Consider the following 114,587-nt stretch of genomic DNA (forward strand, 5'->3'; position numbering starts at 1 on the left):
CATAAAGCAGAGGCCAGCAGTATAATTTGGTCCAATGGCAGATGGACAACAGATGTACATGAACAAAGGTGGGCAAAGGCAGGCAGTGTACCGGCCAGACGGGTCTAGTCAAATCAAACAAAAGGAGAGGGAAATAACATGCAAGAACAATGCAACTACTGTTTCAGTGACCCACTCTATCGTCTGGCAGAGGCCAGTGTGAAAGGAAAAGATAAGGTCACTGGCCTGCTGTCCCAGAGGAAAAGAGAATGAGAATGAAATGTATGTGGAATTTGTTCTTGCTTTTTGTGGTAGCATGGTTGGATTGGTTTTTTTTTTTAAGTAAATTGGATTGGTTGTCTAAAATGGTTAGGCCCCATGCAACATGATGCAAACGCCAAAAATGCATATATAGTGATACCAGAAAAGTAGAAACTTTCATGACTAATACATCCGCTTGTGATGAAGGTGGCATCCACGCATTAACATCCTTTTAAAGGGTAACAGAATATCTTGTCACTAGTAACTAGAAGTAAAAGGGTGGAGCTTTCTTCTATTTCTTTCGGAGCAAAGAGCCAAAACCTGCTGTTCAATTTTTAAGAAGAGTATTGAATATCTCTAGGACAACTGAAAATGGTACGAGAGAAGGCTTGAGTCCAATTTTGGATTTTGGTAGCTCGCATTGTTCGATTGGTTGTCTAAAAATGGCTGGATACTTGGATGTTTGCCAAGACCACTATATCAGCTAATGAATCGCGATGAGGGTGGCCTCCATGGACTAACATCCCTTTAAAGCGCAAGAAAATATGCCTTTATTACATGGTACAATAGGCTTCTCATTTGTACACTTTATAGCAAGGCCAAAACATACTCTTCTTCTAAAAGTAGAGAAGAGAGTATCAGATACTTCCGTTCCCATGCCGCCCCTGCAACTTCTAGCAACAGCACAACAGCTAAACTTAGAAAGGGAAAAAAAATACTAGGTAGCCATGCCTACAAAGAAAGCAGGGAAACAAACGTATCTATTGCAGAAAAGGCCCGGAGAACATCTCCTAAAAGCAATAAAGAAACACGCAAGCACATCTCGGGGCAGGCAGGGTACCCGAGGCCAAGGTAGTTTCAGTTCTTGCATGATGCGGTGCAGGGCCAGGCAGGCGCATGTGCACGGTGCGTACCAGCCAAACCTGCTGCAATCCACTGTAGCCTCTCAGCCAAACCTGCAGAGAGTGCGGAGGAAGGAAAGAGGAAAGCTGCCGTACCGGCAAAGTAAAAAGTAAAGGAGGTGTCGCACTCCTACCACAGGGACATGCGCACCCAGTTTCAACCACGCCACTGTTACCGTGGAGATAGGGTTCCGCCGTGAACAGCTTGTGTTGTCTTTGATCTCCAGAACGTGAAGTCACTGGCCCGGGACTGTTCAATCCTACTCCCACGTTTGTCCTCAATGAAATGCGACAAAGATTTTAATCAGTTATTTTTTTTTGCCGAGATTAGATTTTAATCAATCAGGATGTATGTTACTTTTCAAAAAATCGCGGTTGACATGGGCAGGGGAGACAAATAGATAATAATGAATATCTTTTTATTTTAATTCAAAAAAAATGATGAATATTTTTGTCGTGTTCTCGTGCAACTTATTATTGCGGAAGGAAGGAAGGAATCATCGCTGCGAACCATAAAACCCATGTCGAAAACATGTCGACTGGGGTCTTAGAGAAGATACCTTGGCCCACCTAACGAAGCTAGTACAACAAAAATCGAAAATTGGTAATCGGTTCCGAAAATGGGCAAGTGCGTGCAAAATGGACATATGATCCCCGCAAAAGGAAAAAAAAATGCACATTGTCATGCATACAGACCAAAGAAACAGCACTGCCCAAATCGCCGTATACTTGCCAGCAACCACCACCATTCATCAGTGCTAGGTGCGTGTAGTGTGGCTACTAGCTCCATCTATGCCCCAGAATTATGTGTAGGTGAGGTCTACCAACAGGGCATGTATGCAGCAATCGTTTGCCCCGTTTGGCATTTACGGGGTGCACGGCCAGGTCCCTGTCCGAGCTTAGTCTGGTGGGATGTTAGCGCACACCGGCAACCAACCCCCGGCCCTTTCATGCCCAGATGGCGACCTTTGCCTAAAGCAGGGCGGCGTTGAACAGCTCCGTCCAGAGCTTTCCCTCCCTCAATTATTTCGCAGGCAGACATGCACTGTGTGATCCGGAGGCTGATAGGTGGCTAGGTAAAGGGCATGTTTGTATGCAATTGCAGAAGTAGTATGGATCGGTGAGCTTCACTGTTAGAAGAATCTTGATGCAAAGATTGTGGCAAGCCTTTTGGACGTTTACACATTTGAGATAAAAATATCCTAGCACTAAGATTGGAAGCAAAGGCAGACGATACCACGCATACACGGGAGCTGCTCGGTGCACTAATTTTTTTGTCAAAAAGTTTAAGCTGTTATGCAGCTACTTGAATGACACGCACGTACTGATGATTTTTTAAAAGGCATTCACTGACGCTGACATGCTTATGAGAGGGGAAGAGCAAGCAAACAAACTGCCGGAACAAGTGGATTGGCTCAACGTTGCACGTCAAGCCGGAGCCGCTGGCTTTCCCTTTCGCCGGCTGCTTTTCGCGAAGCGACGTGTGGTCTGCCGTCGCGGTCACACACACCGGGCCGGCCGGGGGATTAACCCCGAAATGGCCCTGGGTCGATCGGGACCTGTCACGGATCCCTCCCCCAATCGCTGCCGTCCTTTCCTGACAGCGACCAGCGGCTCGCATGTGATGCCAAAAGGGGCGCGCCCTGTGCTCCGAAGGCAACGTCGATCTGGTCCACGTCAAGGTAGCCATCCGGCACCAAGAATTCCTACAGAAAAACCCCTAAGCTACTTTCTAGGTGCGTGTCGGCATCGGCATGGCCTGCGAGATGTAACTTTTAGTGACGCAGCTAGCTTGATCAACGTATTGGTACTACGCTGCATTGCCGCGTCAACACATGTTTGTATGTATGTATGTATGTAGTGAGACTGACATGCTTGGAATTTTTCTTACATCAGTAGGTGAGGTTAATTAAAACGTTTGACTCACTCCAAAGTGACGATGCAACATCTTCAAAAAAAAAAAAAGATAACTCCACTAACCACAAATATAAGAGGCCATTTGGAAAGGTTTATCCCAAAATAGCGTCACCAGTGAAGTCAAAACTAGTGAAGAAAAAATTGGTTTCGCTCGGCTTCTAGTTTACTTTTATCATAACTTTTTCATTTAAGATAATAATTTCATAGGTAGTGCTAGTAAAAGTTAAGAAAAGTTTGACTCCGTAAGATAGACTCATATAATGTAATAGGAGGAATTACACACTACTTACAATGCATAAAGATAACTATTCTAGCACTTTCTTATACCTAAGATAGTAGTAAGAGCCTGATTGGTCTGGTTCCAAAATTTACCTTGCCAAAGTTTTGAAAACCAAAAATTTTAGCACTCATTTGGTTGGAATCTAAAAAAAATAGCCCACCTCACAAAATACTTGCTAAGATTTTGACAAAAAATTATTGCGAATATTTTGCCCTGCCCTAATTTTGACAAGGCAAATTTTGGAATCAGACCAATCAGCTCTAAGAACTAAGCCCATCATTATATATACTGATACCACAAGCAACGGACTGGTACAGAATCAAAGAGATCATGCACAATCCGTAGTCCTCTTGCCTGCTTACGTATGTACGTTACGTAGGGCTTGAAAACTGAAGCCTGCATTAGACCAGTAATGATAAGCTCATAAGAGACAAATTACGGATTGGACCATACGTGCCGGTATCAGCCAAAACAAACTAATAGTCAGGCATGGCTATTTGTTTCAAAACAAAACTGCAACATCGGATGACGTACCAGAGGGAGGAACTTGCACTGCCCGTTCTTGAATTGGGTTGGATTCTCAAAATGATTCTTCTTAAAAAAAAAAGTAAAAGAAGTACCTTTCAGCTATATTTTCAGCAGACTATCTGGAAAAGGACGTCCCGGTACGGTGCATGAACCATGCATAGAAGTGGATGTTACTCTGACAGCGATGCTAATGATTTCTTGCATTAACGTTAATTAATTCTGATTATCTTTTTTCTCGACTTTAAAGTCTGATCCACAGGTTAAGAAAAGACGGATCGCACTTAAAGGAGCAGCACTCTCCGGCAAAGAAATTTCAAAGAAGCTAAGATGGTTTAGGAGGTTGCGCTGTCGTGGAAGCAACAGACTATATGTGATTGTATCATGATAGTCTCCTTTCATTTGTTCTCGTCCACAAATTATTGGAGAGGCCAGGCCTTGCTAAACCTAACCAAGACACAGATTTACAGATATGTCCTTCTGACAATAGCTAGCAAGCTATGAATAATGGAGCCATTGTCAAGTCAAAAAAAAAGGTATATTCTTGATGCAGGTCATCGCTATCACTTTATTAGAAAATATATTATTCATAAATGTCAAGAATTTAAAGACATGGGAAAAAATCCAACTGCTAGCTTCTCACCAATTTTTTTTCCCACCCACACAATTTATCTTATTTCATTTATTGGCACTCCCATTACTACCAAATGCTCAAATATTGTGACCAGCTGTCTCATAGGGTCTACATACCAATTACCAACTTTATGCCGTACTGTACCGTACTGGATTATCAGAGTTTTAAGGTTATGTCTCCGAACATATAGCAGGGTCTAGTTCAAACTCAATTCATGCGACAGAAAATGTTTTGCTGCAATTCGTTTTCGTTTTTTTTTCTGATGGTCCTGATGAGAGCGCCATGCATGCAGTGTGTCGGCTAGCTCCGTTCTTCGACGGCGACACCTCTCCAATCAGAAGCACTAAGGCGCTCTCTACTTGCTTGATCATGATGGTAAGCGAAATGTTGGGCCCCAGCACATATCTAATCGAAAGAGCAATAATGCTGCCGTGCGTTTTTTTTTTTTTTTGCCCATCTTTTGAAGGAAAGGCAAAGCATTTGAGATTCTCTTGATGTAAAGCACCAAAGAGTCATGTGTTAGCGTTAGAGCTATCCAGCTCGCTCTAACACAATAAAGCTAAGCATAGCCGGTGTTAGTATGCTCCCTTCAGTATGAGGAGTCTAGAACATTGACACGGTCTATACAAGATGCTACTTTGACTATCTTTTCTATAAAAATATATTATTTCAAATAGAAAAAAAATATATTCATGATTATTTACCAACATCAAGATTCCGTTACAAAACTTTTCAATTTTTTAGCAAGTTATGGTCAGAGTTAAGAAGGGCTTAGCTTATTATTAGAACAAGCATAAAAGCTTCTTATATTTATCTTGAGCAATTTTGACTATCTTATATTTATGCCAACCCGATTTCACATGCGTATCATGAACACGGTCCACCCAAATCTCCCCTGAATCAGGAGAACAAGAAAAAAGGGGGGAAATTATAGTATAAAAAATAAAAAAAGATGTGTGCGTGTGTGGGGGGGAAGGTGGGAAGTGGGATGGGAGTCCTGGAGCTCACGTTAGCCCTGACACCTCCTGCCAGGCTGGTGACCTGGGAACAATTAATGCATCGGCGTCGGTTTCCGAGAGACAAGCAAGCACGAGGCAATATCGGCCAAGCCGCCTCCCGCGATCTCGCGATTTCTCCTGCGCGGGATATCTCGCCGCTCGTGTCGTCGGGAGGAAAGCGAAAGCTCTGGGTAGAGAAAATGAAAGCGGTTGTCATCAGGACCGGTCCGCATTATTTATATTTTATTATTTTTCTAAGCTCCCGTCACAGCCTCTCCCTCGTTATCTGTGTGGGGCCTGGGGCGGAGTACGGACGGGATTGTCCTCTTGCGAGAATCCTATGCGTCCACCCGTCGGTGTGCACGCCCTGTGGCCGGCGTCGCTTGACCGGAAAGGATCTAGGGTTGGCGACGGTAGGTTTGGGCTGCTATCAAGCGACAGAAGCCATGCAGGTGTGTTTGACCCCATCCCAATTAGAACTCAAAGATGGTGGATCCAACCGGAAAGGAATTTGGTGCAGCCGAGCTCTCGATGCACCACACGTGGACAGCTAGAGAATCTAACCTCCGGTTGGTCTAACCCTCTTCGGCTCTGGGCTGGATATTCATACCCACCTGTGGCTCGGCTCGTGATTGCCTAGCTCCCAGATAGGAAGGAGAGAGTGTTGCCATCGCTTCTTTTATTGGACGCCGGCATCACTACGCGGTATGACACAGGTGGCAAAACCACCATCTGACATGCTGAGGCGGGGTCTTTCTTGCTGATTGCTTTGATGACTATTTTGGGATGGATCTTCCATCAGGGGAGCTATGTCCAAAACACGATGCAACCACCTTTGCACATCTAGAATGAGCATGCTGGCAACTTCTCATACTTAGCAAAGCCCGGTCCCATGGATTTAGGGGCCCGGGATGAAAGTAAAACATTGGGCCCCTTTAATAGTACTAATAATATATTTGCTTGAAAAAATAGTAGTAATAATATCAATAAATATTCTATGTGCATATAAAATAATAAATACATTCATATTAAATTATTTTTGCATTTTCTTTAAAGTTTATTTTATCATTTCTAGATGCGTAGTCGTTGATGATCATGACTATGCTGAAAGTTTAATAAAATAGTCAGTAATTTAAAGCTAGCTAGCCAGGAGCTATAAATATGTTGTCAATTTACAGAAATATTATATATTACTAGGAAGGACTCTCCAAAACCAAATATCATCTATCCATTACTAATGTCCAATCAATCGATTATAATCTATCTATTCGAATGAACACGTGATATCCATCTGTTTGTCATTCATTAATCAAAGATGAAATATCAATTCATCTAACTGTCTAGATCGGGTGAGGGTCAGGGGCTTAGGGCAAAATTGAAAATTACTACCTTCTCTTATGCGGTTGCTGCCTTGATTGTTGGCTTGCTTCGCTAGCTGCATGCTTGCCTACTGCCCTGGATGGTACCGGCCTGTTCTCTACTTGAATTGGCGACGGGGAGACTGAAACACCAAATGGACCGGCGGAGGGTCTCATCCTCGCAGGCACTGATGCGTTGTGCCAGCATGCAGCGGTGTTTTCTTTTCGTTCACGGAGTATGTGCAGCGTCGTGTATACTGCTGTGTACTGCTACTACAGACATATTTGAGGGGCCCATGGCTTCAGGGGCCCGGGGCGGCCGCCCTCTCGCCCCCCCCCCTCCCCTCGAGCAAGGCCTGATACTTAGTTATGTACGACAACATCCTCTACTCGGTATATGGGGCAAGTCGTGCGTGTACAAGGTCTGGCACATCGCCGGCCTTGAGTCCTCAAGTCCATACTCGCCCACAGCAATTGCCGTCAATACTATCACAGTCGAAGCTAATGCCATCTATTTGGCCTTCGCGGTCGGTAGGGACATAGCAGCAGATGAGATAGGCGAAGACGATGCTTGTTCTTCTATCTAGGAACCAAGGCACAAGCATTCGTGGACCGACACCTAGAGCTGAGTGTCGAGCGTGCGGGGGATGCAGACCAAACGTTTGGCCATCCATGTGTCGTGCATGAGGAGCGGTTGCACCGGTTTGACCCCCGATCTTTGAGTATTAATTAATTGGATTAAGTAGCAACTCTTGTTGACCTAATATAGTGCCTCACCTAATGTGTGTCTGTGGTGCTTGTATTTTGCTATTTATCTTCTATAAATGATTTGTAAGGTTTTTTGTCCATAAGAAACTCCAACGGACAGTGGCGGTGATAGAGCCTTTTTTTAAGGAAGATATCTTTTTGATACTTGTAGATAACAACATGCCACATAAAGCCAATAATATCCTTGAGTAACTAGATTTTGTAGTAGAGTAAAACATACCTTTACATATTCACCTCGTAGGATTTGTAAGTTTCTCTCATCTTAAAGCTAGGCACGAACCTACAAGAAGCATACATACCATCCATGATAAATTGCTAAAGCTAGAACGAGGTGTCTTTGGCCGTATTTATAAACATTAGATCTTCCAGCCCAAGTGTCAATTATTGCACGACGATTTATCATAGTCGAAAGGTACATTCGTCATAGGAAAATAAACAATGAACACCAAAAAGCCAATAATGCTGCGAGCTCCTCCGATCTTTTTTCCCTGTACGGAGCATGGTGCAACGTTGGTGCCCAGTTTTGCAAGCTGCTTGCCTTGAAAAAGCCTACGACAAAACCGGTATCCAAAACTTGAGGTGACATTTCCCTGGTATACCAGGGGCTGGAAGGAAGAAGCGTGTCCAGTGTCCACGATCCGGCGCCTCCTCCCTCCGGGCCTCCGGCCACGGCCAGGCGAGGCACCCGCAACGGCTACAAAAAGGAAGCGTCCAGATGATGCGAACGCGGAGCCAGAAATTTTTGACCCGTTGGCTGGCACTCTCTCTCTCTCCCCGGCTGGTTGGTTGGTTTCTCTCCCTTACCTCTTTCTCCGCAGACATGAAAGATGCGTACAACCCCAGCCTTTAAAAAGACTCCCCCTTTCACCACGGCCCACGTACGCGCTCGCTGCCCTCCTCCCTCTCGTCCCGTCTCGTCTCGGGAGAAACCGCGCGAGCCGCAGCACCGGCCGGGACATCTCGCGAGATACCGGCGGCGGGGAGGAGCGAGAAGGTCCGGTCCGGGGAGGTTGGTCCCCCCACGCAAAGGACGTCGGCCCACGTGACGGACGATTCTGCCCCCGCGCGGGGGCTATTTTATCGCCCCCGGGGGCAGAACCGTCATTCCCCCACCCGCGCCGGTACCGCCCGGGCCGGCCTCCCCCTCCCCAGCCGCGCGAGGAGAGAGAAAGAGAGGCGAAAGCGACCGGTGGAGAGAGAAAGGGAAAGGAGGAGAGGGAGAGAGGTAGGGGATGTGCTGTGTCACAAGCGATTCGATTCACTGCTCATGCAGCGGGCCCCGCGCGCGCCGTACGTCCGCGAGGCGGTGTCCAGCTAGGGGTACCCGCGTGGCGGTGCCGTCTCGTACACCCGTATGGCAACCCGAAAGCCGCGCGGAAATTGAATCGCAGATCGGATCTGCTGTGCCGATTTCTTTCACCCTAGCTAGGCTAGATACTCCATTCAAAAGTTACTGTGAGAAAAGGACTATACTAGAGGTATGCAAATGTATAAAGGAGAGCGTCTAATTACTTACGGAACAAGACTTGTACCGTGTCAACAAAACGCATGCCCCATTTTTTAAAATTAAAAGAGAAATTTTATTCGAGGAGTAATAATAACGTGCACAGACGAAACGAAAGGTTAGCGGCTTTGTCGCTGGTATCAAACATACACATGCACACATCATTCTCAAATACGGTATAATTTTTAATTGGATGATATGTGACTAGTGCCTCGATCTAATTGACTTGTATTTCCAAGTGACATTGTTCTTTCCAGTGATTCTGGTCACGCCTATTGTACCCATTTTGGACAAACGCCGCTGAGCCCAGATTTATATTTATGTATCACTACTATATATTTATATTTATGTATCACTATTATGGCTACCGTTTCTTTCTGTAGTTTCTAATTCCGGTATAGAAATTAAATGTCCAAGACCCTTTGCAATGTATCCAAGACCCTTTCCAATGTGGCCTGCGCAAAACGAGCAGCCCACCTATACTTCTATAAAAAGACAACAATAGCTCGAAATAGAAGGGATCTCATTTGATGGTGCAGGTCCGGTGTGCGCTTCCCATTTGCATATAAATACGGTTAGGTGAGGAACCTGCCATCATAGTTCCTCCAACAAGAAGCCACGTCGCTTTCTCTGACACCGACCCTCTTTCCTCTCTCTCGATCAATGGCAGTAAAATTTTAAGAAAAAAACGCCGGAAGGAAGCAACCACCACGGCAGACGGCACAGTAAAAAAGAAAAAAAAAACTGGAGCCAGACAAAAGAAGCAAGGGGCCATCCACATGCGTCGACGCCACTCGTGTCACCTCCATCCTCTCGCTGTCCGGCCGGTGCTCTTCTTGGGAACAGCAAAACGGAGGAGAGAGGAAAGACCGGCCGGGTAGTAGACCACAGACGACGAGTACAGGTAGGCGTCACACCGACGGACCTGGCGGCCATGTGATGTGCTTTGGGCTTGTTTGAGCGAGGGCATAAGGTGCTTTTCGAATCTAAGGGTGAAAGGTAAAACTTTTGCTCCGGTCACAGTCAGATGTTTGGAATAAAATATAGTTTAATTAAAAAACTAATTACATAGATGAGAATAAAAAACTAATAAATATTTTAGAATAAAAACTAATCCCACGCAACAAGACAAAGTAATTCTTATTCCGCGATTTTTGTGCATGAGAATAAAAATATTTTAGATTCTTTTTTGCGGGTAAAAAATATTTTAGATATTGCAAGGTTGTTTTTTAGGAGAAAACGTGGGATTTATTTTGCGCATGGCATGATGGGCCCTGTCTTGTCAATAATTGAGAGACATCCATTTCGCCACTCTATCACTTCCGATAATTGGTGAACAATTGATGGGCTTATTCAGCTACTAAATGATTAGTAGTGGAATAGCCTGAGAACTATCTGGTGTTGGATCTATTGTTTAGCTCACTAAATACCTTTTCGTTAAGCAAGTGATTAGCTCTTTGATTAGTAATATTTTTTTTTCCCAAAAAGCTTCGCTAATTGGCTCCTTGCTCACCCCAAGCAAGATACACCTCCAAAGAGATGCTAAACAAATAGGCATGTCTCCACGCAGGAAAAAGAAAAAGCACGTCTCACAAAGTGAAAAATAGTGTAGTTCATTTGAACAGCAAAATTAGCCTTTTCACCTCGCAATAACACGCCAAGAATTCAATATTTTTCACGTGTTACGACAGAAAGAAGACACCAAATGGTGTCGCTATTGTTGAAAGCAAGCAACGAAAATATATTTAATATAAAAAAATTAGCTAACCTGCGCCACTAATTTTTGCAGGAGTTAACATCAGCTATCCCTTTCCAATTCCATGGAGGCTTGCTGGGGTGTCGCTATCTGCTCCAACCTGACCGTGCCCGTCCCTGCTGGGAGCAACCAAGTGTGGTGGTGGACACGTGGACGCCTGCGGGCCCTTTGAAACAGGTGAGAAATTGCTTCGAGCTCGACCATTCTTTATGGTTTCCTTGTTCGGTTGCTGTGTGCTTTTCCTGTGAAGGGGTAACGTGTCCGCTATTTTATGCATGCTTAGCTATCCGAAGCAGAGAAATAAAGAGATGGAGACGCCGGGACGGGGAGAGAAAGGTCTTTAGGGCCTTGGCTATTTCTATGCACTGGTACTCCACTAGCTCGTGTACGGTGTGCATTATGGGAAGGTAGGGCCTTCTCTGCGGCTCCATCCTACGTGCAGTAGGAGTATATGGCTATAGTTACAGGGTTTCATGCCATCATATGCTTCTGTGTGCAGTTCGTTGTTGTATTATTAGCTAGAGCTGTCGATATCACTACACCAAAACAGCTCAATTTGGTCGGCCACAATTATTTTCATCGGCCTACAGCAAACCGATGAAAACCACTAAATAAGTTCATCGGCCTACCCAAGCCGACAAAACTAAACTTATTTTCGTCGGCCTGATCACAGCCGACGAAACAAAGATAATATTTTCGTCGGCTTAATCTAGACCGACGAAAATAAGCGTAATTTTGTCGGCCTTATTTGAGCCGACGAAAATACAGTTGCCCTAAGTAGCGAATTGGCTCCACGCACGTTTTCTTTGTACGCCCCCGCCGCCGCAGCGCGCCGCCTCCGTGCGCCGCCGCTGTCGCCCCGCACCTATTCCGACCGCCGTTTTCTTTGTACGTGCCGCCTACCCCGCGTGCAGCCTCCAGCGCCACCACCCACACGCCCGAGCCACCGCCGACGCGCTCCTCTCGGCCCTCCCCTACTCAAGCTCAGGTATTAACCTATTGATTGTAGTTTTCTTTTGGTTAATCCTATTAGAAATGTGGTTGGTCTTATTGTACATATATTTGTGATTCTGTTCGTAGAAAAGTTCTGATTTTTATAAGATTTCTGATTCATTTCTTAGAAAAAATATACTATTAATGATATCTAAAAAGATTTGTGTTACGTATGCTTGATAATTTTTGTTTGCTTACTATCCTTAATGAAGTAACATTTCTCACTTTCATTAACAAAGTAGCTAGTTTGAGAAAATGGGAGATGATCGAAGTTGGATGTATGATGGTTGGAGAAGTAACGAAATGCCTACGCGAGAGTGGATGGTCAACACACAAGGTTTTGTTGATCATGTATTTTTCTTGTCTCCTGGCGGTGGTTTGGCAAAGTGTCCATGTAACAAGTGTCAGAATTGTTCTCGTTAAGTCAAGATTGATATGGAGCGTCACCTCTGCAAGTCTCGTTTCATGCCGAATTATGAGAGGTGGTACGAGCATGGGGAGTTACAGGAGCAGGAGCCATATAACCTAGTTGATAGCTTCGAGAAAAATGAAGATAGGATGGATGCAATGATGGATGATTTTGTCGAACATGTTGAGAATGCTGCTGAGGTCCCGAAATATTTTGGTCTGCTTGCGTCATCAAAAGAACCATTACATGGGGCCACTATTTTATCACAGCTTGCTACTGTGACACGGTTAATGGCTATTAAGTCGAAGTACAACTTTTCAGTAAGTTGTTACAATGATCTTGTTGACTTAATATTGGACATGCTTCTGAAATCTCACAAATTCCCAAAAGACTTTTACTACTCAAAGAAGTTGTTGGCTGGTTTAGAAATACCGTATCAGAAAATCCATGTGTGTGAGAACAATTGCACGTTATTTTGGAAGAAAAATGAAAATCTCAACTACGGTTCATTTCGTAAGAAATGCAGATACAATAAGGTGGTGAACAAAGATGGAAGTGTGCAGATAACACCTTCGTTTGGCTCGTCGAATGGTAGGTGTTTATTATTTCAATTTGATTATTATGTACTTGCTTGCAATATCACAATTTCTTCTTTGTCAGGAGGCACAAAGTGGGGTGGCCCCAAGCTATATTGAGACGTACATTCGAGACCACCACGGCGCAGATCCTACACAGACAGAGTTGCTTTGTAGTGAGAATGCCACACAGACTCTGGTTAGTAAAATAATTTGATTTCAATTAAGCGATGATTTGAATATTATCTTAATATTGCTTGCTTGAATGGTAGATGAGATATGGTGATGAAATGGTGGCACGTCATGGGGAGGAGTACGATTGGAGGAGGAGTGATGTGGATGTCGGTGCCTTATACTCAAGCGGGGGAGGGAAGAAGTATGGCAGGTTCAGCATGTTGAATGGCGTTATTGATACAAGTGGTGTTTTGGGTGAGGCAAGGTCTTCTTAGTCCTCTCGGAGTTCTCGGGGCTACGAAAGGAAAAGTCGACTGCAGGAGGAGATAAGGCAGCATCGAAAGGCGATGCAGAGGCAAGAGGAGTGGGCAAGGCAACAACACGAGTACATGCAATGTTTTTTCGCTCAGCAACAACAGCTTCAGGTACTATGCAAGTTTGATATTTTTTAAATCGTTGTACACTTTTTACTGCTATAAGATACTTGATCTATTATCAGTTTTTTAGGAAATGTTAGCGACTACCCTTGGATCACAATTTAATTTGCCACCTCTTCCTTTGCCTCCTCCACCACTGCCGACTTTTGTACCATACATGCATCTACCATCTCCACAAGTGGTAATTCTTTCATATAACTAGCAATGTTCAAATTTACTATATGTATTTAACTTTGTCTATAATTAGGGTTCGACGAGTAGTTATCCTCGAGGAGTTTATGACAGGCCGTCCACGCCACCATCGACAGCGCATAACATTTCTGGAGGTGACGGTGACAGCGGACATAATATTACCCCTCATTGATTTGTGCTTTTGGGTTTGGTTGACATATATATATCATTTACACTATGGATTTCATGATTGTACTTATGGGATGTATTTCATGATTGCGTGATGATGTACGAATGTTGTGGTATGCTGTGCTTATGGATGAATATTTTTATGTTAATTAACTGCTATTTATAATTCTGGAAAACTAGTATGCAGCAGCTGTTTTTTTAGCAGGCGCTCAGTATTTTTATCGGCTAGGGGGCCGACAAAAAAACTGAAGCGTATACAGTATTTTCGTCAGTTAGGAAAGCCGACGAAACAAACTATATCTTTTTCATGAGCTGTGCTGGCCGACGAAAATATAGTGTATATTTTCGTCGGCTGTTTTTTTAGCAGGCGCTCAGTATGCAGCAGCTGTTTTTTTAGCAGGCGCTCAGTATTTTTGTCGGCTAGGGGGCCGACAAAAAAACTGAAGCGTATACAGTATTTTCGTCAGTTAGGAAAGCCGACGAAACAAATTATATCTTTTTCATTAGCTGTGCTGGCCGACGAAAATATAGTGTATATTTTCGTCGGCTGTCTTGGCCGACGAAAAGAAATGTATTTTCGTCGGTTGCCGATGAAAATGCGTTCATTTTCGTCGATTTTATTTCTTTGGTCTATTTTTGTCGGCCGACCGACAAATATATATATTTTTGACGGTTTTCTAGCTATTCTCGACGGTTTCTGGCCGATGAAATTAAGCTATTTTCTTGTAGTGTATGTAGTTAAGCCAAAATTTTAATTTAAAATATCTATATAGCTTATCCAACGGGTTACCTTACCCTTTTCCTCTGTTGCACTAAATGATGAATTAGAATCCTTCCAATACCACCAAAGCAAAGAGCGTGTTTGGATGGCGTCCAAAGGTCACCACGCCACGGGTTCGTGAGAGGAAGTTAGGTTTGCATGCACGAAATACAAAAATTAAATGCTGCTATGTAGTACACTACATGAAGGTGGGGATGTCTCCATTTTCGTGTGGGCGTAGCAATTGCTGTCCTCCGGTGGCCCCTTGCGCGGCGCACACAAACGAGTACTAGCACGCACATGATGGCAGTGCCCCCACCAGCTGTGCCTATCCAGACGTACCACCAATTATGTTGTACCCAACAGTTACCACCCATCACATTCACCACCACCTCCCTACTACTCCTTCCCTAGACTAGCTCATGTCCTCCTCTCTCTCTCTCTCTCTCTCTCTCTCTCTACGTGCACTTTCTCCGACTCCTCCGGTGTGAGTGTGACCACTCATGCTCTCTCTCCTCTCTCCTCTCCGCTCTCCCTACCTCATCCCCAATTTTCTCGGTGTCATCTTTCAGTTTTGCTCCTTTTGCGTAGCACGGTGAGTGTGTCCCATGCATAACACTAGCTACAAGAAGCAAGCTGGACTCATTTTTCTACAAAAAAAGGTGTTTCTTTATCTTTTCCGGCCTTTATCTCAAAATGCTCGTGCAACATTAAGGATGGTTCTGCACCGTTTGCTTTCCAAAATGAACTGCTCGTCATGTCGAAATATCAATGAACATCTATTCGATGGCGTTCGTTGAGGCATGCAAACCGATGGCGTCGTTAGGTTACTTTTTATGTTACGATTCTGTTTAGCCGATTGACTTCTATAATTCAATGCTGTACGATGCGGTCCTGTAACGTAACTAAACAGATACACTCCCTTTGTCCTGCAATGTGTATCAATACATGGCACATCGCGTGCAGCGATCAAATCACGCATGCTGGTTCCAAATAAAAGCAAATGTGAAATAACCATCCATCCATACAACAACTTCACTTCTTAACTTAGTCATGTCACATCGAATGTTTGACACCAATTATAAGTACTAAATATAGTCTAATTACAAAATCAATAGTATAAATGGATGCTAATTCACGAGACGAATCCATCAAGCCTAATTAGTCCATAATTTGATCATGCTGTGCTACAGTAAACATGTGCTAACGATGAATTAATTAGGTTTAATAGATCCGTCTCATGAATTAGCACCGGCATATATAATTAGTTTTATAATTAATTTATATTTAATCCATCTCTATTTAATATCAAACAGATAGGACCCAGACTATAGATTAGTGCTTGCAACCGAACACGCCTCCCATCCCACGCTGCTGTACGGAGCGACACAGACCAAAGCAACGAGTCGCGCACGCGTCCAGCCTCTTCCCGCGGTGCACCCGCAGGCCGCAGAAGATCCCAGCGGCCCCGCCGCATGTGATCGCCACTGCCGCCGCGATTCGGACGGCCGCGATCGCGCGGAACCCAAGAGAGGCCGGACGTGGGTCGCGGCTCCCAACGCTGCCCCTCCACCCTCTCGGTCCCGCACACGCGCGCCGGTGGCAGGCGCCGTAATTATCCGCTAACCACGGGACGCGACTCCGAGCTGCGGCCTGCCCCCATCCCCCGTCCGCCGCGCAGTCGCGTCGAAGCACGGGCGGCACGAGACCTGGCCACCAGGGACGGTCAACAGACCCGCCACGTGTCGGACAGCGAGTGGCACGTGCGACGTGGAGGGAGGATCTCGGCGTTTTTCCGGGGTTTTTTTTTGCAGCCCGAAAAGAGCGTGAAATGAATCCGGACCCAGTTGCGTAGCCAGTTGGCCGATAGGGGCATCAGCTTATATAGGTGGTCTGATAAGCAAAAGTACTTATCATATTAATGGCTCGACAGCTACTCGCGCACTAGGCGCAGCGGGAAAGTGACAGGTCTGGAAATCGAGAATTATTGGGACCGAATCTCACAACGCTACGCGTACCCGGGACATCCGCATGTCTTTTTCGCGCTCCCTTTCAGCTTTTTGAGAACCGCACATATCCTTCCTTTTCTTTTGTCGCCACCTTTAGTTTTGTTTTATGACTTGTCAAATTATTACTTCACTATCTAAGTACTCTATCAGTTCAATTTTGATCTATGTTATTCTATTTTAACCCCTCTGATCATAGAGAGCTTAACTCCCATATTCCATTTACAGCTCATACTGATCCTCGTGTGGTTCCCTACACCATCATGCAAATAGATTAGCATGCAAATCAAATGGTGGGGTGAATCTGTATTTTTATTCCGGCAACCTCGTGTCAATCATTTGCTCCACCTCCAAAACCGAAGAAGCCAGCTCATCCAACTCGAGGTAAAATGGGCCTCCGCAGGCTTAAGCGACTTTCCATTTTAGTTTTCTATTTTTCCTTTTTTTTCTTGGCGATTATGGAGGGAGCAGTAGTATATGTGTGTGTGTTTACATGTTTAAAATGTATGTGTTCTGCTATTTAATTTCCAAGTGTGAAAGGACACCTTTAAAATGACACATTTTTGTTGCAATATGTGATAAGCTTGTGATGAAGCTTGACCGTTGCATAACATAAAAAGGCACAATTATACTTTGCACAATTTTATATACCATTTTGAATACTTATGCTTATGTGCAAATAAAAGTTTGTGTATCTAAATTGTGTTAAGGTGGTAGAACCAAAATCTAATGGTATGGTTGGATTCACCCAGTATTAGCCCACCAAACTATTAGCATAATAGAAAATTGATAGACCAACTGGGTAACCATTCTGCACGTAGGAGCACACATGCATAAAACCAACTTGATGCGAGGGGTAAAAGCATATCGACAATCCAACATTTGGCATGCACTGAAATGCTCTATCCGTACGTGGGCACTGAACAACAACTTGTCGTGGTTTTGTTCACACGTTGGTGCCGACAAGCTGCCTGCCACGGTGTTGTCCACACGCCGATCCGGACAGGTTGGCAGCCACGGGTTGTCTATAAGTCAACGTAGACCAACTACCAACTGGATGCCCTAATCTTGTCCCAGGATCAGCGCGAGCACGCTAGCTATCGCGATCCCATCCCTACGTTTTCATAGACAAGCTAGCCGGTGCAGTCTCATCACCATGTTTGGGCTAACATGCTAGTCATCGCGGTTTTGTCCCTACGTTGGCGCAGACAAACTACCACCGCGGTCTTGTCCCCACGTCAAGGCAGATAAGCTAGCCGCTGCTGTTTTGTCTACATGCTGGAGCAAACCAATTAGTTTTGTCCGCAAGTCGACGCAGACAAGCTAGTTGTCCACTGTGGTTTTGTTTGCACGTTAGTACAGGTGAGTTGGTTGTTCGTTGTCGTTTTGTCCGCACGTTGACGCATATCGGCTAGCCACCGCAGTTTTGTTCGCATGTCAGTGCAGACCAGGTGGCTGGCCGCCGCAGTTTTATTGTTGGTGTAGACTAGTTAGCCTGGTCGCTACAATTTCGTCTACTCGTCAGCGCATACCGCTGGTTGTCATGTTTTTTTCGCACGTGGTGTAGTTTTGCACACATGGTGGCACATAAATAAACTAGGTGCGAGGTATAGGTGTGCAAGAAAGCCAACAATCAGATTGCATCAAAGCACTTTCCCTATGCATGGTCAGCGATTGATATTTTGCAAGGTTTGTTGTGGGTGTCAATCCAGATGATACATAAATATTTTTGGCAATGCATCATATTAAAGAAGTAACAAAGATGTGTTCTTGTTAAAGAAGTAACAAAGATGTGCTCTTGTTATACATGCATGCTAAGTATAAGAAATATCATAAACGTGTTCTTATTGTATGCATCTTACATGACTTTGGTCTCACAATTATAGCCGTTTTAGCTCATTCCATATATGCATGCAAGCATTTGTGGCAATGGCACAAATTGTCTTTCCCTTCTTTTTGCCATGCTTTTGTGAGAAATCAATTGAGATCGGGAAATGTTGATTTAAAGATCAAGACATCACTTTATTCTTATTGAAAATATCTATTAGTGATAAAAGAACACACGTATGTTGTGTACACATATACAAAGCATAGAGAATTTTTGTTCAGCAAAAACGGATATTTCCAGAAAGAGGACTTGAGTCAAAACCAGAGACTCTTAACCCAAAATACATATAGTGGGTTGATACACAAGATATGAATTCATATCATTAAAATTTTATAATTTCAATAAACTATGTATATCCACAAAAGCACACTCCTCTATAGTTCTATTCTATCTCCTGTCATTATCAAACTGAGTACACGCCTGAAAAGTTGGGTTGGTGTACTGGGTGCGCCTACCACGAACGTGTACCGTTCAAAATTCGAAACCGGCGATGCGCCGGAAAGCGATAGATAGAGAGAGAAAAAACTGGAAGAAAAAGGAGTTAATGGTACGAGGAAGGATGACGTGGCAGCAGGGAAAACTTACAGTAGCTGGCTCCCAAATGACCATCCCACCCCTCTTCGACCCCATGATCCTTTGTGGGCCCCGCAACCACCCCCAGATGCTCCCATAAGCCCCCGCGCAGAATGACCTAAACGCCCCTCCATGGCCTGCAAGCGACCGCGCGACCGCCCCACTTCCGCTTCTGCCCTCACCAAGAAATTTACGAGACTACCCCCGGTACCCCTGCCTCCACTGTGGCAGTTGCGTGAATACAGTGGCTCACGTTTGGGTGTTACCGTCATTTCTCGGATTGTCTGGGTTGCTATAAATGAGGAGACTGGTCGAAGTGGTTATAAAACGCGGTCCAAAAAAACCAAAAGGAGACAGGAAAAAATAGAGTGAGAGAAGTTTTCGGAGAGAGAAAGCAAGAGAGAGAGAGAGAGATAAGAAGGGAAACGCGGCGGCTGGAGCTGAGGGGCGGAGACGGAGGCGGCGGCGGCGGCGCGGCCAAACCCTAGGCGGTGGCTGTGCTGTTGAGCAGGGAGCTCCTGGAGGCGCCGCCTGGCGGCCGGATTCGAGCCGCCGGCGTCGGCAGCTGCAGATCGGCGGTCGCGCCGACGGAATCGGCCGGGGATCCCGGCGGCATGGGCGCGGCGAGGCCCGTGCTTTGGTTGTGAGCTTGCTTTCCCCGCGGGTTCTGGCTCTGGGCTCGCAAGCTAGGTTCTGAGCTCGCGGTGTGTGTTTGCTGTGGTTTTTGGCGGTGGTTTGGAGCGGGTTTTGTGGGGGGATTTGGGAGGGGATCTGCCGGGAAGGCCGGAGGTTTAGGCGGGTTTTTGAGAGCTGGAGGCTCCGGGTGGGATCGGGGGAGCCATGTCGTCTCTGAGCAGGGAGCTGGTGTTCCTCATCCTGCAGTTCCTCGATGAGGAGAAGTTCAAGGAGACGGTGCACAAGTGAGTATCCGCCATGATCGTGAATGGGGCTTTTGGAGCCTTGGCGTGTTGTGTGGGCTGAGATTCCTGACGCCTTTTGGGTTCCTCGTGCAGGTTGGAGCAGGAGTCTGGCTTCTACTTCAACATGAAGCACTTCGAGGACCTTGTGCAGGGCGGCGAGTGGGACGAGGTGGAGAAGTACCTCAGCGGCTTCACCAAGGTGGAGGACAACCGCTACTCCATGAAGATCTTCTTTGAGATCCGCAAGCAGAAGTACCTTGAGGCCCTTGATAGGTGACTGACTCATCATTAAGCTACTCTAGGTACTTGGTCATTGTCAAGGTTGATCCGTGCTGAGCTGAATTTGCTGTCGGTTTCACAGGCATGATAGGGCCAAGGCTGTGGAGATTCTCGTGAAGGATCTCAAGGTATTCGCCTCCTTCAATGAGGAGCTGTTCAAGGAGATAACACAGCTGCTGACGTTGGAGAATTTTAGGTATGGCAATATTCCTTTTGGAAGCAAATGTCTAGTGCATTTGGTCGATGTGGATGTGATTGTTTATTGATGATGAAAACAGGCAAAATGAGCAGCTATCCAAGTATGGGGACACAAAGTCAGCTCGGAATATCATGCTCTTGGAGCTCAAGAAGCTCATTGAGGCGAACCCACTGTTCCGGGACAAGCTGAATTTCCCACCATTCAAAGCTTCGAGACTTCGCACGTTGATCAATCAAAGGTGCTTGGTTGATTAAATTTTGTTGTGCTTAGTCACACGTATTGCACTTCTTTAATATACCAGGATGCAATTTGTGAATAAAAGTTTCATTGTAGTCTTTGGTATCAATTTAAGTAGATTGTATGGTAGCATTTAATTTTCACGTGTGCAAAAAGGTAAATCAAACAGCTCTGTCACGTAACTGCTACATGTGGGAGTTTACTATTTTTGTTCTTTATCTTCTTTCTGGTTATTCTGATGCTAAATAATGTGTTTATGTGACTTCTCTTAGTTATCATGGCTGAATAGGATATTAGGGATCAGAATGTTAAGTCCTAGAACTGAACCATTATAGGATTTTTGACGGAGCAGACTGGTTGATTTTCATTGCGCATGCCCCGGCCAACACATGGGAATAAATAGTTATGGTCGTCTTACAGGCTACATAATAAATAAGCACTGCCTGGCACTTTGAAATTGAGTTTTACTAATGGAGGGAGTGGTTAAATGTAATCAATGCTTCCTTGGCTCATTGATTTGTTGTAATTTTACTTCTGGTTGTTCCAGACTACAGAATCCTTTTGATATACAGTTCTTTCTTTTGAGATTGTTTCGTGTGGTTTGGACATCTCCACCTGTTTATCCCAATAACTTCTATCAAATATGCCAATATTGAAACACATTTTTTTTGTCTTTTTATAGGGGTTCTAGCTTTAGATGCATATAGCAGACACCATCCTTTTCTTATCCTAATGTTGTCTTCATATATGCCATAATTGGAATATATCTGTCTGTTATGACGTACAAGTCCAAAAGTGCTTCCAGAAACACATTTCATGCTTCTAAAAGGCGATGCTAACCGGGTTTTTTTAAAAAAAATTTCAGTCTGAACTGGCAACATCAGCTCTGCAAGAATCCCAGACCAAACCCAGACATCAAGACACTTTTTACTGATCACTCTTGTGCTGCTCCTACCAACGGAGCAAGAGCTCCTCCGCCTGCCAATGGGCCCCTTGTTGGATCCATCCCTAAGTCAGCTGGATTTCCACCAATGGGTGCTCATGCTGTAAGTATTGTCACAAGTAGGCCATTTTATTTATCCTAACCATCATTTACTTATGATGCTTCAATCTTGCAGCCATTTCAACCTGTGGTGTCGCCATCTCCGAACGCTATTGCAGGTTGGATGACGAATGCCAATCCCTCTTTGCCTCATGCTGCTGTTGCACAAGGACCACCTGGCCTTGTTCAGGCTCCAAACACAGGTAAGTTGAAAGTGATTGAGCTAAATGATAGGTTGTCACCAGTGGCAGTGTTTGACCCTTTCTGAACTTTCTATCTGTTTGTTTGCAGCGGCATTTCTAAAGCATCCAAGAACCCCTACAAGTGCACCCGGCATTGATTACCAGTCTGCAGATTCAGAACATCTCATGAAAAGGATGCGTGTAGGGCAACCAGATGAGGTACTGGATGAACTCAAAAGACATTTGTGTTTAGCGTCACTCTGCATTTTTCATAAACGGATAAGTTATGATTCCTGAAAACTACGATAGGTATCTTTCTCTGGTGCAAGCCATCCTGCCAATATGTACACTCAAGAAGACCTTCCCAAACAAGTGGTTCGTACCCTTAATCAGGGTTCTAACGTTATGAGCCTGGATTTCCATCCTGTTCAACAAACCATCCTTTTAGGTATTTGCTGGAAACATGCTCCTTGACCGTTGAATTGTTACTTTTGTAACTGTCCGTTATATTTAGCTTCCTGATCTATGCAGTTGGAACAAATGTGGGCGACATTGCGGTATGGGAAGTTGGTTCACGCGAAAGGATAGCTCACAAGACTTTCAAAGTTTGGGATATTGGTTCCTGCACATTGCCTTTGCAGGTGACTACTTAAGTTACTGTTATTACCATGTTTTATGCTGCTGGAAGTAGCAGCTTGGTGTCTTCAAGTGGTGGTTCTCATGCACAATTTGTGTTCTGTGTGCAGGCTGCACTGATGAAAGATGCTGCAATATCTGTCAATAGATGTCTGTGGAGCCCTGATGGAACTATTCTAGGTATGGAGTGGTTAATTTCAGTGCTACTAAACACATTTGGGCATGCATTTGTTTTAATAAGACACATGTCATTATGGCATACTTAGGCGTGTTCTATTTTTGCTTGGATCCTACTAATGGATATATTGAGTTTCTCCCATCTCATATAAGTGTGATTTGATTTCCAGGTGTTGCTTTCTCGAAGCATATTGTTCAGACATACACATTCGTACCTAATGGGGATTTACGGCAGCAAGCAGAGGTGTGTGCATATTCTAATACTGATTGGGGAATAAATAATAACCGCCTTTAAGGTCTCTTAACTCTTTTGCAAATGTAACAGATTGATGCACACATTGGTGGGGTTAATGACATAGCCTTCTCCCACCCCAACAAGACTCTATCTATCATTACGTGTGGGGATGACAAACTCATTAAGGTGATCATATTGTATGATCTATTCTTTTTCTCAAAACAAACTAGATCTTAAGTAGCACATTGGATTTGGCAGGTGTGGGATGCTCAAACAGGACAAAAGCAATACACGTTTGAAGGCCATGAAGCTCCAGTTTATTCTGTATGCCCGCACTACAAGGAGTCCATTCAGGTACCTTTGGAATGACTTCAATGCTGATATTTTAATATTACACCGCCGTTGCAGATTGTATTTATTAATATTCTGGCCATTGTGCTAACTCTTCCATTTTTTTTTTATAATAGACACTTGCATTTCTGTTTAGCACCAACTACTTCATTTCCATTAGCTATAATGTTTGATGCGCAAAGGTTCTGCTATACCATTACTAGTTGCAATCTGTTGAATGGATTTCTCATTTTGCTTTCTGACTTGCTCTGTAGTTTATCTTCTCTACCGCCATCGATGGAAAAATCAAGGCATGGTTATATGATTGCTTGGGCTCAAGAGTTGACTATGATGCTCCTGGACATTGGTGTACTACTATGGCTTACAGTGCTGATGGGACAAGGTGAGACATAGCAATTGCTATATAGAGTTTAATAGCTGTTGAAGAGTAACAAAATATCTGAGCATCTTGATTCATCTTCAGTTTTCACACATTTCAGCTGTTCACTTATGAATTTTTCTCGCAGGCTTTTCTCTTGTGGTACTAGTAAAGAAGGTGATTCTCACTTGGTTGAGTGGAATGAAACTGAAGGGGCTATTAAGAAGACATACAATGGCTTCAGGAAACGTTCGCTCGGTGTTGTTCAGTTCGACACAACCAGAAACCGCTTCTTGGCTGCTGGAGATGAATTTCTTGTTAAATTCTGGGATATGGATAACACCAACATATTAACAACAACAGATTGTGATGGCGGACTTCCTGTTAGTATCATTTCCCCACTCTATTATCTGACTTGCCCATACTGAAGATCTGCTTAACAATCTTTTACTGATAATTTTCAGGCAAGCCCTCGTTTGAGATTCAATAGAGAAGGCTCATTACTCGCTGTTACAACAAGTGATAATGGAATAAAAATACTTGCCAACACTGATGGGCAGCGCTTGCTTAGGATGCTCGAGAGCAGAGCATTTGAGGGCTCTAGAGGACCTCCTCAACAAATAAATACCAAGGTAGTGATACTTTAACCTCCCATTGAATATTACATAATTTGGTTATATTTATTTTTGTTCTTCTATGTCATGCTGAAAATATTTTGTTAGACCCTATGAGACCTACTTGCTTCAGTGCTGCATTTGCCAACATGCGCCTGTCGGATGCTAGTATCTTGCTTTCTGTTTCTAGAGTTGTGAGCTACCGTCGCGCATAGTAACTTAGCAATTGTTGCCACATTTGTGGCAGACAAAAGCTAATTATTTCTTTCTTACTTCTGGTTCATTGAGGAGATACACTAGAAGGGGTTTTGAGTGAAGCAGTCAACTGATTCGTTTGCCTAGAAGCTTCACCACTTAGCTGTCTTCCTTTTCTTTTAACTTTTGCTGGGATTTTAGTGAATGTTGAGAAGGTTTGTTATTATCTTATTCTTGTTTGGTTTTAATGCAGCCTCCAATTGTTGCCCTCGGTCCTGTTTCAAATGTCTCCAGTCCTATAGCAGTGAATGCCGAGCGGCCTGATAGGATATTGCCTGCAGTGTCAACGAGTGGCTTGGTAAGTTCATTCTACCTTGCTGTTCTCTCTTGCTGTTCATTATGTAGGTTTGCTAAATTTAAAGAAACCACAGGCACCTATGGACGCAAGCAGAACTCCAGATGTTAAACCGAGAATAACAGATGAATCTGAAAAGGTCAAAACCTGGAAGTTGGCTGACATTGTGGATAATGGACATCTTCGAGCCCTGCATTTGTCAGATACAGACACGAACCCAAGCAAGGTATGTTAATCTGTCTTCTTGTATCATTGTATTGTGATTGGTTTATATAGTTTGATCAGACATAATCAATCTGACACATCAGATGTTCTACTATTAAAAATAGTAATAAGTACTGTTGCATAAAGTTGTTTTCGGTGTGCTTTGATGTTATGCGTTATGATATGTAGTGTAATCAAGTATGTTGATGTTTTGAGTTATGGAAATTTCTGATAATGGATGTGCTTATTTCAGGTCGTACGTTTGTTATATACAAATAATGGGATTGCACTGTTGGCTCTTGGCTCCAATGCTGTTCATAAGTTGTGGAAATGGCAAAGGAGTGACAGAAATCCTAATGGCAAGGTTTGATTGGAGAACTTCACTTCAATTTTAACTGAAATCTTGTTTGTTTGCTTTCTGAATTTGTTGTTTTATGTCCTTTTAGTCTACTGCATCTGTTGCACCTCAAATGTGGCAACCAGCAAATGGGATTCTGATGACAAATGACACTAATGATGGCAACCCGGAAGAAGCAACTGCTTGCATTGCATTGTCCAAAAATGACTCCTATGTTATGTCTGCTTCTGGTGGCAAAGTGTCCTTGTTCAATATGATGACATTCAAGGTAGATGTCCTTTTCAGTGCCTTTCACAAAAATTATGTTAGTTCCATAGATGTCCATGAGTTATAATGTGTCATTTTTTTGCCGATAACTTCAGAAAAAAATGTTTTTCCTTGATCGTTCATTACTAATTTTGTTAGTTCTATAAATGTCCATGAGTATGAGTTATAACACGTCATATTTTTGCTGATAACTTAAGGTGAAAAGTGTAATTCCTTGATCGCGCCATTACTGATTTCTGCCTTGATCACGCCATTACTGATTTCTGACTCTTCGGCTTGAATCTGGGATCTCTCACAGGTCATGACTACTTTCATGGCGCCTCCACCTGCTGCAACTTTCCTTGCATTCCACCCACAAGACAATAATATCATCGCTATTGGAATGGAGGACTCCACCATTCAAATCTACAATGTCCGCATTGATGATGTATGCTATTTTCTCCTTTTGCTCATTGTTACTCCATTTGGAAATTTATAGGATTTTAGTTCAGCGACAGGACATATTTGACTGCTAAGACTTGGAAAGCTTGCTTGATAATTGGATTTGTGAAAATGGCACTATAAAATTTGCTATGAATTATGTGCCTTTACATTTTGTTGCTAACATATTACCGTGGAGATTTCTAGTCAGACCTATTTATCGGAGACTGTTTAGTGAGTCAACTAAAAAGGAGTAATAAGAATTGTTCCTTAATGGAGCTTGCTAGACCTTGTAAATGCTATTTTTCATACTTATATTTCAATCAAATATGTGCTGCCAGCGGTATTCATCTAGCTAAAACCTTCAAGAGTTAATAGGTTTGGGAAATTGTTCTCATTAACTGTTGATTATAGGTTTGGAAATTTGTGCTCATTAACTGCTGATTCCTGTTACGTTGAATCTTACACTTTTTAATGTATTCATTATCCTCTAGTGCATGTTTATTGTTAGTCTTAGTATTAATGTGTCTTAATCAAATCACATCAGGTCAAAAGTAAGCTCAAGGGCCATCAGAAAAAGATTACTGGACTTGCCTTTTCTCAATCTATGAATGTGCTAGTATCGTCGGGCGCTGATGCTCAGGTATGATAATATGGATTTTGCTCTATCAATTTCTAACAAATATATATTAAATGCTAGAAGCTGCCTGCTTATTTGTTCCTCTCATATACTTTGCAAAATATCTTGTTTGCAGTCATTCCGACAAGAACAAATCACTTATCTGTTTCTGATTAGTAGTTGATTTAAAATTTTGCAGTTATGTGTATGGAGCATTGATGGTTGGGAGAAAAAAAAATCAAGATACATCCAACCCCCAGCGAACCGGTCTGGCACTTTGGTTGGCGATACAAGGGTGCAGTTCCACAATGACCAGACACATCTTTTGGTAGTTCATGAGAGCCAATTGGCGATCTATGATGGAAATCTTGAATGTTTGCGCTCGGTTAGTTTCTTTCAACTTCTGTTAATCTAGTAGTGTTCTGACTTTTCTGTTCTTCCTAGGGTGAATGACATATTCATTGATTTTCCTCATTTCCAATCCAGCCATTTCATTTTTTGTACTGTGGATATTCACATTTTCCATGAATCTTTACTGACATTAACTCCTTAAGAATGATTTCAAAACTGAGCTTTATCACCTAAAGCATGATCCCGGTGCATGTGTTCCATAATCATACATTAAAGTAATACATTGTAGGCCGCACTGTTTGTGCCTTGGTAATGCTATGCTACTACTCGTCTTAACTCTAATTTTTGTCAAAAGATGGTTAATTATTTTTATTGTTACATGAATTGGAACATTGGGTCTTGTCATACTGCCATTGAATTTCTATTGATATTTGAATATATGCAGTGGTCCCCAAGAGATGCACTCCCAGCTCCAATCTCGAGTGCAATATACTCGTGCGATGGTCTCTTAGTCTATGCTGCATTCTGCGATGGTGCTATTGGAGTCTTTGAAGCGGAATCTCTTCGATTGCGTTGCAGGATTGCACCTTCTGCATACATTCCGCCTTCAATACTACCTGGGTACGTATATCACTCGCACTACTTTATCCAGTCTGTGTAGTCTACCAGAGTTTTGCAAGTGACCAATATTCTGCTTGCTGTTTCTCACACGATCCACCTTATCCAACAGTCCTGGACGCGTTTACCCCTTGGTGGTTGCTGCTCATCCCGTGGAGCCTAACCAGATTGCACTCGGTATGAGCGATGGTAAAGTCCATGTGGTTGAGCCATTAGACGCGGACCCAAAGTGGGGGACAGCACCGCCTCAGGACAACGGAGCGCACCCAGCGATATCAGCCGCGCCGTCAGCTGCTAGCAACCAGGCATCTGATCAGCCGACAAGGTGACTCGCCCGCAGCACTGAGATTCGATAGCGCAAAGAATGGTAGGACCTGTAGGAGATAGGGAGAAAAGACAAACAGTTAGATTATGAGAGGAGGTCATATTCATCAAGTCCACAGCATCTCCTCGCTCGTGGCTGCAGCGCAGGTAGTGATTGATGATGACATTGCTAAGTTAGGTCTTTTTGGTTCTTTTCCACCCCTGAAAATCCTGACTGCACCTGGCGCTGCCGTGCATCCGTGGAGATGGTCTGCCGGCATCCTCTTCCTCTTTTGTAAAGCTTTTCCTGCTCTGAGCTTAGTGGTACCTTAGATTGTTGATTTTCTGCCCTGTTGTTGCGGCAGCTATTTGTAGTGTACAAATATGGTGGTATGTTGGATGGTGATATTTTGCGTGTCCTGTGATGATGGATTCCAGCAAGTTGAGGGTTTATTTGGTGGGTGTTTGTTGATCATGGCTCTAGATTGTTTGATTTTTCTTGTGTCTATGACGTGATCATCTTGACCTTAGCTGGTGTTTCGTCGACCCACACACCAGTTTCAGGATCTGCTGCGTTTGAGAAACGGTCGGCGTCCGGTGCGTTGTTGTACATGATGCGATGCAACTGGTAAATTCTACGGTCACAATGTCTTTGCCATGAGGGCTGGTCACAACCCTTGTCTACATCTTCACCTGGTAGCTGAAATCGCGCGCACTGACCTGTATGTTCTCCTATACTGGACTTTGAAAATATGCTTCCTTCAATTGCAGGCGGGTGTCACTGATACTGCCTAGCAAATTATAAATTGTATTTGCCTGGATTTTTGGGCATGTACAGTAGTATTTCTTGTGACTGTGAAATCGTCTACATGATAGTCTCTCCATTTCAAAATACAGGCTGCATGTTATGCAAATTTTATTTTTCAAAAAGATTGATATTATGCTATGCTATACGGGGAGTTAAAGCATCAAATTCTAGTTTTGAAGGGCCACGCTAGGTGGGATGGAGGGAGAACCAGATTACATTGATCTTGAGGCCAAATGTAGAGAGTAACTGTTTCACTGTATGTAGAGGCTAACTGTTTCCAAAAGAAATTAGATGAGGCTAAATCGTCTACATTATTTGGGCATGTACAGTAGTATTTCAACTGTATGTAGAGGCTAACTGTTTCAAAAAAAAATATTGATGGTAAAAATATGAAATTGTTGGAAAACTGATTTTTATTTATTTTGAGAAAATATCGGTATGCAGGCATGAGGACTGGCAGCACGCATGCAACCGTCACATTTACACATAACTTCGTTTTCCACTATTGTTCGAGAAAATATTTACAAAGAAAGGGAAAAAGGCAGCGAAAAAAGAGTGACCATGGCGGACCCGGACCCGGCAGAGGCGCAAAGGCTCTGCAAGGAACTGCAGCTCCTCGTCCTTCAGCACCTGCACGAGCAAGGCTACAAGGAGGTGGCTCACCGGTGAGACGATCGAAGTGGCAGGGGGCTTTGGGGCTGGTGATTCGGGGTTCTGATGCTTTCTCCTCTTCCTCTCCGTTTCTTGGCGCAGATTGGAGCAGGAGTCCGGGCTCTACTTGGACACCAAGCACCTCGAGGACCTCGTGCAATGCGGCGCGTGGGACGACGCCGAGCGCTACCTCGGCGGCTTCACCGAGGGGTGCGAGGACCCCGGCTCCGCCAAGATCTTCGTCGCCATCCGCAAGCAGAAGTACCTCGAGGCTCTCGGCAGGTAACTGAATGTCTGAATCTCTTGGCGGTGTCTGAGTGTTCTTTGTCACGATTCTGGGTTCTTGATTCGTGATTGTGCTGAGTTCTTGGTTCGGGGTTCTCGACTGTGCGAAATTCTCGGTTCTTGGCTGGATTTTGATTCTTGACTGTGTTGTGCCGGATGTTAGGATCTCTCACAGGTGCAAGTGTTTATCACAAACACTTGATCTTCTCTCTGGTAGGGAATCACTCCCTCTCTATCTACCGTACTTCTCTGGTGGTCACACGCATGAGCACAACACAAGTTGTTTTGTGACGCAGCCACTCACAGGCTTCATCGCTTTCTCATTCATATGTAGACTAAGTACATGCAAAGGGATAACAACGGCTACAACCACCACTGGACCGTAACTCACGCCATGCTCCTAACTAAACTGAATTGTGAAAACATCATGCAAGGCAGGACCGATTGTCTAGCCCACAAACTCACTTCGTGGCTGCATGCAACAACATGGACCTCTCCCTCCCTGCAATCTGGCCGCTTCATGCAGCAACCACATGCAGTTGAACATGGCCATCAGTTGTCTATGCACATCGCTGTCGCACGACACGCTGGCACCTTGCCCATGAGCTAACTGTGCACGTATCTCACCTACACATCTCCTGCTAGCATATATTCTACACAACTCTACTTACATGCAGAACAAGGAAATAAACATGCAGATACATGAACCAAGATTAGCTTTAACACCGGATTCTTGGTTCTCGGTTGGTTTTTGATTCTTGATTGTCCTGAATTCGTCGGTTCTTTCAGGAATCAAGAACCAACGGACGGGGCAGTTCATGTGTGGGAGCCATCTACTCATGATAATGGAGCAGATCCAGCAACATCAGCAGTGTCCGGCAGTAGCACTGAGATTTGTTAGCCTATAGAATCAGTAGGAAGAAAGAAGAAACAGTCAAAAGTTGAGAAGGTAGCTTAGGTTGTTCTTCATTTCTGTAAATCTTTTCGTGCTCTTGAGATAGTGATACCTTAGATCTTTTTCCCCCTTATTTCTGTCCTGTTTGGTTGGCAGGAATTTGCACAGTAAAACTGTAGTTGCATGATGGATGCTGATATTTGCGCAGTCTGCGATGATAGATTCTTCGTATTGGGTTCATGAGATGATCATGTTTCACTTCTTTCTTGTGTGATATAGATAATTTGCAAGTTCGTTGAAGTAAAAGTGCAGTTGAAACAGGTGAAGCCGTCTGCTTCTGGAAATGGACTCGTTGCCAGTTGACACCTGTCTAGCTAGCCATCCATGCGCGCCCCTCCCGCCGCCGCCGCCGCAGCCGGCTTCAACTCGCCGTGGACGCTCGCCATCCGCGCCGCGGCGGACCAGGGCCGGCCCCGCCGCGCCGTCGCGCTCTACCTCTCGTCACTCCGCGCCTCGCACCGCCCCTGCCCCTTCGCCCTCGCCGCCGTCCTCAAGTCCGTGCCCCGCCTCCCGGCCCACGACGCGCGCCCCGCGGCGGCCTCCCTCCACGCGCACCTCCTCCGCCTCGGCCTCCTCTCCCACCCATACCCGCACGCCGCGCTCGCCCACCTCTACTCCCGCCTCCTTCCCGCGCACGCACCGGACCTGCTCGATGGCGCGCCCGCGCTGCGCCGCCACTCCCTCCTCGTCGCGTCCAACTCGCTCCTCGCCTCCCGCCTCCGCGCGGGGGACATCCCCGCCGCGCGCGCCCTGTTCGATACGATGCCCGCGCGGGACGTCGTGTCGTGGAACTCCATGGTGGCCGGCCTCGCCAAGGCCGGCCACCTCGACGAGGCCATCGAGCTGTTCGGCCAAATGCCCGAGAGGAACGCCGCGTCCTGGAACGCTCTACTGTGCGGGTTCATCGCGCAGGGCCAGCTAGCCCGAGCGAGAGAGCTGTTTGAGCGGATGCCCGTCAGGAACAATGTCTCCTGGATCACGATGATCTCAGGGTACTCCAAGGCCGGGGACGTCCAAGCTGCTGCTGACCTGTTCGAGAGGATGGAGAGTAAGGACCTTTATGCCTGGAACGCGATGATTGCGTGCTATGCGCAGAATGGCTGCGCCCAGGAGGCGCTTGGTATTTTTAACCGGATGATGAAGCCACATGTTTGGGTGCTACCCAATGAGAAGACTTTCTCATCTGTCATCTCTGCTTGCTCGCAGCTGGGGGACTTGACGTTCGGCCTCTGGGTCGAGAGTTTCATGGGCTCTGTGGGGGTTGAGCTGGATGATCACCTGCGCACCGCTCTGGTTGATTTGTACACCAAGAGCGGGCGGATGGATAGAGCTTTCGACTTGTTCAGAGGATTGCGAATGAGAGACCTGGTGTCTTACAGCGCAATGATAGTGGGCTATGGGATGCATGGAAAGTTAAGTGAAGCTGTTGGCTTGTTCAAGGAAATGTCTGATGCGAAGATTGATCCTAACGCGGTGACCTTTGTGGGGTTGTTGTCTGCATACAGTCATGCGGGACTGGTGGAAGAAGCCCGCGCTTGCTTCGCTTCTATGTCAAGCAAATATAGGATTAATCCCACAGTGGAGCACTACACCATTATGGTAGATCTTCTTGGGCGTAACGGAAAGTTGGACGAAGCGTTCCAGCTGATCATGCAGATGCCAATGCGGCCACATGCTAGTGTTTGGGGTGCCTTGCTTCTTGCTTGCAGGTTGCACAACAATGTTGAGCTTGGGGAGATTGTTGCTTCAAAATGCTTTGAACTGGAGCCTGAAGAGACTGGATATTACATTCTCTTAGGTAACATTTATGCACAAGCAAAAAAGTGGGAAAAGGTTAAGAGGTTAAGGAACTTGATGGTGGAAAGAGGTTTGAGTAAGGTTCCTGGGAGTAGCTGGGTGCAGGTTGCATAAATCCATTGTATAGTTCTCACTCATTTCACTTTCAATCAATTGGGTCAGTAAATTTGCTGACAAATCAACATACAACTCAGATTTTTTGGCCAACTAGAATTTGAGAAGATGAGGCAATGGCACCAGTTATTTAGTTTCTCATCTCCACAGAATTCCATTCTTCATGCTTCATGACTTCCCTACGTGGGTTCAGAGAAGATTGGATCCAGTTGTTCTTTTTGCTATTACGCTAAGAGCTTTAGAGCATGTGTGATGGCATGCACCAACTATCTTTAATCCTTTTTTCTGCCTATGGATTTCATCATGTGGAGAAGAGAGGAAGAGAATGGAGGGTTGGGTTCAATAATATAGGAAAAGTGTATGAGATTGTCTAGCACATGTTTTGATGAGAGGAGTGCTGAAGAATCTAAGTTGAGAAACTATGACTGCCTCTTATTTTGTCTCTAGATGATGTGGATGCTCCATTGGAGATGCCCTTGTGTGTTACCTGGCCACCTTGGAACATTGAAGCATTCCTCAGAAAATTCATAATGGGTCTGTTGCCATCAACTTTTACTCAAGTATATGTGTACATTAGTACATTCACTTTGCAATTGTGCATTAGTTATGTAATGTTTTGTGCCTTCTGTAATTAATGTTAATTGCTCTGCCCATAGAGTTATCTGTATCGATTACAATTTGCTATGCCTTTGGGCATTAGCAGAGTGATGTCTTATGCCTGCCATAATTGTGTTAATTGCTGTCCATAGGGCTGCCCATGAGAAAATGGTGGATATTGTGAGGAGTTTGCTTATTGACATGCAGAAAGGCAGCTATCGTCAAGTATTAGGTCCATCACCTTTCCAAATAGTGAAATAATGAACTATTTTCCAAATTCACACTCAGTGTGTAGCCAGTGTGTAAATAGCATGGAGGTTATCCTTCCATTTTAAATTCATGATGGATATGGTCAAGGTCAACTGCTTTCTAATGGCATTGTTTTTTTAATTTCTGGAAGAGCTTTTACTGTCATCAAACAAACAGTATTCCATAGTACTGCATAAATGTGGCAGTGAACTGTTTGTTCTCTATTTGCAAGCCGTCTGAACAACTTAGATAAAGTGATGAAATATAAAGTCCTTTGAGGTTTGCTTATAGTGTCTTGTTACGTATTCAGGAATCACAATTGAAGAAGGTATTTGCTGCAAAGCTTTTAGCTATGATATTTGCGTCTTCCATTCATCTGTACTGAAAGGTGGGCCTACCACTATCAGCAATAATACTTGACTGGTAAATTGTTGCTCTTTCTTCTGACCATATTTATTTATCTTTCTTCTGGGGGACAAGCATATTCACTGGAGAAAAATGTGCTCAACTAGTGAATATGCTTGTATCATCAGGTGTGTTACTTACCATATTTGCATTGTGCCTCGCGCCTCTCACTTTCAAAACCTGCGATGATTACTTATGGTTCTCCTTTGTGCTGTTACACTGGCTGTTGACTGTTGTGATCATCCCGTTTGATTCTTTTTTTCTCCGTTTGATCCTTAATGTTGCAGTACCCGCAGAACTCAGAAGACACGGCTTCTAGCTCCTCATTCGCCTCTTGATCTATGCTGGACTCCGCAGCGAAGCTGCTGTATCGTTTCTGCAAATCTTTTGACCTTGCTAGATGTATTTCATTCTGTCCTTTGGGGCAGCTGTTTGTATCATACGAAGCGGTGACACTTTGCTTATAACCTATGAATGATGATATAATCAATTCAAACATTCGGCAAATCATTATGCCTGACTGGACGTTTTGTTTTTGTTACGGTGACGTTTGCCATGTTGAATGATATGGTGACTGAATGCTTCACATGAATATTGTTACATTTGAATGATGGATAATGCGTTACTAAGGGATTCAAATGTTTCTGATCTGATATGGTATTTCTTTTGTCATGTTCATTCAAGATTCGACACGTTATAAGTGATGCGAGTTCAAATGTTTCCATCGATTTGTCAGCCTTTTCATCTTTTGAGAGGATCGATTCGTCAGGTTTGGCCCTGATTCACCATATACATTCGCAGAGGTAGTGATGGCCATCGTCCATGATAAAACTTCTTGGGTGCCTTCCGGAGCGTTGATTTCCGATCCGACGGCTCCGGGCGCGGGAAGTGTCCAGTGCTCCTGCTCACCGGCTCAGCTCCGCCGCGATGCTGCTGCTACGGGCGCTGCTCCGGCGCCGGCGGCCGCCGCTCCCCGCCCACGTCCCCGCCGCAGGATTCTTCACCAGCTCCGGGTGCGACGCCCTCGCCCCTCCTCCGCCTCCGCTGCCGGGGCCTCCTCCTGCGGCGGAGGGGCCCCGCGATGAGCCGGGGCAGGAGGGCTCGCTGGCGCGGCGGGTGGAGCGGGCGGCGTCGGTGTGCGCGGCCATGCGGGGGTGGATGGCAGACGGCCGCGCCGTGCACCGCGGACACGTCTTCCACGCCGTCAACCGCCTCCGACGCCACCGCCGGCACCGCACCGCCCTCCAGGTACTCTTGTCCTGCCACCGATTTCTTCTCTCTCTTTCTCGCATTCCCGGCCTTCCTGGCTTGGATTCCATCGTCTTCAACAAGATCTTCCTTGTGATCCATGCAGTTTAGCTGCTGTCAGGAAATGCCTGTTCTTATACTCATAATGATTCCTCTACGTGCTCACCTGCAGTGAGGACTAAAATTTTACTTGTGTTTGGATAGTAATTCAGTTATACCAAAATTTTACTTCTGATATAACCACTCGGCCAATTACCGTGTAATCAGCTTCTGTTTGCTTAACAATGTACGGATAGTGGTCGATCTTGGCAAGATTTTCCTTACCTTTTATTTATTCAAGAACTGACACTTCATTTCTGCAATTGTTCTCTTGCTGCAGGTCATGGAATGGATCATGAGAGAGAGGCCCTACAAGCTGAGTGAGCTTGATTACTCATATCTCCTAGAGTTCACGGCTAAAGTCCATGGCATTTCTGAAGCGGAAAGTCTTTTCCTTCGGGTGCCTCAGGAATACCAGAAAGAGCTGCTCTATAACAACCTTGTCATCGCTGCTTTGGATCTGGGTCTGATCAAGCATTCCTACGCGTACATGAGGAAAATGAGGGAATTGTCCCTGCCAATTTCGCCATATGTTTACAACCGCCTGATCATCCTCCATTCTTCACCTGGGCGCAGGAAAACTATATCCAAGATCCTTTCTCAGATGAAAGCTGATCGTGTAACCCCTCACACGTCAACCTACAACATCTTGTTGAAGATACAGACCAATGAGCACAACATTGATGGGGTAGCGAGGGTGTTCAATGATATGAAGAGAGCAAAGATTGAACCCAATGAGATCACTTATGGCATTCTAGCTATTGCACATGCTGTAGCAAGACTCTATACTGTTTGCCAGACATATGTAGAAGCCATTGAGAATTCCATGACAGGTACTAATTGGTCTACACTGGAAATTCTTTTAATCTTATATGGATACCTTGGGAAGGAAAAGGAGCTAAAGAGAACATGGGAGATCATGCAAGGTCTCCCTCATATTCGATCAAAAAGCTTCATACTAGCAATTGAAGCATTTGGAAAGGTTGGGTCCATTGAACAGGCAGAGAAGATATGGGTCAATATAAATTCAACGAAGAAGTTAAGCCTTACAGAACAGTTCAATTCCATTTTATCAGTTTACTGCAGGCATGGTATTGTGGATAAAGCATCAGCTGTGTTCAAACAAATGAGAGCAAGTGGATGCCAGCCGAATGCTATTACTTATCGCCACTTAGCTTTAGGTTGCTTGAAATCGGGTCTTGTTAAAGAAGCTTTGAACACAATGGATATGGGGAAGAAAGAAGTTGTCACTAAGAAGGTGAGAAGTTCAACACCGTGGTTGGAGACTACCCATATGTTGCTTGAGAACTTTGCAGAAATTGGTGACTTGGAAAATGCAAAGAGAGTATATGGAGAACTGAGTGAATCAAAATATTGTAGGAATTCCTTTGTGTACAACACCCTCCTTAAAGCCTATGTGAAGGCAAAAGTTTATGAGCCAGATTTGTTGAGGACAATGATTCTGAGAGGGGCAATGCCTGATGCTGAGACATATAGCCTTCTCAGACTGATCGAACAGTTCAAGATATGAAGGCATCTGTTTGCTGTTGCTTTCAAGGAGATCAAGGATTAGCACGAAAACAGGTGGTGAATATAGTCATACAAAAATCAGTAATGAACTCGTAGAAATTATTTGGAGAACATGATGACCAAATTGCCTTTTTGGTGATCGATTTATTGCACATTGATCCCAACATCTGCACAATCCCTTTGGAGAGGTACAGCTGTCTTTTGTATCCTAACCAGTTTTGCTAGAAACCTGTGCGTTCCAAGCTCTGGAAATTTCCTTTCACCTCCATGAACAAGCTATACAAAATGATCAACTGGTTCAATTGAATGTTGGAATCATAATCGTGATCCAATGTTTTCCCCCGGCGAACATTATAGGAGAGCTGCATTTCATTTCAAGTAGAAAAGAAGAGCAAGGGCAAAATTGCATTAGATGGAACACATATGCTCTCCAGCAAGAAAGGATGGATTATGTCTTTATCATGACGCACGACGTGTTACACATACTATGGGCATCATTGATTTATTGTACTATTGTAACAGTCTTTGCAGACCCTCACATTCTGCTGTATAGGAGTTATATCTGCACAGATGAGAAAACAGTAGAAGCTCTTCCCAAGCTGAAGAAACAAGTGCTGTTTTCCCATAGACCTGAGCACATCCAACTCCAGTCTAGCATTTTTTTTCTCATATACAAGTCGACCGTGCTCTTGCAGTCATGGACTCCATATGGCAGGGTACTGATGGATGCACAAAAAGCAGTTTCACCAAGTATGTGAACTTAGCACCCATTTCCGAATGGTTTGCTCTTGATCTCGTCGGTTCAGATACAGTCCACTTCTGTGTTAAGGAGCCTGACAATGTCCTTGGAGATGACTACAAGAAGAATCAATGATTGTTATGGAAAGTGGAATCCATATAATCTGTTAATTTGGATTCCGAATTAATTATATAGGTTTTCAGGTTAGAAATCTACATATTGGTCAAAGTGGTCCTGTAGGCCTGAGGAACTCTGTGGTTTTTGCAACTCTTTTAGAACTTACAGTTCTGGGTCTTGTGGATTTCGTACATTTGATTATTTCATAAGTATGTATAGGAAAGTCCCCTACTGTTGCCTCCAGAAAAGGGAAAAGAAAAGGAGCCCGACAATTCTACATTGGGCTTTCTTGATCTCCAGAAATGAGCTGCTTCTCCATCAACAAAGGTCGAAGGTGGACGGTTTGGAGGTCTCGGAAAATGTCATCAATTTTGTCAATAGAATGGGTGTTCTAACCTTTACAAATGTTCAGGTAGTCAAATGACAATGCTGAAATGTAATGGCCGACACATGAAAATGTGCACTGATTTTATCGTCTCCATTTTCCATATATAGAGCTGTTCTGTGATGTGCAGTTGCTGATTATAGGTCAATGTCAAATAAAAGATGAGTTATGCTAGAACTAAGAAAATCCTATCTCTGTTTGAGGATGTTACCAGTTGTCTTTATTATATGTGACAACCTAGCCGTGTTCTATGCAGTTAAGATGTCAACACGGAAATATCTTATAAAAAGGAGCACTCGTTTTGCACATCATATCTGTATAAATTTATACGCTAATTCCCAGTGGCATAAGAGACATTTTAACTCTCAATATGGCTTGCTATAGAAGAGATTGTAGACTTGAACGTCCCAACAAATCTGTTTGTGCTGCACTCTGATTTGGGTCACAATGCTATTTTTTGCTGCCCTGGTCACAGCGACACTGGCAATTTGGAGCAGAAACAGAGAGACCCAAGCAGACTCAATGATGTTTCTTACGCTAGAATAACTTCTTAATAGACTCAATTTGATGCTTGTAGTAAACAAAAACTGTAGTTCAAATCAGGAATGCCCACAAGGCTACAGATATGTGCAAGGGAAGTTATAACGATATACCAAAAACAGAGCCGAAATCAGAATATATATTCCAATCATACAAAAGAACAAGATTAATCGGTGATGTTGGAACTGACATTTCAACTCCTTTTCCATGATGAAGCTACATACATGGTATGTAAAAGAAAGGCAGGAACAAGCGATGGCTATACATTCCTAATGTTATTAACCTTGAGATGTTATTGAAGCAAATCATGGTAACAACCACCAATGGGGCATGGTCTGTAGGTTTTATTGAAGAGAGTGACAGCACTCTGGTACCTACTGTTGCCGCCTCCTTGTTCTTCTTGTGATTGTGGACTCTGAAGGTCTTGACCGCCTACTTGACCCAGGCCCTCCCATGATAACAGCTGTGGTGCTAGAATTCGACATTTGCTCCACAGATGATGACTGCTGAGGAGCTGCAGGAGCCGCCGGTGCAATATTGTCAGAATTAGAAGGTGGCAATGGTATTTGATTGCTGCTCTCAGAGGCAGCATTGCCCATATTCAGCATTATTGCAGTTGCAGGTACGACAGACGATGCATTGTTATCTTGCCTTTGCTGTCTCCGAGCCCTAGCCCTTTGCCGGCCTCCAGGAACCACGGTCATCTCAATCCCTGTTGGGCTCGGGAGGCCTCTCACTATGCCCTGGTTTTCTATCAACTGCCTCACTACTGTTGCTATTCCTCTTGTGTCTGTCATTTGCAGCTGCTGTCTCAGGCTCTCCCTTCTGTTTGCTCGCGGCCTGGGTGGCATGTCAAGGGTAGCGGAATCTCCTTCTTCACCGCCTCTTCCATAAATCGGAGTGACATTCACTTCAAGCACCTCGCCCTTGCAGACAGGGCACTCAGAGTGTGCTGAATGAGAATGAAGCCACTGGTACAAGCATGGCCAGCAGAAGAGATGACCGCAAGGTGTAACCACGGGCTCTTTAGCCGGGTCAAGACAGATATTGCACTCAAAGCTGGAGCTGCATTCGCAGCACCCATCCTTCTTAGCAGCACCCTTTCCACCCACCTTATTGTCGCCATCCAGCTTTTGCCGCCTTGCTGCTTCTAAAGAGTTATGGGTGCGTTGGATTGCCCAGACCAGCCTATCCGCTTCTGGACTAGCTGCCCGTTGGCTGCGGTTAGCTGATCCTGGCCTCACAATGCTGTGCTGCTGGCTAATCTGGATCACCCTCTGAAAGCGGAGCTCAGGAGTCCCTGCTTCAATCGCAGCAGCCCCTCGAACGGACCGACGCAGTATGCTTGTGCTAACCATCTCCATTCCACCACCAGCACCAGCCACCCGACCAGGGCGCACAAACCTTTCCACCCAAGGTGTAAGATCATCCCCTTCCAACCCAGAGGCAGCAACCAGCGGCCGTGTGACATTGGCACCTTCCACTGGTGCCAGCTCAGGAGCATCAGCGTCCTCTTCACCATCGGTGCTGTGGCCGTCGAGCCAGGCATAAACTATGGGATCAAGCATCGGCTGCTCCTCCGGGGTAGAGAGCGCATTCGACGGGGAGTAGGCCGCCGCCGGGGCGAGCGATTCTTCAGGCTCGCCCGCTCTTGGGGCATCCGGCGCAGGACCTGTCGAGTTGGGCATCAACAACGGGCAATCGAGCGCGGCGTCGAGCCGGCCCGGAGGCCGCGGCAATGGAGGGAGGCCGAGGTACAGGTTTAGATCCATGCGCCTCCTGCTCCGGCTGCCCTCCGCAGCCTCCTCGCCCGCCATGCCTGCGCAAACGCAGAAGCCGCTTGCTTCCGCCGATTAATCAAACAGCATACACACTCTTACACCTGCAGAACTCCCCATGGAACGAGACACCAATCTAAGAACAGCAAGAACAAGTCTTCGACCCCCGGGAACAGCGGAATCAGCCGGAACACCGTACGGATCTGTGTAGGATCAAAAGGGCCCGAACAAAATCGAATCTTTGGCACGAACCTATAGAGACTTCACGGGATTTCACGGCGCCGGACGCGATCCGCTAGGATCTTCGAGGAGGACGGGGTTTTTTCTCAGGCACCATGAGGGGCGGTGATAGCGGTGGGAAATCGCTGGAGGAGCATGCCAAACTGAATCCGGGATTTAGTCATATGGAAGGAGGAATCGGAAAGGGAGGCGATTTATGTTTGGGGATTTCTGGGAGAATTCGAAGCGGCCGGAATGGATTGGATAGCGAGGGCGCGGGCAGAGGAGACGAGGAAGAGAGGAACAGGGGAAAACCGCTGGCGCTGGGTTTTATTTCTCCATCGTTTTTGTTGTCTCAGAAAGACCTGGCTGGAGGCTGATTATATAAGCATATAAATCATTTATTTTCGACCTGAAATGATCTGGTGCATTTATAAAGAAATGATTTTGGCAGGTGTTAAATTGGAAAGTATAAAAATGTGATAGCCAACACGTTGTGCCCACCTGCATAGCCAAGTCGTGTCCAAGATGATTTTATCATCTATCAACGTCATTTTGGTATGACTACATATCTACATCTCCTTCTAAAATGGAAACATTGCTTTTTAGCTTCAATGATAAAGTGGCGTTTTGGTGGAGATCGTAAGCCTCGTAAAATATTTAGCAAAATGACTTGTTGAAATTTTAGTGGCACTTTAATGAACTATGCTATTTTCTACGTTTTTGATGCTATTTGATCCAACACAAATCAGCGCATAAATAAATTTATTTCGTATGGACAAATACCTCCACAACATAGCTCTCTTTCTTATGCGCGGGCTCCACATGTCATCTTCTTCCATCTTTTCTAGACTCATCTCGCCGGTCACTCAATGAGTCGAGCATGAAGGTCAGGGACGCTGTTGTCGCGTGAAACTTCTCGTTGAAGTTGTAGTTATAGGATGTGGCTGAAAATGACACCAACAAGCATTGTTCGTTGCCTGCATATGAAGTAGTTTGGAGACCAGCTTGTTCTCTGCGACTGTTGCATAGAGCCACGTCGCACCTAGTTAAGCATCATAAACTTACACGAGCGAACATACTTGCGCCTGGTCTGCCACCCCTCTAGGGCTCCACAATTGAACGCGAGACGCATAAGGCGCTCCACGTCGTTGGGCATCAACTCATGCTGCTTGCCCATCTTGGGACCGTTGGCGGTATTTTATGTTTGGGACATGTTGGGAGAACAATGATCCATAGCATGTGCACATGCTTTGATCGAATTAAGAGCATGGTGAGACGTGGAACCCGAGACCGCATCACTAGAAACTATCTATACAGAGAGCAACCCCTCACCTCAAAAAAGAACGCCACTTCCAATGATTGCGCTAGATGAGGGGCCAACAACCGGATATACATCCGTGCCGATATTCACCGCTGCGGTCACAGCTCCTAGCGTGGGTGGTGGCATGTCGTGTGAGGGTGGGAGCAGTGCTAGATTGGGGAATAAAGGAATACAAAAGAGAATGAAGTAGAACCCATAACTTAAGATATATAAAAGAGACACAGTGTATTTTTATCTATACGGAAATACCAAAGTATGCACACGAGCTTAATAGCATTAAAGATGTAGACAACTAATTGTAATAGCATGAATCTAGATAGGTGAATTGTAATGATATATCTACAAACTCAGATATTTACAATGGTATTCATCCAATTAATCCCAAAAAATATAGGTTGTAAAAAAAATTATTCTAGCCGAGCAAAATTTATTTATTTGGAACCAATAATATAAATTTTTTTATGGCTAATTTGCTCCGAGCAAGGAGAATCCTATTTTTGAAGTGCGAGTCTATTCCACTCTTCTTCATCCGTAAAATCACATGGATATAGAAAGATATCGTAAAAACTTCCGCTAACTTGCTTACGTGCAACTAACCACTATATTCTTCTCCATCATATAATCTTACGATGTCAAATAGTTAGCTGAAAAACTTACTACCAAAAGCTAATTTTATTTTTTTAACAAATATTAAATTGTTAGTCAAAACAATCCTAGCATTGCTGTTAACCTTACCCAGCTGAGCTGTGGCTCAAGCAACCAAAATCAAATGTACTATGTACATATGTTAGACTCGGAGGCGCGTATTCTATGCAAACTCGCTTTATCGTGCAGGCTCATCGAGGCATGTATAGGGCCTGCTTGGTTCCCAGCCGTGGATCGCCACACCGCAACTGTAGCGGTGCTTAAGATGCGGCGCTAAAATCCAGAGCCATATTTATGGCAGAAAAAATAACTAGCAGGAAGCTAAAAAACTATGGCGTACCGTATTCTATTAATGAACCAAGCACTGCCCTAACATTTGCGGCGGCCCCGCGTCCAAGGCGTGGCGTGATGTGGCGTGGAACCAAACACGCCGGTAGCCACAGCTCACGTCGCCAAGCCTCGTGCACCACGTCCAAACCCAGCCCGGCCCATTAAAATGCAGCCCGATCCGGGGCCACCGGTCAGACACTCTCTGTGTCTCTGCCTCCCTCCCCGGCACCCCTCGCCGTCGCCGACTACCGGATCAACACCAGGTCAGCCCGCCGCAAAACCTAGATCTCGCTGCCGCCGGCCGGCATGTCCTCCGGATCCGCGTCCCGCCACGGGCGCCTCCTCATCTCGCCGTCGCTCTCCACCCCGACCTTCTCCACCCGCTCCCCATCGCCGTCCCCCGCGCCGCACCACCACCACGAGCGCCGCAACTCCACTTCCTCCCCGAAGCCCCTCGTCCCATTCCCCTCCTCCTCCTCCAGGCCCCGCTCCTCCATCGGCGGCGCCGCGGCGTCGGCCTCGTCCGCCTCGGGCGCGGCGTTCGCCCACAACGCGCGCCTCGCGGCGGCGCTGGTGCCCGCCGCGGCCTTCCTCCTCGACCTCGGCGGGCTCCCGGTCTTCGCCGTCCTCGCCATCGGCCTCGCGGCCGCCTACCTCCTCGACGCGCTCCAGCTGCGGCAGGGCGCCTTCTTCACCGTTTGGGCGGCGCTGCTCGCGGCCGACGTCGCCTTCTTCTTCTCCGCCTCCCTCTCCTCCGCAGCTGCCGCATCGCTGCCTTTGACCGTCCTCGCGCTGCTCCTCTGCGCCGAGACCTCCTTCCTCATCGGGGTCTGGGCGTCGCTGCAGTTCCGATGGATCCAGCTCGAGAACCCCACCATCGTGGCCGCGCTCGAGCGCCTGCTCTTCGCGTGCGTGCCCATTGCCGCGCCTGCCCTCTTCACCTGGGCTCTCGTGTCCGCGGTCGGGATGGCCAATGCGTCCTACTACTTCGCCGCGTTCTGCATGGTGTTCTACTGGCTCTTCTCCATACCTCGGCCGTCCAGCTTCAATAACCGTAAGCTGGACGCCTCGGTGCAGGACAGTGATGGCATTCTGGGCCCCTTGGAAAGCTGTGTGCATTCGTTGTATCTGCTGTTCGTGCCAGTGTTGTTCCACGCTGCATCCCATCATGCCACGCTCTTCACCTCGTGGGGCAGTGTGTGTGAACTGCTGCTGCTGTTCTTCATACCATTCTTGTTCCAGCTCTATGCGTCCACTCGGGGTGCACTGTGGTGGATCACAAGGGATGCCCGCACAATGGATCAGATAAGGATCGCGAATGGGTTGGTTGCACTGGTCGTGGTGGTGCTGTGCCTTGAGGTGCGAGTTGTGTTCTACTCGTTTGGAAGGTACATTCATGCTCCACCACCACTGAATTACCTGCTTGTCACGGTCACAATGCTTGGTGGCGCTTTGGGCCTCGCAGCACATGCTGCTGGCAAGGTTGGGGATGCGGCTAGCTCAGCGGCTTTTACAGTGTTGGCAGTGCTAGTCAGTGGAGCAGGAGCTGTAGTCATTGGATTCCCTGTGATGGTATGTTGCAGCCTCCTCTATAGCAACTGGTATCTGCAATTGTGAAAAATTTCACCAACATTACCAGTGCCTAAATGAGTTTTCTAGTATAGACTTAAAAAAAAATTGCTCGATGTCATTGATTTTTTTGACCATGCCGTGTTTTAACTTTTTTGGTTAATTCTTTTGCAGTTCCTTCCACTGCCAATGATTTCTGGCTATTATGTTGCAAGGTTCTTTACTAAGAAAAGCTTGTCATCATACTTCACCTTTGTGGCAATTGCAAGCCTGATGGTCCTTTGGTTCGTGGTGCATAATTATTGGGATCTGAATATTTGGATTGCTGGCATGCCATTGAAGTCCTTCACTAAGTATGTTGTTGCAGCTGTTATCATGGCAATGGCTGTTCCTGGTTTGGCACTTCTCCCAACAAAACTTCGCTTTCTTCTGGAACTTGGTCTTATTGGTCATACATTGTTGCTATGCTACATCGAGAACCGATTGTTCAACTATACCTCCATGTATTACTTTGGATTTGAAGAGGATATCATCTATCCTAGTTATATGGTTTTGATTACAACCTTTTTGGGCTTGGCTCTTGTGAGGAGATTATATGTTGATCAGAGGATTGGGCCCAAAGCAGCTTGGATCTTGATTTGTCTATATTCATCAAAACTATCAATGTTGTTTATGACATCAAGATCAGTTATATGGGTTTCAGCTGTTTTGCTACTTGCTGTTACTCCCCCTTTACTTCTTTACAGGTATTCACTGCAACTCTAGTGTTCTTATTGGATCATCCATATGCTGTATCGATTAAACTGCTGCCAATTTTATAAGTTGATAAGATCTTCTTGCTTGTCTCTTTCAGAGACAACTCCAAAGGGACTGCTAGGATGAAGGTCTGGCAAGCTTATTTCCATGCATCTGTCATAGCATTTTCTGCCTGGCTCTGTCGGGAAACAATTTTTGAAGCTTTACAGTGGTGGAATGGAAGACCTCCTCCGGATGGTCTGTTACTGGGTTCGTATATTCTGTTGACAGGAGTTGCTTGCATCCCGATAGTCATTCTCCACTTCCCTCATGTTCAGGTAGTTGGTTGATACCTCTTTGTTCTAGTTAAAAAGACCGACCATCTTCTTAGACCACCTTGTGATATTTCTGTGCTCTGCTGTTATTGTTTGTATTCTTAACAAATATCTCGTGAAGGTCTGTTCATTTTCAGAGCTATAGCATGATGTTAGGAGTTCGCGCTATGGATAATTCACTCATTCTTAATGCTAGAAATAGAAGCTATTCAAAAAGAAGAAGTTATAAATGTGTTTAAAGACATGATATCATACTTGCGGCCATATTTAGTGTCAGACTGTCAGAATGTGCACTTGTTTAGGCCCACATGGCTAAATTCCTAGATGCAAGGTCAGAAAAAAATGTATCAAAGTCTCACTTGCAATCTGGAAGTTCAAATTTATCTTGCTTTCCTGGCAATTTTATGAACATAGCAAAGTTATAGAAAAAAAATTAGTTCATTTATGGGATGCGCATTCTGAACTTTGAACTGAAACACCTAATGGTTTTAAAGATTAGGTACGTATAATCTGAATAGCTGACATTATTTTGTTTCCTTAAAAGAGAATGAACATCTAAATCCCTTCATGCGATGGATTCTAGGTTAGACTATCTTTTACTGAACAGTTCAATTCCAGTGATCAGCATGTGACTTTCATGATGCTAAAAAATATCCGTCACCTGAAATGGCTGTAATGCTTGCACAAACAAATAATTATGGATTTGGCACCATAATTTCAAATTTGAACTTCTAGGGTTATCTATGGAATTTTAATTATGCGTTCTCACCTGTGGTTCTGCTTCCTTAACCAAACATTAGAAACGGTCCTCATAACTTCTGATTTTATCAAGAGGTGGTGTTATCAAGTTATTTCCCATGTATTTTTCTGACCAATCTGTGAAAAGCAATATTTTTGCCTTTTGTTTTTGTAACTGAATGTAATTCCTCCTTACACAAAGCATCTTCAAGTTAATGATTGAACCATACATCTCGTTGTTTAATACATTGTGTTTTCCCTTTCTTATGTTACTGTTGGCTCTGTACCAGTCTTCATCTTACAAATTCTTTTGGTGCTGCACCAATTGATCATATTTCAATATTTCCTTGCAGTCAGCAAAGAGATTCCTGGTCCTTGTTGTGGCTACAGGCCTTCTCTTTGTTATTATGCAGCCTCCTATTAAGCTATCATGGGTATACCATTCACAATTAATCTCAGCAGCACATTTAACTGATGATGACACTTCAATATATGGGTTTGTAGCATCAAAGCCCACGTGGCCATCATGGCTGCTCATCACAACTGTGGTACTTACATTAGCGGCAGTTACATCCATCATCCCAGTGAAGTATGTTGTTGAGTTGAGGGCTTTGTATGGAGTGGCGGTTGGGGTCACACTAGGCATCTATATATGTGTTCAGTACTTCTTCCAGGCAGTTGTTCTGTATCCTCTTCTTGTTGCAACAATTGTCTCTGCGGCAGTCTTCGTTGTATTCACCCATCTCCCTTCTGAATCCAGCACAAGGGTTTTGCCATGGGTGTTCTCTTTCTTGGTAGCTTTGTTCCCAGTCACCTATCTGCTTGAAGGACAATTAAGAGCCAAAAATTTTGCAGATGAGGATGAAGCAGAGAAGTTCACCAACATGTTGGCTGTAGAAGGGGCAAGAATGTCACTTTTGGGTCTCTATGCTGCTATTTTCATGATCATTGCATTGGAGATTAAGTTTGAACTGGCTTTGCTACTGCGTGACAAGGCTGCAGACAGAGGCGTAACACATGGCCCATCTAGTCGGAGCTCTGCCTTCCCACCCAAAGCAAGGCTGCTCCAGCAACGTAGAGCTCATGCTGCACCAACATTCACCATCAAGAGATTGGCAGCTGAGGCAGCTTGGATGCCTGCGATTGGCAATGTTTCTACTGTGCTGTGCTTCATCATCTGCCTTGTTCTCAATATAACCCTGACTGGTGGCTCGAACCGTGCTATCTTCTTCCTAGCACCCATCCTTCTGCTTTTGAACCAGGATTCAGATATCTTTGCAGGATTTGGTGACAGGCAGCGCTATTTCCCTGTAACAATTTCTATTTCTGGGTATTTGCTATTGACAGCATTGTATAGGATATGGGAGGAGACTTGGCCTGGCAATGGAGGATGGGCTCTTGATATTGGGGGCCCAGGCTGGCTATTCGCTGTGAAAAATGTCGCTCTTCTTGTTCTGACATTACCCAATCACATTCTCTTCAACCGCTTCATGTGGGATTATGTCAGACAGACAGATGCAAAGCTACTGTTGACTCTACCTCTCAACTTGCCCTCGATTATAATGACAGACATACTTACTATTCGGGTGTTAGGATTGCTAGGAGCTATGTACTCTCTTGCCCAGTACCTGATATCAAGGCGGATAAGAATTGCTGGGATGAAATACATTTAAAATAGGATATGTAACTTTTTGAGGTAAATAAATCTTTTAAGCTTTGGCACAATTGCTGTCGATAGTATCCAGTTCCTGAAGCAAACTTTCAATGCATTGCTTGCAGGCTATCATACATCAACTTTCAGATGCTCAGGAATAGAGACATGTTTGCCTGGTCGGCTCGGAGGTAGCAGAGACAAAAAAGGGTTGAATGGATGCCTTTGCTTTTGTACTGAATGATCTGTATATGGAGTGTACACCCCAAAGGTGTTGTAGCATATATAGATGATGTTGACCTGCACATATGATGCCATCACCTTGGGCCATTTACTTTGAACTTTTGATGGTGCAACATTTTGCGACGAATACTTTTTGACTGGCCTGAGCAAAAGACTTTGTACATCTTGGTAGATTGTTTCTTGCCTAAATGACTTAATCAGTTAATCCAGAATGGCAGGACATGTCAATGTTTTTCCATATAGCTGCCTGGTTTTTGTTTGCTGCAGAAAGCCAGAAACGTTTGGTTCTAGCTCAAATGTGGCTTGCGGAAGACTTGTAACATTGTGACTGTATTTGTTGTTTGGGTCCTGAACCTAAAGCGAGACTGCGAGAGCTTGAACTGACTGATCGGCTATGAGTGACAGCATGTACGCTGAATCGTACAGACAAATATGCACGTGCCTTGTGTCTGACGCGTCTGTTCTTAACATCCTTTCTTCTGATTTATGATAATGACATGTGTATCTCTACTGTGACAGATGTATACCTCTACCTGCCCTGCCAGGTGCGTCTCTGAGTCTCATTTTTTTGGGAGGGGGTGCAGAGGGCCCGGTCCATCTCTCCGCCCTGACACCAAACGGGCCGTTCAAAAGCCTTTTCGTGCCGAATGTGTTCATTTGGGCCCAATGCTACTTGGGTCCATCTCGATACAGCCCAACTACTAGCCCATTCGCCCCTTCCCCACGTCCGATTCCAAAGCAAGCAACCATTTCGCCGCTCTCCGAATTCGAAAAAGTCTCGCCGTCGCCCGTCGCCGACTCTCTTCATCCTCCCTCCGCGGCGAGCCAAGCCGCCATTGTTGCCGCGCTCCTCCGCCGCGTCATCCCCCCTGTCGGCGCCCCCCCCACAGCAGCAGCTTCCTCCCACCGTTTCTTCCTCGCCGGAGTCCGCCAACGATGGACCCCGCGGCGCCGGGGAGGTTCGACATCCTCCAAAAGTCGTTCAAGAGCGCTTCCAAGTGCCTCCTCACTGCATGCTCCCGCGAGGTAAATTAACGGTTTCGTTCGCGCGCTCCCCCGTCCCTTTCCTCGGTTCCAAGAGCTCGGATCCTGGATGGGGATTCAATTTTTTTCAGTCTCCCGTGGTGCATTAGTTGACGGAATCGTGCTACTGCGGCGTTTCAGGTTGTCAACAGGGCTTTCCCGTCGTTCACGGATGCCGAGAGGGAGCGTCTGTACCGAATGCTCACCCGCGTGAGTCTCCTCATCTACTCCAGAATAGTATTCCCTATCCACTAGTTAGGGTTTACAAATAGCTTGCGAATTAGTTGATCCTGGTAATGCCTGCTAATTTCAATCGCGTGCAAAGTTCAGTTTTCGTATCCGGCTAGTGTGTTTCCTGTAGAGTTATTCATTTTTTTTGTGTGTTTTTTTCAGGTGATGAAGGCTATGCATGCCAACATAGAGGTACCCTTTTTTGTTCTGGGCTGTTTTCTGTTACCCTGTTATAAAGGAGGAATTGAATGCTCTTTTGAAAAATATGAGTTAAAGACTGAATTGCACACTAACTTTCTAAGGAAATTTGGATATCTGCAATTGCATACGGTGGCAATCTGGGAGGATCTAGCTTTACCTTGAACAATAAATGTTTCTTTCAACTCGTATCAGCCCCCATTTTCATCACTCCCACAATTCCTGAAGGGTCCCCTTCCTGAATAATATCAGATTAACAGTGTTTCAAATACATGTAATTCTACAATTTAGATTTTTCACACAACTTTGCTGCATTAGTTTTCTTATGTGCACCTCCCTTTCATAGTTCATAGTGCAATTAGCAACTAACAACTAACAAGGACACTCCAGTGATAAAAACATAATCTGAGATAATGATTATGTAATTATGTTATGTTAACTGTTTATTATACAGTGCCTCAATGTTTCGAGCTGACTTGCTAATGTCTGCCTTATTCTATAACCTTTTTGTCTCTCTGTTGCTGACTTGCTGTCAGTCACAATGTTTTCTGCTGCCCGACTTGCACAGCTAACAATTTGTATCTTGTATATACTCATGCATTATTGAATTACAATACAGATATTGCTTCTGTTATGTTTGCCAAGCCTGTTGCTGTTAGTATATATTTGTCTTCCTTTCTTGCATGTGCGCGCACTGTAGTGAATCCAATGTCTATCATATTTTGTTTCTTCATACTGCAGGAGGAGTTTGACGAAGTCTGCCAAGAAAGACGGGTAATTTTGAAATCTCTGTGTTCCCAACCATCTTAACAGCATATTTAGCACAGTTTGTGGATTTTCAACAGAGTTTTTTTTCTAGTTTATTAAGAGTTTTGTGGGACATGTACCATTTCTGCGTTTATGCTTACAACAGCACTACAAATGTAAAAGGAGCTCTTACCTACCATTTACTGTGGGGATTCTTTTAAATTCAGTGGGGTGGGCTGGTTAGGATTTGGTTTTGCACCACAAAGTATATGGTTGTATCATTCACAAAGGGGTAAAACTGTACTATCTGTTGTTAGATCCTTAATTCAAATGCATCTTATCATCTGCCTTCAGTGGTAGAATGACAAAGATTACCATTCAGATGTTCAGCCTCAGCAACTGATTTTGTCGATCCAGCAGTCATAAACTAATGGTCCCACATCATGTATTAGGTTAGCCGGTGCCCCTGCATTCTTGTGCATTTTTGTTTCTTCCACTTCATTTCTTTGACATATTCTTGCTCCGTTTCTTTTAAGAAGGCATTATTCTTGCTCTTAATGGCATATTAGGCTAGCACATAACCCCATTGGCCCATTTCCAATTTAACAGAGAAGCAAATGCAGTAGATTGATTCCTCAGCAAGGTGAAGTGCAAAGGCTGTGCACTTGGTATCTTCTCACAAATTGGACATGAGAGTGAATGGGTTTTAGCATTTTAGTCTCTGGGACAGCAATAGAGAAAATGAGGCAGACAATTTTAAGGTGGCTATGACCATGTGCTGCTAGTTAATGGCCATTGATTCACAATGATATGCTTTCAGGAAAGCTAGGCCGTTAGGGACACCTGGGATTAGAACAAAATCCATGTATTGTTTCTAGAAAATAGGTATTTAAATTCTAACAGTCATAACCCTGGTAAATTAAGAGGTCAGTTTTAAGTAATACTCCTTAGCACCTTGGAGTGTGCACGGTAGGGGGTACTCTATTTTCTGATGTGCGACATCATCACTCTTATTCTTTTAGGTTGCTGCTGCCCTTGACAAGATAGATGACTTTGATGAAGAGCAAAATCTGGATGTATTAGCTTCAGAGAAGTAAGCAACGTATCCTTTACCTTGGAGTCCTTTTTTTTTTGGGTGGGTGGGGGGGGGGGGATTTCTGGGTTATGACACATCCAGTGCTCTCTCTTTTATGCTTGTGAGCTAGTTAATAAGGACACAAAGATATTCCTTTGGCAAACTTAATGTATCATTTCTTGATTTGCTTTCTGTTCAAAGTTACCCAATATAGTTTATTCAGATGATAATTCATTCAATTGCAGGAACAGCATTGAAGAAATCGAAGAAAAGGTATCAAGGGCAAAGAAAGATGAAATTGAACATTTGACAGGTTTACTGAAAAAGGTAGTGTTGGTTTTACAGACTATGTCTACGATAAACTTAGTTTATTATCAAAGCAAGGTTCCAGTATTGTTTTCTTGAAAAAGAAACTAAGAACATTTTTGGTTCGTTTCACCACAATTCAAGTGGCAAGATGGCTACTGTCAGACTATAGTATTGTATACGGAAGTTACCCCCAGATGTTAATTTCTGTTGCTAAAATATGTTACAAGATGCAGTCAGATTTAGTATCGTTGTGCTAGCATTCCGATTTTAGGTAAAAATGTTGAATAGATTGAGTGAGTTGTTTCCTGTTAACAACATAGGTTGAAGAAAGTAACAATGCCATGAGAGCTCAAATTGAACTTCTGAAGAAAGGAGAGGATTCAACTGCATCAAGAGATGCCTTCAATAAGGTTTGTTCTCCCTTTTTTTCTCATCTCAGTTGTATCATCTGTTTCGTTCTATTATATGGTTCTCACTTTTGGTTCGATTTCTTACACCTTTTTTTGACAGCTGACTCAACTAAATTCTGCATTGGGAGCGTGAACAATGATGGTTGAGCCTGTCTGATGATTACTCTCAATGAGCATCTTCTGTATAGGGGTGTGGTAGATGTTACGTAGATGGGATGACACATGTTTCAGGAATTAGCCAGGATGCTATCAGATGATTTATGAATCTAATTTTATGTACCGTATAACAAACGCAGTTGTGTTTTGGATATGAACCTTAGATCCTGCAGTTATTTCTTTTACATCATGCGTAGCTTCAGTTCCTGCAATCAGCATTCAGAGTTATTGATCCACCATGTGACTTGTGCTCTTTGGTAGCCTACTTGTAATGCCATCTCGTGCCAAAAAAAAAGGAAAAAGAAAAGAGGTGGAGGCATCGGGTCCCCACATGTCAGTGTCAGTCTCACTGTTTCCACACGGCCAGATGCCACGAGCACCACTCTTGCCTTAGCCACAGATAGCATGTCCTGACCTCCAACCTAATGGCAGCCATCCCCTGCCGCCATCCTCGCAGCCCCACACCATGGCTGCCACGCTCTCCTCCGTGGCTGCCCCTTCCCTCCCCAACCGCAGCTCCATTGTCAGAGCTCAGCGGCAGGCACCTCCTTCCGTCATCTCGGCATCAACTGTGAGTAGGAATGCATCAGTTCTTGCCGTTTGGTTTGTTTCCTGTGATCGCAGCCATTGCTGATGTCCTTATGGTGCAGAAGACCGGTGGCTTCCATGGGGTGTCGCTGGTGGACACGAGGTGGGCGGCCGGCCACCGGAAAGGCGGCGGGCGGAGGCGGCTGCTGCGGGTGAACGCGCGGTCGACCGCCGCCAAGAACATCGAGGTGGAGGTCGACAAGCCGCTCGGACTGGCCCTGGGCCAGAAGCCCGGCGGTGGCGTCGTCATCACTGTCAGTCCTCTCTTCTCTCGCGTTTTCCTTGATTCCATTACACGAATAGCTCATGTTCTTGTCTCCCGGGCATGATCCTCCATTGGAAATTTCAGTTTCGGCACTGAATTGATGTTTCCAAGAATATGGAAATTTCAGAGAGAAACTATGTGATCAAAATGTTTGGAAATGATTTTAAGCTAAAGATCTAGTGTAAACAACATGTTCAGTATGATTGACTGAAATTGCAAATTCAGATTGGTGTTGCAGCTACTGACTAGTGACTATTGGTTTTGGTCTTGGGTTAGTCTGTGGAGTCTGGAGGAAATGCAGCAAGAGCCGGTCTGAAAGTCGGTGACCAGGTGCTGTACACAAGCAGCTTCTTCGGAGATGAGCTGTGGCCTGCAGACAAGCTGGGGTTCACCAAGACAGCCATCCAAGCAAAGCCAGACTCTGTCTACTTTGTAGTGAGCAGGTAGGCATATGACCGTATGGCTGCGATGCGACTTCTGATATTACTAAATTTGAGTGACATGATTGTCCTGGAGTTTACTTTGGACTCTTCTTGTATGTATATGTTACCCAAAGTCTCATTTTGAGTGATCTCAGGGGAGGCGCCGATGTTGATGTGAAGCGTCTACCGAAGAGGCCGGCACCGCCCCGGTTTGGACGGAAGTTGACTGAATCACAAAAGGCAAGATCAAGATAGCCTTAGCTACTTTGTTTTCCTCCTTCAGCTTGAAGCCTCAGCATGTATGTTATAAACTGCAAATACCCCTTTTTTCTTCCAGGAGAGAGCAACTCACATCTGCCTTGATTGTGGATACATATACTTCCTACCCAAGCCTTTTGAAGAACAGGTAACAAATGCATAGCTCTCCCTAAATCAATAACATAATTAGTGTTTACTTTTCTTTCACTTTGTCTAATTAACTGTATTTTAGTTTTCTTCTGATGAATTTTAACCATGTTCTGTATGTTTGCAGCCTGATGACTACGGTTGCCCACAATGCAATGCGCCAAAGAAGCGATTTGCCAGGTACGATGCGGCCACGGGGAAGGCCATCGGTGGTGCCCTGCCGCCTATTGCAGTGATCATAAGTTTGGTAATCGGCATCGCTGGAGTAGGGGCTCTTCTTGTGTATGGCCTGCAATAGGCTGTTCATTCTTCAGAACCAAAATTTTTGCTGTGCACATGAAGCTCAGCTGACTGCTGCTGTACTCCATCTCACGAAACACCGAGTGAAACCATATATCAAAGGGAAAGGAAATATACTATGAATGGGGTTATTGGCTAGTCTAATCTTCACTCACTGTTCTTTAGACAGTTAATCAATTTAATTACCAAAAGACAGCCCACTTTGCAGAAATGCTTCCATTGTCATGCTGCTCTCCTCAGCATAGAGAATTTTTGCAAAAGGTTTCTGCTACTCAAGGTCCAATCCAAACTTCAAAGATCTATACATCGTCATGCACAGATTCTAGAACCTACAGCAGAATCATCTTTTTTTATGACCTGTAGAAAATGATGTGCTATAATTCACTGAACTTTGCGGACAATCTGAACAAGCCGTAATTTTCCCTCGTGATCGACAATGTCAGCTTCATCACTACCTTACATTACAATAAAGGTGATTGTACTGAGGCTCATAACTACTCCCACTATGGTTTGACAGTTTTTGTGGTTGAAGTGATCCATGGTCCGGCTTATGATATCAGCCATCGTTTTCAGTTACTCAATCGGCTTTTATGTCTTAATGGAGTTGATAAAAAGAACATTTTCCTCATTAAGCCCTAGTTTATTTTGGGATTGTGACTTAAGCATGAGAATGACCTGACCTGCAAGTCCTTGTCTTCTGTGTCATCTTTCTCTGAGATCAGCTCATCTACCAGATCAAAGTTGGCTCCTGCCCTAACTACAATCCAGACAGATACACATCAGCTTTACATATACAAAAAGCAGGTGGTTAAAATTAGTTGGAACAGGATGAGCATGCATCCATATATACCAGGACTGATCAGGCTTGCATTGCCATTGGCAACAAGTAAATCTGCTGTTGCATAGGTCAGCAAAAAAAAAAAATCATCTTCAGATACATCAGTAGAACAGTAGAGGTAGTGATCATGAGCTACTGGGGAAGCCCGGGCGGGTCGCCGGCGTGGGCGGCGAGCCGGGGGCCGTCGCCGGTGGTGCCGCTCCTCATCGTGGTGGCCCTGGGGTGGGTCATCTGCCAGGAGACCCTGATGGGGTGGTACGAGCAGGTGGCCGAGGTGCAGGAGACGGTGACGGACAACGCCGTGCTCCTGGTCCTCGGCGCCGGGCTGCTGCTGCTCGCCCTGGGCGTCGCCGGCAGCCGGAGCGAGGTGGTGCTGGTGCCCGTGGCGCTGGTGGTGGTCATGTTCCTGATCCAGAACATCATGCTCACCGCGCTCCTCCTGCTGGTGGCGGCCTACTTCACCGGCATATACTACTACCGGCCGGACAGAGGGTACGGCGGCGGCGGCTTCGGTGGTGAGTGGGGCGGTGGCGGCGGCGGCGGCACCGGGCTGGGTTTCTACATGCTGCTGCTGCTGTGCCTGGTGCTGTGCGCCATGTTCTCCGACGGCGGCGGCAGCTGGTGGATCCCAGCTGTGCTGCTGGTCGCGTGCGTGCTCTGCCTCAACCTCTTCTCCGGCGGGAAAGCTTGGGGATATGAATACTTCTGAACATGTCATGCTTTACAGGGCAGTGTCTTGTTTCTTGGCATTCAGTATGCCAGATGAGAAAAAAAAAAGCATGTATAGAAGAACATACCCACAGGAGTATATGATCATTACAGTGCTACGAACCTAATATATAGTTAGATTAAGCTCATTGTTTTGCTTCTAATCAGTAGTTTTGCTCTTATGATTTTAACTTCGGCAGACTTCCCTACTGTTATTTTGTCTGCTTAGATTTGTATCAGAAACAAACTTGTTTGCAAACCAGTAAACTATGCAACTCAGTATCACACAGGCAGATATCATAAAAACAGAAGATTAAAAGTCTTCACGGATAGATGGATGGATGGAAAACTTAGGCAAACAATACATAAACAGGTACATGTTTCACATCCCCAGTGGATCAAATGACCTAGTTTTCATCGTCAGATGGCATAGGAGTTCATCTGAGCTGTTTGGTGATGTGGTCACTCATTGGTGATGTAGTCACAATTAAGAGACTTAAGAGCTAGCAGCCTCCTCCTGGAGCTGCTTCACCTTGGTGATGTAGTCACTCATTGCCTCTTCCTTGGATTTTCCTGCAAACATCGCAAAGTTTTAGCAATTACTACATTCGATCTTATGCTACTACTAAATATATGTGCTCTTGTAAAACACTAGTATTGTGGTAGACAACAAAATTTAAGTTGCCCAAAATACAAGGCTCAGATAAGTATATGAACCTTCAACAGCCTTCCATGCATCCCACTTGGCCCTTTCCCTCTGGTTGAATATGCCAGGACGAGCTTCAGAAATTGATTAATAAACAAACATGTAAGCACAGTTGTGATGAAGAACTGAAGAAGTATTGCCGTAAACACAAAAGATATACAAAGAACACAATGACAATAAGAGACTAAGTGCTGCGAGACAGTGTCACCATCCTGTGAGGTGTTAATAGCAGCAGATTAAATTCAGATGTAGAACTGACTAGAACTTCATTTATTACAACACAGGTGGAGCATAATTGTGACTTAGTTACAAGTGAAACATGGCCATGAATCTGTATAAATAAGATCTAGACTATCATTGCGTCACCTATTTTGCATAGAAAGCCAAAAAAATATGCATGTAAATGAATTGAAGCATTGAATAGATGTGCACTATGAACATGAGTTTATCATTCATCAGCAGCTCAGTGCAGCAAAATTTCTTCACTGAATAGATGTGCAGAATAGGGCACATCTATTCTTGCCGGTGCAGAATAGGGCTTAGAAAACTGTGCTTCAATATTAGTTGATTGCGTTAGCATCTATTACATCCCCACCATTTGGTTCTCCCATCCAACACTATTGGATTCAAGATACCGATAACTAATAAGGAACTGCAGTTGGGTGATCCACTAGCTTGCATAACTTTTTGTTTCTATGTCCTACGTAACGCATCCCAAAACTGTTGTTGAAATTTAAATTCTAAACCTAGGAAGAAATAAAAGGAGATTATATCAAATAGATTCAATTTATTGTTTATTGTTCTGTTTGGTTGCTATAGGAGTTTTCCCTTATTTTTATACTTTTATGTTCAGTCTCAAAATTGCATTATCACCAATATTTGGATCTTTAAATTGTCAAACTTCTGCGGAATTATGATGACACAAAGTTACACACTATCCATGCTAGGAATAGTATTGAACCATGGCACTACAATAAATTGGGTTTGTGCAAACTAAGAATTTCATCCACTACAAACTTACAAAGAGAAACTGGAAAAACAAAAATAGCTGTCTGATTATGTACTTACAGGTATTCACATCTCCAACAGTGGCCTGCTTGTAGAGTCCATAAAGGATCAGCTTGTTCTCATTGCTCGTGCTGTCGGGCAAGGTTTTCGCCTTCTCAGCATACTCCTCAAATTCCTCCTGCAACAGAGATACAGCTCACTGGTCATGTTTATGCGGGACAACGCTACCATTAAATATTACGCTAAATTATTTGACAAGTTAATCTTTCATGTGAATCTTTGAACCACGTGCTTCCTCACTATTTTCCGACAGAATTATAGAAAATGCAGAGATCCCACTATATGTAAACTAACTGGGAATTTCCCATCTTACATCCAAAGGCATCACGAAAACTCAACAATAGCTGCTGCTCAGGAGTCAGGAGCCAGGACAGCCTAAATCCGTTGGACTCTTAGCTCATCAAAGGGCAAAGCATCTACAATCCCAAGTGCTGCAGAATCCACTGTCTGAATCCACCAGATCTTGGCTACGCATACAAATCTGGACTGAAATTTAGACTATGCAGTATCGGATTCCCAAGTCTAGATCGGTTCACTGGATAATCTAACGGAGCTCCTACCGACACAGTCAGTTACAGTGCAAGAATATAAACGGAACTGGGAATTCAGAACCAAATCATAAGAAGAACACATCATGAAGATGATTAGATGGATAACAAGACCGTAACAGATAATGGAGTGAGCCGTGTACCTGCAGACCCATGGCTTCGAAGTTTTAAGATAAGATTTGTTTTCCTTTGGCCTGGTCTCTTCTCGGTTGTAACGATGATTGGCGACCAGATCGGATCTGCTTTATATAGCGCAACGCTAGAATTAGTACGTAGTGACAGACCCCCTGTTTCCAATTTTAATTATGAAGAAGCCCCTGGAATTGGGCAAAGTTTTGCAGAGAGGCCCTCATAAGAATTTTCATATTTTTAACAAACAAATAAGGTCAGGGAAAAGAACGAAAATTGTTAACGAATATTTGCTCATCATGGATGAGCCATTTATTAACAAAGAGAATAGTTCTTACTTTTTGTTATTCAGAAAAGTTCTCATTTTTTTCATTAATGCGGTACTGGAGTTTATTGAATTAGAAGTTCTCAGAAGGAAGTGATAAAAACAGGAGGAAGCATTGGTAACTCAGTGTGAATCTGTTAGCAGCTAACTGCTTGGCCATGGAAGGCGTTGAAGGCATCAACTAACCCCCAACTGACACTATTAACTGAAAGGGTAGCAATCAAGACATTGCACATGGTAGGTCATGCAGCACAGGCAATGCGGCATTCATCACGAGCAGTAGCTTGCAAACATGCAACTGTTTTCCCAGCCACATACACTGAGCCTACAGGCTACAGCAGAAGACACAACAGTACAGTACAGCTTCTACTCAAAACACTTTTCTCAAATGCAACATGGATTTGTGCATGAATTACTGCCCTGTTCAAGCATATTTGCATGTTGAGTGTTTGAACTCAAAACATGTAACTGTTACAAAACTACCACACACATTGAGCTGCTTCTGTTATTATCATGGTTGAGTACGTTGCCCAAAAAGATCAGATGACGAGCATCTCGCAGCAATGATCAGGATGCGTGCCAGCAGAAGCAGATGGAACAGAACTAGTGTCAGACCCGGGGCCACCGGGCTGGGCACATAACGTAGTTTAAAGAGGTCTAAGAGATTAAGTCCGTCTTATCTCTTATTTATCTTATTTATCTCTTATTTATTTCGTTTAAATAAGATATAAGGCTAACCGATACAGGGGGAATCTACTCGAGATATGTTCTGGTACGATTCCTCAGCTGGTATTGGTTAGTATCTTTGTAACCCTGGCCTTTCGGATATATAAGGGAGGTCAGGGACCCCTCTCAAAAAACAGAAGATCATTAGGTCATTCTACATCAAAGGCAATACAAATCATACAGGACGTAGGGTGTTACGCTCCGTGCGGCCCGAACCTGTCTAAGTCTTGTGTTCCTTGCACCTTCGAGTTCTTGATCTCGGCGTCTCCTCACCCAAAACTTACCACATTGGGTATATCCCTCGGTGGGCAGCCGATTAAACACCGACAGGTAGGGGAGTGCGTCGAAGATCCGCCGGCGAACTCGATGGCATCTTTCTAGTTCACCAGGTGGTGGATTGCTACCTTCACGCATGTGCATCGACGAATCGATTCATCGAGTTCAAGATCGGATTCTTCAGCGAACGGCTACATCGATCTCGACTACTCAGCTCGACTTCACCTTGCGCTGCAGCGTCGATGCACCGTGGCCGTCGACCTCGACGACCCGGCTCAACTTCGGCTTGTGCCGCAATGTCCGCGCGCGGCAGCAACGTGTTCGACTACTTCGACTTCGCGAGGACGATCGGCAGCTCGCCGACGACTACATCAACTACTCATCTCGACTTGAAAACTAGTCGGAATCGGTTCCAACTAGTCGAGCTTCATCAACAAATCATCGCAGCTTCATCAACGAGCTCCACGGCTTCGTCGACATTCGTCCACAAATCAAGCTAAGTGATTTATACCTTTTTCCGACTTGTTCTTCACAAGATCGGCTACCTTTTTTGGTACGCCTCTCGACGGGCATGAAACCCTCGGGGGCTACACCATGATCGATTACTTGTCCGTGTACGACTCTCGATGGGCATGAAACCCTCCAGAGCTACACTTCGCCGACTATCTTTGAGCACTGCGCATCCTCTTTGTCGCATGACGACTTCTTTGTCTTCTCTTAACGGTTGCTAAAGTACTCGGGTAGCACACGTCTTAATCCGTGAAACCTCGACTCTTCTGTAAGCCTATGCTCCTACGCGTGCATGCGGCTAAGCTCCCTACGCTATGGTCTACGGCCATCAGGGATCAGGTGCTTAAACGTAACAGGCTAACTGACCGGGGAAATTACATGGCCTAGCAAGAGCAAGACGCGAAATTTTTACACCGAATAAATTTTGATGTATTTATATTATTATTGAGTACTACTCGGTATCTTCGCATTATGCTACATAATATGTGCATTTTTTTCAGGTCAAGATTTAGCAACAACCCTCCAGGCAGCGCGGCGTGCCATCGCAGTTTCGCTAGTTCCCAGGCTCGGGGGCCGGGCGATGCGCACTACTCGACATGACTCATTCGGCTCTCCTGGCTTGTAAGCTCGGGGGCTGGACGCCGTAAAACTACTCGAAGACGACTCATATGAAGACTGAGAGTGCAGAAGAAACTCTAAGCCACCGCACGGTTAAATAAACCAGCGGGAGGCTTAATTTCACTATGCAGAGGCGAAGAGTTTTTCTCAGAATTCCAGAGTAACACCAATGCCACGGTTTTTAGATCCTTATCTCCATATTTGTGGTATTTGGATTTAAGGCTCGGGGGCTGCGGGGTACGTGGCATCGACTACTTATTTTTCAAATTTCTTTGAAGAATAAGAAGGATTACAGACTAATGGGACCCTCAGCCTGATTCTCCGATTCAACCTAAGACTCGGTGGCTACTCCATATGGAGTGCGATTTTTCAAATCGCACACCATATCAAAAATAAAATTCGGGGCATAAGCACCTCATAGCTTCAATGCAGCCAAGCAATTACTCGAAGAAGGACTTCAAGACGAAGCTTCAGAAGAAGTCGAAGACTGTTTCGAAAGTACTCGATAAGCCTGCAGTACTCAGCTACGAAGAGCTCGGGGGCTTGTCAGACCCGGGGCCACCGGGCTGGGCACATAACGTAGTTTAAAGAAGTCTAAGAGATTAAGTCCGTCTTATCTCTTATTCATCTTATTTATCTCTTATTTATTCCGTTTAAATAAGAGATAAGGCTAACCGATACAGGGGGAATCTACTCGAGATATGTTCTGCTACGATTCCTCAGCTGATATTGGTTAGTATCTTTGTAACCCTGGCCTCTCGGATATATAAGGGAGGTCAGGGACCCCTCTCAAAAAACAGAAGATCATTAGGTCATTCTACATCAAAGGCAATACAAACCATACAGGACGTAGGGTGTTACGCTCCGTGCGGCCCGAACCTGTCTAAGTCTTGTGTTTCTTACACTTTCGAGTTCTTGATCTCGGCATCTCCTCACCTAAAACTTACCATTTTGAGCATAGCCCTCGGTGGGCAGCCGGTTAAACACCGACACTAGCATATGCTCAAATGGCACCAGCCAAGTGTGTGGAAAATATGCTGCTGCTAGCTACTGGAGCTGTGACAGTGGGCATAGAATCTGACCGCTGCTGGCGTGCGTCCCCATCCAACAATCGATTGATCAAACCATGCATGCATGGAGTTCAATCATCAAGCAGCTGCACCCGCAGTAGATTCCAATTGACCATACTCCATAGGCATCGGCTCACAACAAATATAGTATAGTGTAAGCCTCTTTTATATTTGAATGGAAAAGTTAATAAAGACGTACGTTTTAGGGCTCCATAATACACAAACTATTGAGTATTTTTTTCATATCCCAAACCTAGGCCAGTTATTTTGAGGTCCAACGGTCTGTTGAGGTCGTAGTTATGAATTTGGGTTTAGCCTTTGGAGAGTTTTTTCCTTTCTTTTGGCCTCAATTTAACCATCTTCCTCAACTACACTGGGGGGTGACCTCGTGGAGTGTAATATGAGTAGATGGCTTGGAGGCAAGAAGCCTTTAAGAAGGTTATCATATTACTGCAATCAATCTCAAACTAACCACATATTTGCAGATGCGTAAATGCATAATATACTCTCTTGACCGAAAGCGTAGCCGTAGTGATGTGAAAGACTTTGGCATACTACACCCAAATGGCACCGGCCGGTCAGAGGACGAAAAGAACGGCACCAAATGCATCCACCCCCTCCCTCACCTTTTGAAAGTGGCTGCCGCAAAAATCTGCTGCTGCGATGCGAGCTAGTGGTGCCGTGACAGTGGGCATAGATTCAATATCATCGATCACTTCTCTTTGTGATGACCACATCAGATGCCGGCGTCCCCATCCTACAAAGCATGCATGGATCGAGTGGAATCATCTAAGGTTGCCTTCTCTCTTGTACACGTCCTGGGGCTTCTCATCGATGACAAAGACGGCGAGGTCGGCAGGGTGCTCATTACCCTTGCATGGGAATGTGATCATGTCCCTTCTTCCGGCTAGGTGGGGAAAATCCAGCAGGTTAGAAACAGGTGGGGAAAAAGTCGAAGCTACTCTCAATTTATCAGTATATCACTGTGCGTATGTCCGCATACTTATTTATCACTTTGAGTACGTTTATATACTAATTTTAAGATACTTCAAAAGAGTATATACAAAAATTTCAAAAGTATTCCTATTTTTTAAATATATTATAATTATATCTTAGTAGTAGTATATAAAAATTACTATGTCCACATATTGTATGGTCACATACCCAACGTATATACCACCATAGATGTTGTAGTATGATCACATACTTCACGTACATGCTCTTTGTTGGATTTGATACGTCCTAGTCATGAGATACATATGTGGAAGTAACTACAAGTGCATGTAGAATAAATTTTCCACATATATATATATTGGTTTTTTATAATGCACCTGGGTGCATTTTGTACAGAGGATGCACCCGCCCTCTCAGTTGTAATTGGATTTTTTTATACAATCCAGTTGCAACCAGTTCGCATCTAGATGGAATCGGGTTTGTCTGAATTGCAACTGGTTCACGTCCAGTTGCAACTGGGTCTATCTGAGTTGCAACCGGTTCGTGCCCAGTTGCAATTGGTTCGTGCCCATCAGTTCTATCCAGTTGCAATTGGTCTAATCTCCTAGTTGCAATCGATGTAGTCTCTCGGTTGCAACTGCAGGGTGCGTGCATTTTGTACAAAGAATGCAGCTTGTCGCATTTTAGCCTCATATATATATATATATATATATATATATATATATATGAAAAATCCATTCTACACGCGCTTGTAGCTACTCCTTTATGTGTATCTCATGATGCAGGACGTATCTGAGCCAACAAAAGGTACGTACAAGGTGTATGTGATTATACTAGACCATATGTGATTTACGTGACCATACATGAAATATATGAACATACTTATTTTTCTATACGGGTACTAATGTATAATTATAATATTTTAAAAATAAGGATACTTTGAAATTTTCGTACATGTCCCTTTGAACTATCTTAGAATTAGTATATTGATAAATGAGTATATGGACATACGCATGGTGGTATACTGATAGTGAGATCCCTTTGAAGTATCTTAGAATTAGTATATTGATAAATGAGTATATGGACATACACATGGTGGTATACTGATAGTGAGAGTAGCTACAATCGAGTGTAGATAAAACTCGTCCTATATATAAATATATATATAGTGTGTGCATAAAAAATAGGCTGGGAAATAATTTTTTTGTTGAACAGGCAGGGAAAATAAGATCAACCATGAAACAACACTGGCAAAGGTTAAAAAAGAGGACTTTTAGGCTATCTCCAACCGTCGTTCTCTGTATCCTTCTCTATATCCGTCATTTACAGACTTCTCTACAAGATTCTCTCCTCTATATCTCATTTCTCTCCAACAACGTTCTCTAAATCTCGTTCTCTGTACATTAAACCCTATATTAGAAACGTATTTTATTTCAAATTTTTATACGTACGTATTTATCATACCTCAAATGCTATGGACATATTTTATTTTTAATCGAGTGTTTAAAACGTAAAAAAAAAATAAAGAAGAGGAGAGAGAATCTCTATATATAGAGGAAACCTGTAGCGTTCTCTATTTTAGAGAATCATTTAGAGAACGGAATCTTCTCTATATACAGGGTAGAGAACGGTTTAGAGTCTCCCGTTGGAGACAGGATACCCAAATTAATATGGCAATCCAATCCCTCTTTACATGTGAATGGTGCATCACGTAGCTGATATATACCATTTACAAAGTAGCCACGACTGTATACCAACTGCTGTACATGTGAATGGTGCATCTGTCATCTGTGCAGAATCTACAAACTTAAAACCTTTTCTATTCCTGATGATCATAACTTACACGGCTCAAGTCTTGGGCACTAGCTTCATCATGAAGCTGTATCGCACTCCTTCAACTATCTTGGGCTCGGGCCATCTAGCCCCTTCCGGTACACGGATGCATTTGAAGCCTTGGTTTTTGTACAGGCGCAGGGCAGCTATGTTGTTTACATCACAGTGCAATGCCATGGACCGGCATCCCCAACTCCTTGCCCGTGCCTCTGCTTCTTGGACCAACATTTTAGCGATTCCTTTCCGCCGTTCCTCCTTTCGCACCGCGACGTTTGCTATATACGCAATACCTGTTCTGCAAAAGTTGGAATTGACATTGAGAAGCTTTTAAGGGGAGAATACTTGTGCCTGCATGTTTAAAACAATATCATTGAAAGGGAAAATGGAACATCTTTTGAAATCCCATACAGACTGAAGCATAGCTCAACCAACAGTATGAGTTGACTTGTAACCAAGTAAATATAACTTGTTCACTGCATACTATAGCCAAAAGTAGACAAAGGTTGTTTCAGAATGTGAAGTGACTTGAGTAATTGTGGTTGTTTCATGCCCTCAAACTTCCTAGAAGATACGAACAACACATATGCCGAGCCAAGAATTTCATGCACTCAAGTTTATGTAAACTAGGTTATACTTCCTCCTGTAGCTACAAACTAAATGTGGGAGGTCCTAGGTTCAAATCAGCCTCCTTGTAAAATAAGCAAGGCAAGGCTGCTAGAAATTCCCTTCCTCAGTTTCCACCTTTTATCAGAGCTTTCAGCACTCTATATACGCCCTACGATTTAATTAGGGTAATATTGAACAGAAACAATAATTTGTCGAAATTAAATAAAACTTATGTTGTGTTGAAAGACTTTCAGTACAGGCACTTTACGCTCGAGTTTTCTGTTCTTGCCTCAGTTGGGAAGTGTTTGTTTAAACTATGTTAGTTTCAGTAACCAAATCAGATCTTCCTTTTTGTTTCCACATAACTTATCAAATTTAATACCGTTACCCTTAATTCACCAAAGAAAATTGAAGGTGAAAAAACACATGGTTTCGCCTCTAAGCCTAATCAAATCAAAAATCAAGATCACAATTGAAGTTTGCCACCTACTCTGTGGTGCCCACGCTGTTTTGCGTGTTTGATTTTTTTTTGGGTATACTTGAGTGTGATGGTCTGCGGCTTTTGATCCGCCCTTGTACCTAGGTACTCCTGATATGGAGTTCTTAATGTTCGAGAGGGGAAAAATCAGAAGACTTTCTTGAGATAAGCAGCAGTCAGAGTAGGATCAAGAACAATTTATATCTTGATTTATGTAGTTCAATTTTTCAAAAACAGCTGTACCATTTGTAGAGCTTGCTTTGTAGATGAAATTGCAAGAGAGTCTTAATAGAATACTATGGGAGTGCTGCGCATGATGTTTCGCCTCTAAACCTAATCAAATCAAAAATCAAGATCACAATTGAAGTTTGCCATCTACTCTGTGGTGCCCACGCTGTTTTGCGTGTTTGATTTTTTGGGGTATACTTGAGTATGATGGTCTGCGGCTTTTGATCCGCCCTTATACCATTTTTTTCCTCGAACGCGCAGGAGAGCTGCGCATCAATATATTAAGAAGAAAAAGGGGAAAAGAACCCCAGAATGTTACAGAATTAAGGGCCTGCATCCCACCCTTTTACAGAATAAAGCTTCTTACAAGCTTTATGGGAGTGTCCTTGCCTATGATGGGTCAAGAAAACGCCTTCAACCATCATTCATTATGTCACGCAAAGAAGCACATTGTGTTTGTTTTGTAAAACAGAATAGACAGTTAGCCTTTTTCTAGTTAGAGCAAAATTTGCAAAACCCATCTATATTGTCTTAAACTAGTTTGGCAAGTTTAATGTAAAACTAGTTTGGCAGAGCACATTTTGTCTCTGATGCATGCAAGTACAAAGGCTATAGTACAGTACTATCGTATCTTTGGTTTGTGATGTATTTTCAACTTCTGAAAATCCAATGATGCATTTAAGCATTCCCATATTTTGCAATATTTGATCATAACTAATTTTGTTTTCTGGCCTTCAATGAAGATCGAGAGCAGAATGCAATCTAAGTTACTGCCCAATTGCCTATGAAATTAAGTTTGTGACACATATTGTTGGTCTCTTCTCTTCCACGAACAGATCGAGTTATACATGTTTCCTTCTCTAGATTCTACTATTCTATACCCCCCCCCCCCCCCGGGATCAGGAAGGGCACATTTCAGTATTATGACCGCTTTCTGACATTCAATCATCATATGTCGTGTCGACACTTCATTGCTTGCCAATTATACTAAGTATACATTAGGAAACCTTAAATGGTGGAGTGATTGATTTTCTTTGAGCAAGTTGGACAAGGCAGATGTGTATAACCAGCAATGATAAATAGGCAAGCTTCAGAAAAGTAAGTAACGATATTGAGGAGGCAAGCCCTACCGCAAAATTTATAGCTTTTGCATCCTTCTATCTTGACAGTCTGAAGAAATAGATCAGAGGAAATTCGATTTATATATATTCAGTAACTAAATACATACCTTCTCTGCTTCAGGTGTCCCCTCCTCGGAAGATAGTCCGCCACGGTGTCAACCGTAAGGATGCCAGCTATGGAGCCTCTACTCAGAGCGTACTTCTGAAAATGGGCATCCCCAGCATCTCCACACTCAACATCGAAGGTATTATTTACAGAATTAGAATTGACCGCGACAAGGCACGTCCTCATGCACCCGGGCGGGACTGTGAATCCAGACAGCAGGGCAATGTAGCGGTCGATCCGCAGGACGAGGTCCAGCGGGAACTTGTACCCAGGAAAGAACGAGCCGCAGTGGGTGTCCGCCACTTCCCAGCAGTCCTCGAGCCGCGCGTCCCGGACGACGATCTCGGGGCACAGGGCCGGCAGCAGCTCGACCGCCTGGCTCGCGTAGCAAATCCCTGGGAAGCGGAAACGAAGGAACTTGTCAAAGGGAAATGGCCGCGTGGCTGACGGATCCTCTCGATTGCGCGGGCAATTCAATCAATCAATCAATCACCTCGCGTGGCCCTGTCGCCGGAGCGGAACGGCCGCCGCCGGGCTGCTCGGACGGAGGGGAGGCCGATCCGACTCGGATTGATCGCTGTCGCCGGCCTGCGAGATCTCTTGCTTTGAACGAGGGAAACCGTAGGGAGCAGGAAAAAAAAAGGGGCAAAATTTGAGCAGGTCATACCAGATCATGGCGTGGAAGCCGGAGCTGGAGCTCCGGGCCAAGCACGCCGGAGCGGCCCCGCCCGGGCGGGAGCCTCGCATTGCTCCCGGTCCCGGAGAGCTTGGGGTGAGGCGCGCGTCGGCGGCGCTGGGCCAGCAGCGGAGGGGATGAGGGAGAAACGATAAGGATGGGCGGGAGAGCCGTCGGATCACGGTTCAAGGTACAGGATTGAAGTTTTCACAACAACGCCCCCTGAGAAATCCGCTTCTTCCCAAATCAAGTAACAGAAGAGAGCCAATCTTTTCATTTTTACCCAACAGATAGATAGCAGTTTATTTGAGCAGTGTATTAATTACTGGACACTAACAGTATATTCATTTGTAAGAAACAGATTATTTGATTAGGGCGAGTACATTGGAGTCATGTAATAAACATTCTCATACATATGATACGTTATTTTTATGATTTTATAATAATACCTGTAGGTGGGTGAGTAGCACAATAAAAATTTATGGGAACCCATTAGAGATTCGGCCAGGTACATAACACGCGGTAGGATTTCGATCGCGTGACGATCAGAAAACATAGGGGGTTTAGACAGGTTCAGACTGCTGTGAACATAACACTCTACGTCCGTCCTGTGTGGAGCTGGTGCTGGTATTCAGTTGAATATGAATTTGGAGTTTTTTTATCCACCCCCTTACACATTGCCCGTCTATCGTATTTTATAGCCTCCCCTGTGGGCTCTAGGAAGAGACTTATCGCTTTAAGTGTGAATGCGGTGCATGATGAAGGGCATCGGCCTGCAAGTGGCGCCCGCCCGCCGGGCAGGGTCCTGCGCCGTGGACTAGAACTGTCGTCACCCAGGATCCTCCTCAAGGAACCACGGGATGCCTCAGGATCTCTCCCAGGCTTTGTGCATCGCCTGGGTTCTCTGTGTGTTGCCCAGGACCGCAGGCATCCTTTCCTATGTCTATCCGCCACGATGTGAGGTGTGAGTGGTGGGGGCCACCCCACCGTCTATCGCCAGACGACGCGACGTGATCCGGACGGGAGGCTCCCTATGTCCCGGTCACCGTGCCTTCTGAGAGTACGCCTCCCCCGTAATCATGCGGTTTTACAGGGAAGGCGCGCCGCCCACGGAGCTCGCCCGGTTGCAGTAGGGCGGGTATATTGAATACGCCGTCAGGCGATTCCTTCACCGTGAAGGAACCGCCCCCTTCCAGGGAGGTGTCTGGCCTTCCACGGTTTTAGGTCCTCTAGAAGGCGCCTCATTTTGGCCCGTTAATGTTAATGGGCCAAGAGAGACTTTTAGCCCACTTATTCTTAATTTGTCTAGGGCTGCGGGACTCGTGTTCCCGTGGCACTGACAATACCATATCCCTCAATTTGTGTAATAAAAAAAGAATATTATAAATATCATGATAACGGTCGGAGGATTTCTCCAGCCAGGGGGCGGAATGCACCAGCCTAATCCTAACTTAGGATGAGTTTGGGGGTAGTCTAGGAATGCTCGATCTAGAGGCGTATGAACACGAGTAGCACACATGGGTTTAGAGTGGTTCAGGCCGCCGGATCGTAATACCCTACGTCCACTGTGAGATGTATTGCTTGTAAGTTTGGAGGAGGAACTGCTCACCCTAAGTGAGTGTGAACCTTTGTGTGTGTGTTTTTGTGTCCGTGTAAGACCTGTGTTCTAACGTGCGCGCTCTCCCTTTTATAGGCTCAAGGGGAGCGCGTACCCTAAGCGGGGCCCCGACAGGTGGACCCGGCGATATATTAAATAACGTACACATTGGAGCCTTAAATGCCTCAGATACGAAGATCTTGCTTATCAGCCTCCATGCGTATCCTCCGTCTGTATATGATTTTGTGCCGTCTTGCTAGCATAGGGTCTGCTGCTGCTGACATGCGTAGAGGGAGTCATTCTGTCGACGTAGAGTCAGCTTCCATTGATAGGCGAAGGGGCTATACTCACCTGCCGTGATGTAGCCTTTGCGCACTGTAGCAGCGCACGTTGTGGCCTTCCTGCAGCAGATCATAATAACTCTTCGCCCACGCGCGCGGCGTTGTGATGTGACCATACGTCCCTCGCCCATGCACGCAGCGCTGTGATGTGACACGCCGCCTCGGTAACTAGCGGGCTTACTGTGATGTCACTCATACCTGCCCAACGTGTTAGAGGGCAGCCCATGCCCTTTCCTGGGTACACGCACCCCAACCACCCGCATTTAATGTGGTAGTTGGGCTGGCTTCTCACAGAAGGCTGGAATCCACCGGACACGTGGTGGTGCTGGCCTGGTTTAGCGGCCGCTTCCTTAGACGCACGTGGCGGCACCGGACCTCCTCCCCAGTGGGATGGGAGGTCCGGTCCCGCCTGGCTGGCCCAGGCGCTCAGGCCCCCTGGGGGTCCGGCTTCAACACGTGGGGGCCCAAGACCATCCCGCGGTTGTCCGAGCTTGTGGTAGCCGTTCCTGAGCCCTTCGTCCTTGCGAGCACGCGGAGGTACCGGACCTGCTAGAACGGGGGGAGGGGGGGTCCGGAGACAGTGCCCCCAGTTGTCAGGCCCGGGCATTACGCCCTGTCGCCCAGAAGCTTAGTGCGAAGTTACGGATAACCTCGCACCCCTCGGGCTGGATACATTAGGAGGAGGTACCCCTATTTGTATGTACCGACAATAATAAAAACTCGTACAATAGAAAACGATGTTATAGTCCTTAAGCTCATGTGGCAGTTTCTCTCTTCTCCCCTTCTCTCCTCCATATTACTATAAATTCTACATGAAACTATACGAGACAATATGTAGCAATGTACTGGCCCTTAGACAATTATCTAGGTAACAGAAAGATATTTTCGAAAGGGGATTTGAATTCAGTTTTCTAGTGGTTTCAAATGAACTTGGGCCCAGTGATGGTTGTCGTGGGTTTCCTTTATAATCTTGGTCGCCCATTTCAGTGCAATTTGACACAGAAGTAATAATCCGTCAGATTCTTGGCATTTTCACGTTTATGTCATTTTTTCCGAAGGAGTTTATGTCAACTTTTGGCTGCGCATGTTTTGTAAGACGGGCAGACATGCAAAAGCAAACGTCGAGCATGAGGCCAGAAGAAGTGGGCACGGGCGCATGCATGATTCTGGTGCACTGTGCGCGTGGTGGAGTGAGCGAGACGGCCCAAGTAGCACCTTTGATCGACCCTGGGCTGGGCTCCTTCGATGATAACGAGATGGGCCTCCTCATTCGCTAACTCATCATTGTCTCGGACTCCCTCACACACAGTCAAGAAAAAGGAGAGAGTCCTCTCTCAGAAAAAAATGAGAGAGTCTTGCGAAAAAAATGAAGAGAGCGAGAGAGAGACTTTCTCAATAAAAAAGGAAAAAGTGAATTTGCTAAAGAAAAGGGGAAAAAGAGAAAAGATTAGGAGAGCGACGTGGACTTGGGCCGTGGCTAGCGCAGACCATGCACGCCCCCACGCGGCCCGCGTGCGACAGATTCTCTACTCCGGGCGGTGTGCCCATTTCCGCTCTGCTGGGCTCTGCCCTACTCCTACCCATACGGCTGTGGCATGGGATGACACGTTGGCACCCACACGGCTCGCCAGGTCACCAGCCGGAGGCGCACGGAACCACGTGTGCGCGCGCGCGTGCATGACGCGCAGCTGTGCTTGGCTAGTTGGCTTGAAGCCCCGACGGCGCGGCGAGCCATCAGCCGGCCGCCGTGCGCATGCCCGAACATTTCGCGATAAAACAATAATGAAATACTGAAATAAAAGCCGTCTCCCCTCACGTCCCCGTCTGACTCGTGGGCCCAGGCTACTACTGCTGCCTACTTCTCCCTGCCCCCGCCTCCGCCTCGCCGCCCTCTCTCTCCCCCCAGACCCCCCCCTGCTCGGCGTCCGTCCCGGGACCAAGAGGAGGAGGAGAGGGGGAGGCGCCTTCGCGGGCCGTCGGAGGGGAGGGGCGGGGCGGGCGGAGATCCGATGCGGGCCGCCGCCCGGCGCTAGATGGTGAGCATGTCCGAACTCATGATCGACCCCTCTCTCTGTCCGATTCCGCTGCCGCTGCTACCTTCTCCTGCGTGGTTGTTACCCGCTGGAACAAAATCCCAGCCGCAATTCGTAGTGGTTCCAGGCTCCCGCCCCAGATCGTGCCTCCTCCTCCTCCAGTACAGTACTCCCCGATCCCGATCGAGCTGCCTCGTGCGATGCACAGCGCCTCCCCGGTCGATCCCAGCGCGACCGGCCGCATCGGGCCCAGCGCCGACCCCTGATCCGGTGCCGTTTTGGCTTCCGTTTCCTCGCAGCTGCTTCATTGCCTCCGCGCAAAGTCTGGTCGGAAGATGCAGCGCTGCTTCTTCTTGCTTCAATGCGTCACTTTTGTGAACAGAAGCGAGCGCCTTCTGGATTCCGGCTTTGCGTTGGGGAGAAAGCGGTTGCAGTTCCACGCTTCTAACCCCCATGATTCCCGCAAAGTCAACAGTCTTCATCCCAGCTAAATTAAACCTTCTGCGCCAAGTATAGTAAACTGTGTTTCTTCACATCCTCCCAGTTTGCCAAGTCGTGCGGGACGCCGTAGTGAGTTGTGGACACAATTAATTCTCTGCGCCAGCGAAGCTTGGCATTCATTACTGTACTTATTAATGTAGTAGAGATTCTTGGTTTCTCTCACTTTTAGTTTCTACTTTCTAGGCCAGTCCTATTGGGAGGTTTCGTATTTGTGTTTCCAAGAGTGCCACACAAGCATACACGCATTTGGTTGATTGTTGAAATTGTTGACTAGAATGCATTGTTTCATTTTTTTTTTGTTTCATGGATAACACATGGAAGACTGTAAATGTTGTTGCATAATGCCCATGTGGCTTCATCTAGATGAAACCCCTCTCTTCTCCCTCTCTCTGCATTATTTCTTTGTCACATCATCACAAATGCTAACATGGCACTATAAATTAATGCGAATGAAACTCCCGTTCGAGGTAGCCTTAATTTCTTTGGCTGGGACATTCTGTTTACCATGCTGTAGAGTCTCATTCGTCACACTCAATATAATTTGCATATCAACTTCCCTTTTGACACTGCCCTTTGTCATTCTGCTCTATCCCAGAAATTTTACACATCAACCACCTTTTATTTCCGGCTGTGGAACCCATAATAGAATCACAGCCTAATTTCTTGAGCACATGCACATTGTTTCAACTGACCTTCAGTCTTCAGGACATATCAAATTTGCTAGGATCCTTCACCTGAACTATGCAACAGTGAGTCTAAATATGATTGATACAATCTAATAATATCTCGACCAAGCCTGTTAATACTAGGCCAAATCAACCTCTTTACTTTGTAGAAATTCGAAACTAATATTAGTTTCTTGTGATCATTATTTCATTTAGATATTTATTATCATTGTTTATCTTTGATGGAATGTTGTGTCGCTATTGGTTCTACTGAGTGAGCATATTTTTCTGCAGTGTCCAAAATAGTAATTTGATTTTTCTTAAGGCTTACACTCTGACTATTACTAGTGCCCCATTGTTCCCAGTGAACATACCATAAAAGCATGATATTTCTGAGTATTGTATAATGTATAAATAAGAAAGTACTCGCATGCGGAATACAGAAATGAAATGCATCAATTTTTCCACATATCATTACTTATGTGAAATGTCCATCTTGCATGTTGGAACAAGCAACAACCTTATGCCTTGCATATTACTGATTGCCTGGCTTTCCGATTGCAGAAATTGAGGAACACAGCAATAACACGTTCAAATTCAGCCTGTCTTCCAATGGGGGATCGTCTTGATTTCAAGTACAACAGTGTCAATGAGGGCGACGAGCGCAAGGGAGGCCATGGCATTCCCAAGGTTTCCATGGTTCCCCTCATCTTCCTCATATTCTATGAGGTTTCTGGGGGGCCCTTTGGGATTGAGGATAGTGTCAAGGCTGCTGGACCACTGCTAGCAATTGTGGGCTTTCTTGTGTTTGCGCTTATATGGAGCATTCCAGAAGCTCTAATCACTGCAGAGATGGGCACCATGTTCCCAGAGAATGGTGGTTATGTTGTCTGGGTCTCTTCTGCTCTTGGCCCCTTCTGGGGTTTTCAGCAAGGCTGGGCGAAGTGGCTCAGTGGTGTCATAGACAATGCTCTATATCCAGTCCTCTTTCTTGACTATGTCAAGTCCAGTGTTCCAGCTCTTGGAGGTGGGCTCCCAAGGACCTTGGCGGTGCTTATCCTCACAGTTGCACTTACATACATGAACTACAGAGGTCTGACCATAGTTGGCTGGGTGGCAGTCTTTCTTGGGGTGTTCTCTCTCCTTCCATTCTTTGTGATGGGAGTGATAGCTATTCCCCGGATTGAACCTTCAAGGTGGCTTGAAATGGACTTGGGGAGTGTGAATTGGGGATTGTATCTGAACACACTGTTTTGGAACCTCAACTACTGGGATTCGATCAGTACGTTGGCTGGAGAAGTCGAGAATCCAAAGAGAACCCTCCCAAGAGCTCTTTCTTATGCTCTAGTTCTAGTGGTGGGGGGATACCTCTACCCTTTGATCACTTGCACAGCAGCAATTCCAGTTGTTCGGGAGCAGTGGTCAGATGGGTACTTTTCAGACATTGCAAGAATTCTTGGTGGCATCTGGTTGCACTCATGGATTCAAGGAGCTGCTGCATTGTCAAACATGGGCAACTTTCTCACTGAAATGAGCAGCGATTCTTACCAGCTCCTTGGGATGGCCGAGCGCGGCATGCTCCCTGAGTTCTTCGCCAGGAGATCACGCTACGGGACCCCGCTGATCGGCATCCTGTTCTCCGCCTTTGGCGTGATCTTGCTGTCCTGGATGAGCTTCCAGGAGATCATCGCTGCCGAAAACTACCTCTACTGTTTCGGCATGATCCTGGAGTTCATCGCCTTCATCAAGCTGAGGATGACCCATCCGAATGCCTCACGGCCCTACAAGATCCCTCTGGGCACCATTGGTGCTGTCCTGATGATCATCCCTCCTGCTCTCCTGATCGTGGTGGTGATGGCCCTCGCGTCCTTCAAGGTGATGGCAGTAAGCATCATGGCGATGATCGTCGGGTTCGTGCTGCAGCCGTGCCTGGTGTACGTGGAGAAGAAGCGGTGGCTACGATTCTCCATCAGCGCGGACCTGCCTGACCTGCCTGATTCACAGGAAGCTGCTGAAGATGACACCGTCCCGCTTGTGTTCTGATTCGCTTGTGTGGTGCTCTGGAGGTGTAGTTGTAGGATGGTATGTACTGGGTTTCACGAGTTGTATCTCCTGATGAGTTCCGAAGCCAATCTCATGTCTAATGCTGCCTTCCGTTGTCATCATGCTGCTATCGAATAACATGTTGGCATTAACTGAAAATGTAAAGCCAGTGTTGGTAAACGGAGCTCCTCGATTTGGATGTGTCGTCAGCTGTCGACTGCCGTTTATTCCCGCACTTTCGCTACACAGTTGATAGACATGAGGATTTTATTTTTATTTTTTTTAAAAAAGGGGGAAAATAGACGTGAGGATCTGGATCTTGTGAGAATGAGAGTAGAACATCGCGAACCCTTTCAGAACCGAATACATGACACTCTTGAAACTGCAGTTAGGTTGCTAATTGTCATCCTTGACATACTCGATTCCTGGTTGTATTGTTCCATCCTCCAGGTCGGAAACGCTTAGAGCATGCTGCATTTCTGTCTGTTTTCATCCGTGGCACGTTTTTGTTTGGGAACAAACAAACTTAGGGCTGTTCGGTTAGATCAGAACGAGACCAGGAATCCTTCCAGGGAGTTGAGCTTGTATAAATTAGCTAACAGTTCCGGCCTGGAATCCTTCCATGGAGTCATTCCTGGAGAACCGGACGGCTCCTTAAACGGAACTTCGAGATAGCATCTCACGCTAGTCTCGGGCTCTCGGCAAGGCTTGCTTCCCATGGACGTGGCAGGAACCATCTCCACTCGGCTGTTGGCCCTCTCCGTAGCTTAGGATGATGAGGGATTCCTCATCCATCCCAGCATGGGCGTTCCTTGGCTTCTCGTCCTCGGGCTTGAGGAGACGGACCATCAGGCTCTCGGCGCCACCCCTCAAGTCCTCAACCCAAGGTGGCTCCAGGTGCCGAACAAGGTGGCATCATCCGATGCCATCCGCATTCGCTGCTGGGGATGTACCTGCTGCCACCGCACCTGTTTGACATCGAGTTCAAGCTCAGGGTGGATGCTCCGGGTGATGCTGCTCCAGCTGCTGAAGAACATGGTGCGGCTTCTTCTCCGCCGTGTCACGGGCCTCGCCTCGGTCATGGAGAACGTTAATCGAGTGCAGAAGCCTCCCCGCCCAGGGCCGGTACAAATCTGGTTCTTTAAGGAGCACATTTTTGTACTACAGTATACAAAGTTTCTGTATTGCGTATGAGGTTATGATAGCTTCGTACAGTGAGAGCTCTGAGCCTTTTTACAGATCAGAAAATGAGCAAGGCCTAAAATTTTACAGACCAGCTGCTCCACCGGGGGAAAAAAGCAATGTCGATCCATCAGCCAATGTTTGCTACCAAACGCACAAGATGCTGCCGAAGGCGCAAGTACTGTTTACAAGCAATGTTCGACAACGAACGGTAAACTAAAACCAGAATTATGATAAGCACCTAGCCGAGGACGTGCTCAACATTCTCGCATCTGATCCATATTACCCCAAATTACCTTAGAAAAAAGAGGTGTAAAGGGCTGAGTAAGATTGACGAAGGAATAAACACGCCGGAGCACTGAGAATAAGGAACCATAATTTCGCATCCAGTACATATCAAGGTAGCTTGTCTCGGCAAAACTTAGCTTAAACAAAAGTAACACGGAACCAATACATAGCCTCTGTCCACAAAGCTTAAGGTAACCAAGTTTCTTTGCACTGCCCTTATCATAAGATAGAAACCTAGCTAGGACTGCTCAAACTGCCATTTCACGGACTATGTTGGGAGCTTACAGCTCTGGGACCAGGACAGGAGGGCGCAGCTCATCCTCCTCCTTGGGGGCATGGATGGTCACCAGGTCCGGCAGCGGGGTGATTGGGCCAAACTTGCCCTTAGGGTCCCAGTCGAGCATGATCTTAACCTTGATGCCAAGAACACCCTGCACAACACACATCGACGACACAATTTGAGAAACAGAACATTTAATCAGTTTTATCTGACCAGAACTCCAGCACGCTAAATGGTACTGCCTGACCAGAAACTGAATAGAGAGCACAAAGGTGGTACAGCACACAAACCTGTCTGAGAAGGACGTGTCTGACAGCAGAGTCAATGTACTCGTTCACTGGCTGACCAGAAGAGATCATGTAGCCATCCTTGAACTTCATGGACTTGGCTCTTTGGGCCCTGAGCTTTCCACTCACAATGACCTACACCAGAATGCATACAACTTTTGAGATACATTCACCAAATATCAGAAACATGAACATATTTACACATAAGTACAAAAGAACAAGTCACCTCACAACCCTTAGCCCCACTCTCCATAACAAAGCGAAGAACACCATAGCAAGCCCTGCCAAGTAAACAATCTTGTTAGTACACAAAAAGCATAAGCACAATATAAACCAAGGAGAAACCTTGGGACATTTCACACATGGATGAAGAATGACATATTAAAAAGAATTATAGCATCATTTCATAAATCCACAACAAGTTTAGAACTAGCTACTCAAACTAACTAGTAAATTGTATAGTTCAATTCAAACAGTAGAGAAACCTATGATTAACATTCATGTCACAAAGAATGTGAGATAGAATTAGTAGACAAACAGCAGAAAGAATGTTCATCTGTGGATCTATCTCTCAACAGTTGTCTGGCCGCCGCTACTACAAGAGCAGCATTTCCTCTGTGCACCAGCATAACTTCCCACTATCATAAAAGAAGGCGGGACACAACTAATACAGGTGCAAACATGAAGAATCTTAAAATATATATATATATGCACCATACACACTACTACCAGAACATGATAAATGATGCAACTGATTTTGTAACAAGGTCAGTACAAACTATGAACCATGAACTTAATTACAGCACACTTAAGACTATTTAAGTCAAACAAGTTATAGCCTCAAATTCTAAACTATTAGCTCAAGGGAACTGAAGAAATGTGAGACAGATTTAGTAGACAAACAACAGGAGATTAGTCGTTTATCTGTGGATCTGTCTCAACGGTTGTCTGGCCGCCGCCACTTCAAAGAGCAGCATTTCCTTTCTGCACCAGTACAATATCCCACCAACAAGAACTGAAGGCAGAACATAAATCGATGGTGCAATAATTCTAATCATCACATTTTTCACAACTAGCAATCCACTTAACAAGAATACAAACCAATTAACAGGTCACCAACTTCAATTTCCAAAATTAAGCATCTGCGGCTAAAATCTCGCTAGCAGAAGCACAAAATTTGCGCATCATCCATATACTATTCGGAGCAGTATCTTACGCAAATTACATATCTACCAACAGCATGCCAATCAGTAAATAACACAGCCAGCAGGTACCAAGAGGAAGGATTTCATCATGCTATACCTGCGGACGGCGAGGCCTCCAAGGAGCTTGTAGCGGAGGGACTCGGCCTGGGCGATGGCGCAGAGGCCGCGGTTGACGACCTTCTCCGCGTAGAGCTCGACGCCGTTCTCGGGGAAGTTGAACCGCTTCTGGACGACGGAGGTGAGCTCCCTGATCCTGCGGCCCTTCTCGCCGAGCACGTTCTGGGTGCGCGTGGCGCGGATGATGATCTCCGTGCGCATCGGGGTGACGCGCACCTCCACGCCGGAGTAGCCGTCCTCCGCGAGCTCCCGCGTCAGCATCTCGTTCAGCTCCGCGTAGAACACACCATCGCTGACGAACTGCGTACACAATCACACCTGTCAGATCCATCGAAGCAGAGGGGGACGGGGGGTGGTGACAGGGTTAGGAGGAGCTGGTGTACCTTCTTCTTCTTGCTGATCTGGGTCGCCATGGTTGACGGAGGAAGAGGAGGCGCTCGCTGCGGCTGCGGCGAGCGGGCGAGAGCGCTAGGGTTTTGGGCGAGTGGAACGGGAGGGGAGTGGCGGCGCGAGAGGAGGCGGGGAAGGTGGAGAGGGCTCTTATAGGTGCGGCGCCGGGGTAGGGTTTGGTTGCGTTTGGGAGAGGGATGGATGGTGGATGCGTGGAGAGGAGTAGATGGGCTGTTCAGGCCCATTTGTGAGTAATGGTTCTGCGGGGGGCATGGAGAGTAACTGTGGGCTTGGCATTTTGGGCTTTGCGGGATCATTTTCAAGCGAATGCAATTTATTCTGTTTTTGAATTACTAGCCCATGCAAGTGAAGCCTTTTCTTTTTCTGCTTCGGCCAAGCCAAATTTTGCCATGTCATGTCAAAATCTGGTGCCAAATAAGGTGGCTGAATTGAACATGAAGCCCAAATAAGAAAGTCGCTAAAATTTTGATGTGGCAAGTTTGGACAAAATTTGGCCTAAAAAAGTTTATGCAATGCTGAGAGCGTTCCATGTTCTAATCATCAAACGATGCTTCCGAAGCAAAAGACTTGCTATACACTAAGATTATTCCACACACCAACCTTTCCCATGACTGCATTTGGGTATAGCCCGCATCTCAGACAAAGATAATTGACGTACTTCATAAAAAAAAGAAATATGTACAATGAGATTCCTACCCATATGAACATCTTCGAAAACTGAGCCGGCAATTTCTTAAATTTGTTAGGTCACACTTGAGTCTCTTCCTCTGATCAAAGCAAAGCGAGTCACCTCCACTCATCTCCGGTGGAGAGGGCACCACCCACGCTCCGGTGCTTCCATCACACCAATCGCTTCTTTTTTTTTTTCTCATTGGTGATCTTCCACCATCGCCATCTGCTGGTGCTCATCACACACTGTGGCCAATAATGAAGCCTTCCACCCAAAAAACTACCTCTAAACCCAACATATATAGTGAAGCCTGGCGTTCAAACCCAAATCTACATCACCGAACATGCACCAGCTACAAAGAGTAAGTATGTTGCACATATCAACCGCCCCTACAGCCCATCTCTGACAATGCTACAGGTCTTTTGATGGCATGGTGGAGAAAAACAGATGTGGAAGAAAAAGTTATTGTTTCACGAACAACCGCTTTTTATAAGCTAAAGTTTAGAAGTAGGGGACTACTTATGCACTGTTGTACTATATTACATTATGTTATATATGTATAAGTTAGCAGCTCGTAGCATTCATTTATTCAATGAATAAATTTAAATATATAAATTTCTACGAGTCAACGTTGTTCCGTTGATAGTCTTTATTTTGTTAAATCGTCTAAAGATTGTATACATGATCTTCTCTAAAGATGATATTGGTATAAGCAAGATTTAAAGTACTAATATATGTGCAGATAAGTTCCTTAAACAATTATCCGCAAAAAATAAAGATCCTTAAATAATTACTCCTTCCGTTTATAAAAGAATGCAACTCTTACTTTTCGAGGAGTCAAATAATGTTAAGTTTGACTAAATTTATATAAAATATTATTAATATCTATATCTCTAAATAGATTTAGTATATAAATATATTACGTATTTAATTTAATAATACTTATTTTATAATATAAATATTAATACTATTTTGTATAAAGTTGATCAAATTTGAAATTATTTGACTTCTCGGGAGGTGAGAGCTGTATTTTTTTTTACGCAGCGAGTACATTCGACAGAGCAAAATTCGAAGGAGGGGAAAAAGTTGTCCATCCATGTGGTGCACTGGTGCGCCCGTGCACGACTGCGCTACAGTGGATCGCAGTGGCCGCGGCCGCGGTTTGCGACGCAACGCTACGCAAACCTAGATAGATCTTGATCTGACCTGGGAATCTCTCTCTCGGGGGTGGGCGTGGGCCGGTGGGGCCGCCGATCATGGGTGCCAGCCAGGCCGGCCGCCTCCGCCCGCCGCCCCGCCGTCCGCTCGCCCAATCCGACGGCCCTCCTGCCGCCGCGCACCGCGCCGGCCAACGCGGCCTCTGACGGGCGGGCGAGCCCCGAGCTGAGCCAAATCATTTCACCTGGCTGGCTGGCTCGCTCGCCGCCCCCGCAGGTCGCAGTCCGCCTCGGTCTCTTCGTCCTCCCCCAGTCGCAGCAGCAGCAGCAGCAGCAGCCGTCGCCGTCTCCGCTGCTCGGCCCCGCGCCGGATCGAGGGAGGGGAGGCGCAGCGGAGCGGGAGGCGCGATGAGTCTCTTCGGGCTCGGACGGTGAGCGCGCGCGATCCCGACCGAATTCCCCCTCTCCTCCTCCAGTCCTCCTGCTTCTTCGCTTTGCTTTGTTGCGGGCTGGGGAACTAGGGGGTTCGCTGCCGATGAGCTCGGCAGGGTGAGATCCGGCGCGGGGGTTTGTGGGGGCGGGGACCCCCCTGCTTGATCCGTTGCTCAGCTGGGTGCTGCTTCCTTCTGATGGCCCTAATCAGTATCGGAGCTCCTGCTGTCCTCGATTCCGTTTTCGCGGGCTTGATTTCTATTTTTTACCGACAAAAAATGCTCTCGAGCTTCAGATCGTGCTGAGTCCACTGGACTCTGTCATCTGCTTCATCCATGCGCTGCTCGGAGATTCTGCTTGATTTTTACCTTCTGAGTTCCGATGCGATCGCCCTGAGTGGTTTCGTTGTTTCTGGCAGGAACCAGAAGACATTCCGTCCCAAGAAGAGCGCTCCGTCAGGCAGCAAGGTAAGAATTTCGGCCTTCCAGTTCCTACATTAGGTAGTCAGGTACCAGCAACAACTACTTGTACCTGTGCCATTGTTCGGCGAGCCACATAGCATGCAAGGTGTGTTTCGTGGATGGTGGGCGTTACCCTCACTGCTCTGGGTCGTCGATCAGAATTCGATGTCACTGGATGATCAATTGATCATGCATGGTAGCTTGGATGGGCACTGCTGTTGCAATTGGTAGCAGCATGACTGAATATGCGAGCAATGTGTGTAGGTGCCTGTCTCTCTGTTTCATTTCTGGGTTGTTTCCCATAGTAATGCTAATTACATCCAGGCTTTTGACCAGTTGTCACGAATTATTTAGGGGTCATGCGGGATCTGCTTGTCATTCAAAAAGTATGCAATAGAGCTAACACAATTAGGTTGTTTAGGATTTGGGGCTAACTTCAGAAACATGAATTGCTGCTGGACCTAATCAGAATCAGCTGGAAGTAGACAATCTTTAAGTAATCTGTTTCTACTTCAGTTCTTCTGTTTCCAGTCATGTCCATAACAAAAGGACATCTTGCTTGATTGACATCCTTGTTGTCTTTAGCAGAGAGTTATCTATTGCTGAACTTTTTTTCAGATGAGTGAAAAGTATTTTAGTGCATTCATCTATACCAAAATACTCTGTACTGAACATTTTGACACACTTCTACCAATAATCCCCTTTTTTTACCATACCATATGCCAATTAAATCCATTACATCATATTTTCATTGAACGCTCTCATAATGATGTTCTCCCACATATATGGTTGTTTTTTTTATGGCAAATGTATGCTCGTGCTAACCCATGCAAGATTGGTTATGGAACTGTGAACATTGTTAATTGAAGACATTGAGTAGTTATTTCTAGCACATTCAATGTTCAGTACATGCCACTGGCCCTTAAATCATCTGTGATGCGAAAACTTCTAGGCCTTCCTCCACTCTTTCTGCAGAGCTTGCATGTTATACATGCCACTTGAAAACAATGCACAAATGCTAAGCCATAATTACACCTTGACATTTCCTTTCTGTCTGCAGGGAGCACAGCTCCGAAAGCACATAGATGCCACTCTTGGCAGTGGGAACCTTAGGGAAGCTGTGAGGTTGCCTCCTGGAGAGGACATTAATGAATGGCTCGCTGTGAATAGTAATGCCCTTCCCTTCTTTTTCACCTTTACTTGCACTTGCCATGTTTCATTTTTTTTCCTTTGGGAATTGTGGAATGTAGCAGTGACCTAGGGCTTAGTTTTGGATCATGTAGCAATCTCCAATGTTTCTGAAACTCAATTGTTTCATTGAAGCTAACTAGTTTATTTTATTGCAGCTGTGGATTTCTTTAACCAGGTTAATCTGCTGTATGGTACCCTCACGGAATTCTGCACACCCGAGAGCTGCCCAACAATGACTGCAGGCCCAAAGTAAGCCTTTTTGTAAATCTTTTTCTTTCAAATTGTCAAAACAAGAGAAGGTGAAACAATTGTCGAAGAAGTTTGTCGGTGACTAGATTGTTCGCCCAATTGCAGCTTTACCTATGAGGAACTGTTTCATGAGGCTGTTATTTGATGTTGACTTTTAGAGGCTAAGTGTTAGATGATCTAGTCCCATCATTGGCCTGTTTTAATTTGACTGTCCATGCTAAGTTGCTATTTGCTACTATCTAAGTAGCAACCCCTTTTTTAGCCCTGGCTTTACAGTGAAACAATATCAGCAGTCTTCTAAAACTGATTAATCCCTTTCTGTATAGAGGCTATGCAAGTTAGAACTACGATATTTGAAATGTGGAAAAACTCTTCTGTTGTTGAACTTCGGTTTAGCACTTACATAACTATTAGTTCTCAAGATTTTTTTAGCTTAGGAATATGATTTACTAGCTCAAAACTTCAAAAAGGTTAATGTACTGAATAAATGTATGTCTCATAGTTTTTTATTTGGTTTTGCGCCTCATTTCCCTGAAATGCAATGCCCATTTCACATGCATGCTATAATTATTTTGAAACTTAATAATGGATAGTGAGTGGTATGCCTCTTTTTAAGAGAATAAAAATTTGCAAAAAAGACTTTATTTGTGACCCTGACTTTTTTAGTGCTAAGCATTTGGCATGTAAAGTATTTTGTTATGTAACCATACCAATTATAAATTGGTGCCCATAATCACTTGATGCATTTTCTCCAGAATTAGTTGAGTGTTTAGGTTATATTATGACTGAATGAACATGAGTTTTATGCAGGTATGAGTACAGATGGGCTGATGGTGTACAGATAAAGAAACCCATAGAGGTATCAGCACCAAAATATGTGGAGTATCTAATGGATTGGATCGAAGGTCAACTTGATGATGAATCAATATTTCCTCAAAAACTTGGTATGATCCTTCTCTTGTAGATTTGTGGCGCACTCTCAGTTTCTTATGAACACATGATGCTGGAGCAATCAAGAATGGTATCTGATGTGGAGTTCGTTTCCCCTTTGTCAAGGCACACCGTTCCCGCCAAACTTCAAGGAAGTAGTCAAGACAATATTCAAGCGCCTGTTTCGTGTTTATGCCCACATATATCACTCTCACTTTCAGAAGATTGTCAGTCTAAAGGAGGAGGCTCATCTTAACACCTGCTTCAAGCACTTCATTCTGTTCACAAATGTAGGTCTCTTCATTACTCGTAGTTTTGCTGTTGGCTTCTGGTTGCATGCTTACTTTCTTGACTGAGTAGAGAGGAAAGTTGCATCAAAACTGACATGCCTTCATTTCTGATGCAGGAGTTTGGCCTGATTGACAAAAAGGAGTTGGCTCCACTCCAGGAGCTCATCGAATCCATCATCGTTCCTTACTGAGGGGAGGAATACTCGGGTGTACTAAAAAGGATCTGGAGCTCTTGATGCTGATGGCTGAGATATTAGTCTATTTGTGACAATACTTCACTGGCATAGAGCTTATTGTTCCAGTTATTAGACATAAAAGAAAGGAGACTTGACATTGCTAATGCTATATTTGTGTGTACCCGTGTTTTCTCCCTGATTCTGTATTGGCCATGTAAGTGTGCCTGTAAGATTGTATCAGCTGCACGATGTGCTAAGAAAGAAAAACAGAAAACAGTTTGGTCCAATCAGTGAATGTATGCAGTGTTTGTTTTGCTGCTTCTGCAACCATCAGTCTCTACCCATATCGTAGTGTCAGGGACCAAAGGTTTGTTTTGCTGGATGCTGATGGCTGAGATATTAGGCGTGTGTCTGAAAACTGGACGCGAATAGCGATTGTTCACAGCACAACGACTGAAAAGTTCATTCCATTTCGATCCAATGGAAATGTCATGGCTGCAGCAACTGCAAGTAGAACACAAGAACGAGAGAGATGCTGTGTTGCTATTGCTACAACAAGAACACGAGGTAGACATTGCCATTTCTGTTCTGATCACATTAACACACAGGACAAGGAAGATATGCGACGTAACACATCTCCTGCCATGGCATGTCACCACAGGTTCACAGAAGTCTTGAGTAGATAACACATCGCCCCTACTACAGATGGTACTGCTAGTGCTACCACGAGGTGCGGTAGACGGAAGCAGAGAACGGATGGAACGCGGTTGCTGCTTGCTTAACACAATAACACAAGCTGGTGCTGGGGTCGAACATGGAGTCTAGACGCGTCCCTCCCAGAGGCAGGGCTGGTCGTCGGCGCAGAGCGCGAGGAGCGCCGGCGGCGGGGCGAGCCCGAGCGCGGCGGCACGGCGCAGGCGCTGGGCGCGGGTAAGGCCGAGGCAGGGCCCGTAGCGCATGTCCATGTCGAACTCCCGGGCCGCCCGCTCCCGCTCCTCCGCCTCCTGCTGGCGCCTCCTCTCGTCGGCGCCGGCGCCGTGATCTGCGGTGACCGGAGACGAATCAGACCGAATCGAATCGAATGGATCTGTCAGTGTCGCCGCCGCCAAAAGCGACCAGCGATCTGGTGGGGGGGGGGGGGTCGAGAAACTGTTACCTGAGGCCGGCTGGACGTGGAGCGCGGGCGCGGCCTTCTGGTGGTGGCGCGCCGCCGCCGTCTTCTTGGAGAAGCCGCCGGTGGGCTTGGTGGCGGCGGTGTGCGCCTTCTGCTGCCGGAAGAAGGACTTCATGTCGCCGCCCCTCGTCATGGCTCCGGCGAACGGGAGACGGTGGCGCGTCGGGAGGAAGGGGATGGGACGGGACGCGACGGCGGCGGAGGGGGAGACGGATCGGAGTGGTGCCGGGGGCAGGTTTATATGGCGGCCTCTCGCGACGGCGGCGCGGCCGTTGCGGGGGCGATTGGAATTTTGAATTTTGAAATGGGAGTCTGCACGATCCAGTTGGCATCGAGCGGGTGGTGGCGGCGGAACGAGAACCGATGGATGATGGGTTCCTTCTCGGAGAATCCACTCCCATCCGGCCGTCCGTCGCGGCTGGCCTGATGCGGTACAGCCCAATGATGAGGACCGAGGAGGAGAAGAGTGACGACACGTGAGAAGTGAGAAGATAATTGTATGAAATGGTAATCCCCTCCTTCCCCTCCCTCAGAGGGTTGGGGGTACATGTCTGAGAATTAGAGATAATAAAAAAAATATAAAACTTACTGCTATTTTCGACACAGGTGATAAAGATGAAGTATCATCTGAGCTAGTAGGGATAGCCTATGCAAATTGATCGCTATGAAGTGGATAATGGATATGATGAGTAGTTTTAAGATGTGGTTACGTTAACCGTAGAGTAGTCTATATGAATTACAAAAATAACCATATACTTTTTTCTCTTTATATACATAAAAAATAGGCAAAGAGTTTGACTTCGGTAAAAGATAAACACAGAATATTATTCGAGGGACAGATAGAAATCCCGTTTTCTGTTTTGTTAGGGGAAAAAAATTCGAAATCCGGGAAGCCCACCTCTCTTGTGGGCCGTTCGCGCCCCCAGCACAGCCCACGGAACGAGCAAAACGGAAGAAGAAGAGGAAAAAACAGCGGCCCAGGAGCAGCCTCAGCCTCGTGCGTGTGATGGATCCTTTTTTAAAAAGGGTTAAAAAAATTAAATTCGAAAAAGGTGCCGCTTTGGAAAATTTTTAAAAATAGGTACCTCCCGCGCGGGCTGGACACCCCCCGCCCACCCAACAGGCGGGAGGTGCGGGGCCCCTACAGTGCGGACGGCATCCCGCCCATTGAACGCGCGGGAGGTGCCGCGTCGGTCAGACCGCCCACACTGTGCAGGGACGCCCCCGTCTGAGTAAAAATTCGGTGCTGGCGGTCCGACCGTCTAAAATACTAATTAATCATAATTAGACTAATTAATTTATTTTTAATTTTAGTTTAATTTTACAAAGTAGATTACGGTATCTAAAACTCGTATGAAGATGGTTAACCGATCCAAATTCTTATTTTTTGTTCGAATTTATGTTTTACAAACTATTTAAAATTCATACTTTTTTCAAATACAAGATTTATTCGCCATACTCTTTTGTATACATATAAAATTTTAGTTCAATTTTACGAAGAAGATTACAGTATCTAAAACTCGTATGAAGATGGTTAAGCGATAACGTTTTGCAACGTAGAATCCAAATATTTCGATAGTACGATACATCAAGCCGTTAAAAATAAAATAGTATGATTAAAAAAATAGTTTAAATATACAGAGTCCATCGAATCAGGAGTATCTACTCCGCCTGTCCCGATCCTCGCGCTCTCTTGTTCCTCCCCCCTCAGTCCTAGGCCGTCGGCGTATGTGCCCCTCCGAGTACGTGAGTGCATCTGGAGCACGGTGAGGATAAGGTGGAGGAGGCGCCGGCGTGAACGGGTTATCCTGGGTCTGTAGAAGTGGAGCGTCATACGTCTGGGAAGAGCCAATGATATCTGCCCCGGCGCCGCCGCCCTCCAACTCCGATAAACTGACGCAACCGCCGTCCTAGTCCGGCACACCGAACAGACCACCATGTGCAGGAGCTCCCATCAACCACGCACGCTGAGTAAAGCCCTGAGAATACGGAGCAGCTGGCGTCGAACCCGACGGGAGAGACGTTCCTGGAGCATAGTCGCCAAACGTCTGAGGCTCCATTATTGCAGGAGGAGGCTCCATTGCCATCGAGTGCATCACTATAAAAATAAAAGAAATTAGTCGTGTAAATCAAAGTTGATCGAAATGGCAATTATAAAGGACTTACAGCTCAAACTGGCGGCCATAATAGCTTTTCAGATCATAATAGCTTCCAGAATTTCTCTGACAAATGACGGCCAACAATCGAGAAATATTATCATATGCAGCCTCGAACGTGCCAAACCTCATCTCTAACACCTTCTGTTTTGCACTCCACACCTTCCCGTACGAGATGGTTTAATTGTACTTCTCCTGAATATGAAGATAATAGATTTTGGTTCAAATGACATGTTGACTACTATCATCCCGTACATCTCATGTGCAATATATTGCGATGGAGCTTCTGCACGTCCGGCAAATGACAAGTATGTTGAGTGATAATTAAGCATTCCCAATAATCTTTCCATTTTCCCTTATAGGCATGCACCCGCCACGGACAGCCCTCCTTCACGCTGTAGGATCAAAAACACCGGCTAGAGGAGGGTGAATAGACGGTTTTAACAAAAACAAAGCACTTAGGGGAAATTTAATTAGTACAACGAGAGATTTAAATTTCTAGCCTAAGTCGAGCTAAGTTGGGTTTGCAACCTAGGGTGATCAAGCAAAGCTAGAATCTAGGAATGTAAATTTCCACAAGAGTAGATGCGATAAAGAATTGCACGGTAAGAACTAATTTTCAAGACACAAGAATTTATCCCGTGGTGTCGATGACTTGCCGGTCACCCCTAATCCACGTTGAGGTGGATTCAATGAACTCGATTGCTCCTCTACCAAGTCTTCTCTTAGTCCTTGAGCCAATCGATCAAAGAACCTCTCCAAACCTCGGTTCCACTAGGATACTCTTCACCGCTCCGGCGAGGTGAGCTCAACCTCTCACAAATTTGGCCATGGCACCTTCACAATCTCCTTTTAAGTGCACGGTGGCTCACACGATCTACAAGCCGTCTAGGAGGCGGCAACCTCCAAGAGTGACAAGCCAACGACGCTTGCTTGGAATCCCACTAGTGCCTCAATGATCAACCTCTTTGATGCAATGCACTAAACACTCTCTAACTCACAAGAATGCAATCACTAAGCAATGGTGAGTGAGAGATGAGTGAATGAGAGCTCAAGAATGTTCTAGTGTCTTTCTCAAGTGCTAAGAGAACTCTCATACAGCCAAGGGGTGAGTATATATATAGCCTACCAACACAAACTAGCCGTTTGGAGGAGTTGGTGAACTTTCTGCGATATTGGCGGACAGTCTGCCAGCTACTGGTGGACAGTCCACCTGCTCCCCCAATGGTTAACAGTCGCAAAAACGGCGTGGTCAGAACTAGCCGTTACAGCCTAACCGGACAGTCCGCCATACAAGACCGGACAGTCCGGTTGGACGAAACTTTTTGTTCAGAAGCTGGAGGTAAACCGGACTGTCCGATGTAATGAACCGGACTGTCCGGGGGTGCCGGACTGTCCGGTCAAACTAACCGGACTGTCCGGTTCAGGCGTGAAGTGCAGGAAACCTTGTTATGTGTGCATCTTTTCTCTCAGGTGCCATGTTTCTCAAGGTATGCAATGCAAAGACTCGATCATAAGGCACTTAACAAATTTCCGAGCGAACGAACATCGGCCCCTCTTAATAGTACGGCTATCTAGCCTAAAAATCCGGTCGAGTTCTTCTCTACTTTTCTTTGGACCGGCAAAAATAAAATCCCTATATTATACCTTTGCCTTGATGAAAGCATCTAGGCCCCTAATTCGAGTTTTGGTAATTAATGATAAAGGTTTGTGGATTAACAACTCCTTTTGAGAAAATGAGTATAGGTTGATCCACGGATGAATAAGAGTTATTTGTGAATGTGTGGAGTTTTGGAGACGATGAGCAAAAGCTTGGGCTCAAGGCAAAGGTATAAAATACGGTCTTTTGAATTTCACCGGTCACAAGGTGTTTAGTGGATGAAGACCGGATTTGTTGGATAGATAGCCGTACTATCAAGAGGGGTCATGTACTCGGGCTTGACGGGTCTCTAGTGCCATTTTGCTCAAAATGTCTAAGTGCATGCATGAGCGCTAACTACGCTTTGTCGGGTTTTGTAAAAGAACATGTTTGAGAGCTAACTGCTCAAGCGCGGACGGTCCGCACCTTGGGTGCGGACGGTCCGCTACCGTAACAGAAGGTTCAGTGGAAATATCTTGTGGCTGGCGGACGGTCCGCTCCTTGGGTGCGGACGGTCCACCACTCTAACTCACTTCATTCCAGAAGTTCTTGATAAGAGGAGCGGTAGATTCTTGGAATCCACCTCAACGTGGATTAGGGGTGACCGGCAAGTCATCAACACCACGGGATAAATTTGTGTGTCAAGCTTGGTTATCTCTCTTGCTCACTTTAATCGTTATTTTTATTTTGAGAAATTTACTTTACTAGACCTTGAATTGTATCTTGTCACCCTAGGTTGCAAACCTCTCTAGAGATAGTAGTAACATGACATAGGATTCTCTTTTGATACTAATTAAATTTCTCTAGTGTTGTTGGTTTTAGTTTTAAACCGCCTATTCACCCCCCTCTAGTCGGTGTTCTTGATCCTACACTTGAGCGGTCCATTTTGAGTCTCTTCTTAGATTGTTGCGACATATGCTCCTTTTCAACTATTTATTCGTGGACGATCCTAATCTCACAAAAATCAATGAAACAGTTAGTCCACTTATAGTTGTCATTAACTACCAAAACACAATTTAGCGATCTAGATGCTTTCACACGCATACCACACTGTACTTATGAGACTTGCACTCGACTGTTTTGAACTCTCGCATAAGAGAGAGACCAACACTTAACAGTTTCCTTCACCTCATCAATTGACTAGTACCTCGCACCCTGAACAACTTCATTCTCCCTGCAATCCCAAGGCACGCTGGGTCCCTCATCTATGACAAGATGACTGAAGTCGTTGCTCACCCATTCTTCAGGCACATCCTCGTCATCATCAGACGAATCGGTATTCATTGCTTCATCCAACTCACGATCTTCGTCTCGCAGCTGTTCAACAATATGGGGTATGTTCTCCCCCTTATTAGCCACGCATTGAGGTGCTGCGGTGCCACCTGCCTCAGTGTTTGGCTCCTCAACATCTTTATCCCCGCAGCAGCTTTGATGTTTATCAAAGGCTTCTGGTACACACTGACAAGGAGTACCAGTGGCCATTGCCAATGACTTGCATTTTACAGATAACTTAACCAGTCATCGTTGCTTGCAAGTGGCATCAGCTCCCAGATTAAAGCGTGAGTGGTACGATTTATGACGCACTGAACACTCACAGTGTGTGTCTCCTGATTAATCCTTAATCCGCTCAGTAACCAGTTGTATAGGGATTCAAATGTTCACTCGTGTGGTCTGGTAATTTCTCTGACCGCACAATTGAATTCACTTAAATCTACCCAATTCAGCCCATAAATCACATTTCCTTCTCCATAATATATACTGAAAGTACCCTTCTCGGAAGATATATCTATCAATTATTAATTATTAATAAACTAGTTAGAGTACATATTAATACACAAGATTATATTTTTCAGATTCTAAACTATTCAGAATATAAATTGTACTAAACACAATTAAAAATACTAAAAACTAGTCAAAATATAACTACTCTAAGAAATATTTCCTAGATTATAGTTATTTTCAAGTAATTATACGACTAGAACGAGAATATATCTCCAAACCGGTGTGTAGGGCTTCGCCGCTTCCTCTCCTCTCTTCCTCTCCTCCCTTTCTTTTTCTTCTTCTGATTTTTGATGAATAAAATAAGAATTTAGGGGGCAGGTGGGGGCTTATATAGAGGGAGGGGAACCTCCCGCCCACCCAACGGGCGGGATGCCCCTCCGCACTGTAGGAGCCCCGCACCTCCCCCTTTGGACGGGCGGGATGCCCCCGTGGCCGCATCAGGGGTCTCTTTGCGAATATGAAAAGTTTTTTATTCACGAAGAGGCTCTCGGGAGGGGTATAGAAAAAGATTTGGCACCTCCCGCCCGTTGGATGGGCGGGAAGTTTCCGGCCCCACGCCTCCCGCCCGTTGGTCGGGCGGGAGGTACTTTTTTGGAAAATTTCCAAATCGGCACCTTTTTCAAATTTAATTTTTTTAAACCGTTTTTTAAAAAAATTCGCGTGTGGTCCGCGTGCCGCGTGGAGGCAGCGATCTTTCTTGATGCCGCCCTGGCCGTGTGCGTGGCGGTGACCGCGCCGGGTGGGGCCCCTGCGCGAGCGAGCGAGCGATCTCGTGGCAGAGGCGCGACCGCAGCCGCAGCAGCAACGCGCCAACGCCCGGGGCGAGCGCGGGGAAAGCGACGAGGGGCAGCCACAATATCTCCCGCCCACCAATGGCCTCGCGCCCTCTCGCTCCTCCTCCCACCCTATCCTCTCCTCTCCTCCCCCTCCGGCTCCACCGCCTCCCCGGATCCTCCTCCATGCCGCGGTAACACCTCCCGGCAGTCCCCTCGACTGCTGGTAGTAAAACACTAGCGGACCAGCTGCTCGCACCTCTCTCTCCTCGTCAGTCTCTCCCTCCCGGCGTGTGGTGTCCATAGCCCATAGCTTCGCTGGTTCCAATTGTCCTCTTGTTTCCTCAGCCGAGGAGGCTCGGTACGGTACTTCAGTCCTCGGCTCTTGTCCCCGCCGCCGCCGCTGCAACCTGCTGCTGCTGCTGCTGCTGCTTCTCGGTGTTGCACGTGCGGTTGGCTTCCTGCTCTCGCAGCTGCCGCTGCCTCGTTGCCTCCGCCGCCCCTCGGCCACGCAGGTATCGCTAGCTGGCGTCTGCTCCCTTCCCTGCGGCTTCTCTCTCTTTCGTTACGTGTGTAGCGAACTCACGACGGCCGCCGCGTTTGTGAAGGCGGCACCATGACGGCGACGCCGGCGGTGATCGGGCTGAGCGCCGGCAACCGCCTCCTGGCCGCCTCCTTCGGCACCGCTGACCTCGCGCCCCCGGATGCGCACCCGTCGCTGCAGTTCGCACCCGCCGCGCCCAAGCTCGCCGTCGTCGCGCAGTACCGCACCTCGGCCTCCTCCGCTTCCTCCTCCCCCGCCGGCCACGCGCGCGCGCACGCCGTCCGCGCGCTCAGGAACCACTCCGCGCCCGCGCTCGCCCCGCCGCCGCCGCCTCCACCGGCGGACCCGGCCGCGCCCACCCCGGAGCTGGACATGGACGCCGAGTTCGAGTTCCAGTCCTCGCTCGAGGCCATCGTGCTGCTGCAGCGCTCCATGCTCGAGAAGCAGTGGGAGCTGCCCTTCGAGGACGACGTCTCCTCCACCGAGGACGAGGAGGAGCAGCATGAGCATGACAAGAGCATTGGCAAGGCCACGGTGGTGGTTGCGCGGTCCGGCGTGTCGGCGCGGCAGCGGCGGATGAGCGGCCGGCGCCGGGGCGCTGGGCGGAAGAGCGTGACCATCAGCCCGGAGCTGATGCAGAGCCGGAATCGCATCTACCTCCGGGGCACCGTCAGCAAGGAGCTGCTCACGCACAAGCAGGTCGTCCAGCTCTCCAAGAAGATCAAGGACGGCATTTGGCTCCAACACCAAAGATCAAAGTAACTTCAAGCCGCCCATCGATTACGACACAATCATCACTTGAAAATTGATACTGATACGATATCTCTGAAAACTAGATTGTTTGCATTATCAACCTAGTTACACTACAATGCAACGAGTCTGAATCTGAACTGTGCATGGCCTAAAAAAAACACCTGAACTGTGCATATGCTTCACATCATGGACAACTGAAACGGCTCTCTATTCTGCATTGTAGTCAATGAGTATGGTAGCAGGTTTTGTCTAAGCCAAATAGCCATGCTGTAGTTTACTGATGAATTCCTATTCTGATTCGCCTCTGTCCCCAATTTTTGATTCAGGCTGAAGGAGAAACTGGGGAATGAGCCTTCATACAAGCAGCTGGCACAATCACTACGGATATCAGCCCCTGAACTGCGCGCAAGGATGCGTGAGTCGTTTCTTGCAAGGGAGATGTTGACAATGAGCAACATCCGTTTGGTGATATCCATTGCCCAGAAGTATGATAACCTCGGTGTCGAGTTGGCAGACCTTATTCAGGTAATGGCACAAGCTGTGTTGATGTTCAGCTGACATGTATCTGCTTATTCCAATGTTAATGCTTGTTTGTTCCACTAGGGCAATTGTTCTACTTGAAAGCTTTAAACATAACGCATCTCGTATCTCCATTGAATGTTGCAGGGTGGCCTGATTGGGCTACTCCGTGGGATCGAAAAGTTTGACGCATCAAGGGGATTTAGGATTTCCACTTACGTATACTGGTGGATTCGTCAGGTGAGAACAACTCTCTAAGTTTATTATTATTTTTGTGGTCACGAAAATAGTTTAGAAACAACTAATGTCTTCATGCTATTGAGACCTGATCAGGACTCAATTGATGTTTCCATTCATTTTGTTGGCAGGGTGTTTCGAGAGCATTGGCTGATAACTCAAAAACATTCAGGCTTCCTACTTATTTGCATGAGAGGCTTATTGCAATTCGTAGTGCAAAGTATGCATTGGAAGACCAAGGAATTGCTCCAACAGTTGAAGTAAGGAGGTTATATAGATGGAATCTTGGCTAGTTTCTTCCACCTAACTTCTGTAAATTTATCACGTTTTTGTAATTTGGCTGCATGTCTGTATTTTCTTTAAAAAACACAACTGTCTGATGTTTTCTGCAACAATTTCTGGTGGTTTCAGAACATCGCAGAGTCACTGAATATATCAGAAAAGAAAGTACACAATGCTACAGAGGTAGCACTTCTTTATATTACCTGGTGGAATTCCATTGGACAATGCTCTTTGACATTTCTGCCATTCTTAAAAAGCATTGTTCCTGTTGCAAATGCAGGCTGTGAACAAGGTCCTTTCACTGGATCAACAGGCATTTCCGTCCTTAAACGGCTTACCTGGCGAAACACTCCATAGTGTAAGTTGTTCTATGACCACTTCTGAAGCGCGTGTTCCATCTTTTTGTCTTGACAGAAGCCAGAAACTAAATTTGCTCCCATTTTCTCCTCGTTTTCAGTATATAGAGGATGAAAACGTTGCAAATGATCCATGGCATGGGTTTGAGCAGGGGTGTCTCAAGGTATGCATACTAATGTTCTGCTGAAGGCCTCTGACTTGCCCATTTCTTTTTTAAAGAAACTCTGGCTAGCAAAATTTCCTCTCTCTTTTCGGCAACAACAGAGTCAAACAATTATTACAACTTCCAATTCATTTTTTGGTTGCGATAAGTGGCCCTACCATACTAATGTCACATAAATACTTTGTTTCGTTTTTCCCCCTCTTTTTTTTCCGACTACGTCATTATTTTTCTGAAGTACCTAGCAAACTAATGATGATCCTTCTAAGACACTTCCAAATCTGTTTTAACATAAGATTCTGCTGATTCCAGGAGGAAGTCAATAATCTTATAAATTCAACTCTCAACGAGCGAGAGAGGGACATTATTCGGTTATACCACGGCATAGGGAAACAGTGCCATACATGGGAGGACATTAGCAGACAGTAAGTGACCATGAGAATTTGCAGAGAATTCTTTGGATTTTGATGTTCTAATTCTTGCATGAAAAAAAAATTATCCAGGTTTGGGTTGTCGAGGGAGCGTGTGAGGCAAGTAGGACTCATCGCCATGGAGAAGCTGAAGCATGCTGCCAGGAGGAAACATTTGAATGCATTGCTTGAGGATTATTGAGTTGAGATGTTTTCATTTGAGTCGGTTCCCCACACACAGTGGTTGTATATACTCGGAAACATAGGGTACACCATCCTTGAAAGGCTTTATGCCACTCACTCTGCAGATAATTATACATGTACATTTGTGACACTTAATAGGCATCCATGATCAAGATATCTATGCCTGCACAATCATCAAGGCGATCCAACAAGAAGAGAGGCGGCTTTTTTCTTGGAAGCTTCACGGATTTTCTGTAATATATGCATATGTAATGTATCATTTAGCGCCTTAATCAGTAGAGCAACAACATCTATGTCCTGGATCTGTATTCTTCTCCAGTTACATAAAAAGAAAATGCTTACACGATTATGAGGCATTATATCCAGAATTTTGCCTTTCATGTGTCTGAACCAGAAATGTGCTAAAGCTTAGCAAATATGGGGTATATGCAAGTGTTATGAGAAACTGGATATGATAAAACTGCAGACATAATTTTTCTAGATTCTGGGAACTTTGGTTGACATGTCGCATGAGTTATGATTAAGGCAATTCTATAAGAATATATGTTTGATGCAACTTTTAGGCCTGAACATTCTATTTCTGTTCCAGTTGCATCAAACCAAATGCGTCCAAGATGATGGGGTCAGCAACCTGAAGCATGGTTGTATAAGAAACTCGTTTATGCATGAAGCTGCAGTATTGAAGTTTTTTTTTCTTTTTTTCCCTACTGATTACTACCTCCATTTTTGTTTATTTGACGCCAGTGGATGGAAACTTAGGCTAATTAACACTAAAGTAGCTATCTGAAACGTCATGAAAATAAAAACGGAGGTAGTATTAGTCTTCATAGATCACGCACAATTCAGACTAATTCAAGATGGTACAGGAAAATTAACAAACTGAAACCGAACTATATGCCTGCTTGGATGCCTGATACTGTACTTAATGTATAATTGTGTACGTGTGAGTGTTAAATTGTTTTCCAGATGGACCATTCATGGTGAGATATTAAAGGAAACTGAACCCGCATCACTTCCTTTATCCCCATGAATCTGGTTCAGTTCCCTCTAACCCTCACCTCAAATGGCAAGTATACATACGTGCTCCTACCGCTAATCTGCTCATATGTTGTAGACTAAACTCAGCAGTGTACGTAGACATGAAGCAGTCTACTGAAGATGAGATATTGGAGAAAAACAAGCTGATCCAGTGACCATGTTTTTGGCCTTGAATGAATCGGTTTGTATTCGTCCAGCTTTCACTTTCAGTGCCTGAACTGAAAAGCACATGAAAACTAGCAAGACGAAGAGCAGAGAAACTATCTATGCTGTGAATTTGTTGCTTTACCTGGAGGCAAATCTATAACCATGTTGGTGTTGAGATAAAGATTATTCCAAAGCATTGAGCAGCAGCAGGCTGGCAGGCGGCAGCATGTATGTGTTTATGTTACACCAGCTCTTCATGCCAATTGCTCCTTGCCTACCGTGCCTTCACATTCTGAACGCATGCACCTTTTGCTTTCTGTTTCAGAAGACCAGAACAGTTCTCTTAAGAAGACTGGCAAAAGAGGAAAAAAGACCTGCCGTGTGACACTGACCAACTACATAATTTGTATCCAGAACACACCAAAATGGAAATCAAGTGTAGAGCAGAGTAGCTGCTATTTCATCAAGCAATTTATCGCAGTTCAGAGAGTCCGTCCACGACGGAACAGAAGCACTTCGCAAAGGCCATACCATCCCACACACAACCAACACACGTCCTCTCTGCCTCACCACCAATGTGCTGCCTGCTCTGCCCTGCCCTCTGCTCTGCGCCTGCCCATCGTTGTTCCATGCTAGATAGCATAATGCATCCATTCTGAAAGGTAGGCACACACGATCAGCAATTGCCACAAGCACAAATCAAAATAGATGCTTTATAAACCGACTTAATGGGCACCAGTTGCGTCCTTTAGTAGGACAAACCTCTTGCAGTATGCACATCTCTGTTTGGGACTTCAGTAACGCCGATGTCCAGGAATAGCATATTTCCAGGTTTTTGGGTCCTTCAGTTTAGGGCCTACAGATGGAAAAATGAAGTCAGAATTTATCATTGTGAACTAGTTGCTACATTCAAGACGAATATATCGAACTTTAAACTTGCAACTGAATTGCATATTGAAAGGAGGATTAGAGGACAAAAATTTGAAAAAAAAACTTATTCTAAAGTGGGTGTCTGACCACCCATTATTTCTATCTCCACAGGAAAAAAGAAACCCGACAAACATGTGAGGAAATAAGAACGTCCAAGAAAATGAAATCGACCGATTGAATTTTAAGCATTCAAATGTACCCAGAAAACTTGCACAAGACAACATACAAGCCCAGGAAATCAAAAAAACTTGAATCTGCATATAGAAGAAAAATGGATCGGAAGTACCTTCGTGGAGATTTCTTGAATGAGCATGTGACAAGTCTCTTTCTTCAAGGCTGTCAAGGCGCTGTTGGTGCCGTTTGTAAAGAGGATTCATATCTATGGCTGGGCAATATTCGACAGTAAGCCTCTGCAGAGCTGAATAACTCCCAAGAGCACCCGGTACAGATGTCAAACGTTTACACCACTCAAGACTTAGTCTTTCTAATGACGGCAGGTGTCCCAGGGAATCCAGCGATTGCAACTTATCGCAGCCAGAAATGTACAAATACTTAAGCGCATCCAGCTGCCCTGACACAGAACAAAGCTCCGAACACCACATGATCCTCAGCGACTTGAGGGCAGGTGGTAGGTTAGGGAGTGCTACCAAGCTACGACAGGCATTTATTTCTATAAGTTCCAGGCAAGGTAGAGGATGATTTTTTCGTTCTGGAGATTGCTTTGGCACACTGGTGGATGCACGGTACTCCAATGTACTTGCGCCTAGCTGCTCCACATGGACACTATTCGATTCTGCATCCTCCTCCCATGTGAGCTTAAGACTATCACAGCGACGAATACGGATTTCAGTGATAGATGGGGGAAGATCAAAGAGCACTTCCAATCTGTCACAATTCAGTACGTTTAAACTGTTTAGGCGTGGCAGGACCCGACCCCTTGACCTTGTTGGTGCTGGTTCACCATCTGCAAGTGCGGGCCCCACTAGATTGTGACACCAACGAACGCACAAATGCTTCAAGGATGCCAAGCTTCCGAACACATCCTCAGGCCAGTAGATGAGCGTATCGCAACTTAAAATATCCAAAGAAACAAGCTTCCCAAACCATCTCCAGATTGTTGACTGTGTTGGAGTCGTGAGGAAGAAAAATTTGCAGCCAAATAATGTCAGTTGTAATAGAGGTGACTCAACGTTCTCATCATCGTCTAGCTCAAGTGCTGCTTCTTCATCACCGACTTCCAGTTTTAGCTTTGACAGCAAATACTTGTATCTATATGTAAGTATTAGTAACGATAGCTGTGCCTTTTGTTCTGTAAACTCGACAAACTTGAGATTTGGTGTTTGAGGTAGAGTAACAAGCTTTGGACAGCAACAAATAACAAGACTCTCAAGCTGAGGAAATGTCACTTCTCCTCCCCCTCTCCCTTCTGTTGCAACCCATCTTTCCAAGTTCTTCAGATTACTTAACTTGAGTTCTTTTAATTTCAGAAATGTCAAGGATGCCTCATCGCTACATAGGCTTTGCAGTTTATCCAGTTTTACTAATTGAAGAATTTGAAGAGCCTCCAAATGGTTAAACTGAGGAAATTCCTCACACATTTCCAAGCGAACTAGATGGAGCTCAGTCAAGTGCTTCTGCAGCGAACTAAGATCTTTCATCCATGTGGGTAAACAAGTGCTTTTGTAATCATCTATCCTTAGCATCTCCAGCCCACAGTCATGAGGTTTAAGGGCATCTAATACCTTCTTATGACAGTCTGGTACCGGTTCCTTATGGAACCCGTGAGTCCATTTAAGAGATAAATGCCTGAGTTTCTCTTTATTTCCGAGATTAGCAGCTTTTGCTTGTGCCTCTGTCACATTTTCCAGACAACTCAACTTCAATTTGCCACCAAGGTCTAAGTTCTGCAATTCTTCAATAGTACTGCAGCCAGAGCTAGCACCAGCCACGAAATATGTCAGAATCTGCAGAGAAGTGAGTTCTCTGAGGTCTGGAGGCATGTACAATAATTTGCATCCCTCAGTATAGAGATGACGAAGACTTCTCATATATTTCATATCCCATGGAAGTCGACAAAGTTGCACACAGTAAGCAAGATTCAGGGTCTGTAAATTATATAGGATGCTTATTTCTTCAGGAAGTTGTTTGATCCACCAGTTACATGAGAGATCAAGATACCGTAGGTGTTGTAAGTGTTAGGATTGCCAAAACTTAAATTAACGGCAAGATTATCCAGAATCTAAACATAACCTAGTTCATGACAAATCAATCTAATGCGGAATAAACGGTAATCATTATACCAGCGTTAGCAGTAGCAGCAGCCATTTACGCCTGATCCGTAGAGGAAGTAGGCGTTCTTGTCGGTGTAGGAGATGCAGCGGCGAATCAGCGTCCTCCGGACGCCAACGGGAGTGCTTGGCCTTCCAAACCCCTCCAATGCCCTTAGCGATCAGACTAGCGGTGGCTAGGGTTTTAAATTGAGATTAATTAGGTCATTAAGGTGCTAACCACGACCTTATGTTTATAGACACTGTGGGGCTGGGGGCCAGCCTCTGGAAACAGGCCTAATGGGCCTGCTGATCACAGCCCATTAGGGTTTTATCATTAGGTTTCCTTAATCACGTTTAGATGGTTTAAACGTTTTCTTAACAGTGAAGATCACAATATCTTAACAGAATTTATTTCCAACATTCTCCCACTTGATCGAACGGATAAGGCTAATGTTCGTATCATACTAATGTTCACCCTTAGTAGTAACAGAAAGTACTGGACCAATGCGTCGTCAGTAGCTTGATGCACTACTGGGACCCCATTACCCACAGTCTCACTGAAACACCTCAGTAGAACGCTTATTCATTAGTTGGGAGTTATAATGGCCCTAAACCAGGACCTAAAGACTATCCACCAAACCCATATTAGTAATGTGCTGCTTAAACACGTTCGGTGGTAAGCCTTTAGTGAGCGGATCCGCTAACATAGAATTAGTTCTTATGTGCTCAATCTTAATGGTTCGATCCTGGCATCTTTCTTTCACAATATAATACTTAAGGTCAATGTGTTTGGAAGCACCACTTGACTTGTTGTTACTCGAAAAGAATACTGCAGAATGATTATCGCAGTATAACGTTATAGGTTTCGTAATGCTGTCAATTACCTTGAGGCCCGGAATAAAATTCTTAAGCCAAACAGCCTGCCCAGTTGCTTCATAGCATGCCACAAACTCAGCTTGCATCGTCGACGCTGCAACTAAACTTTGCTTAGAGCTTTTCCATGATATAGCTCCACCGGCTAACGTGTAAATATATCCTGACGTAGATTTCCTACTATCCACACATCCAGCAAAGTCAGCATCAGTATAACCCACAACTTCAAGGTTATCTGATCTTCTGTATGTGAGCATGAAGTCTTTAGTGCCTTGGCAGTAACGTAATGCCTTCTTGACACCAACCCAGTGGACCTTCCCGAGATTTTTCTGATATCTTCCAAACATTCCGGTAGCAAAAGCCAAGTCAGGACGCGTACAGACTTGTGCATACATCAGGCTTCCGACAGCTGAAGCATAAGGTATGTCCCATCTCATCTGATTCCAATTGGTTCTTGGGATATTGGGCTTCATTAGACTTATCGCCCTTCGCTAATGGAACAGGTGTGGCCTTACTCTTATCCATATTAAATCTCTTAAGCATTTTCTCAATATATGCCTTTTGAGCCAATCCTAGTGCTCCTTTGGTCCTATCTCGGTGTATCTCAATGCCCAGAACATAAGAGGCTTCACCAAGATCTTTCATATCAAAATTGGACGAAAGAAATCCCTTTGTCTCATGCAGCATACGCTTATCGCTGCTCGCTAATAGGATATCATCCACATAAAGCACTAGAATTATAAATTTACCACCCTTTATTTTAATGTAGATACAATTATCTACATCATTCTCCTTAAATCCGAATTTCTTAATCACTTGATCGAATTTAAGGTTCCACTGTCTTGACGCTTGCTTAAGCCCGTAAATAGATTTCTTAAGTCTGCATCCTAAATGTTCCTTGCCCTTCACAACAAAACCTTCCGATTGTGCCATGAAGATGGTCTCATCCAAGTCACCATTCAAGAACGCAGTTTTGACATCCATCTGATGTAGCTCTAAGTCATAATGAGCTACTAGCGCTATAACGATTCTGAATGAATCTTTCTTAGACACAGGGGAGAAAGTTTCATTATAATTGACCCCTTCTTTTTGTGTAAAACCTTTGGCTACAAGCCTTGCTTTGAATCGTTCGACATTCCCTTTAGAATCACGTTTAGTCTTGTAGACCCATTTACAGCCTACTGGTTTGACTCCATTAGGAATATCTACCAGATCCCAAACATCATTAGAACTCATGGACTTAAGCTCTTCTTCCATGGCCTCAACCCATTTGGCAGAGTTCTCACATGATACTGCCTCTCTAAACGTGTTCGGATCATCAGCTTTCCCAATATCATACATATCTTCACTTAAGTATGTCTCATAATTAGGGAAAACTGTCTTTTTCCTAGCCCGCTGTGATCTTCTTAATAGTTCTACAGGCTGAGGTGCTGGTTGAGGTGCAGCCTGAGGCACCTCGACAGGGTTCTCATCTTCAGCATTAGGCGTCATTTGCTCAGCTTGTTGTTCGCTCGCAGACTCAGGAGCTACTTCAACAGGCGGAGTAGCACTAGTACTCTGAATAGGAGGCGTAATCTGATCAGATGGTGTACTCTGAACGGAAGGAACAAACAGCGGCACTAATTGAGGTGTTACTGTTTCTTGAATTACTGGGATGGGAAGCTCAACCCGTATTTCTTCAAGATTAATTTCCCTCCTCGGAAAACTCCCACTGATTCCTGCATCCTCTAGGAATACAGCCTGCCTGGTCTCAACGAACTTAGTGAGGCGATCAGGACAGTAGAATCGGTATCCCTTGAACTTATCAGGGTATCCGATAAAATAGCAGCTCACCGTCTTATTATCTAATTTCTTTTGCTGTGGATTAAATAATTTAGCTTCGGCTGGACAGCCCCACACACGTAAATAATTAAGCGATGGTTTCTTCCCAAACCACAACTCATAAGGTGTTTTTGGCACAGATTTGGAAGGAACACGATTTAGTATGTGCGCAGCTGTTTTTAATGCTTCCATCCACAGCTCCACAGACAAAGTAGAATAACTAAGCATGCTACGTACCATGTCCATTAGTGTACGATTACGACGCTCAGCAACTCCATTTTGCTGTGGTTCGCCCGGCATACTGTACTGGGCCTTTATACCATTCTCTTCAAGATACTTAGCGAATGGTCCAGATACTTGGCCGAATGGAGCATGTCTCCCATAATATTCACCACCTCGATCTGATCTCACTAATTTAATAGTGACATTATGCTGATTTTCCACTTCAGCCTTGAATATTTTGAATTTATCTAATGACTCGGATTGATCACGGATGGGGTAAATATAACCGTAACGAGAGAAGTCATCTGTGAAAGTAATGAACGAGTCAAAACCATCAACAAACTTTAATGAACGAGTCAAAACCATCAACAGACTTTACTGGGAACGGGCCACAAATATCAGTATGAATTATTTCTAATAGGCCCGAACTCCGAGTAGCTCCTTTCTTAATTGTCTTAGCGAATTTCCCCTTAATACAATCAACGCATTGTTGATCTAAGTTTGAGAGATCTAATGAATGGAGTATCTCTTCTCTTATGAGACGCTCAATTCTCCCCCTCGAAATGTGGCCCAAACGACAATGCCACAATTTCGACGAAGTCTCATCATCACGCTTACGCTTATGCGATACATCATCCACATTCATTGCAGAATAAACATTACCAAGGCCCACACTTAAATTATGAAATTTAATGTTGCACACAGAGTTGCCAAACTCACAAATATGTCCCGACTTATCTAAACGCGAAACAGAAATAAGGTTTCTCTTCAAACTGGGAACATAAAGAACATTATGCAAACTAAGGTTGAAGCCGCCTGGTAACTCCAAATCGAAGCTTCCAATGACTTCAACCTTCACTTCATTGCCATCAGCCACTCTTAGGCTTCGCTCCCCCTCTCTTATAGTTCGGATCGAACTGAATACCTGCAGTGAATTGGAAATGTGCACAGTGGCACCTGAGTCAATCCACCAAGTATTAGGAGAAAAATTCACTAAGAACGATTCATCAATAAAAGATACATAATCAGTAATTGTACCTTTGTTCTTAAGCCACTCCTTAAATCCATGACATTCCTTCTGCTCATATTTAGGTGACTTGCAGAACTTGCACAGCCTCTCATTAGAGGTCTTCTTATGTGACACGGCCTTGCTCTTATGGCCCTTAAACTTTTTCTTATGCTGCCTGTTGCTGCCAGACTCAGCCTGATGCTTAGAAGTGTTATTCATGCTAACACGTCCAAAGCGCTCGCTGACCATGTTGACAGCATCCTTCATCCTTTCAGCTTTCTGCCTTTCTTCTTCCTCAACACAGTAACTAATGAGCTCAGCCATGCTTCAAGTCGCCTTCTGAGTGTTGTAGCTTATTTTGAAGGGACTGTACTGTACTGGCAGAGAAGTCATGATGAAGTGCACCAGAAAACCATCAGAGATAGCCATATCCAGTGTCTTCAGCTTATTTGCTATGTCACACATGCTCATAATGTGCTCCCTGATTCCACTTTGCCCATCATACTGTGAAGTCAGCATTTTCATGATCAGGGTGCTAGCATAAGTCTTGGAAGAACTCTTAAAGTTCTCCTCCACCTTGGCAAGATATGCCCTAGCACTCAGATCATTACCATCCTGGTCCTTATCAGGAATAGCACCACAGAGGGCCGGAGTGATCGTGTTCTTAATGATCATGTTGGCCATCCTGTCTGATCTCTCCCACTTCTCAATGGCAGTACGATCACCATCGGGATCAGCGGGCTCTGCTGGCTTGTCTTGACGTAAGGCGAGATCATACTCGCACACAGCAATGGCAACATTAACATCTTTATACCAGCTTGGATAGTTGATGCCATTCAGTGGCTCAATGGATTTCAGGTAGCCCGTCACAGTGTTCACTGAAAAATTATGAGAACAATAATTTCATTAAACTCACAATTAAGATACGCATAAGAAGTATGAAATTAACCCTACGATGGTCTGATTAAAATCATACATAAATTTCAATTTGCATCACCGATGGGGAAAACAAACGAAATTTATCATTAAACTCATAATTAAATCAACAATGGTTAGAATTAATTATAAGTGCTCTAAATAAACTTCCCAATGGTTCCATTTAAATAGAGTGCATCTTAATTGCTTATGGTGGTAACTAAAACAGGAAAAAAAATTTACATAACTCATGGAAATTAATTAACATAATGCTGGTAATAATAAGTGCAACAGAAATAATTAAACATAACAGCAATTAATTTGAGCTTTAAACATAAGAAACAGTAAATAAAAGACTTTAAACATTAATTGGGCTAAAACTCGTAAACAGCCCAAAAATCCCCTCTATGCGCGCAGCCCAATCTGCACATTTGGCCCATTTGGCCCATCCCGCGAAAACCCTAATGCGGGTGAATCTGGACGCTCCATTCCGATCGGACGGCTAGAAACTCACGGCAACTCATATAAAACAGCTCGGTCGGAACGAAACCCTAACATTCTCACTCCACTTCATCCTTTCCCCACCCCTGGGCACAGCCGCCGCTCAGCAGAGAGGCGGCGCTGGCGGAGCGACGCTCGGGCTGGCGCGCGGGGAGCAGCGCGCGGGGCTGCGCGCGAGGCGACGCAGCGGGCGGGCCCAGCAGCGCGCGAGGCGGCGCTCGGGCTGACGCGCACGTGGCGCGCCCGAGGAACTGCACGAGCTGTGGCGCTGTGGCGCTGCGGGAGCTGCGGGGCCGGGCGACCGGCTGGCGCGCGGGGCCGCGAGGCGCTGCACAGGCGGCGCGCAGACTCACGCGCTGCGGGAGCGGGCGGCGCGCGCGGGGCGGCCGCGTGGCTGCCGCTCGGGCGGGTGCAGCAGCGGCGCGCGGCGCTGGCGCGCTGGCCCAGCAGCAGGCGCGCGCAGGTGATTTTTTTTTGGTAGGGTTCATGACAGGATCTAAGATTTGTATTCCCCTTTCTCTCAATGCTTACTTATGCATCTTGTTCATGATTTTAGATCTAATTTTGCGGTAATTAAACATGAACAGAGATCTAATTTGGGAACAGATTAATTAGCAGCATGCCCTAACCTTAATTGCATAGCTAATCATCGATTTTGTAGATCTAATCTCGTGATCAGAAAACTAATTAACCATGATTTAGATCTAATCAAGCATGATTAACACATAAAAACCTTTCTGCAGGAACTAATTGCGTCTAAAACATGAATCAATCTTAACTGTGCAATAGGATCTAATCTGCACAGCACCTTTGCATCTTAAACCGACGAAAACAGAGGCATAAAATGGCTCAAAATATGACCGTGCATGACTAGGTTAAGATGGTTCATGATACTGATTGTTAGGATTGCCAAAACTTAAATTAACGGCAAGATTATCCAGAATCTAAACATAACCTAGTTCATGACAAATCAATCTAATGCGGAATAAACGGTAATCATTATACCAGCGTTAGCAGTAGCAGCAGCCATTTACGCCTGATCCGTAGAGGAAGTAGGCGTTCTTGTCGGTGTAGGAGATGCAGCGGCGAATCAGCGTCCGGAGTGCTTGGCCTTCCAAACCCCTCCAATGCCCTTAGCGATCAGACTAGCGGTGGCTAGGGTTTTAGATTGAGATTAATTAGATCATTAAGGTGCTAACCACGACCTTATGTTTATAGGCACTGTGGGGCTGGGGGCCAGCCTCTGGAAACAAGCCTAATGGGCTTGCTGATCACAGCCCATTAGGTTTTATCATTAGGTTTCCTTAATCACGTTTAGATGGTTTAAACGTTTTCTTAACAGTGAAGATCACAATATCTTAACAGAATTTATTTCCAACAGTAAGTGCCTTGGTCTGATTTTGAAATTCGAACACCGAGGAAGTTGTAGTGCTCGCAGAGAATTACATTTTCGCATATGTGGCGTCCACTTTGTTTCACCAAAATCAGGACGTGGACACAACAATGTCTGGAGAGTCGGGGAACCGATCAGATGACTTCCAGTCACAGTATACGACGAGAACATGTGCCGACTATGTTTTGACAACTTCTTTTGATCGGACCAATTGTTGATAGTTGCACATTCTTCTCCTAAAACAGATAAAGCAATATCGTGCATAAGATCATGTATCTTGCATGTCTTAATACAAGGAAAATGACTCCAGTTTTGATCTTCTAATGGTGTTTGTTTCGCATCCTGAAAGAATGACCTCCAAGCTAGCTCATTGAAAGTCCGTCTTCCAGTTGTTTCAAGAGGGACATCCTCTTCACGCGGTACATAGTCATTAGCCGTCCACAGTTGGATTAAATTCTCCACATCAATCTCATAATCTTTCGGAAACACAGCACAAAACGCAAAGCACTGCTTCATGTGTAATGGTAAGTTGTCATAACTGAGCTTGAGTATCGGTAAAATTCCAGTCTCCTCATTGCAAATGCTGCTTTTCTTTAATACAACCATCCATTCGTCCTTGCTAGTTTTGGTACTCAACATAGATCCTGTGGCTTTGGCAGCTAATGGAGCCCCATGGCATTTCTTCACAATCTCATTAACAATATCTTCCATCTTAGTAAATTCTGGCTTCTGCAAATTGAATGCCCTTCTCTCGAGTATTTCCTTTAGAAACGCATCATCTAGATTTTCCAGCTTATGGGGTTGAACTTTACCCCCAGACATAATTTGAGCTACTTTTGCATCTCGAGTTGTGGTCAGTAATGCACTACCTGTGCCAGCATGCTGAAGACATGTTTTCAGCTTTTCCCATTTATTAACATCCTGATTCCATACATCATCCAACACAAGGAGGCACCTCTTTCCGCTCAATTCTTTCTGAAGGTCTTGCAATGCCTTTTCACTATCTTTCTCTGAGCTATTGCAGATGCTTCTTGCAATATTACACACATCAAAATCATCTGACACACAACACCACTTCCGGAACTGAAAATGCTTCTTTATTTCAGGGTCGCTGTAAACGAGCTGAATAAAGGTTGTCTTGCCCAGCCCACCCAATCCAACAATAGGGAGAACGAGAAGGTCAACGTTGTTAGCATTATCAAGTAATATCTTCACAATCTTCTTCTTCTCTTCATTTCTGGACCTACTAACAATATCCTTCTCGGAGTCAATCATGACTGGATCCGTCTGCCGCAATGGCATTGATGGTGGCGCTTGTCGCCTGTCTCTGAAACCAAAGGAGTTCATCTCTGTGACCAGGACCTCAATGTCTTGCACAATCTTCCGCAGCTTCTTGCCCATCCTGCGGCGGAACATAATGGGGTTATAAGCAGGGAAAAGGCTTGCAACATCCATGCCGAGCATATTATGGTGTGGCTGGTGCCCCCTCTTCTTGGCTTCTCGTCGGAGTGCCTCGTACTTGAACTCATCGAAGACATCGTTTGCTTCATAGGACACCTTCTTGAGTGCTTTGAGCCAGGCACCTACTCTTTCTTCGTGTGCACCCTTCTCCTCTGCGTCATCGATGATGTGTAGGATGGCCGGTAGCTTTCTCTCGAGGACCTCGCGCTGCTCCTCCATGCCTTCCATCACCTTGTACTCATCAAGAAGGTAGCTGGACACCTTGTTCTTCACGATGGACACCAGCGGCGCAATGAGCATGCTGGTTAAAACTTCTGCCATTGTTGCGCGCACTACTCCGGGAACGCACAGAACTAAGCACACTGATTCAGGCGAAGTGGGCAAGCAGATCTGGATGAACACGAGGGGAAGCCGGGAAGGTGAAATGGGAGCAGGAATATGTGGTGGAGCTAAAAAATGATTAGGGTGGTGGGCAGTACGAATGACAAAGTGGGAAACCAGCCGGTGACGACATATGGCTTACGGAGAAGACCTCGTGAAGCTCTCTTGAGTCTTGAGCTTCGAATCAGCCTTCACCGGCGGCGAATCTCAGCAGGATCTGAGGGGAGGATCCTGAGCTAGTGAGCTGGGAGTGGAGAGAGAGTTTAAGCGGAGGCGGGTAGGGCGGGCCTGTATTACTACGGTCGGTCCCGCTCCCTCTCGATGCAATGCAACCAAACAGGGCCAGCCAAGAGACAAGAGATTTGATGGTGTTCAGACAGCACGTGGGAACAGCCTGAGCGGCTGAGCCCAATCATACGCTCAAGACCAGAAAAGATGAAAAGAAAACAAACATACTTCCTCCCTCCTCAAATATAAAACGTCAAAGGGTTCAAAATTTGCACTTAAATATAAAATATTCTAAGATATAAGTATTCTAAGATATTTTGAAAAGTAATTATTTCTAACCAGCCACGAGACAATCAAATAAGACATTAAATAGAGATACATGTGTTATTTCCTCATCTCCTATCGTAAAATTATTAGGATACCTTACGTTACAGGATGGAGGAAGTACCCTTCAACGATCAACCTAAACATGTAAATTTACCGGGAGCAGTGGCCCATTCTTTAAGAGGAGGAGGTGAGGCACTCGTGCGCGACCACATGCTCAAACAAGTGTGGGTTGGCTCCCACACCTAGAAGCCAACCAACTGACGCCGCTCCTACTCTCGTCTAGTTTGTTTTGCTGCAAATGGCTTTATAGGCTCTGTGCGCTAAAATATATATTAGCAGTGTTGCTACGATACATATGTCAGAAGTATTGAGTTGCATGCACCAACCAATTCAACTCAAAAACTCAAGTTAATAGAAAAAGAAGAGCAATTCACTTATACTCCAATATACTCCAACAAGAAGCTATGCCCAAGAGCCCCTAATACTTAATATTATTTTTTATGCATCAAAGTAGGCGTTCTGCCTTTCATGTCTCGAATGCGACAACAATATTACATGGAGTATTTGCAAGTGCTTTGAGAAACTTAAAATGACATGCTCAGGAGAATTTTCTGAACATTTTGGAAAACTTTGGTTGAGGTGTACCATGAGTTCTCATCAAGGCAATTCTTCTAGAATGTATGTATGGTACAGCATTTAGGCCTGAATATTTTCTCTGTTCTAGTTGAATCAAAGCAAATGCTTAGAAGATGATGAGGTCAGCAACATGAAGCAAGATTGTATAAGAAGCAATTCGTGTGTGTATGCACCTGCAGTATTTGAGGTTCATCTCTTTTTTTGCCGCTGCTAGTCTCCATACATCAAGCAACTCGATGAATTCCATTCAGACATTGCAGGAAAAAAGTAACAAATTGAAACTGAACCATATGCCTGGCTACTAATGTGTAATTGTTTATGTGTCAGTGCTTAAAACGTTTCCCAAATCAATGGACCAGTTCAAGGGGAGGTAATAGAGGAAACCGAACCCTCAACACTTATTTCATTCCCATGAATCTAGCTCAGTCCCCTCTAATACTCACCTCAAATGGCACATGTATGCACACATGCTCCTAAGCTAATCTGCTCATATGCTCAACTAAACTCGTAGCGTGCCTAGACATCAACAAGTGAACTGAAGGTGAAATATTGGAGAAAAACGAGCTGATTCAGTGACCATGTTTTTGGACACCCTGAATCTATCAGTTTGGTTCCCTCCAACTTTCACTGTCAGTGCCTGAACTGAAAAGGAATTTATTTTTGAAAAAAGGTTAAAAAGCAAATTAAATTCGAAAAAGGGTGCCGATTGGCAAAATTTCGGAAAATGGATACCTCCCGCCCGATCAACGGGCGGGAGGCGTGGGGCCGAGGACCTCCTGCCCATCCAGCGGGCGAGAGGTTCCAAAACTATTTCCAGACCCCTCCCGAGGGCCTCTTCGCGAATAAGAGAAGTTCCTTATTCGCGAAGAGGCTCCTGAGGCATCCCGCCTGCCCAACGGGCGGGAGGTGCCCACCTGCTTATTTTTTGTTGAAATTTATGTTTTACAAACTATTTAAAATTCATACTTTTTTCAAATATAAGATTTATTCGCCATACTCTTTTGTATACATAAAAAAATTTAGTTCAATTTTACGAAGAAGATTACGGTGTGTAAAACTCGTATGAAGATGGTTAAGCGATAACGTTTTGCAACGTAGAATCCAAATATTACGATAGTACGATACATCAAGCCATTAAAAATAAAATAGTATGATAACAAACAAGTTTAAATATACAAATGCCAAATCACAGTTACAATTACAAACACACATAATAATCTGTTAAAAGTCAATGCGGCAAATATTACAAATACACATAATGGTCTGTTAAAATTACAAATACACATCCAGGTCTGATACAAACTCAACGTGGCAAATATTACACATGAGCAAATAACGTTCAAATAAAATTACAACTAAACGATGCCTGATGTCGTAGTAGCACTCGATCGGCGACGTCTCCTACTCCTTGATGCAACTGGAGGTCTTCCATCTGTAGCATCACCTGTAGGACCAGCTTCAGCAGAACTAGGCCCAGCATCATTGTTCGGACAATGTTTACATGTGTGTCCACTCTGGTTACATGCACTGCAGCGCTGTATCCTCGTACGGAGCTCTGACTCATCCATGTCATTACGAATACGTCGTGTCTGACGGCGCCCTCTCTTAACCCGAGCTGTTCTCGGGTCTGGAATATATATCATAGGATTCGCTGCCTCAGTGAACGATCCAACCATACGAAATCCATAGATCTCATACTACCAGGTGCTGTCAATTGTCTCCTTTCTGAAGTAATGAGAACATATATATCGACAGGATGTCCAATATCCGCACAAGCAGCATTACATGAGAACAAGGTATGTGCAGCAACTTTGGCCTCATGCATGAGCAACATCAAGTTCCATCAAACTTGAGGATGCATTCCTTTACAGGAGTTTGACGTCTCATGCCACATCGTGCTCTGTCTTTGGGAGCTACCTCAAACTTGAGCTTCTGTGTACCACATTGCCGTACATGGTGTAGTTGGACGCTAGCTGCCTTCTTGGTCATATAATCTATCATCATTCTCCCAAAATATCTGTCAAAATCTTGCACGTATGCCTGATTTTTAGTGAACCGATCCTTAAAGTAATCGGTACACCCGTGGATGATGAATTCCACAATTGCAAGCAGTGGAAGCCCACGAACACCTCGCATCACCTAATTGTAAACCTCGGCGAAGTTGGTCGTCATTATGCCATACCTTGCACCATCGGTATCGTAAAGCAACGCCCACTTCTTCTTCAGTTCATTCTCAATCCATTCAAAAAAGGTTTTCACCGCTGACCCAGACCTTCTGCGAGTACGTGCAGTATCTATTGGCAAAGGATAGAGGGCCTCTACTTCGTCCTGTGCAGTTCTGGTTTTTGCTGCGTCCTCGCTTCTTTTCTTCCCGGTCAGTTCATCAAGTTTCTGCCACTGCTTGTTAATTTTTTGTTGATTTGTTTCCTTGCATAGTCTCTTGAACATATCCATAAGGTGCTTGTTCTTAAATTTCCTGAAAAAGTTTGCACTGACGTGTCTCATGCACCACCTACTGCGAACATCATGCCACTTGGGCGGCTCTCCGGTCTCCACACACCCCTCCTGCCAATCTAGTATTACCCTTGGTATGCCGGCGTGACGATCATGAATCAGGCAGACATCTTCCCTATCCCGAACGACTGCAAGCTTAACCCGTTTCAGGAACCAGTACCAACTGTCTGTGTTCTCACTCTCAATAAAAGCAAAAGCAACAGGAAGCAATTGATTATTTCCATCCACTCCAATAGCTGTCAGCATTTGCAATCTATACTTTCCTGTGAGAAAGGTTCCATCGATGCACAGGATAGGCCGGCAGTGTTGGAATGCGTTAATGCATGGACCCAAGCTGAAAAAGGCCCGCTGCAATATGAAGGGCGGATCTTCTCCTCTGTCTTGACTTTTCAGGTCATAATAGCTTCCAGGATTTCTCTGACAAATGACGGCCAGCAATCGAGAAATATTATCATATGCAGCCTCGAACGTCCCAAACCTCATCTCCAACACCTTCTGTTTTGCACTCCATGCCTTGCTGTATGAGATGGTATACTTGTACTTCTCCTGAATATGCCTGATAATAGACTTTGGTTCAAATGACATGTTGTCTACTATCATCCCGTACATCTCGTTTGCAATGTATTGCGATGTAAGGTTGCGATGGGACTTCTGCACGCCCGGCAAATGACAAGTGTGCTGAGTGACAATTGAGCATTCCCAATAATCTTTCCATTTGCCCTTATAGGCATGCACCCACCACGGACAGCCCTCCTTCACACATACCACATCGTACTTACGAGACTTGCACTCGACTGTTTTGAACTCTCGCATAAGAGAGAGAGACCAACACTTAACAGCTTCCTTCACCTCATCAATTGAGTGGTATCTCGCACCCTGGACAACTTCATTCTCCCTGCAATCCCAAGGCACGCTGGATCCCTCATCTACGACAAGATGACTGAAGTCGCTGCTTACCCATTCTTCAGTCACATCCTCGTCATCATCAGATGAATTGGCATTGATTGCTTCATCCAATTCACGTTCTTCGTCTTGCAGCTGTTCAACAATAAAGAGTATGTTCTCCCCCTCATCAGCCACGCATTGAGGTGCTGCGGTGCCACCTGCCTCAATGTTTGGCTCCTCAACTTCTTCGTCAATATTTTCATCCCTCGCAGCAGCTTCAATATTTATCAAAGGGTTCTGGTGCACACTGGCAAGAAGTACCAGTGGCCATTGCCAATGACTTGCATTTTGCAAATAAGTTAATCAGTTCTCGTTGCTTGCAAGTGGCATCAGCTCCCAGATCAAAGCGTGAGTGGTACAATTTATGACGCACTGAACACTCACAGTGTGTGTCTCCTGATTAATCCTTAATCCGCTCATTAACCAGTTGCATAGGGATTCAAATGTCCTCTCGTGCGGTCTGGTAATTCCTCTTACCGCACAGTTGAATTCACTTAAATCTATCCCATTCAGCCCATAAATCACATTTCCTTCTCCGTAATATATACTGAAAATACCCTTCTCGGAAGACATATCTGTCAATCATTAATAAACTAGTTATACTATATATTAATACACAACGATCCTAAGTTTCAGCGATTCCCAGATTATATTTTCCAGATTCTAAACTATTCAGAATATAAATTATACTAAAAACAATTAAAAATACTAAAAACTATTCAAAACATAACTACCCTAAGAAATATTTCCTAAATTATAGTTATTTTCAAGTAATTATACGACTAAAATGAGAATATACCTCCAAACCGACGTGTGAACAGGGCTTCACTGCTTCCTCTTCTCTCTTCCTCTCCTCCCTTTCTTTTTTCCTGGTTTTTGCTGAATAAAATGGAAATTTAGGGGCAGGTGGGGGGCTTATATAGCGGGGGGGGGGGGGCCTGTGGGACCTCCCGCGGCCGCGTTAGGGGCCTCTTCTCGAATAAGAAAAGTTTCTTATTCGCGAAGAGGCCCTCGGGAGGGGCCTGGAAATAGTTTTGGAACGGGCGGGAGGTACCCATTTTCCAAAATTTTACCTATCGGCACCCCTTTTTCAAATTTTATTTTTTTAAAATCCTTTTTAAAAAAAGTCACTGAAAAGCACATTGTTGGGGGAATGGCCCGGCCCATGAAGTAAAATGGGCCTCATGTGAAGGCCCGAGGGCCTATTTGAAAATATCGAACCCGCCAGGGACCTAGGGCAAATTGGCACCCACCCTCTTCTATATAAAGTATCCAAGGGGTTATTAGGAGGGGAGTCAATTTGAGCACTCCACACTTGGACCTTTGGAGCTCTCTTCCTCTCTCTCTCTCGGCTGCTTGGCGGAGTCACTTCCCCAACAGCTTGGCGCCCACCATATGTTTGGCTCGAAAAGAAAAACCGAAGAGAGAAAAGAGAGGTGAGAAGCACCTTCAGTCAAGAGAATACTCAGTTGATTTTCACCCTTCGTCGGTGACTTAGTTGATTTTCACCCATCGTCGGTGACGTATTTGATTTTCACCCTTTGTCGGTGACTTCGATTGTTTTTTACCCTTCATTTTTTACCCTTCGTTGGTGATGCAGTTGATTTTCACCCTTCGTCGGTGACTCAGTTGATTTTCATCCTTCGTTGGTGACTTGGTTGATTCTCACCCTTCGTCAGTGACTTTAGTTGATTTTTACCTTCATTTTTCACCCTTCGTCGGTGACTCAGTTGATTTTCACCCTTCGTCCGTGACTTTAGTTGA

General features: G+C 45.2%; 17 protein-coding genes, 1 long non-coding RNA gene, 2 other non-coding genes and 1 pseudogene across 24 annotated transcripts; 10 read left to right on the forward strand and 11 right to left on the reverse strand.

Annotated features, from left to right (window-relative positions):
* Positions 1–19,399: 19,399 nt before the first annotated feature.
* Positions 19,400–28,430, forward strand: LOC112896762 (protein TPR2). The gene is made up of 25 exons (XM_025964891.1): positions 19,400–19,977; positions 20,071–20,250; positions 20,339–20,452; positions 20,535–20,693; positions 21,558–21,738; positions 21,811–21,937; positions 22,026–22,135; positions 22,226–22,364; positions 22,448–22,557; positions 22,663–22,732; positions 22,900–22,973; positions 23,055–23,150; positions 23,223–23,318; positions 23,570–23,697; positions 23,822–24,056; positions 24,138–24,305; positions 24,736–24,840; positions 24,914–25,063; positions 25,295–25,405; positions 25,488–25,667; positions 25,965–26,093; positions 26,634–26,729; positions 26,905–27,090; positions 27,502–27,677; positions 27,787–28,430. Exons 1-25 carry the CDS (start codon positions 19,898–19,900, stop codon positions 28,001–28,003), a joined length of 3,417 nt encoding a protein of 1,138 aa, XP_025820676.1. The 5' UTR covers positions 19,400–19,897; the 3' UTR covers positions 28,004–28,430.
* A 179-nt stretch (positions 28,431–28,609) lies between these two features.
* On the forward strand, positions 28,610–33,168 carry LOC112896763 (pentatricopeptide repeat-containing protein At4g22760). The gene is made up of 4 exons (XM_025964892.1): positions 28,610–28,699; positions 29,230–29,450; positions 29,539–29,718; positions 30,938–33,168. The coding sequence occupies exon 4, from the start codon at positions 31,001–31,003 to the stop codon at positions 32,585–32,587; it is 1,587 nt and encodes a 528-aa protein (XP_025820677.1). The 5' UTR covers positions 28,610–28,699; positions 29,230–29,450; positions 29,539–29,718; positions 30,938–31,000; the 3' UTR covers positions 32,588–33,168.
* A 1,309-nt stretch (positions 33,169–34,477) lies between these two features.
* On the forward strand, positions 34,478–38,052 carry LOC112896764 (pentatricopeptide repeat-containing protein At1g07590, mitochondrial). Its single transcript, XM_025964893.1, has 2 exons — positions 34,478–35,086; positions 35,466–38,052. Exons 1-2 carry the CDS (start codon positions 34,766–34,768, stop codon positions 36,714–36,716), a joined length of 1,572 nt encoding a protein of 523 aa, XP_025820678.1. The 5' UTR covers positions 34,478–34,765; the 3' UTR covers positions 36,717–38,052.
* Positions 38,053–38,588: 536 nt separating this feature from the next.
* LOC112896765 lies at positions 38,589–40,841 on the reverse strand. The gene is made up of 2 exons (XM_025964894.1): positions 40,527–40,841; positions 38,589–40,378 (listed from the first exon to the last, which is right to left on the reverse strand). Exon 2 carries the CDS (start codon positions 40,311–40,313, stop codon positions 38,871–38,873), a length of 1,443 nt encoding a protein of 480 aa, XP_025820679.1. The 5' UTR covers positions 40,314–40,378; positions 40,527–40,841; the 3' UTR covers positions 38,589–38,870.
* A 2,145-nt stretch (positions 40,842–42,986) lies between these two features.
* Positions 42,987–48,305, forward strand: LOC112896738. The gene is made up of 5 exons (XM_025964856.1): positions 42,987–44,364; positions 44,536–45,107; positions 45,215–45,434; positions 46,523–47,865; positions 47,949–48,305. Exons 1-4 carry the CDS (start codon positions 43,099–43,101, stop codon positions 47,840–47,842), a joined length of 3,378 nt encoding a protein of 1,125 aa, XP_025820641.1. The 5' UTR covers positions 42,987–43,098; the 3' UTR covers positions 47,843–47,865; positions 47,949–48,305.
* A 525-nt stretch (positions 48,306–48,830) lies between these two features.
* On the forward strand, positions 48,831–52,427 carry LOC112896750. 2 transcript variants are annotated; one of them, XM_025964875.1, is made up of 8 exons: positions 48,831–49,089; positions 49,228–49,296; positions 49,480–49,509; positions 50,257–50,289; positions 51,285–51,355; positions 51,583–51,664; positions 51,967–52,056; positions 52,157–52,427. In XM_025964875.1, the coding sequence occupies exons 1-8, from the start codon at positions 49,000–49,002 to the stop codon at positions 52,187–52,189; spliced, it is 498 nt and encodes a 165-aa protein (XP_025820660.1). In that variant the 5' UTR covers positions 48,831–48,999; the 3' UTR covers positions 52,190–52,427. The 2 variants fall into 2 exon arrangements, with proteins under 2 accessions (XP_025820660.1, XP_025820661.1); XM_025964876.1 differs by having other exon boundaries at positions 51,589–51,664.
* Positions 52,428–52,622: 195 nt separating this feature from the next.
* Positions 52,623–54,330, forward strand: LOC112896747 (protein MET1, chloroplastic). Of its 2 annotated transcripts, none has more exons than XM_025964872.1 (6): positions 52,623–52,783; positions 52,863–53,054; positions 53,342–53,508; positions 53,643–53,727; positions 53,825–53,893; positions 54,020–54,330. In XM_025964872.1, the coding sequence occupies exons 1-6, from the start codon at positions 52,679–52,681 to the stop codon at positions 54,188–54,190; spliced, it is 789 nt and encodes a 262-aa protein (XP_025820657.1). In that variant the 5' UTR covers positions 52,623–52,678; the 3' UTR covers positions 54,191–54,330. The 2 variants fall into 2 exon arrangements, with proteins under 2 accessions (XP_025820657.1, XP_025820658.1); XM_025964873.1 differs by having other exon boundaries at positions 52,628–52,783; positions 52,866–53,054.
* A 156-nt stretch (positions 54,331–54,486) lies between these two features.
* Positions 54,487–55,796, forward strand: LOC112896749. Its single transcript, XM_025964874.1, has one exon. It carries the CDS (start codon positions 55,158–55,160, stop codon positions 55,737–55,739), a length of 582 nt encoding a protein of 193 aa, XP_025820659.1. The 5' UTR covers positions 54,487–55,157; the 3' UTR covers positions 55,740–55,796.
* Positions 55,797–56,013: 217 nt separating this feature from the next.
* LOC112896751 (acyl-CoA-binding domain-containing protein 1) lies at positions 56,014–58,324 on the reverse strand. The gene is made up of 4 exons (XM_025964877.1): positions 58,204–58,324; positions 57,513–57,630; positions 56,456–56,518; positions 56,014–56,311 (listed from the first exon to the last, which is right to left on the reverse strand). The coding sequence occupies exons 1-4, from the start codon at positions 58,213–58,215 to the stop codon at positions 56,235–56,237; spliced, it is 270 nt and encodes an 89-aa protein (XP_025820662.1). The 5' UTR covers positions 58,216–58,324; the 3' UTR covers positions 56,014–56,234.
* A 5,958-nt stretch (positions 58,325–64,282) lies between these two features.
* Positions 64,283–67,879, reverse strand: LOC112897634. Its single transcript, XM_025965981.1, has 4 exons — positions 67,708–67,879; positions 67,534–67,628; positions 67,042–67,435; positions 64,283–64,796 (listed from the first exon to the last, which is right to left on the reverse strand). Exons 1-4 carry the CDS (start codon positions 67,785–67,787, stop codon positions 64,517–64,519), a joined length of 849 nt encoding a protein of 282 aa, XP_025821766.1. The 5' UTR covers positions 67,788–67,879; the 3' UTR covers positions 64,283–64,516.
* A 3,635-nt stretch (positions 67,880–71,514) lies between these two features.
* On the forward strand, positions 71,515–75,105 carry LOC112897063 (probable polyamine transporter At1g31830). The gene is made up of 2 exons (XM_025965253.1): positions 71,515–71,690; positions 73,418–75,105. Exons 1-2 carry the CDS (start codon positions 71,688–71,690, stop codon positions 74,894–74,896), a joined length of 1,482 nt encoding a protein of 493 aa, XP_025821038.1. The 5' UTR covers positions 71,515–71,687; the 3' UTR covers positions 74,897–75,105.
* Positions 75,106–76,413: 1,308 nt separating this feature from the next.
* LOC112897780 (40S ribosomal protein S3-3) lies at positions 76,414–78,796 on the reverse strand. The gene is made up of 5 exons (XM_025966177.1): positions 78,639–78,796; positions 78,236–78,555; positions 77,160–77,214; positions 76,937–77,068; positions 76,414–76,797 (listed from the first exon to the last, which is right to left on the reverse strand). The coding sequence occupies exons 1-5, from the start codon at positions 78,666–78,668 to the stop codon at positions 76,648–76,650; spliced, it is 687 nt and encodes a 228-aa protein (XP_025821962.1). The 5' UTR covers positions 78,669–78,796; the 3' UTR covers positions 76,414–76,647.
* Positions 77,444–77,606, reverse strand: LOC112898657. The gene has a single exon (XR_003229917.1). It is a non-coding gene; the product is annotated as a small nucleolar RNA snoR143 (small nucleolar RNA).
* On the reverse strand, positions 77,809–77,978 carry LOC112898656. Its single transcript, XR_003229916.1, has one exon. It is a non-coding gene; the product is annotated as a small nucleolar RNA snoR143 (small nucleolar RNA).
* Positions 78,797–80,750: 1,954 nt separating the features above from the next.
* LOC112897819 (MOB kinase activator-like 1A) lies at positions 80,751–84,536 on the forward strand. Its single transcript, XM_025966210.1, has 7 exons — positions 80,751–80,924; positions 81,344–81,392; positions 82,447–82,555; positions 82,733–82,826; positions 83,637–83,770; positions 83,883–84,046; positions 84,163–84,536. Exons 1-7 carry the CDS (start codon positions 80,902–80,904, stop codon positions 84,235–84,237), a joined length of 648 nt encoding a protein of 215 aa, XP_025821995.1. The 5' UTR covers positions 80,751–80,901; the 3' UTR covers positions 84,238–84,536.
* Positions 84,537–84,748: 212 nt separating this feature from the next.
* Positions 84,749–85,799, reverse strand: LOC112897820 (DNA polymerase delta subunit 4-like). The gene is made up of 2 exons (XM_025966211.1): positions 85,379–85,799; positions 84,749–85,264 (listed from the first exon to the last, which is right to left on the reverse strand). Exons 1-2 carry the CDS (start codon positions 85,527–85,529, stop codon positions 85,044–85,046), a joined length of 372 nt encoding a protein of 123 aa, XP_025821996.1. The 5' UTR covers positions 85,530–85,799; the 3' UTR covers positions 84,749–85,043.
* A 6,046-nt stretch (positions 85,800–91,845) lies between these two features.
* LOC112897219 (RNA polymerase sigma factor sigA) lies at positions 91,846–95,568 on the forward strand. 2 transcript variants are annotated; one of them, XM_025965467.1, is made up of 10 exons: positions 91,846–92,261; positions 92,355–93,048; positions 93,370–93,568; positions 93,710–93,802; positions 93,931–94,059; positions 94,211–94,264; positions 94,362–94,439; positions 94,539–94,601; positions 94,911–95,023; positions 95,102–95,568. In XM_025965467.1, the coding sequence occupies exons 2-10, from the start codon at positions 92,363–92,365 to the stop codon at positions 95,208–95,210; spliced, it is 1,524 nt and encodes a 507-aa protein (XP_025821252.1). In that variant the 5' UTR covers positions 91,846–92,261; positions 92,355–92,362; the 3' UTR covers positions 95,211–95,568. The 2 variants fall into 2 exon arrangements, with proteins under 2 accessions (XP_025821252.1, XP_025821253.1); XM_025965468.1 differs by having other exon boundaries at positions 91,846–93,048.
* Positions 95,569–96,482: 914 nt separating this feature from the next.
* On the reverse strand, positions 96,483–97,769 carry LOC112897435. Of its 2 annotated transcripts, none has more exons than XR_003229666.1 (4): positions 97,614–97,769; positions 97,160–97,253; positions 96,819–97,052; positions 96,483–96,713 (listed from the first exon to the last, which is right to left on the reverse strand). It is a non-coding gene; the product is annotated as an uncharacterized LOC112897435 (long non-coding RNA). The 2 variants fall into 2 exon arrangements; XR_003229667.1 differs by having other exon boundaries at positions 96,929–97,052; positions 97,614–97,768.
* A 26-nt stretch (positions 97,770–97,795) lies between these two features.
* LOC112896872 lies at positions 97,796–100,817 on the reverse strand (annotated as a pseudogene).
* A 3,032-nt stretch (positions 100,818–103,849) lies between these two features.
* LOC112896873 lies at positions 103,850–106,030 on the reverse strand. The gene is made up of 2 exons (XM_025964994.1): positions 105,944–106,030; positions 103,850–104,400 (listed from the first exon to the last, which is right to left on the reverse strand). The coding sequence occupies exons 1-2, from the start codon at positions 105,966–105,968 to the stop codon at positions 103,850–103,852; spliced, it is 576 nt and encodes a 191-aa protein (XP_025820779.1). The 5' UTR covers positions 105,969–106,030.
* Positions 106,031–106,286: 256 nt separating this feature from the next.
* Positions 106,287–108,428, reverse strand: LOC112896874 (putative disease resistance protein RGA4). Its single transcript, XM_025964995.1, has one exon. It carries the CDS (start codon positions 108,111–108,113, stop codon positions 106,287–106,289), a length of 1,827 nt encoding a protein of 608 aa, XP_025820780.1. The 5' UTR covers positions 108,114–108,428.
* Between the last annotated feature and the right edge of the window lie 6,159 nt (positions 108,429–114,587).

The sequence above is a fragment of the Panicum hallii genome, chromosome 6 (genome assembly GCF_002211085.1).
Source record: "Panicum hallii strain FIL2 chromosome 6, PHallii_v3.1, whole genome shotgun sequence".
Classification (NCBI taxonomy): Eukaryota; Viridiplantae; Streptophyta; class Magnoliopsida; order Poales; family Poaceae; genus Panicum; species Panicum hallii.

Bases quoted from the DNA above. Each gene is read 5' to 3' on its own strand.
- LOC112896762 (XM_025964891.1), top strand. From the start codon at position 19,898: ATGTCGTCTCTGAGCAGGGAGCTGGTGTTCCTCATCCTGCAGTTCCTC. The intron at 20,694-21,557 runs GTGCTTGGTTGA...AAAAAATTTCAG, and splicing joins CGCACGTTGATCAATCAAAG to TCTGAACTGGCAACATCAGC. The intron at 26,094-26,633 runs GTATGCTATTTT...AAATCACATCAG, and splicing joins ACAATGTCCGCATTGATGAT to GTCAAAAGTAAGCTCAAGGG.
- LOC112896763 (XM_025964892.1), top strand. From the start codon at position 31,001: ATGCGCGCCCCTCCCGCCGCCGCCGCCGCAGCCGGCTTCAACTCGCCG.
- LOC112896764 (XM_025964893.1), top strand. From the start codon at position 34,766: ATGCTGCTGCTACGGGCGCTGCTCCGGCGCCGGCGGCCGCCGCTCCCC. The intron at 35,087-35,465 runs GTACTCTTGTCC...CTCTTGCTGCAG, and splicing joins GGCACCGCACCGCCCTCCAG to GTCATGGAATGGATCATGAG.
- LOC112896765 (XM_025964894.1), bottom strand. From the start codon at position 40,313: ATGGCGGGCGAGGAGGCTGCGGAGGGCAGCCGGAGCAGGAGGCGCATG.
- LOC112896738 (XM_025964856.1), top strand. From the start codon at position 43,099: ATGTCCTCCGGATCCGCGTCCCGCCACGGGCGCCTCCTCATCTCGCCG. The intron at 44,365-44,535 runs GTATGTTGCAGC...ATTCTTTTGCAG, and splicing joins TCATTGGATTCCCTGTGATG to TTCCTTCCACTGCCAATGAT. The intron at 45,108-45,214 runs GTATTCACTGCA...TGTCTCTTTCAG, and splicing joins CCCCCTTTACTTCTTTACAG to AGACAACTCCAAAGGGACTG.
- LOC112896750 (XM_025964875.1), top strand. From the start codon at position 49,000: ATGGACCCCGCGGCGCCGGGGAGGTTCGACATCCTCCAAAAGTCGTTC. The intron at 51,356-51,582 runs GTAAGCAACGTA...ATTCAATTGCAG, and splicing joins GATGTATTAGCTTCAGAGAA to GAACAGCATTGAAGAAATCG. The intron at 52,057-52,156 runs GTTTGTTCTCCC...TTTTTTTGACAG, and splicing joins CAAGAGATGCCTTCAATAAG to CTGACTCAACTAAATTCTGC.
- LOC112896747 (XM_025964872.1), top strand. From the start codon at position 52,679: ATGGCTGCCACGCTCTCCTCCGTGGCTGCCCCTTCCCTCCCCAACCGC. The intron at 53,055-53,341 runs GTCAGTCCTCTC...GTCTTGGGTTAG, and splicing joins GCGGTGGCGTCGTCATCACT to TCTGTGGAGTCTGGAGGAAA. The intron at 53,509-53,642 runs GTAGGCATATGA...GAGTGATCTCAG, and splicing joins GTCTACTTTGTAGTGAGCAG to GGGAGGCGCCGATGTTGATG.
- LOC112896749 (XM_025964874.1), top strand. From the start codon at position 55,158: ATGAGCTACTGGGGAAGCCCGGGCGGGTCGCCGGCGTGGGCGGCGAGC.
- LOC112896751 (XM_025964877.1), bottom strand. The intron at 56,519-57,512 runs GTAAGTACATAA...CAATTTCTGAAG, and splicing joins TGTTGGAGATGTGAATACCT to CTCGTCCTGGCATATTCAAC. The intron at 56,312-56,455 runs GTTCATATACTT...CGATGTTTGCAG, and splicing joins TGCATGGAAGGCTGTTGAAG to GAAAATCCAAGGAAGAGGCA.
- LOC112897634 (XM_025965981.1), bottom strand. From the start codon at position 67,787: ATGCGAGGCTCCCGCCCGGGCGGGGCCGCTCCGGCGTGCTTGGCCCGG. The intron at 67,629-67,707 runs GTATGACCTGCT...GAGATCTCGCAG, and splicing joins GGCTTCCACGCCATGATCTG to GCCGGCGACAGCGATCAATC. The intron at 67,436-67,533 runs GTGATTGATTGA...TCCGCTTCCCAG, and splicing joins CGGCGACAGGGCCACGCGAG to GGATTTGCTACGCGAGCCAG.
- LOC112897780 (XM_025966177.1), bottom strand. From the start codon at position 78,668: ATGGCGACCCAGATCAGCAAGAAGAAGAAG. The intron at 77,069-77,159 runs GTGACTTGTTCT...ATTCTGGTGTAG, and splicing joins GTGGGGCTAAGGGTTGTGAG to GTCATTGTGAGTGGAAAGCT. The intron at 76,798-76,936 runs GTTTGTGTGCTG...TGTGTTGTGCAG, and splicing joins GACACGTCCTTCTCAGACAG to GGTGTTCTTGGCATCAAGGT.
- LOC112897819 (XM_025966210.1), top strand. From the start codon at position 80,902: ATGAGTCTCTTCGGGCTCGGACG. The intron at 82,827-83,636 runs GTAAGCCTTTTT...AGTTTTATGCAG, and splicing joins ACAATGACTGCAGGCCCAAA to GTATGAGTACAGATGGGCTG. The intron at 84,047-84,162 runs GTAGGTCTCTTC...TTTCTGATGCAG, and splicing joins ACTTCATTCTGTTCACAAAT to GAGTTTGGCCTGATTGACAA.
- LOC112897820 (XM_025966211.1), bottom strand. From the start codon at position 85,529: ATGACGAGGGGCGGCGACATGAAGTCCTTCTTCCGGCAGCAGAAGGCG. The intron at 85,265-85,378 runs GTAACAGTTTCT...CGGTCACCGCAG, and splicing joins CCACGTCCAGCCGGCCTCAG to ATCACGGCGCCGGCGCCGAC.
- LOC112897219 (XM_025965468.1), top strand. From the start codon at position 92,363: ATGACGGCGACGCCGGCGGTGATCGGGCTGAGCGCCGGCAACCGCCTC. The intron at 94,060-94,210 runs GTAAGGAGGTTA...TGGTGGTTTCAG, and splicing joins GAATTGCTCCAACAGTTGAA to AACATCGCAGAGTCACTGAA. The intron at 94,602-94,910 runs GTATGCATACTA...TGCTGATTCCAG, and splicing joins TTGAGCAGGGGTGTCTCAAG to GAGGAAGTCAATAATCTTAT.
- LOC112896873 (XM_025964994.1), bottom strand. From the start codon at position 105,968: ATGGCTGCTGCTACTGCTAACGCTG. The intron at 104,401-105,943 runs GTATAATGATTA...ATAATTTTTCAG, and splicing joins TGCTGCTACTGCTAACGCTG to TGAACACTGTGACGGGCTAC.
- LOC112896874 (XM_025964995.1), bottom strand. From the start codon at position 108,113: ATGGCAGAAGTTTTAACCAGCATGCTCATTGCGCCGCTGGTGTCCATC.